General features: G+C 33.9%; 12 protein-coding genes across 29 annotated transcripts; 6 read left to right on the top strand and 6 right to left on the bottom strand.

Moving 5' to 3' along the window:
* Positions 1-2,574: 2,574 nt before the first annotated feature.
* On the top strand, positions 2,575-14,752 carry LOC123913787 (protein ALWAYS EARLY 2). 4 transcript variants are annotated; one of them, XM_045964640.1, is made up of 19 exons: positions 2,575-2,754; positions 3,858-3,971; positions 4,759-4,857; positions 5,042-5,104; positions 5,420-5,497; positions 5,933-6,101; positions 6,875-7,134; positions 7,331-7,700; positions 7,859-7,936; positions 8,340-8,593; positions 10,271-10,558; positions 10,665-10,843; positions 10,957-11,239; positions 11,747-11,902; positions 12,496-12,645; positions 12,843-12,983; positions 13,070-13,282; positions 13,605-13,895; positions 14,187-14,752. In XM_045964640.1, exons 2-19 carry the CDS (start codon positions 3,873-3,875, stop codon positions 14,349-14,351), a joined length of 3,336 nt encoding a protein of 1,111 aa, XP_045820596.1. In that variant the 5' UTR covers positions 2,575-2,754; positions 3,858-3,872; the 3' UTR covers positions 14,352-14,752. The 4 variants fall into 4 exon arrangements, with proteins under 4 accessions (XP_045820596.1, XP_045820604.1, XP_045820621.1 ...); XM_045964648.1 differs by having other exon boundaries at positions 2,602-2,754; positions 12,523-12,645; XM_045964665.1 differs by having other exon boundaries at positions 2,635-2,754; positions 12,523-12,645; positions 12,843-12,950.
* Positions 14,753-16,578: 1,826 nt separating this feature from the next.
* LOC123897011 (cyclin-H1-1) lies at positions 16,579-22,383 on the top strand. Of its 3 annotated transcripts, none has more exons than XM_045947512.1 (14): positions 16,579-16,915; positions 18,165-18,358; positions 18,621-18,671; positions 18,905-18,980; positions 19,165-19,283; positions 19,368-19,441; positions 19,919-20,039; positions 20,128-20,196; positions 20,385-20,426; positions 21,183-21,260; positions 21,351-21,409; positions 21,594-21,678; positions 21,813-21,901; positions 22,079-22,383. In XM_045947512.1, exons 2-14 carry the CDS (start codon positions 18,299-18,301, stop codon positions 22,146-22,148), a joined length of 993 nt encoding a protein of 330 aa, XP_045803468.1. In that variant the 5' UTR covers positions 16,579-16,915; positions 18,165-18,298; the 3' UTR covers positions 22,149-22,383. The 3 variants fall into 3 exon arrangements, with proteins under 3 accessions (XP_045803468.1, XP_045803457.1, XP_045803449.1); XM_045947501.1 differs by having other exon boundaries at positions 16,580-16,910; positions 18,905-18,983; XM_045947493.1 differs by having other exon boundaries at positions 16,580-16,915; positions 18,905-18,983.
* Positions 22,384-27,508: 5,125 nt separating this feature from the next.
* On the bottom strand, positions 27,509-28,254 carry LOC123888715 (putative nuclease HARBI1). Its single transcript, XM_045937861.1, has 2 exons — positions 27,789-28,254; positions 27,509-27,690 (listed from the first exon to the last, which is right to left on the bottom strand). The coding sequence occupies exons 1-2, from the start codon at positions 28,252-28,254 to the stop codon at positions 27,509-27,511; spliced, it is 648 nt and encodes a 215-aa protein (XP_045793817.1).
* A 4,346-nt stretch (positions 28,255-32,600) lies between these two features.
* Positions 32,601-34,589, top strand: LOC123897023. The gene is made up of 3 exons (XM_045947523.1): positions 32,601-32,712; positions 32,823-32,892; positions 34,119-34,589. The coding sequence occupies exons 1-3, from the start codon at positions 32,662-32,664 to the stop codon at positions 34,352-34,354; spliced, it is 357 nt and encodes a 118-aa protein (XP_045803479.1). The 5' UTR covers positions 32,601-32,661; the 3' UTR covers positions 34,355-34,589.
* Positions 34,590-37,050: 2,461 nt separating this feature from the next.
* Positions 37,051-37,665, top strand: LOC123888707 (kunitz type trypsin inhibitor 111-like). Its single transcript, XM_045937848.1, has one exon. The coding sequence runs from the start codon at positions 37,051-37,053 to the stop codon at positions 37,663-37,665; it is 615 nt and encodes a 204-aa protein (XP_045793804.1).
* A 2,123-nt stretch (positions 37,666-39,788) lies between these two features.
* LOC123888699 (kunitz type trypsin inhibitor 104-like) lies at positions 39,789-40,403 on the top strand. The gene has a single exon (XM_045937838.1). It carries the CDS (start codon positions 39,789-39,791, stop codon positions 40,401-40,403), a length of 615 nt encoding a protein of 204 aa, XP_045793794.1.
* Positions 40,404-43,701: 3,298 nt separating this feature from the next.
* LOC123909593 (elongation factor 1-alpha-like) lies at positions 43,702-46,204 on the top strand. Of its 2 annotated transcripts, none has more exons than XM_045960462.1 (3): positions 43,702-43,868; positions 44,461-44,953; positions 45,042-46,204. In XM_045960462.1, exons 2-3 carry the CDS (start codon positions 44,492-44,494, stop codon positions 45,909-45,911), a joined length of 1,332 nt encoding a protein of 443 aa, XP_045816418.1. In that variant the 5' UTR covers positions 43,702-43,868; positions 44,461-44,491; the 3' UTR covers positions 45,912-46,204. The 2 variants fall into 2 exon arrangements, with proteins under 2 accessions (XP_045816418.1, XP_045816422.1); XM_045960466.1 differs by having other exon boundaries at positions 43,730-43,868; positions 44,458-44,953.
* A 10,050-nt stretch (positions 46,205-56,254) lies between these two features.
* Positions 56,255-57,652, bottom strand: LOC123909612. Its single transcript, XM_045960487.1, has 2 exons — positions 57,521-57,652; positions 56,255-57,072 (listed from the first exon to the last, which is right to left on the bottom strand). The coding sequence occupies exons 1-2, from the start codon at positions 57,626-57,628 to the stop codon at positions 56,827-56,829; spliced, it is 354 nt and encodes a 117-aa protein (XP_045816443.1). The 5' UTR covers positions 57,629-57,652; the 3' UTR covers positions 56,255-56,826.
* A 221-nt stretch (positions 57,653-57,873) lies between these two features.
* Positions 57,874-60,761, bottom strand: LOC123888689. The gene is made up of 5 exons (XM_045937811.1): positions 59,979-60,761; positions 59,513-59,792; positions 58,691-58,782; positions 58,024-58,299; positions 57,874-57,909 (listed from the first exon to the last, which is right to left on the bottom strand). Exons 1-5 carry the CDS (start codon positions 60,066-60,068, stop codon positions 57,874-57,876), a joined length of 774 nt encoding a protein of 257 aa, XP_045793767.1. The 5' UTR covers positions 60,069-60,761.
* A 738-nt stretch (positions 60,762-61,499) lies between these two features.
* On the bottom strand, positions 61,500-63,311 carry LOC123909606 (probable inactive poly [ADP-ribose] polymerase SRO2). Its single transcript, XM_045960477.1, has 5 exons — positions 62,778-63,311; positions 62,382-62,620; positions 62,145-62,281; positions 61,960-62,055; positions 61,500-61,820 (listed from the first exon to the last, which is right to left on the bottom strand). Exons 1-5 carry the CDS (start codon positions 63,209-63,211, stop codon positions 61,773-61,775), a joined length of 954 nt encoding a protein of 317 aa, XP_045816433.1. The 5' UTR covers positions 63,212-63,311; the 3' UTR covers positions 61,500-61,772.
* Positions 63,312-66,740: 3,429 nt separating this feature from the next.
* On the bottom strand, positions 66,741-130,153 carry LOC123909530 (serine/threonine-protein kinase ATM). 12 transcript variants are annotated; one of them, XM_045960406.1, is made up of 78 exons: positions 129,681-130,115; positions 129,181-129,289; positions 128,850-128,993; positions 128,480-128,641; positions 128,180-128,375; positions 127,931-128,087; positions 127,706-127,845; positions 127,538-127,628; positions 126,642-126,745; positions 126,042-126,140; positions 125,421-125,477; positions 125,189-125,273; positions 124,738-124,812; positions 122,471-122,512; positions 122,322-122,392; positions 120,082-120,130; positions 119,234-119,305; positions 118,613-118,768; positions 118,432-118,521; positions 118,170-118,357; positions 115,856-116,447; positions 114,633-114,710; positions 114,391-114,552; positions 111,617-111,739; positions 111,191-111,339; positions 110,084-110,240; positions 109,866-109,912; positions 109,733-109,796; positions 108,108-108,182; positions 105,583-105,702; positions 105,140-105,325; positions 104,280-104,401; positions 104,127-104,196; positions 103,889-104,016; positions 101,727-101,868; positions 101,508-101,645; positions 101,316-101,414; positions 100,119-100,165; positions 99,252-99,441; positions 98,371-98,592; positions 97,782-97,853; positions 96,871-96,940; positions 94,727-94,844; positions 94,474-94,597; positions 92,556-92,693; positions 91,326-91,442; positions 91,162-91,209; positions 90,913-91,017; positions 90,618-90,704; positions 89,005-89,432; positions 88,417-88,483; positions 88,270-88,344; positions 85,505-85,627; positions 85,142-85,306; positions 84,680-84,778; positions 82,719-82,870; positions 82,415-82,616; positions 82,262-82,309; positions 82,107-82,190; positions 81,888-81,971; positions 81,688-81,768; positions 81,503-81,592; positions 81,353-81,415; positions 80,976-81,116; positions 80,787-80,843; positions 80,614-80,673; positions 79,258-79,352; positions 79,056-79,164; positions 78,158-78,247; positions 77,312-77,391; positions 76,875-76,953; positions 70,996-71,042; positions 70,725-70,824; positions 70,151-70,282; positions 67,902-68,036; positions 67,752-67,817; positions 67,441-67,584; positions 66,741-67,150 (listed from the first exon to the last, which is right to left on the bottom strand). In XM_045960406.1, exons 1-78 carry the CDS (start codon positions 129,753-129,755, stop codon positions 67,073-67,075), a joined length of 9,126 nt encoding a protein of 3,041 aa, XP_045816362.1. In that variant the 5' UTR covers positions 129,756-130,115; the 3' UTR covers positions 66,741-67,072. The 12 variants fall into 12 exon arrangements, with proteins under 12 accessions (XP_045816362.1, XP_045816370.1, XP_045816337.1 ...); XM_045960414.1 differs by having other exon boundaries at positions 127,541-127,628; XM_045960381.1 differs by having other exon boundaries at positions 85,142-85,627; positions 127,541-127,628; positions 129,681-130,153.
* Positions 130,154-137,676: 7,523 nt separating this feature from the next.
* Positions 137,677-138,494, bottom strand: LOC123909623 (nuclear transcription factor Y subunit B-4). Its single transcript, XM_045960497.1, has one exon. The coding sequence runs from the start codon at positions 138,372-138,374 to the stop codon at positions 138,036-138,038; it is 339 nt and encodes a 112-aa protein (XP_045816453.1). The 5' UTR covers positions 138,375-138,494; the 3' UTR covers positions 137,677-138,035.
* Positions 138,495-144,179: the final 5,685 nt, after the last annotated feature.

Below are 144,179 nucleotides of genomic sequence, written 5' to 3'. Positions count from 1 at the left end.
TTCGTTGCTTTGTTCATCATGTTGCAAGTACTATCTATGTATAGACCCTTCTCAACAGTACCACTGGATCTTTTGCACAAAGCATGGGGAGTAAAACTTACATAGACACAACTTCAAATAAAATATAGTTGGGCACACATACACTAATGAGAAAATAAATGGGATGGGGTTCTTATTGTTCAGATGCGGTTAGCACGGATTCAATCTAAGTGCAAAAAATTCTGGACAACTTCAATAGCATGGCAAAAAAAATGGTTGAGTTTACTGCAACAAGAATAACATCAATGTCTCTGGTCTCTGATGAGAGGAAGACAACAAATCGCACGAGGTCTCTGGTGATGAGTGAAGACAATGGTTGTGGTTGCCGCACATTGTTGGTTGCAAGACGGTTCATTATTGATGGTAATGGCGGTAAGGTGTGTTTGGAGGTAGTGGTGTGGAGGGGAGTAGTGTACTTAATTTTATTCATTTGCATCTTGCAGAGGAGCTTTTAGTGTTGGAATATATTTTCTCCTTTTATGTTTTACTAATGCGTTTTCCCATAAGAATTTTCCATAATTCTGCCTCAAAAATAGAATCGATAAAATCATCAGATATTAGAGCTTCATCACAGTGTAGCTCAATTGGGAGGTGAATTTGTCTCATATTTTAAGAGAATGTGCAAATTTTCTTGCAAATTTTGGCTCTTGGAATGATATGAAATTGAAAATTTGTAACATCCCACTAGAAGGAATGGACGACTTGCTGCGATCCGTCTCTTGGATGACAAAACACCCTCACCTCTATTTTTTTTTGGCACTGTTTTTTTGTTTTTGTTTTTGTTTTTCTTCTTTAACATTTGTACACCAAAAAAAAAAACTGTATCTTAAATAATTTAAATGTTACCCACTACTAAATATTTTTCTAAAGTAATTTGTAAGGTGTGAATAGGGTAAGCCGAGTTAGGTTTTACCTTAGGTCTGTAAAAAAATTGAAAGTTTGAGTATGACATTTTGAAAGTGTGTTAGCCTATTTCACATGAAGTTTCCGGCTAGTGATGATTCTAGAGCTTCAATCCGCTTCATTCTTAACAAATTAGTTTTTGCAATTTGTGAGGGTTGTTCTAGCTAGATACGGAATTTTTGACTAATAATAACATAAATAAATTTTTAGATTTGGTTGGGCGGTCATAGATTTATGGAATCGGTTATTATAGCATTACAGATATTCAAATAAATAATTATATTTATATTTAAATATAAACTAATAAACTAATAGATCAATGAGATTAAACTCTCTTTTGATGTTTAACATGATGTTTTAGAGAATTTGACTATATACGACTTCATATTTCAATTATAGTTTATATTTTATACTAATACATTTTTTTTTATAATTATAATTATGCATTTATATATAATCTACATCAATTTTTCACATATATAAATGTATTATTTTTATATATGTGAAAAATTAATGTAGATTAATAAACTTAAACTACTAATAAATAAGGTTAATAGATATTGATCTGCTCCTTCCGTCTCAAAATTATTGTCACAATTTGACTATGTGCACTATTCATACAAGCTACTTTAAACATATTTTTTTATTAATGTATAAAGATAAATATTAGCATGTGAGATCTTGTTAGATTTGTCTCGTTGAGTACTATCAAAATATCAATTTTTCATAATTTTTAATAATACACAACTAAAAATATTAATGATCAAAATTGTGCATCGGCAAGTGTGCAGTAGTAAAATGTGACAATTATTTTGGGACAGAGAGAGTAAGTGGTAAGAGTTTTGGTCTTCTTAAATATTTGGTCAAAGATTCGATTCTTGAATGCATATCCAAAAAAATTGGTTGGGAGGGGAGAACCTGTCTTGTGTGCCCAACAGGTTCCCCGACAGAGTTTTAACGGCGGTGAAAATTTCGTACCAATATCATGGTAACAAAAAAAAGATATATAATTTAATCAAGGTACAAATTTTAATATAATAATAAAATTAATAAAAAAATTATTCATATTTACTTAAATAGATCAGTAATATTAATATACGATATATATAACTAGAATTTTGTTCAGTACCTGGCAACAAAGTTGAACTTAACTAATAAAAATGTTGAAATTATTAGGTTGAACACCATAATCGAAAGTTCGAACTCTGATCCCTCTATTTTTTGTGGGAACATTTTGAATGGCTTACAATTTATTCTTCTAAATTTTTTTGTTTAGTCCCTAGCTAGCTATATTAAAATTCAATTCATATAAATAGAAAATAATTTCAAATAATGCGTAAAAAAAAATTTCAAATAAAAATAAATAACGCAAATTTGAAGTTGTAAAATTACATATTTCTCCGAGGCGATATCAACAATACGAAAAATCCAGGGGAAATATTTACAAGATTCGTTTTTAAAATTTCAAATATAATCCCATACAACCTAGGGTCCAAATACATCCAATACAAACAAAAACAACAACCGTCGATATAACCGAATCACACACGTGTCCAATAATCAATACAACAATACAAATCCGTATTCTCCATCTTCTATCATATACCGTTCCTGATGTACAATGACGTAAATATCCAAAAAATCTGATTGGTTAGAAACACCTTTATATTCAAGTTTCGCGGCAACGCTTCTATTTTCTCTTCCCTATTCCTCTAACTTTCTCTCTCATCTCTCTCTCTCTAAACCCTTGCCTCTTTTCTTCTCTTTCATCTTTTCTCGTGCTTCACCGGAATCGGAGTTAACCTACCGTCGGTAAGACTCACACAATTAGTTTCACTCTCGGATCTGTAAGCTAGGGTTCGATTTTCGAAAATCATTGTGAAATTTACGTTATATATTTTGTTAATTAATTAGATTGAATGAATTTGTCTTATTCGCGTTTTATCTTTCTGATTTTTATTTATAATGTTGTTTTTGTTTTCGAATTAAGCTCTTTGATGCTAATTGTAGTTAACTGTTGCTGTAATTTGTTTCTCATAGTGTACTTGATTTCGCGTTTCTTATAATTTTTCGATTTTTAAATTTTTTTTTTAAAATTTAAAAATTAATTTCAAGGTTAGTGAGGGTTACGTTGTTTTTGTGGTTGATGATTTTGATTGTTTTGAAATCGAAGAAAATTGTTGAATCTGATGCGATTGTGAGAGCTGAGAAGTTCAGTTTCGTTGCTGATTTTTAATTTTTATTTATCTTGCAGTGAATCAAATTTCTGTTTATCGTTTTAGTTTGAAAGTGGTTGAGGTGAATCACAAAATTTTATGCTTTTGTTTTTTTCAAAGATTTACGAATGGGTGGGGGTTATAATTTTGAACTGTTATTTATGTATTTGCTTTGGATTTATTTTACCTACCGCTTTCTGTAGATACTAGGTGTACCATTTGTGAATTGTGTTGATGCATTTGAATTTTTTACTTCTAATTGTTTTTTTTTTTTTTTTTCATGTGAGATCTATAGGGTGTGTGTGTTAAACAAGACAGATTGTAACATGGGTTCTAATTTTATACCATATATATGGTGGGCATTTTAAAAATTGAATAGAATGAGTAATAAGGTTAAAAAGATGGTGCATTTTAGTTCCACTTTTTGAAGAGAATTAATAGGGCAATTTGGTTTCATTCCATTGTGGTCGAATGCCAAATGCTACGAAACAGCGTTGCGAATAATGTTAATGATTGGGTTTCGTAAGTGGGAGAAAAAGGAGGCTGACGGAATTGACGCTGACTTTAGCTTTCATGCTAATTAAATATTCTTGAAGATAAATCTATGTGTTATTTGCCTATTATGAAATATTGTTTAGCCCATTATATGAGTTTTAACTGAGCTTATATTGCTGGTTGTGACTATTTCTTTTGTTTCAGATACATAAAGGATCAATGGCACCGACAAGGAAATCTAGAAGTGTGAATAAGCGGTTTGCAAACGACGTTTCTCCTGAGAAAGATGGAGTTAGTTCAAATAAAAACAAACAACGGGTATACCTTGATTTGATAGCATTTCTCTTTTTGAAACATGAAGCAATAGGGCACAGTAAATAAAATACAGTGCTGCATCCTGCATGGTATCATATTGCCATAATAGTTTCTAAAAGAGTTGTGGCGGTAGTTCGTGGGTTTTTTACTTAAAAGAATAATATTGATTTCAGCATTAGCGTAGTTCATTAGATAAGTCTTATTATCTTGTAAACTATGTTGCATTGGTACAAGAGTTTGGTACCTGTTAGTCTGTTACAATCACAATACACAAATTCATTTTTTTTTTAAATTAAGAAATTAATATGTCAACATGTATTATATAAGGTACATTTATTTATTAAATTTTTCTATTTTGTATGATAAACTTTGAAGAAAACCCAATTACAAGAGTCATTTATGCCCCGAGAGAGGAAATAAGTCAAAATGGACTTGAATTGTCTTCCTGTTTTGGTTTTCTTGAATAACATAATTTCATAGGTGGTTGGACTTGGGACTTTCACCCAACAAAGGATATGCCACAAATACAAAAGCAAGTGCATTGTACTTGTATTTATATCGGCCATGAATACAATGTAAACAAATCACCAATTTAGAGTATCCATGCATCGTACATAATATTTGCCGTCCATTTAGACAAAATTATAGATCCTGGGAGGCATTTCTAATTGGTCAATATAAATGGATTTCAATCCAATTTCTTTTTTATTTTTCCTTAGTATGCACTGAACATGAACAAGATTTCATCTTCTGTTTAAACCTCAAATTTTGAATCCTGTTCGATGCACAGAAGAAGAAATTGTCTGATAAATTGGGATCTCAGTGGAGCAAGGGGGAGCTACAGCGATTCTATGAGGCATACAGAAAGTATGGGAAAGATTGGAAGAAGGTGTTTTTTTTTTTTTTTTTTTTTTTTTACGTGTTGGTTTCTCTCTATCCTGCTTGTTCATTTCAAAACCTGAGGACATTTTGTTTTTTTCTTTCATCTTCTTATCATTATCAATATCATTTCTAATTTGAATTTCAGCTCTTGTTATTATTCTCCTATCATATTGACTTATTTGAATTCCCAGGTTGCTGCTGCTGTACGTAACAGATCTATTGAAATGGTTGAAGCTCTTTACAATATGAATCGGGTAAATCAATACTACAGTAACTTATTCTTTAGTCTTGTCTCATGAGCCTTATTGTATGTATTGTTCTTTTAGTTTAAGAAATTAAGTATTGTCTGTGTGTGCATTTATTTTTGTAAGTGAAATGGGTAAGAAAACACTATTACAAATTGATTACTTGATGTTCTATTTCTACTTATGGAAGCTTCTCCTCTTTCCCTCTTATTGTTATTGCTTAAAATGAGAAATTATTGGATATCAAGCCATCATGAACTCAATTATTTATGTTGTGTATCTCTTGCTTTAAGTCCCATTGAAACCACACATTGTGATTTACAGGCATACCTATCTCTACCAGAGGGCACGGCTTCTGTTGTAGGTCTCATTGCAATGATGACAGATCATTATAATGTCCTGGTAAGGTCAACATTATTATTTTTTCCTTGTAGTGTGTAGGTCTTCCTTTTTTTCCTTAACAAAATTTCTAACCAGCTTTTGGTGTGGAAATATCTTTTAGAAGAGAAAAATATTCTCAGAAAGAAGGGTTAACATATTCGGTTGTAAACTAAATTTAACATCTATTCTCTTTTTTTACCCAGATGGTCTGACCTCATTTCTTCAGTATAATATTTCCATTTCTATTTCTTCAGCAACTCTCCTGATATTATAAAATGATGTAGTTCATGCTTACATTAGGATTTACATCTCTCTTTATGTTTGTTGAGACGTGTTGGTTTCTGGGGAAGTTGAGTTGTTTTGAATTCCGTTTTACTTTTCTATTTTCCCCGCATGATATGTAAACTGGTTTTGAGTATGCATTTGAGTTTAATTTTCTGGACTTGAAATTGACAGGAAGAGAGTGAAAGTGAAAGGGAGAGCAATGATGCACCAGGATCTCGAAAACCTGTGAAACGAAAGCGTGAAAAAGTTCAGCCTAGTGTCTCAAAGGATCCTGTCCAGTCTCAGTCTGTAACTTCCGGTGATGGTTGCCTCTCTCTACTGAAGAAAAGACGCATTGATGGTAAAATACATGTCATAGTTTTACTACATTTTTTCCTCATCAGAGAATTGATTTTTTGGTTTGCTTTTTATTTGTGTATAGTTACTGCTCAGTTTACTGCAGTCATGTAATGCGAAAACAATGTTTAGTTGGCAGCTGTTAGTAAAGCTTATGGTCAAGAATATTCTAATAACAGTCAGTTACAGAGTTAGTGGCAACTGTTATAAGTTGTAAGAGAACTTGATAGTGTAAACAGATTAACATAGCTATGATAACCTTCAGCCAGTGTTTATAAAGCTGTTTGTACTGCAAACTTTTCAGATTAGATTCGGTCTCATTTTACTCACAAAATTTCAAGATTCTCAAATTCTCTCAAACTAAGTTCTCTAATAATACTTTTATACCTAAATTTCAGATTATGCATTATTTTCTGAATGTAGTTTGGTTTTTCATAGTGATCTTCATCATATATCAGCTGGATTTGCTTTCCTGTCTGAAAATTCCCTGTAGTTAAAATTTTGAAATTGAGTAGTAGCAGTGATAAAATTACACCCTTCTCAAACTTCCCCCCCCCCCCCCCCCCCCCCCCCCTTCCATTGAGTTTTAAATAGCATAAAATGTGCAGATAAAATAATTGCCTATTTAAATATCATTTAAACCCAAATATTGAAATGAGTAGCAATTTTTCTTACACTGAATTGTTAGTTGTGCTCATATTCCTGATAACATATTTTTCATACTGTGTAAGATATTCTGCACTCGATTGCAATATTGATAGCGATTCAATTAATCAGGTATCCAGCCTCGTGCTGTTGGGAAAAGGACACCCCGAGTCCCAGTTTACCACTCTTACAAGAAAGATGAAAGGGAGAATTATGTTTCTCCTAATAAAAGAAGCTTGAAGTCCACTGGTGATGCTAATGATGATGAAGTTGCAGATGTAGCTTTGGCATTATCCAGGGCTGCACAAAGAGGAGACTCTCCCCTTATTTCACAAACACCACATAGGAGAGCAGAGCAGAAGTCCTCTCCTGCTCAGAGCTTGGAAAGAATGGTATTTAACTGTCCTGCAATTGTATAGTATTTGTCGGCTATATTATTACTTCAAAATGAGTGTATGTTCTGAATGTGTGAATAAGTGTCAACATTCAAATACTATCTCATGGAAATTTTTGTGAATGACTTGCTTATGTTTGATCTATTGTAGATTTGAGAGTGATATTTTTTTTTTTTGTGATTTTTTCAACCAGCACCAAATGTCAGAGAAGGCTCGTGCCAAGTTTCGCAATGTTGTGGATGGAGAGTTTTTGGAAGGTAGTCTAGAAAGCAGGGGAGCTGAAAATGGAGAATATGTCAGAGATACTAGTTCGTTGATGGACATGGAAGGAGTGAGCAACACTAGAGTTCTTCTGAAGGGAGGAAAATTTTACAGAAAGAAAGAGAGAGTGGAAAATGTTGGAAATTACCAACTTGATGATGGAGGAGAAGCATGCAGCGGCACTGAAGAAGGACTTAGTTTTAGTTCTTTGAAGGAAAAGAATATGGAGGTTACCAATGAAAAGCTCGAGCAATTCTCTCCAAGAAGTCAGCGGAAAAGAAGCAAAAAACTTTTCTGTGCAGGTAATTCTGTCACTAGAGATGTCTATGCAAGTTTTTTATTTAACATATAGTTCCTTAACCTAGACAAAGTTGATGGTTGGACTTTTGAAAAAAGAAATAATTTTACATTTACTTTCACATCACTCTTGATTATAATATTTTATTACTTTATCAACCAGATGAAATCAATGCCTTGAATGCTTTGGAAACCTTAGCCGATCTATCTCTAATGATGCCGACATCTAATGGAGAATCTGGTAAGAATAAAGTTGTTGATATATTTTATAGTGTATTAGAATTTGGGTTGAGCCTAACACATCCCTTCAATACCCTCGTGTAAGGTGAATGCCACCATCACTTATATACACATTTTCATGCCTATCTCATCCAATACGGGACTTCTCAACACACCCCTCATGCTCAGGACTAGACATCTGGAGTGTGAGTTGAGTGGCCCAATAGGGAGTGGCACAAAGGATTTTGGATAGGCCTAATACAAGCTTACAAAACCGGCTTGTAAGGCGATAACTGTCCACCACTTAGGATAGGGAACTTCTCAACATAGTGTAACTGTAGGTGAGACACATACAGATAGAGCAATAACAAGTTAACAACCATAACTCGTTTAATTGATTATTCAACTCTTCCTTGCCCATCTAGAATCATCTATCCAGTTGAAGGGAGACAGAATGAATGTTGATAAAGATGATAAGTCTGCTTTACCTGAAGCAACATCAACAAGTCATAAGAGAAATAAAGTTAAACCTCGCGCTGTCCCTGGAGCTGACACTTCAACGTCCAAAAAATCTAAACTCGGAAAGGATATATCAAATGATACCAATGCTGTCTCTGAATCAAAAGACCAGATTCCATTTGCTGATAGAACATGGAAAAGAAAGCCGAAATCCATGAAAGTATGTATAGTTTATTCCTTAATTGTTTTATCCTGCACATTTTACTTTGTGTTTCGTTTGCTTATTATTTCTCAAAATCAATATTTCTTTTACTCAAAACAAGGATTTTCTCTTAGTTATTATTTATCATGATTTGTTTCCCTATTTGATTAGAATTAGTAGTCTCATATTAATATGAATGAGTTTGTTTTTAGTCTTTTGTAATTAATAACAAAGAAAAGTGCTAGCAACACACTCTCTAACACCCACTTTTTAACACACTCTTTTATTGGTTAAAATTCATGTAGGTCCCAACAAATTTACATGAGACCCACATAATTTGGTGGAGCCCATGTAAATTTTAACCAACAAAAGAGAGAGTTGTTAGCACTCCTCTAACATCAAACCATAATTACAATTCAAAGTCTTTTTTTCCTTTTCTTTTCTTTTCTTTTCTTTTCTTTTCTCATTCATTATCTAAAACCCTATACTTCAACATGATATTAGAGCAGTTAGCAGTACCATCTTCCAAAACCTGTCTTCAGTATTCGTCCGTTCTCCAAAGTTTGGAACTCTACTAAAACTTGAAACTCCGTTCTTTTTATTTCTTTTTATCAGCCATACACAAATGTGAGACATTTTTTTGACCTTAACTTTTCTATGTATTACCCTCCCCCGCTCTCCCCCTATGATTTCCTGTATTGTGCATTTTCAGACGTATTTTAAACAGTTTTCTCGCCACCGCTGGCAATTTTGAAATTTTTTCCAATGTATTTTACAACTGAAATCTCCACCATCAGAATTCAGGATCAATTGGAGCCGAACCACAACCTCTTGTAGTTTCAGCCTGAACAGATGAAGCTTCTCCTTGTGCATTCATCCAGATCTCTAGCCACTTTTTGCATTTTGAAATGCATTCACATCATGCGTATCCTTGTTTCTTTAATTTGTCCTACAGTCGGGCTCATGTCTTCGAAAAAGTTTTTTCAGACATTGTTATAGCATATTTTCTTCCTATCCACCATACCCACTGTGACTATAGGCACCATTTGAATTGCGTCACTATCATTTGCATCAATCCAATTTGCCTTTATTACTATTATTATTTATTTTCCCAGTTGAAGCTTGGTTTAGATGTATTGTTTTTCAACAGTAGCTTTCTTGTAGGAAGATCTCCCACGGTATGAATTTTCAAGGAGATTATGTGGTGGATGCTGAGGGTCCGTGCTTATATATGCAATGCCATAATCATCATCTACATTTTGTGAAATCATTAATTTGTTCTTAAATTACTGTAAATCTTGCTCACGGGGAGTGTTTGGTTGTGCATTGGGATTGAGCCTTAATCGTTAAGTGGTTATGATTGACCATTCGGAAATATTCTTTTGGTTGAACCACATTAGCTTCCTTGTCTCTCTTCTCTCTATTTTTTGATCATGTACTGTACTGGTTATGTTTTTTTTTAAGAAGTCTTGTACTGGTTATGTTAAATCAAGAGTTCAAACACAATTAGGATTTTGATTGTAATTTATGGATATAAATGCACAAGGCTTAGGGTTAGTCTCTCAAAGCAATTAAAATCACCTTATTCAACTGCATTATATAGTATATGTCCAAATATCTTTATCTTCTCATTTTGGATGATGCTTGGAGTGTAGTTATAGCATACTTATCAAAGTTGTTGCACATTTTCTGTAGGCTGTAGATGATGAGAACAAAACGGTGATTAAAGGAAAACACGCTGATCAGGTTTTTGCATCACCGAAACAATCGAAGATGGTCAAACCACCAGAGGTGTTCTTACGTGTTGATCAGAAGGGTTTAGCAGTTTCATCAACTGCTGAAATTCCACTTTTGAGTGAAGTTAGTTCGCAAACTAAACAAAGAAGTAGACGCAAGATGATTTTTCAGAGACCATCCATGCCTAAAGAGAAGTCTTCTGAGAATGTATTGAAAAGCCAACCTAATAAGTACTCTACCCAAAAGGTCCAAGCTTTTTCATAATATAAATTGATTCTGCATTCTTAAGTATTGAAGGGATTTAAGGTTTCATATTTTGTTAAAATGTTATAATATCCTTTGTAACTTGCAGGAAAAGCTTTCTAGTTGCTTGTCATCTTATTTGGTTCGCAGATGGTTTACTTTTGAATGGTTTTATAGTGCACTTGATTATCCATGGTTTGCCAAAAGAGAATTTGTGGAGTACTTAAACCATGTTGGACTAGGGAATATCCCAAGGCTAACTCGTGTTGAGTGGAGTGTCATAAAAAGGTTCGAAATTCAACGGTTGTTACTATAATTTTCTGCTAAACCTTGTGAATGGTATAAAGTATGTAATTGTAAAGGACCTACTTGACATTGCAGTGTTGTACTTGTTTCTGCAGTTCTCTTGGCAAACCACGGAGGTTCTCTGAACACTTTTTACATGAGGAAAGACAAAAACTTGAACAGTACCGAGACTCAGTGAGGAAACATTATTCTGAGCTGCGGGCTGGTATAAGAGATGGACTTCCGACAGATTTGGCGAGACCATTATGTGTTGGACAACGAGTAATTGCCATTCACCCCAAAACAAGAGAGATTCATGATGGTAGTGTGCTTACAGTTGACCATGACAAGTGTAGGATTCAGTTTGACCGTCCTGAGTTAGGAGTTGAATTCATCATGGTATTATGATTCATTATATGGCATTTTTTAAATATTTTTTAGCAATTCTTTAAGAGGTAGTTTAAAATCTGTGATCAAAATCAGCTTCGTTATTAACAGTCTTTACATGCTGCAACGTTGTAATAATAGTAACCAATAAGAATGGTGCCTTGTGCTATTCTTCTATGCATGGTGTCTAGAGAAAGGTCTGACTCACTCTATGCATGGTGCTATTCTTCCATGCATTTGCTAGAGGCTAATTCCACCACTTTAAGCTGTGACCTCTTGGTTACTCATGAGAAACTCTTAGCATTGTGTCAAGGCTTCCTTTCCTCTCATAAAGTTAATTTGTTTTGTCCCATTTACTGCAATTTCCTTGATAAATGATCTTTATGCGCCACATACTAAAAATAATCTAAAGCTTTATACATTTTTTCTTTTAATTGAAACAAATTAGCATGGTATGTTTAAAATCTGATAACAGTTTCCAAATTTTCTTGTTATTGATGAGTGGGATTTTTTGTTCAGGACATTGATTGCATGCCTTCGAATCCATTCGATAATATGCCAGAAGCTTTGAGGAGGCAGATTGGTGCCAGAAAAGCCTCTTTTATGACTACAGAACCACAGCTTAATGGAAATTCAAGTTTTGGGGGATGTGAAATGCACTCATCGCCTGTGAAGGTACGCTCCTCTTTAAGTGCTTCAGTAATACTATTCTAAATAAGGTGAAAGAGACAAAGCACCCACTGATAGACGCCGACACATCGAAACTAGTAATAATTTAAGAAAATGAATTATTTGAATGTAATCACTTGTGTTGGTGTTATGTCGGTCTCGAACATTGCTGACATGTGTCGGACACCGGGCACACTTTCAATAAGAAGTGTCGGTGCTACAGAGGGTGAAAGAGTTTTCCCTTCATTTCTATTCCTCCTCTTGCTATATCACTGCACTAGATGAACAAGAGACAAACTATTACAGTTATTCTTTAAAAAAATGTCGAATAAAACATTGACAAGATTAAAAGAAATAACAAATAATATTCTTGATCAACCAAAAAGCCCTCTCCTTCCTTTTCCTTGACTCCCAAACACAGAATGCCTTAAAGGTCCAGAATGTCCAGTACTGGTTCTGTTGAATTTTCCATCCTTTTCACGTGGTTTATTAATCCCAATTTTCACTGCCATGCCATGACAATGTTGATTTCGGTAACATAGAAATATCATGTGTTCTACAAATAATTATAATTACATAATTTCACGAAAATCTTATAGGGGGATGCCAACCATGTCACTTCCCAGGCCAATATTGATAACCTCTGTGCACTAGCTGCTTGTGCTCAACCGTGTAAAGTGATGCAACATCAAGCTAAAGAAGCTGATATACATGCACTTTCTGAACTAAAGCGTGCTCTTGATAAAAAGGTGTCCCCCCCTACATTTTATGCTCCCAAATTAATACTTTTTTTGTGCAGTTTTTGGAAAATGCTTTACTTTCACTTTTCATTTACCTTTTTTATCTAGGTGATTTATAAGTCGTAACTGGATTCATCTATCTTTATATGTAAATTTTCCTGGGTTATAGAAGGTCTTGTTTCTTATTTTTTGGGCTGCTCTTACAGGAGACAGCATTAACAGAGCTCCGTAATGCAAATAGTGGCATATTGGAAAACCAAAATGGCATAGAATGTTTAAAAGATTCCGAAGGTTTCAAGAAGCATTATGCCACGGTACTTGTAGAGCTAAAGGAAGCCAGTGGACAGGCATGTGGCTTCCTTCGATTATTTATATGTCGTTACAACATTCTGCATTAGCCTTGAAGCAACATTTGATTGGTTATATTTTTCAGGTTTCTGATACTATGCTTCAATTGAGGCAGCGTAATACCTACACAGACAACTCTCTGCCACCATGGATGAAGCCCAGAGCAAAGTTCGAAGTACATGATGACCTTCCTAGTGTGTTGGATAGTTCTATGTCACAAGAGTCTAGGTCAACCGTCATTGAAATCATTAAAGGATCCAGGCTACGGGCACATGCAATGCTGGATGCTGCATTTCAGGTATATGGTCTGGGGATCTTATTCCCCCTCTGCTTTTGTAGTCACTGTGAACTATACATAAATGGTCGTTTCACATCTTGTTTCCTCCCCATTTTGGTAACCTGAGCATTTTTTCTGTTCTTTTATCCTAGCAAATTATTATCATTGTTCAGGATTTGGTATTTAATTACAAGCACTGATGTTTGATTGTTTAGCTGCAAATCTTAGAATGATCACAGTAGACATAAAGCTCTAGGATGTAGTGGGACACATTACACCGTGAACGTCGTTTAATTATGGGTTAAAGCTAAAAAACTTTACACTTTTTGATGCTATAATTTAGGCATGGTCTCAAGCTACAAAGGAAGGTAAAGATGCTATTACAAAGATTGGGCAGGCATTGGATTCTATCGATTATCAGCAGTTGTCCTCCAAGTACAGGTTGCCTGTGATAAGGTCGCAAGATCAAGTGAATGGCAGTTTTTACCATCATAATCAGTCGACTTGCAGAGCATCAGAGCCTTTACTTAATGATGCATCTGGTCCAAAACTGCATAAAGATTCCGAACAAGTTGATATCGAAATACCATCGGAGCTCATCGCTTCATGTGTTGCGACATTAACTATGATACAGGTAATTAGGAAGTCAAAAGTAGCCCATTTCATATCCCATCTAGTTTTAAAATTACCGTGTTCCTCACTTCCTTGTTATCTTCTTTTAACGAGTTTTGAACAGCACATCTTCGGGGACGTGCATCTATTTTTGAGTAGTGTACTGGTGGCACCTTGATAATAATGAAAATTAAATGTTTATCATCACGTTTTTGTCCTATTGCCCCATTCTTGAAAATGCACTACATATTGGTACGCATTATTGAATAAACATTTCTTTCCAATATTTAACTTGTTATTGTTTAACTTGCAGAGTTGTACTGAACGGCAATATCCTCCAGCAGATGTGGCTCGGATATTAGATTCTGCTGTTACCAGCCTGCAACCGTGTGATCCTCGAAACCTTCCTATTTACAGAGAAATTCAAATGTGCATGGGAAGAATTAAGACCCAGATTTTAGCTCTCATCCCTACTTAGATTTTATCTTTTCTCTCTAGGCTATTTAGCTGTAAATAGGATGCTGAACTATTTAGTTCATAATCGCATAGGAGCTCCTCCCCCCTTTCATAATTTGTATTTCTTATGAAAAAATAAGTATTTAATATATTAAAAACCCAAAAGCTGCTGAAAAACAATGGCATGATCAATAGGACTACCCCTGTATTCCGTTCGTAGTATAAGTCCTGCTAAATAGGAACTGGCACATACAGGGTAACTACACTTGGTGTGAAGGCAACCTAGGTGTTGTTTGGCATGTAAACTTTAGCCATACCATGTATTTTTGGAATTTTTGTTTTGGAGACTCTTTCTAATGAGTTTCGGAGCTTTTTTTTAATGATATTTTTGAGGCATGTTAAGGAATGTGTGTTTAGTCTTAATTTTTTTTTTCTCCTGTGGCCTTTTGCCCTCCTTTGTACTAACAAAAAAATGTTACTTTAATTATTATGTTTTTCTCTTTCTTTACATGCTTTAGGTCACTCACATTAGCGTATTTGTTTTTAAGTATTTTTTTTTTATAGAATATCAATATAACAAATTCAAAAGTTCTTGTTTAATCCCTTTAGCAAAAAAAGTTATTGTTTAATTGATTTGTTTAATTTTCCTTTCAAAAAATATTAATTAATCTATTTTAAAGAAATGATGTTTTTCTCATGACATTTTCTTTTTTTAATATGAAAATGTTCTATTGGAAAAAGAAAATGTCATGAATAATTTTAATCTCTCAATCTGAGGTGAGAAACTCTTTAATCCTCTTTGTAAGACACTAAGACTCCACCCCATCGCACTTCCATTACTCACATTCTTCAAATTTTGAGCATTCATTGAGTAGTATGTTTGAAAATTTCAAGCCTCTTCACCCGTCTTCTCTTCGCAATACAAAGTCCTTTGTAAATGTTCCAAAACTCTGCTATATAAGTATTGGTGTTACCGATGAACTTTGTAAACCCACATAGCCATCGACCATCCTCATCTCTCGACAATCCACCTTCCACCCACCTAGTTGTTCCTATCTCAACATGGTGATCGCTAAACCAAAAAAACATTACATTATCTACATACTTTTACTTTTTGTTCTATATCTATGTCACTTATATGTTTTTGAAAATAATTGTTTATGTTTCATTGACTCGTATGAGTTTGAGTAAACTCGCGAGTCTGACAACCTTGTTTATCATGATGTTTGCGTGATAACTCTTTTGTGAGATTAATCATTTTCCATTAAAAAGATAAAAATAATTTTCATAAATACATTTAAAGAAAAACAAAATTCGTGGATATGCAAAACCAACAAATACAACATAATCTGATAAATATATGTCTAGCAATTATCTGTATCATTCCTAATCAGCGCAGAGCTTTCTATGAACATTTTGGGTGTAAAGTGTAAACTGAGTATCCTTCGCATACAACTGTGAAAACTAATGTCTCGAGTCTTGTGGAACCAAATGAGACATAAATTCTTCCTAAAAGTTTATAGGCAATGTTAGTTGTTAATATTACAATGTTATGTTAGTTTTTGCTCCTTTGACGGGACTTGAACTCTGGACTTCCTGCTCCTTAACCCTTAGTTCAACTGGCTTAACCAGTTGAGCTACCCATCCCACCAACTATTGTTATTTCTCTCATGTTCTCTCTTATTTTCATTTTATGTGTCTTTCTCTCTCATCATTTACTTCTTTTGTTTTATTTTTTAATTTCTCGCACTTTAGAGGTGGTCCAAATTCGACTCGTGATTTTTTTTTTTTTTTGAAAAAACCAAAATGATATATATATATATATATATATATATATATATATATATATATATATATATATATATATATATATTAATAAAACAGTCTCCCAGCACAAAGTGTACCGTGATCGACTACAAATATTTACATAGAGTCGAAGAAAAAAAAAATCCATAAATAGATCATACAAGACCCAAACAAATTAAAAGATTAGACCACCAACTATGGTAATTTATTTGGTTGGAAGGAAAGAAAATGAGAAGGTAGAAAAACTCGAAAATCTAGGAATGAGGTTAAACAAAATTTGAGTGCAAATTTATTTCTCGATTTTTGTATTTTCTTCCCACTTTTTTCCTTCCAACTAATAATTGGAGAGGTACCAAATCCAACAATAATATAACATCCCCATTTACAAAAAGACTAAAATACCCTCACATATGTTAAAATTTACACACATTCTTAATCCTTACACCATAAATGACCAACTCCTCTATGCGATGCGGCTTCTCCCCCTCACCCCAGCAAACTAGCTCCGCTGCTTCTCCTCTCCCCTTCTACGCTCCGCCGGTCTCCGCCCTCTCTGCTCCGCCGCACTGCATATTTGTCTCCATTGCGCTACGCCAAAAAAATAAAATTGACTATATCTTGAAGAAGCCATTTCAGCTGTTTTCTATTTGATTTGATTTCTATTGTATTCCCTTGCGCTTTTCTCAGTGCCCACTGCCACCACACCACACTGAGATTCTGAATAGTGAAGCACTCACCGTCGCCAAACGCCTTCGCCATTGCCGCTGCATATATTGTGAGGTTCTATGCAGCTCTATACTCTTTCATCCTTCTTTTTGTGATTATTGTGACCTAATTACAATTTCAAGGCTTAGAACTGTTTGTTTCTTTGGTTTTCTATACAAGTGTGTCTGATTCTATGCAAATTGAGTCTTTTATTCTTCATTGTTGTTTTCTATAGTTCTGAATTTTAATATATCGTGTGTAAGAATGGTTGTATCATGTATTTTCACATTTGTGGTTGTGAATTCGATAGGTTTTGTTGCGAGTTTGTATGCATCAAAAGCTTAAACTGCTGGTAATTTGAAATGATTATTTTCACATTTGTGGTTGTGAATTAAAATGATTATTTTGGAGAATTATTGAATCTGTTCTAGGCTACATATGCTTTGAGTATTCTTAACTTAATTTTGAATATGTGGAGCATTGTTTTGAATATGCAGCAAGAACCATTTTAAAATATGCTAAACTCTTTCCAGTTTGAATATACAGCATTCTTAACTCAACTCCATATTCATGGTTTTTACGGTGTGTATATATATTGGAAAATGATATATAGCGATTAGCGAGAAATGGGATCATGAAAGTACGTGGCAAAATATGAAAGCTAGTTAGCAGTACCTTCCTAAGCATGTTTTTTGACCAACAGAAATTTTAATTGGTTACTTGCAAATTGTGAGTCCTTCGCGGGAAAGTTTGTCGCGATATATAGCAACCCACACATATATATAATAAAAGCTTTTGTAAAAAGCGTATTGCAAAATCTTAGACTCCGTTTACTCTGTTAAAACTTTTTTTATTTCTTAAAATTTGTATTAATTTTGCTTGTAAACATTGTGATACTAATTGTGTGAATTTTTGGAAATACTTTCATGATTTCCAAAACGCGTCATCCGTTACTTACTAGCATTTCGTTTTCTCTCTCCATCACAATGGTTCATTTCAAGAGTCTCACATCTTCTAATTAGCAAGTTAAAATGAAAATAGAAAATGTTTTCACAAAGTAAACATGACCTAATTTATTCATTATTGTTTAGTGGGTCAACCCTTCGACCAGCCACTATACAGCGTGCCCAGCCCAATGCCAATTGTGAGTTTGATGGGGTGGCCCTTTGGCAGGACAAAGCAGAGTGAATTGTCAGGGGTTGGTCATATGAATTGATTGGGTTCATAAGTCTATGATAATCATAAATCTGTATTACAGCTCCTTTTATTGTTGTTCCTATTGTGCTTGCTAAGATCTGTACTAACTAAAATTGTCTTTTTTCAGCATTAGCACTGCCTGCATTCAAACACAGAGAGTTGTATACTGACCTCACTTGCTCTCAGCTTTGAGAATCGAGCAGTGTCTGCCCGCATTTAATTTGTGGGTAAAAGCACCTACTTTAGGGTTTCTGTTTGGCCATGGCTGATTTTCAGACCTCTACCCACCGATCCAAGTGGATCTTCTCTCCTCAAAAACTGGTACTTGTTTCTTTTTCTATCTTTGCCATTCGTTTGAAATCACAATTCACAACACCTTTTAAATGGCTGTTGATCTAATTTTTCTGCATGAATCCACACAATTGCTTTAGTTAGAGTGTATGTTGGATGGAGAATTTTGATTTATTTCTAGTTTAAATCTACTGTTTTTAATTCAAGTGGTGTACATGAGAAATTCAATTTTCTCCTATGTTACGTTCACAATTCATTATTTTTTCTTCTCATGTATCTATTTTCGTTTTAGGTTGAGAAATATACAGATGCTAATCAGAGAGCCAAACAAACCCTAGAGCAGGTACACAGACTTTCCTTTTACATATCTTCATAAACTGACGAGAATTTCAATTCGAGAGCTTTTAGGATCATAACTGTTTACTTATTTGTTGCCGAATATTTTCTTGGATGTTGTAACCTCATGTGGAGCTTATTTTCTTCTCTTATTCCGTACAGAAAAATTATTTCATGATAATATGATATCAGTTAATAACTTACTATCAGGTTGCTTATTACTATTAATTTCTTTTAAAGTGTGGGGCAACTCTAATGGAAGTAGATGCTGATGGGTCTTTGTCATATCCGGAATCCCAGACGACTGCAAACAATAGTGGTGAAGTTATTTCTGAATTTTTTTTTTTGATAATGAAGTTATTTCTGAAATTTGATTCTGTTCTTTACCCCTCTATCGTACATAAAAGATTTGTCTTTTAATTGCTTTGAAAATTATTTTTTCCCATTGTTTTTGTCAACTTCTATTTTCTACTGTTCACAAAAGTTGTATTTCATGTCAGGTGAAAAACATTCTCGGATAAAACCTCTTAGTATTGAAGAGGAGCAATGTATAAAGGTGTTTTATGAAAACAAGCTACAAGAAGTGTGCAACAATTTCCACTTCCCTCATAAGATCCAGGTATGCAAGCTCTTCTATGGGTATTGTAAATTAATTGTGAAGCTTTTATGAGAACAACCTTTTGAAATAGTTTATCATACACAGGCAACAGCCCTCATATTTTTTAAAAGGTTCTATCTGCAATGGTCAGTGATGGAACATCAACCAAAAAATATAATGTAAGTAGGAATTCAGACTCATTGGTCATTATGTGAACTCATACTTAGTTTATTAATTGTTTGAAAATGTTGAAATTGGTTAGGGTATGGACCTGATGCACTGCTAAGAGATGAATTGGTTATCAGTTTACTCATTTCATTAATCTTTTTATCCATTTAAACTGATTACTGATTTTTCATGATATCATTTGTTTGATTGGGTTTGTGGCTGGCTGGCCGTTCTTGATCGTAAATATATTTTGTATTTATTTGTTAGGATCCTAGATTCCTTAGATTGCTCACTCTGTTTTGATTTTATCCCAATATTACGGGATTGTGTTTGCTCTACCTTTGTATGTATATACTTGTAAATCTCTTATGAATGATATGAGAAATTTTCACATCCAATTCACTTCATCAAAGTTGGCATTGGATTTGTATGATCTATTTATTATTTGTTAAAAGTTTTATTTATTGATTCAGAAAATCTATGTACAGGTTGACATGCATATATGCTGCTTGTAAGATAGAAGAAAATCATGTATCGGCTGAGGAGCTTGGTAAGGGGATTTCACAGGATCATCAAATGATTCTCAATAATGAGATGATAGTTTATCAGGCATGGGATAGGTCTCGAATATCAAATTGTTCTAGTTTTTTAATTTTAATTTTTAATTCATATATGACAAGAAACCCTGGTTATGCAGAGTCTGGAATTTGATCTTATTGTTTATGCTCCGTATCGCTCAGTTGAAGGTTTTACAGATTATATGGAGGTTTGTTTAGTTGGCTGTTTGGAATTCTTTTTAAGTGTTTACAGTTTTTTGCATTTCAAAATAAATCTCATTCATGCTTTCTCTAGTTTTTTTTTCCGGTTAATAATTCTATGGCTTGTTTAACATTACATTTTTTTTTTAATAATTATTTTATGTTGAACTGGAAATTGTGACTATGTCATTGACAGGAATTTTGCAATGCTGGTGAGGACGAGCTTCAAATGCTCAAGGTACTAGTCTTTTTGTCCAGCATAATCATCAGGCTGAGCACATTGTTGTGGTCACTGATGGATGATTTTGTTTTGGCTTAGGATTTTATTTATAGGAAGGTTCTCCAGTACCATTCCCCCTTTTGTTTCGAACAATTAGCAGTCATTAGGACATTGTTGTGGTCATATGTGGATGCAATTTTCTTGGCTTATGATTTTATTTATAGGAGGTTCACCAGTACCATTCCCCCTTTTTTTCCGAACAATTAACGGTCATTACTTATACAGGATTGATCATTTTAAGTTTTTGGAGAACTCTAAGAAAAGTAATTGCTATCTAAACTGTTGCATTGAGAACTGCAGATCATGCAGTTTCTTTCTAGCGTGTAGATGATCTAATTTCATCCTTGTCTACTTGAAATATAATGCAACGATTTATATTTCAATTAAATGCAATATGTGGCAGAATATGCCAATACCCTCTTGAACATAAAGGGCACTGGAGCATTAGTGTAGATGATCTCATTTCCTTCATTCATGTGTCTCCCTTTGTGTGCACGCGACCACACACATACACACAAGACATATCAAATGAGAGGTGCAGGAGCCAATACTCTTTCAATCCTACATGAATGATCAAGATTAACATTTCACTTCTCATGCTCCTACCCAATACCTTCCTATAAATATGTATGCATGTACATAAGCATTAATGTAATGTAATGCTTGTTTCCTCTATTATTCCCTTCTCATGATAATTTTTTTCCTGCTGTATAGGCTTTGCAAAATACAGCAAGACTAGAAGTTGATAAAGTGATGCTTACAGATGCACCACTCTTATTTCCTCCTGGGCAGGTATTCTCAGAATAGTCTGTAAATTTTGTAACTCCGTTGTCGCATTTAGTATTTTTTGTGACAATAATAGTTTATATCTTCCCGATGCAGTTGGCCTTGGCTGCACTACGCACCTCAAATGCTCTCCATAAAGTTCTTGACTTTGATAGGTACTTGTTTCACATGTTTCTTTGTGATACTCACCTCCAGCGCCCTAAAACCCGTTTCCATTAGCTGTTACTTGTTTCATAATCATGTAACAACAAAATAACCTGCCTGGAGTTTGATATTTAGTATTGACCCAAATAATGTATCTACTGAGACATTTACTCCTACATTGGCACTTAATTGCAGTTTTCTGAGCAGAATTTTTTCCCATCAGAATTCTACGCACACAATGGCCGAGCTTCTTGAATCATTGGATGCAATTGATTCTTGGGTAATTGTTTCTCATCTCGTTGTCGCTAAACTGAACTATTGATGCGTAATTCCAAATTTCCATTTTGTATTAGCTTTGGTATTGTGGCTTTTTTTTGTTTACATGTATCAAGGTGGCCTTGGCTATGTATGCAGGTTAGAAAATATAGAAGTCCTTCGGAGAAAGAATTGAAGCATATCAACCGGAAACTGAAGTCTTGTTGGGGTCAGAGCTCTCATGACGAGTAATTCCTTTACCCTTTTATGTAGAATTGCCTGCTGGTCCTTCACTTCACGCCCCCACATACATATGTGCGCTCGCGCGCGCACACACACACCACACTAATTACCAGGTCCCAAAAAATGTTTGAGAGTATTTCTTGCTATATTTATAATAATAATATTTTTTTATTGCCTTCTAGGGGAAAGAAGAGGGAGAAGAAATCAAAGCACAAGTCCAGAAAGAGCTCAAACGAAGCACAAAATGCTTAGTTTTTTCTCTAGTTTTATATTCAGTTTAATTGAGATGCTAGTATTCTGAATTTTGGAAGTGAGATTTTTTTGGGTTTCTATTGAACATGAAGGATGACGTGTTGAAGATTTTGTATTTTTGTTGTTTTGGAGGGGAAATGTATCTTGAGCCAATTGTAGCTCACCTCCAAAAGTGGGAATTTGAAGAGAGAAAATGTTTGTTTAAATTTTGGAGTTCAATATTTATTTTATGTAATATGATACTCCCTCCGTCCCAAAATATAAGCAAAAAGTGGTCAACCAAAGTGGATGTATTTGGTTAAAAATTTAGTCCAAATACATTCATTTTGGTTGACCACTTTTTGCTTATATTTTGGGACGGAGGGAGTATGTATTATAGAGGCAACAAAAGTAAATTTACAGATTCCCTTCATTAGAGTCTCTCTTCTCCCCCCCTTGGCGAGCCAAATGCACCCAAGTGAGATAAAGTTTTCGTCAAGCACAAATTTGTTTTTATTATTTGGATCATTAAGTTTTGTATGGAATCGAAGGAATAAAGATCATAGATGTCGGCAAGATAGAGAGCATAAGAGTATTCATGAGGATGATACTCATAGAAATTCATATTGAATGAATATAGATTGATAAAAGAATGAGTAAAATGTACAATGGAGTAGCTTATTTATAGGACTATTTGGAGTAACTAATTCCCTAACTAACTTTCTAACCTCCTAACTAACTTGATAACCTACCAACTAACTCTAGTTGATTAACTAACTATCTATATTCTTAAGAGCCTCCCTCAAACTCAATATTGAGAAATTCACCAATTTTGAGTTTGAATTACAATTGTTCTCAAACTTTTGTGTAACAAAAAAACAAGGTCAAATTATATGGCAGAAAACAAGCTTCATGTTCACAACATTATGTTCTGATAATCATCAAGTGCTTCCTCATCAAGCTGATCTCCAATGAAGGTGCTTTGTTTGAATTTGCACCAATAGCCTCAAAAATCAAACCTTCACAAAGTATGACAGGAACATACCAAGAACTACCATAAGATATGCACAACTAGCCACACATCTTCTTCTAGATTAACAAGCTTTCATGATGTCCAAGTCCAATAGAATGACAAGAGATCCTTGACCAATTAGAACCATTCTACCTTGCTCTAACACAATCAAATCAGTTGCCAAATTGTAAGCCCGAGTCCACTATCATTGATGCCAAGATTGAATGCACTTGATACCAATAACAAACTTCATAAAAAGCGAGCTTGTGAAGTCAAGTTCTCAAATTTTTCTTTACCTATATCCACTTTTACTGGTGCTGCCAAAAATTAATCCTTCAACAACAAAACTTCACAAACATCACATGTTAACTTCCAAAAAGCTTTAACAAATTGAGCAGCCAAAATTACAATAACATGGACACCAAGTAGCAGGGACACAAACAAGCTTTACCATAGCTCAAGTACATCAACATATACACAAGAGGATTTGATGTACAAACTTGAAAAATGTTGCAAATATCCTAATACCCTCCCACAAACTCATAGTAAGAGAATTCTTAGTATGAGTTTGGAATACAAAGTCCAAATATAGATGAGCAGCCTCACATGAAATCAGAAAAGCATTTTGTTACACAAGACCTCAATCCATGAGTTCCAAAACATGACAGTAAGAAATTCCATCAAAGTCCTTAGTCTATCCAAATCATGTCATGCATCCAGACTCCAGTGATATAAAAGTTGCAAAGTCAAACTGATCCAAGGGAGAAGTAACAGTGATAATCCAAATTCAATGACAATCCCAAATATCTACCACAATTGTAACAACAGAGGCAATCAAGTGTTGTCATAGCTCAACCACTAATTATATCTATAATTCACAAATTAATGCAAGATTCAATCTCTAAAAATCCTTTCAATATGGCCAAAATAACCTACTTATCAGGAATGTATAATGACAGCATAATGTTACTAACCAGAAAGATAGTAGCGAACAATTAAGCCGTCCAAGGAATTGAATTTAGCAAATTTCAGAACACCAAAAGTATCAAAGGGGAAGAATACAAGAATCGAATATGAAAATTGCACGATCAGTTTCGCCTTCATCGTGAGATTGAGGTTCACGGCAAAGAATTTCTCCGTAATCATCGAGAACCTTCGCAATGGAAAGAGGCTTGATGACTACACCGCCGGGATCGAAAACGGTGATGCATAAACCACGATGGTGAGTAAAGAGAGTGATGCTCTGCGACGAAGGCAGTAGCAAATCAGAAAGTATCTCACCTTTCTTGCTGTTCTGATCTTGATCTTGAGAGAATCGGACGTTGCCGTCGTGTTTGCTCTTGACCTTGATCGGAGAAGAAAACGCTTGAAAACTAAATCGATTCTGCAGTTTCAGATCGAAAATTCAGTTTCGAAATTCTTCGATTTCTTGTGTTCTTCCGAAGAGGTGATCGCGAAATCGACATCGTTGCAGCAAGAATCACCAAGAAAACAAGCAATAGCCTCAATCTTGATGGAGAAACCATCAAAATCTGATGCAATCGATGGAATAAAAACTGGGATGATTGGACTTGCGAAGCTGCCAAAAATGAGTGAATTTGACGAAGTTGATGATTCCAAATCTTGAGGAAAATTGCTGAGGATTTCAACATCATCAGATTCATCTTCTTCACAATATTCAGAATCGTAAGCGGAAGCACTATCTTCATCTTCATCCCTCGGGTATCGCTCTGATACCATATGGAATCGAAGGGATAAAGATCATAGATGTCGGCAAGATAGAGAACATAAGAGTATTCATGAGGGAGATACTCATAGAAATTCATATTGATTGAATATAGATTGATAAAAGAATGAGTAAAATGTACAATGGAGTAGCTTGGACTATTTAGAGTAACTAACTCCCTAACTAACTTTCTAACCTCCTAACCAACTTGGTAACCTACCAACTAACTCTAGTTGATTAACTAACTATCTATATTCTTAACAAGTTTCACCGGTGGATTAAACGACATTTGATCAAATGACATTTAATTCAATGATAAAACAAGTTTGTGAATGAGAATCATTTGTGCACCATAAACCTGACCCTTTTAAAATATACAAAATGCTTTTGTTCAAACTTCAAACCACGCATCTTTACGCGCACTATTGTTTCAATTTCAAGAATTTTTTTGGCTTTTATTATTGGTATCCGGCTCACTGTATCACTTAATCTGGTTTGGGGATCAATTCTAACATCAAGTGGTTTCACTTTCAGTCCTCTAATTAATATGAAATGACGTGATTAAATTAGTTGTGATTTATTTTTTTAGTTTGTGTGTGTACGTGCAAATGTAATTGATTTGGGTTTTTTTTGTTGACATAAAGGTTACTTATAGCATTTCATTCATAACTAAACCACGAATACATGTCGGTACATCAATGAAAATATTAGAGCTAGCTAGAGATGGGTCTACCCTTACAAGAGCATGAGCTACCTCATTCGCTTGTCTCTTAGTAAACTCAACACGAGAGTTTTCAAAATATAAACTAAATAGACGTTTACATTCCTCTACCACATCCCCCACCTCTGTTAAAACACTCTCTTCATTATGGAATTGATCAACAACATTTTTGGCATCCATAGCAAAGTCCACATTATCAATTTGCAGATTTTGAATCCACCGGATAGCATGCAAAAGACCGAGCGCCTCGCCTAAATCCACATTACAGATCGGTGATTTCCAATGGTTTTTGCGAGCACAAATCTACCTTCGTCGTCGCGGATGGACATGCCAATACCCACTCGGTTAAGTTGAGTCGTGAACGACATGTCAATGTTACACTTGTACCTCCCTTGTGTCGGTTTCTCACACTTACAAGCCATCAGCCCGGCCGTGCTGCTGCTGGATACGACCGAATTACCACGTTCTGTTGTTGCCGTATCTGCAAAATTCGGTGTTGACATGTTACTGTTATTGGCCTACACCCACGCATCAAGCAGTCACATAGCTTTTTCTACTATTTGAGCACAAGTCGCTGTAGTGTTTTGCCAGAGTTTGAGGTTTCTATGTTTCCATAAACTCCACATAATTGCCGCCATCCGAGCACTTTCTTGCAAATTATTCCCTAGTACACGTAAACTTCCTTGTACGGGTACATAATTTTTAGTTCCTTTAAAAATTTCCTTCGAAATTTGGTCCTCTAAATTTTCACTTTTAGTTCCTCACTGTTTTACAAAAGTTCATATAGTATGTTCGAAATGATTTATTTTAATGACATGTCATTATTAAGACCTTAAAATATTATCAGTTTAATTATTCAACTATTAAATATTTAGTTTAACAATTTAATCTTTAATTTTAATTTATAGATAAATTAATAAAATTTAAAGATTAAATAGTTAAATCATCAAACTAATGATATTTTAAAATCTTAATAATGATATGTTTTAAAAAAAGTCATTTGGAACATGATACGCGAACCTTTGAAAAAAAAAAGTAGGGACTAAGATTGAAATAGAAAATTAGAAGACTAAAGTTTGAAGTAAAATTTTAGAGGGACTAAAAATGAAATTTAGTATATTTAATGGGACCAACAATATATTTAACCTTTTTTTTTATAAGGCGAAGAACATCTAGACATTAGTGGACAAACCTCATTAAATTTGGCAAAATATAGAAATATTTTATATTGCAATTTTTTTTGTGTGGATTAAAATAAACAAGTCTATAGACTAATTAAGGTTACATGGAATTCATATTGATCAAACTACTAATCAATATGAAAATGTTTTTGTAGACTTGACTTATTTTCGCATATGACAAACATACTAAGGATGTGTTTGGCCCTACTTTTTTTTGGTTTAAAAGTCACTTTAAGCTTAAAGTTGAAAATAAGAAATTTTAAGTTAAAGTTGAAGTTGTTTGGTATTTTATTATTTTTTTCAACTTAATTAGTACTTTTAAGTTACAATCTGTTTGGTGAAATTTTTCTATAAATTTTTTGATATTCAAATACAAATTGATCATAAATAACATGAAATTCAAAGAGTTTAAGAAATAGTCCATAACTAAAAATATAAATCATCACAATCTTAAACAGTTTTGTTTTCCAACAACCTAGTGGCTATTTGATTTCTAGCTCTATCCATATAGCTCCCATCTTGTACTCTTCTAAGATTGTATGAACTCATATCTTCATTAGTATTTCTTTCTTCTTCGCGCTCGGGTATATATCCACGGATTTGATCACACTTGTTAAATTCCACATCTTCAACACCACATATTCGAATGAAGTTATGGAGCGCTGTTGTTGCAACTATGATCTTTTGTTGTTTGATTAGTGGAAATGGTCTCATATCACATAAAATATGCCACATTTTCTTTCAAACGCCAATTGTTCTTTCAATGACATTTCTCAATGAAGAATGTGCATGATTGAATACTTCACGTATGCCTTCTGCTGGACTTCCATCTCTAAAATCAGGAATATGATATCTTTCACCTTTATATGGTGATAAATATCCTTTCATGTTTGGATATCCAACATCAACCAAATAGTACTTTCCTATAAATATTTAACACAAAATTTATAGTTAGTTTATATGGAAAAATGATAAATATAAAAATGATAGATTTTATTTATAAAATAAATATTAGTCTTACCTTCAGGAGGATGAGGGAAAACACTTTTCATTTCTTCAATAACTGACGAAAGAATACGAGTGTCATGTGCAGTACCAGGCCATCCAACAACAACAAAAGTGAATAACATATCAAAGTTACACACTAACATGACGTTTTGTGTTGGATATCCCTTTATGCCAATATAGCGAATTTGATCTTTAGTGGGAACAATTGCAGAAATATGTGTTCCATCTATAGCACCGATGCACCCTTCAAAGTATGGCCAATACCTTCGATCATCCTTGATTTTGGATGGAATTTCTACAAAGTTAAAATCTGGAGGCCTAACAATTTCTTTTGCTAGTAAACATAAACTTTCTAGAACTTCAGTAAACTTCCTACTTACGGTCTCTCCTGACTTTCCAAACTTATTTTGAATATTTCGATTAGTTTCACTATGCGCACAACTCCAAAGAAACATAGCAAGTGCCTCCAATGATGTCATTTCTTTAGATGGGTGTAACCATCCCCTAATCACTAATAATTTTTCAAGTTTCAATATAGCATGAGTTTCCATTCTAAACATGTTATAACTTTCACTTGGGGTGTTAAGAGTTTCTTGAACCCAAGTCCATCCATGAGAATAAAGAAATCTATTACCTTGCTTCAATAGGTACTTCATATAATAGTCGTATGCAATTATTGCTGCCCCGTAACATATTTTATAAAACATGCATTTTCTTTTTTTAACTTTTCTTGAATGCTCATTGATTTGATTAGAAGACATCTGAAAATAATTTGAAAACAATGAAATAACCAAATGTTAATACATATAAATTAAAGTAGCTCAAATGCATAAACATTAATGCAAAATCTCAACAAAAGTATCCCAAAATAAAATAACAAATTAATTTCGAAATTATGTTTGGCCCTACTTTCACTTAAAAGAAATAGTAAAGTAGAAAATAAGTGAGGCCAAACACTACCTAAATAACACTGCACGTATATGACAAACCTATAAATTAGAAATCACCAAGATGGTAAATATTTTGTCACCCTACCGGTTACTCGCGCGCTCTACGACTTTTCAATTTTAAACTTCTGATACTTAAGTAGCGGACGTTATTTTATTTTTATTTTTTTGGAAAAATAACATCCGCTACTTAATAAAGGTAGGATGTTTTGAGGGGTGTCCTCTACCTAAGTAGCGGACAAGGTTATTTTGGTAATTTTGTTGGGTGCGCCCCAGAATCGATAGGGTGGCAAAAAGAGCTCTCTATATAATGTGGATCAACTCACATACAAGTATTGGGCCCAAAAAGTAAACAAAAGAAAAACTTCTATCCACACTCCTTCAAGTTACTAAAAAGATCAAACATTGTTCATCATCATTATTACTACCCACACCACTGCTACTCCCGAGGGTGAGTGACTGCTTCAGGTTACCGTGCGAGCGAGAGCATAGCATTTCCCCCTTTACAGTACGTCACAAGCCGTTACTCTCTCTCTCTCTCTCTCAATTTGCGAATCACCAAAAAAGCGTCATCGCACACGGCAGGTACCTCTCTATCTCTCTCCTCTTTTTTTTTCTCTCTCTCTCTCTCTCTCTCTCTATTTATATATCTATCTATATATCTATTCATTTATATTTTATTTTATTATGATCATGACTATGATGATTACGATAATAACGTGATAATCATCATATAGTATCTCTCTTGCTCTAATTAGGGTTTCATTTTCTCTCACAAGAGCTACATTGCTGTTATTTTCTCTCTATTGGTTAGAATTTTAAAATCAAACGTTGTTTTTATCTTCCGTTGATAATTTTGATTACAGTAGCGGTTTTAGATTAATGCTGTGTTAATCTAGTTTGATTTGTAGGACAGTATAGATGAGTTTGATGGGTACGGAAAGCTCGGAAGAAGCTGCAGGGCACCCTGAGCCACCTGATCCTGATTATGAAGATTTTTACACATGCGCCATTATTTGTGAAGGCAAAATCGCCCATGTGGCCAATGTTATGATACATGACACCCACAATATTGCGAAAATACCTTTTGTAGCAACCGATCATGAGTTTGGCAGTAGAGGGTTATGTAAAATGTTGATGAAGGAAGTGGAAAAGTATTTGTGCAATTTAGGCGTGAAACACTTATTTTTGCCTTCATGTTCGGATGCTAAAGACATGTGGCAAATATATACGGGTTTGAAATCATTACTAACGAAAATGTCGAGGCTATTTTGCGAGAAGTTGAGATTATGTTCTTTAAAGGCTGTAAAATGTGCCATAAGGTATCAGAGGTATTGGAAGATTAATTGGGCTATGAGTTGAGAGGTGCAAGGCAATGGTGACAAAGACAATGGTCGCGCGGAGGCACGAAGACAATGGTTATTGGTGGAGTCTAAATTTACTCTTAGGCTCTGTTTGATAAAAATAAACTATAAGTTAGTTGATAGCTGAAAAACTAGCTTATTGTTGATAGTTGGTAGCTTATAGCTGAAAAAAGTCAGTAGAATAGAATTAAAGTGTTTGGCAAATTGTCCCCGTAAGCTTAGCTCAGTTGGTAGGAACATCGCACTATATGTGCAGGAGCCCGGGTTCGAACCCGGGATACTCCACTTATTCACCTTTAAGGTGGATTTTCTAGCCACTAGGCTACTTGACAAAAAAAAAAGTGTTTGGCAAATTTAACCATTGTAAGTACAAAATGACATAAAAGTACATGATTAGCGAGTAGTTATTATAATTTTTAAAAATAAAAAATAAAAATGAAAATAATAAGGGTAAATATGAAATAAAATATAAAAAAACTATAAGCTATAAGCTCATACGCTACTTGAAATAGCATCTCAAAAAACATTATAAGCTAATTAAATAAGCTTGTTACCAAACACGTTCATTTTTTTAAACAAACTTATAAACTAGTCCAATAAACTATAAGCTAGTTTATTGAACTTACCAAACACACATTTAGTTTTATGCTTTTTGGGCTATGTTTTTTGTAATTTACTCTTAAATTTACTCCATCCTTTTATTGTCCAAAAAAGAAAAAAGAAAAAAAAAAGAAAGTGAGATTAACGACGAGGAAATTTGTGTGTTAACACAACAACGAGGTAAATATAGTCATTTCTATGATTTTTCTGAGTTAATACAAGAAAATATATAATTATTTTTATCTTAAATTATCCTTTAAATTCAAAAATAAAGTAGTAGTTGGTTTGAGGTGTTTTTGATGATTGACATGCATTATTGATTTTAGAAGTAATATTTAATATATGAGAATGATGGGAAATTCAATTTTGTATGATTAATTGATATTCATATTAATTTTTTGTCATGCATGTAATTGGTTGATGAATGTTATTCATAATTAATATGTATGACTTGAAGAGTCATATGACACATGAGAATAAGGAAAAACAAATTGTTTGATTTTTTTTTTTAAGAAAACAAATTGTGTGATATTACTTTACATTGTTCGTGAATGTCCTTTAAACTTTTTTTTTTATTTTTATTTTTATCAAGTAATCAAATGGCTATAATTTTATATTTTAAGGTGAATAAATGAGAGTGTCATGGTTTGAACACCGGTCCGTGTATATTACATGCAATGCCCCTAAACTATGTTCACAAAGGAATTAAAAAATATAGGGATAGACAAGACGAATAAAAATATATGGAACATTTTTATTTGAGTAAATTACATGCCCCTCTCCTTGAAAGAAGCTTGAATTACACTTTTCTTTTATGTTAAAATAAAATATACACTTTATTCTATTTTAACATAAATATATATTTGTTTTTTTTTTAAATTGCTAAATATATATTTTTGTGATAACAATTAACTTTAAGCCATCATTTAACAAATTAATTTCTTTTGAAAATTTTATTATTAATTTTATTATTTTAGAATATAAAATTTAATATAACTAGTTTTTTGATCGACTTTAATAATTTATCTGAAATTTGTATTTTTTTTACTAAGTGTTTTATTTTCCTAATCTATAAATTTAACATTATATGTTAATAATGTGATAAAAAATGATAATGAAAATATATACATTAAAAGTTTAATTATATTAAAATAAAGTTTTATTAAAGGAGAAAAATGTAGGTTTTAATATAAGAGGAAAGATGAATGAAATTTAAGTTTATTTTAAGGGATGAGAATATAATTTTCTCTAATACATTTGGAACGACATTTGGATAAGAGGGTAGAGGAGTATATATTATTATAAGGTAAGGGCAATATAATTTAGGGTTAAATAAATAAATGATTCCATAGTTTTTCAAAATTTTGTTTTTAGTTCCTAAAGATATTTTTCGCATTTTTTGGTCCTTAAAATATTTTCAGTCATGATTTTTGGTCCCTACTTTTTATTCAATTCGTGCATATCATTCAAATTTTTAATATTTTTTGCGGTCATGTTTAGACAGTTTAGTACATTATATGAATCTCTCTTGTAAAAGTTAATTTTCTTTTAACAAGAGATGAATTAAATAAGAATTTTTTGTACATAAAAATTCACAAATAATTCTTCTTATGATAAAAAATTCTAAATATTTATCGAAGTTGTTCTTATAATATTATAAATACAAAAAATCATTTAAAAATCTGAAAGTATACAAAAGTTTGATTAAAAATAGAGACCTAAAGTTGTGATAGAAAAATTTACAGACCAAAAAATACGGAATTTTTTTTTTAGAAACTAAAAACAAAATTCTAGAAACCTATATGTTCCATTTACTTATTTAACCCTATAATTTAAGCATAGTAAAGTACACAATACGGGTCAACCCGATAAATATTGGATCCGGCATCGGGTCCTTCACATTCACTCGGGCCAAAAGTTTTGGCTATTGCAAACTCCATTTCCCGCATTGTGCAGATTCGTGTACATTCCAAAAATGGCGTGCCTACTCTCCACAAGCTTCACAGTTCCTTTATGCGTAAACAAGGTAGCATAGCATATCATGAATTTCCCAATTTCACTCTTTCAACTTTCCGCTTACTATATGATTGATTGTGTTGCGCATTTATTTATATCACTTTTCATTACTTTTCACAGGAACAAGTTCATCAATTAGATTATGCTCTCACTCTAAGTAAGCTTTCATGGAAATCAACGATTACTACAGGTTTTCTTTTCAACCTCTCCCTCAAGGAGTACATCATTATAAAAATACCATTGTCAAATTATCTGTCTGGTAGCATTAATTAATATTGTCAAAACTAAATTTGCATAATGTGTTATCAATTTTATTTTTTGGGTCCAGTAGCCTAGTGGTTAGAAATTCCAACTTAAAGGTGTGAATAAATGGAGTGTTCGGGGGCTACTGCATAATATATGCGTCCCTACCAATTGAGCTAAGCTCACGGGGACATGTTTATCAATTTTTAGTTGGTAATGTTAGTGTGTTTTAAATGATTTAGAGTCCGTTTGTTATAGATTAAGAAAATGTTTTTTATTTTGTGTTTTTTTAAAATGATTATTACCAGAACTTAATCGAAAATAGTAAAAGTTATTTTGTACTCATTTTTATGAAATACATACTTAAAATGGCTTTTTATGAGAAGTTATTTAAATCAATTAAAAAAAAGAAGATGATACACTATAAAAGTCATTTTAAAATAAGCCAAAACAAAGGGGCCTAGTTTTTGGTAGTGTGGAATTGCTATTACTAACATTTAACTGGTTAGGTTAGATTAGAGTTTTGAATTGAATCTTAATTTTGGAATATGCTTTTTGATGCTCAACAAAAGGACTTTGTGTAGATGTTATACATTTCTAGTTTATGGAGTGAGGTCATTGTTTGGGGAAGAAATGAATAAGGAAAACAAAAAAGAGAAGTTAAATCTTGTGAAACAAAGTGCTGGATGGAAATCTTATTTTAAATCGGTTTACTTTACATACACACTTACACTGCTTAACTAGCTAGCTTATCTAGTTATCTTAAATTCTGTGAAATATACAATATTACAATTACAATGAACTAAGCTATATGCTTATTTGTTGTGTATTTTTTTATCATTTTTTTTTTAAATTGTTAATTTTAGAGTGGTATAACTCATTATGCCTTGGATGGAGAATGCACTCATTATTACTTTTGTTTATGTATGTCAAGCATAGTGAGATTCTGTGGTTAATTTGAGAAATTGTAAAGCAGAAACAAAAACTTAATGATTTTATCATGTTTGGTATTGTTGGCAACAATACATATAATTGTGCTAGTTTCAACTTCAAGATTCAGTTCAGACACATAATTTCGGATGGTAGATTTTGTGGGACTGTTTTGATTTTTGAATACTTACATCATGATTGTGCTCACCCTTTTCAATATGACAATATAAATTATAATTGCAGCTCAAAATATTATAGGATCTTGCAGTTGCAGCTCAAATAAACACATATTATTCATCGAAGGAAGACGAAGCTGTCAGCATTGCTTCATGTCATTGGCAAGACTTCTACATGACACATACTCTTATAAATGGAATGTAAATTATTTCACTAAAGTTGTTATATCTGGTTATTGGGTGGGACCTGATGTTGATGATGGTTGGGGATTTGTGGAAGCTGTTATTGATCAAATAACTTGATCTTTTATGTTTTGGGCAAGAATTGATTTTGCTTAGTTTATCATAGATGTAGGTGGTAGTGTGGCTCTTGGTAAGCTGACCACTGTTTATATTTTTTAGAGGCTCCACAAACTCGTGAGATTTTTTTTTTTTGTTGGAAAAATTGAGATTATCATGTATAAATTATCTTCTGGAAAGAGATATCTATCACTTATTTTTCAACCATAGTGAATTGAGGTCAAGCTTATTTTATTCACAGAACAAAACTCTAGAGATTTGTCCTTGATTTCGTTTTGATTGATTTCTGGAGTTCGTAATCGATATCTTCAATTTTGCTCAAAAGTTATCCATTGGGTTATTTTATTGAATTAGCACATTTTTGTTGAGTGTTTGAAAGACAACACCAACAACACAATTGTTACCAACTCAAAGAGCAGGTGCAGAGATGATAAGTGGAATGAGTTATGTGCTTTTTTGTCATGCTGTGGCTGACCCGGAACAGAATCACATGAATCTATTCACTACTCTTGTTTACGTTTACATTGTCAAAACCGAGCTTGAGTGTGGCAGCAGCAGATCACCAATACCTTATTAGGAGTCATGTTTTGTCCATTTCATCTACTTGATGTCAGAACATATTTGATAATCGTACATTCATATATAATAATCCTAAGATTTTAGGACTAAATCAAATCTAAGATTGCATGCTGATACTGGAGAATTTTACGGGATTAGTTGTCTATGAGCTGAAACAAGTTATGACAAAGACTTCAAAAGTCAAGACAAAGTCCCACACTTCAACAAAAAACATTTGATCGTTGACAGTATAAATGGTCATAAGGCAGAGAACATCGACAAACTATACAAGTTTGACAAGTCAAGGCTGGTAACAGCAAACTAAATGTGTGTTGGTTCGTAGCATGTTAATGCTGAAGCTAGTTTAGCAAAAGTAACTGTCACGAACATGGTCTGTCACTAAAGGGTAGTTACTTAATTTACTTCATCTATAAACAACAGTTCTCGGGGCAAGATGGTACTAGGAGACATGCAGCAGGTTCAAATCTGGAGTGACATTTGGATGCCGGAACAACATAATTTCAAAGCCTCTAGTCCGATCCATGTCCTTGAGTGAAATGCTAAGGTATGCGAGCCCATAGATACTGATACAAAACAATGGAACAGAAAACTATTTAGCAGAGATTATGTAGGAATTATGCAGGATGCTGCCACAACTGAAGCAGATTGAAGTCTCTCCCACTCTGGATGAGGCTTTAGGACTTGGATGGTGCTTACTTTAGGCATAGGAAAAGGCAAAGCATATGTCCATCCTGTTAGTTGAATGTAATGCTGAAAATGTGGTGAATAGTCTTCATGGAATGACTAAAATATAGCTGAAATAGATTATGTTATTTTGGATTGTATTGACTTGCTCAAGTTTAGAAAATTCTAGAATTATTAGAAGGGGGAAAAAATATTGTAGCTCATGCTGTAGTTGGTGTAGCAAAAAAAAAACGGTTGGTAACAGAGACCGGATTTGTTTATTTCCTGAACAAGTTTGCTCCTCTTATTGTAATAATTTTCTTTCAAGCTAATGAGATCAGCTTTGTTGTCAAAATAAAATAAAAAGTTCTCAAAGAGAACAATGACCAGATACTTAATTTATGAAGCTTATTACTAAACTGGAAATGAGTTTAAGTTTCATAGAACTTAAGTATGTCATCCATGTCTTTAATTTCTTTCACTTTCTGCAAATTAATCTTTCAAGTTCTTTAATTCAGTCAACATTTCAATTCAAACCTTTCTTTTATTTACTTTTACTTGCCATTGAGTCTTTTTACCTTTTACGTTTTTACTTCAAGCACTTTAATTTATGGGAGTTTAACTTCAAATCTTTTCTAATTCAATTGTCCCTTTAAATTCTAGTCATTTACTTCCAATCAATTACAGGAAACATTACTTTTCAACTAATATTATTCTGATGCATCTTAAAGTCTTATTGCTTAGAAATCGAGATCAAGAGTAATTTATATACAACACGTACACTTCTCAACCAACCGAGACGTCTTTTCCAAGGATAAATCCAAGGACAATATCTCGGCAACACGGTGCTGCGGACTTGAGGTCGGAACAATATGAAAAACACAACTCCAACAACTTGAATTGACTCCTCAATAGAAAATCTAAAGTTGTTAACCTTATTGTAGATTTAAAATTAGGAAATCTGATTTCTGTTTGAAATGAGATGAGCTGTGCCTTAGCTTTACTTCTACTTTAAATTAAGTGCCTGCATGATAGTATTATGATATTATCATACTATTAAGGATACAATACCTATGCAAGAAATGCAACATTTTTTTCTGATAATTTATTAATTTACAGTGAGAATGAACAAATGAAACAGACAAAGTACCCAACAAATTTATTAATTTACAGTGAGAATACAAATGAAACAGACAAAGTAACCAACAAAATATGATACAGACAAAAGTGTTTTAGCATGCTGGTGGATTTTGGCCTCTGTATGCAACGATTCAAACTAGGAAAAAATTCACCATTTCATGCGATCAAAACTAAGTAAAATTTAATATTCATCAATCATTCTATACATTGCATGCATGCATGGTACATAATAAATCCTATATATACCTTGCCTCGCAAAGAATAACAAAACACAAAACCACTAAAGCCTTCAAATACTCCATAATTCATCAACAACCATGACAAACACAAGATCCCTCACGATATTCATCCTTGCGAATGTGTGCCTCGTTGTGATGATCTCAACATCAATAGCTCAGTTTATCATAGACACAAACGGAGAATCTGTTGAAGAAGGAGATGAATACTACATCAGGCCTGCTATCACAGGCAATGGAGGAAGTTTCTCTTTGGTCTTAAAAAATGGATCATGTCCTTTGAATGTTGGCCTTGACAACCCTGACTTACCACATGGTTTGACTGTTGTGTTCATACCTTTTGTTTCCCATCACGATGAAGACGATGTGAGGGTTAACAGTGACTTGAGAATCCAATTCATAGCTTCCACAACTTGTGGACAATCAACAGACTGGAGATTGGGTGAGAGGGACGCTACGAGTGGAAGGAGGCTCATTATCACTGGAAGAGATGATGGTACAGTTCGATCATTTGGTAACTTCTTTAGGATCGTGCGGACTGAAGCTGTAGGTATCTATTTCATCGAATGGTGTCCTAGAGAGGTATGCCCCACTTGTATGCTTGAATGTGGGGCTGTTGGTATCATTCGTGAGAATGGAAAGACTCTGTTGGCCCTTGATGGCGGTGTCATCCCTGTTGTGTTCCAGAAAAGCTAATCGGGATCGATGGTGTAGTAGTTCATATGTATAGTGTGTTTACAGACTCTTGTTGCTTTCTTGTTTACCAATAAATGTGGTCCTATCGTTCATTTTCACGATAAAATCATGAAAGAACGAGAAGGTTATATTATATGTATTCTGTCAAATAAATAAAGCTTTAATTGATCATGTTGCATTATGTACATTCTTCGTTGCCTTGTTAATTTTGTTGGGTATACATACTTAACAGAAGTGGATCAATCAAAATTAGTCATGTGTTCATTCAATACATTGTATCTCCTTCCTCTCAAAACACAAACCACCATTACCATCTACATTCCTCTTAACTTTAACTTCCAGAGCCTCAGGCCACCCCATACAAGAATCAACGCATCAATTTTCTTTGCTTTATTTAATCATCTTTAAAACTGGTCAATTTTTAGACAAGAGTTTAGAGATTTTTAGAGCATCACCTACTTTCCTATTTTCTAGCCATCATGGACAATATTAGGCCAAAAATGTGACTGGAAAACTCATCCGCGATGGAAATTGTGATTTCTGGTGTGGCCGCTTAAAGGTGCTCAACAAATCAAAAGAGGAAAATGATGAACAATACATGGATTAAAAGAAAAAATAAGTTGTCAAGTCCTAACATATTAAGTTAATAAGTTAATTGAAAAGCAAAAAATAAGACTTCTTAGTTGGAGGTCACCCTAATAGGCAGAAATTCGTGCTTTCGGAAGAGAGCCCTCTTCTGTTCTTCTAGAGCATGAATTTAGTTATTTCTATTCCACCAACTAAATTAATTGGTTACTCGTGCCTATCATATTTCTTAGATATCATAGTGTTCACCATTTAATTTATTTTTTGTCTTATAAGTGGATGTTCCATATTTTTAAAACTTAATTGCAATTTTGCTCTCTATATTCCTTTCCTTTTAAAGTCAATTTTTTTGTTCCTTAAATATCAAAGTTCTAAATTTAGTAACCTTTCTCTCTGTACACATAACCCTACATGATTCATCTGAACTTCATTTTCAACTTTCTGTTACTAAAATAATGTTTGTGTTGCACATGCACTTAATTATAAATTTCTAGCTAGTTTGGGGAGTAAGGTCATTCCTGTGGAAGAAATTGAACAAAATAAGAGATAACAAAAAAGGAAAGTCATCTCTTCATGAACTGTCCAACAATTCATCTAGTTAGATTCTCCCGGATCTACAGGCTGAGGACTGGTTAACAGTGATTATGCAGGAGTTGTGCATGTTGCTGCCACAAAACTGGAGCAGATTCATTCAAATCTCTCCCACTTTGGCTGAGGCTTTGTCAACATAATTAGATTTGTTTAGTTTATCAGATTTAGTGCATATCTTTGATAGTAAGTATCAAAGTAAATTCGTTGAAATCGTGTTGAGTTAGATTATTTTGGAAAATAAGCTATTACAAAATCACAGTGGCTTACACTAATTTCGGTGACCAAACACACTTAAAATTAGGAAATCGGATTTGAAATCAGACGAAATGTGTTAAGAGTTTCACATTGGATGTGAGATGGCTAAACATGGGTTTATAAGTAGAGGCAATCCTCACCTTACTAGCCGGTTTTGTAGGATTGAGTTAGTTCTAATTTTTTAAGATCTATTGGACCTCCTGCTATCATGTTTGTGCTGTCTGGGAACTCACCATTAACCAATCGTAAGAATATGAGCTGTGCCTTAGCTTTACTTCTACTTTGACTGCATGTTATTATCACACTTTCAAGGATACAATTCCTATGCAACAAGTGCAACCTTTTTTTTTTTTTAATATAATTATATATTAATTTACTGACAGAACGAACAAATGAAACAGACAAAGTAACCAACAAATTTATTAATTTACAGTGAGAATGAACAAATGAAACAGACAAAAGTGTTTTAGCATGCTGGTGGATTTTGGTCTCTATGCATCGATTCAAACTAGGAAAAAGTTCACCATTTCATGTGATCAAAACAAAGTAACATTTAATATTCATCAATTATTCTATACATTGCATGCATGCATGGTAACATGATCTATCCTATATATACCTTGCCACACAACGAATAGAAAAAAACACAAAACCACTAAATCCTTCAAATACTCCATAATTCATCAACAACCATGACAACAACAAGATCCCTCGCGATATTCATCCTTGCTAATGTGTGCCTCTTTGTGATGATCTCAACATCAATAGCTCAGTTTATCATAGACACAAACGGAGAATCCGTTGAAGAAGGAGACGAATACTTCATCAGGCCTGCTATCACAAGCAATGGCGGAAGTTTCTCTTTGGTCTTAAACAATGGATCATGTCCTTGGAATGTTGGCCTTGACAACCCTGACTTACCACATGGTTTGACTGTTGTGTTCATACCTTTTGTTTCCCATCACGATGAAGACGATGTGAGGCATAACAGAGACTTGAGAATCCAATTCATAGCTTCCACAACTTGTGGACAGTCAACAGACTGGAGATTGGGTGAGAGGGATGCTACGAGCGGAAGGAGGCTCATTATCACTGGTAAAGATGACGGTACAATTGGATCATTTGGTAACTTCTTTAGGATTATGCAGAGTGAAGCTGCTGGTATCTATTTCATCGAATGGTGTCCTAGAGAGGTATGCCCCGATTGTATGCTTGAATGTGGGGCTGTTGGAATTATTCATGAGAATGGCAAGAATCTATTGGCCCTTGATGTTGATCTCGTCCCTGTTGTGTTCCAGAAAAGCTAATCAGGATTGACAGTGAAGTAGTTCATATGTGTAGTGCGTTTACACATTTATGTTGTTTACCAATAAATGTGGTGCTGTCGTTCATTTTCACGATAAAATGATGAAAGAACGAGAATGTTATATGTATTCTGTCAAAAAAATAAAGCTTGTTAATTTCTTTACTTAGGTGAAGATATTGTTAATGTATTTAGGTACATTCTTCGCTACCTTGTTAATTTTGTTGGGTATACGTACTTAACTGAGGTGAGGTGGATCAATCAAAATTAGTCATGTGTTCGTTTAATACATTGCATCTCCTTCCTCTCAAAACACAAATCACCATTACCAAACACAAATATTTTACTGGTAACAATTTAATTTCGAAATCGAGTTCCAAAACATATTGAACGTTCCTATAAATATATGAAAAGCACTACTCCAACAACTTGAACCGTCTCCTCGATATAAAATATAATATTATTGTTGTCAACTAATTAGATTTGCTTAGTTAACCTTATCAGATTTAGTGCATCTTTGATGATAGTAACTAGTAAATATCAAAGTAAATTCGGTAGAAATTATAGCGAGTCACATGATTTTAGAATAGAAGCTATTGCAAAATCACAGTGGCTAGCTTGCCCTAATTTCGGTGAACCTACGAACTGTGATGCCAAACACACACTTAAAATTAAGAAATCAGATTTGATTCCAGACTATATATGAGCCGTGCCTTAGCTTTATTTCTCTTTTGACTGCAAAATATTATCATATACTTTTAAGGATACAATTCCTATGCAACAATTATTTTTTTTGGTATAATTATTTATTAATTTACGGACAGATGAACAAATGAAAAAGACAGTGACCACAAAAGTGTTTTAGCATGCTGGTGGATTTTGGTCTCAACGATTCAAACTAGGAAAAAAATCACCATTTCCACCCTATCATAATCATGCGATCAAAACTAAGTTACAGAGCAAGTTAGCAATTAGAAAATGGTCATTTGTTTAATATTCATCAATCATTCAATACATTGCATGCATGGTAACATGTCAATCCTATAAATACATTGCCTTACAACGAATAGCAAAAACATAAAACCACTAAAGCCTTCAAATAATCCATAATTCATTAACAACCATCATGACAACAACAAGATCCCTAACGATTTTCATCCTTGCTCATGTGTGCCTCTTTATGATGATCTCAACATCAATAGCTGATCAGTTTGTCATAGACACACACGGCGAATCTGATGAGGAAAGTGACGAATACTTTATCCGGCCTCCTAAGGTTTTAAATTGCGGACCGCATCACCTGATGCAGCCGCAATATTGCGGATGCGGTCGACAGCGCAACCGCATCAGACCGCAATTGCGGTGTGAACTTAGATCACTCGGGATGCGCAATGAAACTGCAACGCAACGAAATTTTTCAGCAACAACGTTTTGACCGCAACGGACTGCAACAGGTAGAAAATTAGAATCTAGATAAACATTTGAAGGGGCAACATACTGAACCACTGAATTTTCACTCATGTTGTTCTGGCCTAGATTTTTTGATTGTGTTTGAAAGTTTGGTTTCTGCACTGGATTTGGTTAATTTGCCACTGTGGTAGAGAGAACTATAAATAAAAGATATATAAGAAATTATGGTTTTTATTGTGTTTGTGAGGATAGAAAATTATTTCACACCGCAGCAGCCGCAATCTACTTCGCAGCGACCGCAATGACCGCAACCACAACACCTGCAGTCGCAACTGCATCCGCGACTGCAACCGCAAATTAAAACCTTTCCTATCTCAGGCACTGGAAAGATCACTTTGGTCCCCAGAAATGGATCATATCCTTTAAATGTTGGTTTGGAGAACCCCTACTTACCTCCACATGTTGGTGAAATTCAGGTGGTAATTGATACTAACACACTCAAAGATAAGAGTAGTATATGATAAACTATATTGGTCCATAATTTAGAGTAAGAAAATATTTTTGGCGCTGGATTTTTTTTTTTGAAGCTAAATTAGCCCACCCAAATTGGCACCATAGATAATCGAATCTCAGACCTCAAGAGGAGCACACTCTCAGGTCCAAGCCAATACCAATGCACCAACCCAAGTGGATTTTTTGGCGCTGAATATTCTTTGTATTTCTCTTATTCTTTACTTTCACATTTTTGTATGATTCTTTGTATTTATGTGTATAATATCAGAAAAACTTCTCCCACAACAAATTGGAATTTCTTAACATAAAATGAATTAAATATGAATTTTTAAGCACATGAAAAACTTTAAAATCTCTATTTAATTCATACCTCATTAATAAATTTAAAATTTTTCAAGAGAGATTTGTTTTTTGTCAAATAGTCTAGTGACTAGAAAATCCACCTTAAAGGTGAATAAGTGGAGTGTTTGGGGTTCGAACTTTGACTTCTGCACATATAGTGCAATCTCTCTGCCATCCGAGCTAAGCTCACGGGGACTAACAAACTTCTGCACATATACATGGATTGACTTAAAAGTAGGGACAACAAATTGTGACAGAAAATATTTGAGAATCAAAACTGCCCTGAAATTTTTTATAGAGACTACAAAAGAAATTTGATATATTTATAGGAGCTAAAAATATATTTAACCATTTTTTCGGGTTATTTAATACTAATAACGATCAATTTCTTTTTTTTTTTTGTTATTAGTTTTGTGCTAGTAAAACATATTATGGTAAATGAAATAAGTTATTTTTCGTACTTTGCCTAGGGCCAATAAAATGTCAGAAACATAATTGTTCTTTTTCATGACTAGTTTCTAAATCAATTCGGGCACCCAAAGAATTGTACAATCCCCAATTTTTTAACAGATCTAACACATCATTTTCAAACATTGTGGGCCAAAATAATATTTATTTACAATGTTATATAACTTAAAATTTCATAATTAATTCATCTTTTGATTAAAAAAATTTAAACTTTTGTAAGAGAGATTCATATAATGTACTAAACATGACCGAAGAAAAAAAAATCAAATGATATGCACGAGTTGAATAAAAAGTAGGGACAAAAAACGCTGATGGAAAAATCTTCAGGAACTAGAAAGTACGAAAAAAATCTTCAAGGACTAAAAACAAAATTATGGAAAACTATAGCAACCAAAAATATATTTAACCTTATAATTTACCGCAAGCGACTAAATAAAAAAAAGTATTTATTCAAAAAAATAAAAAATAAAAAAGTGTTTTCTTTTTTTGGTACAATTGTTATTTTTTTTTTTGCTCAATATACAAGTGTTCATTTTATATTTAACCTTTTATTATTTTTGGCACAATCTTAAACAATCTGATTTGAATCCTTAATTCTTAATCTTGCTGTTCAAAAAAAAAAAAAATCTTAATCTTGAGTACCACGTTACTATATAAACCCCTCTAAGTCTAACACTTTTCAAAACCCTACTGCTTTTTGCCTCCAGAGTTCTACCGCACCTTCCTCCTTCACAAGGTAACCCTTCGATTTCGTTTTCATCGTTTTATTCTTATTATCATCATCTATTCAAAGTTTATTCACGTTGTTTGGATTTCATTACATTATATTAGACATTGCTTTGTTTTTTGTTTTTTGTTTCTGATTTTTGTTTCAATTTGACCTAGTTTGTTAGAACTTGTGTTCATGTTAAATCCCAAATTGTGAATACACATTGTGTGATAATTGTTTTTTTGTTTATGAATCAGTACTTTTATTTGTTATTAAAGCATCAATCTTTTCACTGAGGATTTTGTATAACATGAACATGTGATTATACTATAAAGATGTTATTTTTTAGTTATATATATTTAGGGTTTGTTAATCTGTTTTCACATCGTGATGTGTATGCTTAATCTGTTGAAATAATTTGTGTATTTACATCTTGATATTGAATTATTGACTTGGATTGTGTATTCTGTTGTTGGTGTGTTGAAGATTGATACTATTGTTTTCTTTGTTGAAACGTCCGATCCCTTTTTTCATGCGTTGTTCATAGTAGTCTTCCACAATCTTTTCGTTTATTCTTTGGGATCATACTTATCTACGGTTTTCTTTCTTGAATCAGCAGATCTTTTTGTTGATTAAGCTTTTAAGGACAGATGGGTAAGGAAAAGGTTCATATTAACATTGTTGTCATTGGCCATGTCGACTCTGGGAAGTCGACTACCACCGGTCACTTGATCTACAAGCTTGGCGGTATTGACAAGCGTGTGATTGAGAGGTTTGAGAAAGAAGCTGCTGAGATGAACAAGCGTTCATTCAAGTATGCTTGGGTTCTTGACAAGCTTAAGGCTGAGCGTGAAAGAGGTATCACAATTGACATTGCTCTCTGGAAGTTTGAGACAACTAAGTACTACTGCACTGTCATTGATGCCCCCGGACATAGGGATTTCATTAAGAACATGATTACTGGAACATCCCAAGCTGATTGTGCTGTTCTCATCATTGATTCCACTACTGGTGGTTTTGAAGCTGGTATTTCTAAAGACGGACAGACCCGTGAACATGCTCTCCTTGCTTTCACTCTTGGTGTCAAGCAAATGATCTGCTGCTGCAACAAGGTATGTTTAAATTTGAAGTTGCAAATTTGATTGGTTTTACTTTATAATTAACTTATGCAAGTACTAATTTTTGTTCCGTCTTGAACAGATGGATGCCACTACACCCAAGTACTCTAAGGGTAGGTATGATGAAATTGTGAAGGAAGTTTCATCCTATTTGAAGAAGGTTGGCTATAACCCAGAAAAAATTCCATTTGTTCCCATCTCTGGATTCGAGGGAGATAACATGATTGAGCGCTCTACTAATCTTGATTGGTACAAGGGTCCAACCCTTCTTGAGGCCCTTGACCAAATCAACGAGCCTAAGAGGCCATCAGACAAGCCCCTCCGATTACCGCTTCAGGATGTCTACAAGATTGGAGGAATTGGAACTGTGCCTGTGGGACGTGTTGAGACTGGTTTCTTGAAACCTGGAATGGTGGTGACTTTTGCACCAACTGGACTGACTACGGAAGTCAAGTCCGTGGAGATGCACCATGAAGCTCTCCAAGAGGCCCTTCCCGGTGACAATGTGGGATTCAACGTTAAGAATGTTGCTGTTAAGGATCTCAAGCGTGGTTATGTTGCCTCAAACTCCAAGGATAACCCAGCTAAGGAGGCTGCTAACTTCACCTCTCAAGTGATCATCATGAATCACCCTGGCCAGATTGGAAATGGTTATGCCCCTGTTCTTGACTGCCACACCTCCCACATTGCTGTCAAGTTTGCTGAGCTTGTTACCAAGATCGATAGGCGTTCTGGTAAGGAAATTGAGAAGGAGCCCAAATTCTTGAAGAATGGTGATGCTGGTATCATTAAGATGGTTCCCACCAAGCCCATGGTTGCTGAGACTTTCTCTGAATATCCTCCACTCGGCCGTTTTGCTGTCAGAGACATGCGTCAAACTGTGGCTGTTGGAGTCATCAAGGCTGTGGAGAAGAAGGAACCCAGTGGAGGACCTAAGCCCAAGAAGAAGTGAACCGTGAAGGATAATCTATCCAGGGAAGTCTATTGTCGCGATTATAGTAAATGGTTTACTCATCCTATTAGTACTTATATTTTTCATTCAGTCAACTTGTTTTTCGGATTAAGTGTGAAATCTGCTCCGTCATCTCGCAACTTTTGTTCACAGAACTGGGTTCTTGATCGACGGTGGTAGGGATATTTGTTTTTCATGTTTATGCTTTAATTTTTCATTCTGTTAGAACCACTATATTTTGTAAGCAGATAGACTGCCGCTGATTTGGTTTATTAATGTTGACTGTTTGTGTATCTATGGTGTTGGTTTTAAGTTGTTATGGTGTGTTTGTTTTAATTGTTGTTGAGGCATTTATCTGCATGCTGATTATTCGCCAGCCTAGAACATAAATGTATGTGCAGTGTTAATGTGGTAATTTCATGACAAGATTTCTGATTATTCACCAGCTTAGAGCATAAATGCATGTGCGGTTTTTATCTAGCCATCAGCTGGTAGATCGCATGGCTTTTAACCATGTGATCGTGGGTTTGATTCCCACAGACGGCAGTTCACTTTGAAACATTTGTAAAGCCTATCACACTTTGTGATATAAGGCTTGGTCGTTGAATCTCATTGTTAAGATCGGAGTAGTATTTGAACCGTGTGCTATTAAATTGATGTGGCACTTGCACAATGCTCTGATTATTTGATATTCTGGTTTTCTAAATTTTACATTTTGCAAGTAGGAACCCCAGATTTAAAGTAGATATCTTTGCCATGTAATGCTTTTATTCTACATTTACTGACCCATTATCACATAAATGCTTTTATTCTACATTTACTGACCCATTATCACATATTCATCTAAATATATATTTTCAGTAACGCAAAACATATCTTTATAAACCCAAATATATTTAAAAATTTATGCTTATTGGTATAAGCTTTTCAAAAACTGAACATTTCACTCTAAATCTTCTTCACCTCTCACAAACATCAATGGAAAAGTGTCTAAATTTGATGAAAGTTTAGATTAAAGCACAATGTCTTCTTTTATTAAAGTGATTTTTACTTTTAAGTGATTTTCTACAGAGATTCAACTTCTCACCTCTTGCAATCTTAAGCATGAGTCCACTTAGAGTTCGAGAATGGATCGCTTACCATGTGAAGTTTTTCAGTCCAAGTTTACATTCTGTGATAAAATTATCGTCGTGATTACAATAAATGGTTGCTCATCATAGTAGTACTTATATTTTTCATTTAGTTAACTTGTTTTTCAGATTAAGTGCAAAGTCTGCACTGTCATTCACAGAACTTGATTCTAGATCGACTGTGGCAGGGCCATTTCTTTTTCATGTTTATGCTTTAATTTTTCTGTTATGTGAGAACTACTAGATTTTGGAAGCAGTTAGACTGCTGATTTGGTTTAGCAATATCAACTGTGTACTTAGAATTTGATTCAATCATAATCTCATTTCATAGCCTCATTATTTAGGGGAGCAAGAGCATTTTTCAATTCCACCCATTCTTGCATTCTGTGACTGGTTTTATTTAACATTTCACTAATTGAATTTATTTGTTTTCAATAACAAACATATTTCTAGTATATAAGTGAGACATGTCTTACATCATGTATAAATTGATTTTTATCATTAGATCAATAAATCACATCATTGGATCAAATAAAATATGGTGTGACTTAATTTTTTTTTTGAATAAGTATATGGTGTGACTTATTGATTCAATGATGAAAAACATACTTATGAGTGGTGTAAAACAATTTAACTTATATATATTAGACAAAACCATGAATAGTTTTAAAAAGAAAATAGTCTCTTTTAGATATTTACCTTTTTACTGAATTCTAAATTATTCTTAATTATATACTAGTTATCCAAACTAATTGATTCACCATGATTTGTTGAATTGTCATCTACCTACCATTCAAAACATGGTAAATTCTAATATGGACCACTTCATCAAGTGGTCCATTGTGGATCAGTCATGAAAAACATTATAACGAATATGAATTTTACAAAATTCACCGTTGGATTGAAAGTTTACATCGTATAGATCATCCGTAGAAAAATTTAGAAAAATTGAAAATCATTTGATATGTTATTGAGACACATCAAGATTAACGGTTTATTAAATAACGTAAATCTTGATGGGTCTCAATAACATATCAAATGATTTTCAAAAAATTTTAAAAAATTTATGGATGGTCTATACAATATAAACTTTCAATCCAACAGTGAATTTCGTAAAATTCATATTCAGTAGATCACTTTCCACGGTGGACCACTTGTGAAGCTGATCCACCGTAGCATTAGCCTTCGAACTAGATGAATTCAAAATATACGTAGACACTTTTAATTTAAGATGTTAAGAGAAGAAAATTCATTTGCCTATAACTAATTAAAAATGAGCATCACAATTCACAAAGACAAAACTTGCACGTATATGCTCGTATTGTAGGAGTTTTAATATTTTTAAAATTATTGAATGGTCACTTGTTTAATAAAAATCAAATTAGCTAGTTTTATGCTTATAAAAAAAAATATATTAGCTAGTTTTATAAAAAAGTAGTAGAGAACTAGAGATCAATTCCACTAATTAGCTAGTTTTATCTTTCAAAGGAAAAACATATATATTTTTATTTAAAATCATTCTTACTTGACAGATTCGTAACAACTACTTAGTTGTCACTTGTCAAATTTAATGGCTCCAAATATTGATTATAATAGAGGAAAGAACAAAGAAAAAAAAAAAAAAAAAAAAGAGGAAAGAACAAAGGGAGGTTATATCTCTCGGTGACGTTTAGAGTACACAAATCGTGACGGAGCCAGAAATTTTCATCTGGGGGTATTGTTAGAAGTCTCATATTGGTTAGAGATATGACATAGATAGTTTTTATAAAGATAGTGTAAACCTCAACTCCCAAATTATCTTTTATGGTTGAGTATAGGCCTCCTAAATTCTAATATGCACACATATATAATTTTGTGGCATTATATAGTTTGGAAATATTGAATGATTTTTTCATAACTAACATTAGTTAGAATTTTCCTTATTTTAATATATATATGAGATGAGATATGGGATGTGATCACGTTTGTGTGTGATGGATGTGCCCCCACACTCTACTAGTGCCTCTAATCCTATTATCCTAACAACTTTCTATGTGTGTTGGTCAAAATTTGAGCACATATTAATAACAAATTCTTGCAGGCATGTGCCTTCATAGTGTTATTGGTACAGGAGTTTGGATATTAGGGATTAGATCCGGTAATACCCTGTAACTATACCAGGAGTAGCAATATTTCAGAATACCACTCGTTGATGTAGAAACGATGAACACAAATAGAGATTTTAGGGTTAAGAAGAATTTGTTGAAATATTGGATTCCTTATTCTCTTGGCCACAACGGCTTATAAATAGCAAGCTGGTTACAACATCAACCAATCATTGCAGAGGAAATAATAATACGACAAAATACATAAAGGGCAAAACAGTAATGTATTATTTGCTTCAAATTGTAAAATAACTAAAATTGTAAAATAACTAATTATTCTATGACAATACCCTCCCCTTCAAAACAACCATGTCCTCATGGGTGAAAATCAGGATACTTCTTCAACAACTCAGAATAGAATTCCCAAGTAGCAAGGTTTGGAGGAGAATCCTGCCATTGCACCAACACCTTAGTTGCAGCTATGTTCCCACGCTTAACCATTTTCCTATCCAAAATAGCAACAGGGACTTTGGGTACACCAGCAGTAGCTGAGGGAAGATGCTGAATGGGTTGAGTCTGAGGGTTAGGACACAACTTAAGCTGAGACACATGGAAAACATTATGAATAGCAGCAGAAGGAGGCAATTCTAACTGATAAGCAGCACCACCAATGCGATCCAATACCTTAAATGGACCATAAAATTTTGGTAACAATTTGTTGTAACCGTGTTTTTTCATAGAAAGCTGCCTATAAGGTTGAAGCTTCAAATATACGTAATCACCAATAGAAAAAACTCTATCACTTCTATGTTTGTTGGCTTGCTGAGACATGCGATTCTGAGCACGAAGCAAATGAAATTTGAGAAGTTTAATAGCTTCATCTCTAGCTATGAGAGATCTGTCCACCGAGAAAGATGGAGAGGAACCAGGCAGATAAGGTAGATGAATAGGTGGGGGCTGACCATAAACCACCTCAAACGGAGTAGTGTGAATAGAAGAGTGATAATTGGTATTATACCACCATTCAGCCAGAGACAACCATTTGAACCAGTTAGTAGGTCTTGATGAACACATACACCTTAAATAAGTCTCTAGGCACTTATTGACAATCTCAGTTTGACCATCGGACTGAGGATGGTAAGCGGTGGACTTATGCAAAGCTACACCTTGGAGTTTAAAAAATTCATGCCAAAAAGTGCTAAGAAAAATAGGATCCCTATCACTTGTAATAGTTTCAGGCATACCATGAAGCTTAAACACATTATCTAAGAACAACTGAGCCACATCAAGTGCAGTATAAGGATGAGATAAAGCCATGAAATGAGCATATTTGCTTAATCTGTCAACTACTACAAATATGACTTGCTTACCCGCAGAAGTAGGAAGACCTTCAATAAAATCCATACTAATAGCAGTCCAAATTTGAGTGGGAATGGGTAAAGGTTGCAGCAGCCCGGGATAAGCCGCCAAATCTGGCTTGTTGCGCTGACACACACCACAGTTCTTAACATAGTGAAGAATATCCTTAGTCATACCTTTCCAATAAAATAAAGATTTAATTCTGGTAGCAGTGACATCTCTACCTGAATGTCCACCCAGTGCGGAATCGTGTAACCAATGAAGTATAGATTCCTTAACTGCAGGATCGGATCCAATAACTAACTTGCCTCTTCTGCGTAATTCACCCCTAGTCCATGAAAATTTGGGATGAGATTGAGGGTTGCTTTGTAAATCCAAAATGATAGCCTTGAAATGAGGATCTTGCTGCCAAGAAGCAGTGATAGAAGTCAACAAATCAGGTGCAGCATTATCTAAGAACAAAGGCAATAATTCAGCGCCAGTTTTTCTTGAGAGAGCATCGGCTGCCAAATTAGAGGAGCCTTCCTTATAATGAATCTCAAAGTCAAAACCAAGTAATTTAGCAACCCAAACTTGCTGAAAAGGGGTATTCAGCTTCTGATCCAGCATGTGTTTAATGCTTTTTTGATCAGTTCGAATAACAAAAGGTGCATGGGAGAGATAAGAACCCCATTTCTGAACTGCGTACACAATTGCCAATAATTCCCTTTCATATACGGACATAGCCTGTTGCTTAGGGCCCAAGGATTTACTGATATAAGCCACGGGGTGTTGTTCCTGCATAAGGACAGCACCAATGCCCTTCCCAGAAGCATCAGTCTCCACTACAAATTGCTTGGAAAAATTAGGAAGACTCAAAACAGGAGCAGTAATCAAAGCTTGCTTGAGTTGCATAAAAGCTTGAGTAGCATTGTCAGTCCATACAAAACCCTCCTTCTTCAACAAGTCTGTCAAGGGTTTCGCCAATTTACCAAAATCCTGGACAAATCGACGGTAATAACCAGCAAGACCCAAAAAACCCCTCAATTGCTTAACATTTTGGGGAATTGGCCATGAACTAACCGCTTGTATTTTTGCAGGGTCAGTAGATACACCTTCCTTGGTAATAAAATGGCCCAAATATTCCACTTTGGGTAAAGCAAATGAACATTTAGATCTATTAAGGAATAAATGATTCGCTCTAATGGTGTGAAAAATCAACCGTAAGTGGACTAAATGATCTTCAATGGACTGACTATATATCAACAGATCATCAAAGAAGATAATAACAAACTTTCGGAGGAATGGTTGAAAAACCTGATTCATAAGGGACTGGAATGAAGCAGGTGCATTGGTGAGGCCAAAGGGCATCACTAAGTATTCATAATGCCCACTATGTGTCTTAAATGCAGTTTTGTGCTCCTCACCTTTAGCCATGCGCAATTGATGATAACCGGACCGCATATCAAGCTTGGAGAACACAACAGACCCACATAATTCATCCATCAAGTCTTCTATCAAAGGTATTGGGAAACGATCTTTGATAGTGAGATCATTAAGTCGTCGAAAATCTACACACAATCGCCAAGAACCATCTTTCTTTCGGACCAAAATGGTTGGTGAAGCAAAAGGACTGTTGCTGTGTTGCACAATGCCTTGAGCCAACATATCATTGACTAACTTATCAATGATATCCTTTTGAATAACGGAGAAACGATAGGGGCGTAAATTGAAAGGCTCAGCGCCCTCCTTAAGTGGAATTTTGTGATCAAAACCAGGGCGAGGAGGAGGCAGATGTTCAGGATCCCTGAAGATATCTCCATAATCTTCGATCAAATCAGCAATAACCGGAGGCAAGGACACATCAGAAACCCCAGATTGCATCACATAACACGTGGGAACATCAAAGCTATTAACATGATTTGAAATAGAAAGAAAACACAACTCAGCTCCCTTGTGAACAGCCTGAGCAAATGATTTGTTATTAACAAGCTTAAAACTGGGAACCTTTGCACCACGTAGAACAAATCTCTTGCCCTGTGTATGAAACTCCATCTGCAATTTCTCAAAATCCCAAAGTATAGGTCCCAAAGATTTTAACCATTGTATACCCAATATCAAATCACAACACACCAAAGGTAACACAATGACATCAGCATTAAATTTGGCTTGTTGCAACTGCCATTGAAAACCACGACAAATGTAGGCAGCTTCAAGCTTATGACCACCACCACCGGTTACTGATAAGGGAGAAATGGCCTCCAATTTGCAACCCAGTGATTTTGCAGTCTCTAAATCCAGAAAGTTATGAGTGCTACCACTATCCAGCAAAATGTGTAGCATCTTTTTTTCATGTAAGCCAGTAACACGCATAGTCTGGTAATTGGCGATACCAGTCAAAGCCTGTAACGATAGCTGAGCGTTTTCAAAAGCGGAAAGGGATTCCATTTCTGCAACACTCTCAGAATTCGGCTCCTCACCATTACAATCATCATCATCATCAATTTCCAACACATTAATCTGATAACGTTTGTGTTTAAATTGGTGTCCCGGTGTAAATTGCTCATCACAAAACATACATAGACCCTTTGCTCTACGCTCCGACATCTCGAGACCAGAATAGGTACGAGTTGGACGAGGAGAATTGGATTTCTGGACAAGGGAAGCAGTACCATTAGGAATAGGGGAGGTTGTGGATGGTGAATTTGACGTAGTGGGTTTACTAAGGAGACCTTGATTTTTGGAAAAAGGGCTAAATTTTGACGTGTTTCGATGTGGGAGGGAGGTGGAAGCTTCATGTAACTTAGCTAAATTTGCAGCATGAGAGATTGAAGAAGGGTTGAACATGCGAACATGCATCTGAGTGTTTTGTTCAAGACCAGCTAGAAAAATACTGAGGGAGTGTTCTGGGATTAGGTTTACCTGTGTTAAGGCCAACTCAAATTGATCGATGTAGTCCTGGATTTTGCCAGTGTGTTTGATTTGCAATAACGAAGACAGAGGGTCTTCATAAGCGTCACCGAAACGAGCAGTAACATCGGTGATGTATTGTTGCCAAGACGGGTAGACATCGAATTTTTGACGCATATAGTTGAGATGCCATTGTAAAGCCAAGCCATCAAGATGAATCGAAGCGAGACGCACCATCGATGTCGCCGGTGTTTCATCAATGGAGAAAAACTGATCACACTTGTAGAGCCAATCACGGACGTTTTTGCCGTCAAAACGAGGAAAGTCCACTTTAGAAATACGGGTGGCGTAAACGTTTTGGGTACCATGGCGATTACCGTTGGAACCGTGCCGGCCGGCGGAAGTTGGGGATCCGTGATCTGCTTGAGCACGCAGAAGGCTACGAATCTCATCCATATCAGTGTTACGTTGGAGCTGCATCTGGGTCAGACGTTCGTCGAAACGCCGTTCAACTTCATCCAGAGTGGGAGGCGGAGACGCGTCCATGGTCACAGAACTGATACCAATTGGTACAGGAGTTTGGATATTAGGGATTAGATCCGGTAATACCCTGTAACTATACCAGGAGTAGCAATATTTCAGAATACCACTCGTTGATGTAGAAACGATGAACACAAATAGAGATTTTAGGGTTAAGAAGAATTTGTTGAAATATTGGATTCCTTATTCTCTTGGCCACAACGGCTTATAAATAGCAAGCTGGTTACAACATCAACCAATCATTGCAGAGGAAATAATAATACGACAAAATACATAAAGGGCAAAACAGTAATGTATTATTTGCTTCAAATTGTAAAATAACTAAAATTGTAAAATAACTAATTATTCTATGACAGTTATATGTGCCTCCGTCCTGACACAAATGCTAAAATTTGTGTATCATACTTAAAAGCAACAATAAGCCATTGATGTATCAGTTAAAATTTGAATGGTTATGATTTTAGAAGGGTAACATGTTATAAGAGACATGGGATTATTTTCTACTCGACCAAGAAAAGTACAACAATTTGCCTGGGTTCCCGTTTTAAAGCAATGGACAATGTCATATTCAAACAATGGTTTTAAAGCTTGCTTCAAAGATTTTTTAGAAGGGCTTTGTTATGGTTTTAAAGCTCACTAAACCGTATAGTGGACTAAACTATGATTTGTTCAGTGATGAGTGAAGACTAATGGGTATTTATTTTAGGACTACTAGAACCTATGCAACACACTGGACGCGACACGGATATGTCGACACCGATAATAATTTAAGAAAATGACATAATTCAGTGTCTACGGTTCATAGATTAGAACTCTACTCATGGTTGTCAATATCATGTTCTTTACCAGATTCTTTGGCTTTTAGAAGTTTACATGAGATTAGTTTTTGCTTTTCAAGTTCATTGTTGTCGACAAGAATAAGTTGAGTGCCATAATAATCAATTAATATGGTACCTTTACAGTTGAAAACATTCGGTGTCGTGGTCCACAATAATAACTTTAAGCAACATTGTTAGGATAGATAACACGTGCTACACTGTTAGTTGAATTTGGCTCTTCTAAAGTGAGAAAATCAAAATTTGTTATTTCAACAAACTAATGATTTGTAATACTATGCTTATTTACCTTTGATTTGTTAATCAACGATCCATAATATTCACTTTACTTTCTATCTAAATTTGATATACCCGTGACTTATACATATAGACTTGGTTGTGCTGTAGAGTGGTGTCTGGTCTTAATGCCTTAATAGTGTGTCTGGAATCTGGATGATAGAATGTTATGTTATGAGGAAAAACAATTTTTGAGGGAATTAAAATGGTTTGTGTAAGTTATAGTTTTCACATTCATTCATGTTTACTTACTAGAAAACTATCTATTTTTAATGATCTTGGAATATATGATTCTCACATGATAAAGACTTTAAATGACATACCTTTAATTAGCAGTCTGATAACATTGCTTGATATATAAGAAATTAGGCCATCATGGCTATAAAGTTGGTTATCTAATTGCATGAATCTTGGTGGGAGGGGTGGCATTATGTTAACATTGTGCTTATTATTTGCAAGTTTGGTTAATGGGAAAACCCAGTAGTTTATTTGATACTCTTCAACTAACTCATTTGTTCTAAGTGTTTATTAGATTGAGATTCAGTTTGGATTAGCTTTTTGAGCTGCTCGATTGAAATAAGTTAGCGATGTTGTTTTTGCTTACATATCTATCTGTAGTGCTTTGGAAAAAGACCTCTTAATTATATATTTGTTGCGCTTTTCTAAGTTGTTAGTTATAGTTCTTTTTGTGCTTATGAACTCATTTGTTATATAATGACTACCTGGTCATCTTATTTTAAGAAGATTAACAGAACTCCATGTTCAATGTCATTTGAAATGGATGCATATCATTCTTTGGTATATTTGTCAATGAACGAGAACCAAAATGTCAATGAATAAGAACAAGAACTAGGTGAGTCAAATTTTGATGAAGATCATAATAGCTGTATTGATGAAGATGATGATAATATGATGTTAGAATAGTTTAATTATGAAACCATGTTGTCACATATTTTATTCAAGTCGGTAGCTTTACACCAAAATTCAAAACCTACCAAAAACATTTTAAAAAATAAGGTTAAAAATATTATTAGAAGGGTTCAAATTCGAACCCACCATCAATTTTTTCACCGGAAATTCTTATATAGGCACAAACACACACAACAAAAAAAAAAAAGAGGGTCATAGGCCAACCCGCAAATCTGCAGTCTTTCTATAATGTTCAACCGCACGGGCAAAAATATAAGCGGACCAAAAAAATTGGTCTTAAGCCTGCGCGCACTGCAGATTAAACGGGACGGACCGTAAACCTTGGTCCATATACGCAGCTCTTTATACACGCTTGCTATTTAACCAGCGAAGAAGGTAAAATTAGAAAGACAGAGGGCGCAAAAAAAGGACAGGGCACGAAAAGAAATTCTCAATTTTTCAAGTATTGTACTTGTTGCAAGTAAGTTGTTAAAAAAGTTTGATGATCCAGATGTGTCACCATATATCAAAATATGTCCCAAAACAGCTAAAATACTTCGAGATGAACTTGCAACACTGCTTGTGGAAACCATGTGACCACTTGTACTACTCGGCAAATGAACTTGCAGACTGACCCGCAATATTCACCAAGCCAAAATCAGCACCAGCTCTTGTTAGTACTTTGAGACACTCCTCTTGCTTATATTTTGCAAAAATCATCAAAGATGTGTCACCAGAGTCGGTAAGAGAGTTCAAATCACAACCAAAATCAATAAGGCATTGAATTATTCCGGGTAAGCCTAGACGAGAGGCCATGTGTATAGGACGGAACTCTGTCTTGCTGGTTGTTTTGACTATGGATTCTACATTAGCACCACATTCTAAGAGTATCCTAACAGCCTCGACATTCCCAGAGGATAGCATGGTGTAGAATGGTTCTGCCACGGTGAAAACCATTTGAGGAGACATGTTGCAGGAGCAAGCTTAATATAGCACCACTATTTTCAAAATACTCAATTGCACGCCAGGTGATGCCATATGGTTTTCCCAGTCCGGCACCCACACGAAGTTCTTCACCAGTCGAAATGTCCCATGACCATGCTCCAAGCTGTACTTCAAAATCCGTTGTAGTACCATTCTGTAATTCATTTGTAAGAAACTCCAAGTGAGGCTCAATTAATATTAACAGTTAAAATGATAGTGAGAAGATAAATCCAATTATGAGACCATCAACAGCATTAACTAACCAGATATTAAATATTAACAATGAAGATCATGTTTTATGTTTTCTAAATTGCTGTTTGGCTGTAGAAACCTGCCTAATATCATTAAAAGAGGCTGCTACCTTGGCAGACTGATAACATAATCTTCAGCTTTAAAAAGATTAGGTCACTGACTTCTTATACTTCTTACATGATTCAGTATAGCTTGATGAAAAATACTATAGTTCACAAAGAGAAAATTGCAAAAGCAATGATATATTGGCTGTAACAACAAGGAGTCTGCAGATATGTAAAATGTTCTTGTTAACTAAACCAAACTGTAGTGGTGATCAAAGGTTTGAAGGGGTCCAGAGAAAAATTTACCTGAAGGAGCAAACTGACAACATGGACCTGCCTATGAACTACAGCTGCAACTAGTGCATTACAATCCACATTTGTGTGGAAAGAAGGTTTAAGTGACTGTAAAAGCATGCTGTTCGTTGCACTTGCATCCACACCGCACAGCCATGGAAAAAAAAAACTCAGATTTAGCATATTAAACCAAGTATTTACCAATAGCCGTAAGTTAAAATTACGAATAAAAAGCTGAGTACTGGAAGGCATAAGTTTATCTAGAATCCTATAGAGGAAGACCGCTGGATAATACACTAGGTAACACTAGCTTCATAATATTGAGGCGAGGTTGTGAGGATCTGTCAGTTGTCATTGTATGTACTCTAGTCTCTTGGAAGAAGACAATAACACGGATGCAACTTTTTAATGTGCCAGATAATACAGACCAAACAATTGCAAATGCTACTGATCATATATCGGTTCAGCGTTGCAATTGGGAAATCTCTAGAATTATAGTGCAGAAGAACACAGACCTTTATAAGTGTTTCAACCACGTCTACAAACCCCCTACAGCATGCGGCCACAAGAGCTTGTACAGCAATTTGAGGTCGGATCAAATCGGAGCTCATGAGCAATTTCTCACATCCTGCTTGAGCATGGCAGCTTGCCTCCAGAAGAGCTTCTTCGCAAGCTGGCTGCGATGCCCCTGCCTTAATTAAGGTCTCAAGAATATCAAGGCGTCCCTCCCTCACTGCTGCAGTAGTTGCAAAGCCTCTGAAGAGCTTTTGATTTACATCAGCTCCAACACTCTGTCATTTCAAGAAAAATCAACCTGTTAATAACCGGTAGTAATTTATATCATTGACAATATTTTTTAAATTATTATTTTTCTTCCATTTTGTTTGAAGTTTTGGAGTAGGAATATAACACCACATCAACATAGTTAGATATCAAGAACTTCTTATACATTTAGAACATCTTCCACTTCCGCACTTCAATCGATTTTGTTTTCTTCTTTTCATAATTTTTTGTAGTTAAGTATGCACTTCAATTGAAAAAATACATAAAGGAAGGACTAATGTCAGCTGGACCAGTAACATCAAATCAAAGTTCAATAAACAATGCAAGGGAATCACATATAAAGAGGCATTGAAAACACAGTGCTGATGCATATGGCTACAACATATAACAAATACTTGCCTCCTGTGTGGATGTGATTTTCTTTTGAGCATCACTGAGTTGGACCTCCACAGCTTCTTCAACTTGTGATATAAGCTTCTTATGTGCTACTCCTATAAAACATACAATATATTCAAAACTTGATCACAAACTAAATAATACTTACCAATAATGCAAATGGTAATTTTGTTAGCCTTAACCAGAGATTAAATGCAAGAAATCTACCAAATACTAATGCCTTATTGAGTTAAAGCTGAAGTGGTTGCTGATCAAAATATTACAAAGAAAACATGCTTCAACTCTCTTTGAAAAATATTTAAACATGATAATTAACAGAAGTGAGAAGATGAGATAAATGAAAGTAAATTGTGTCCTGGACTCTAGAGATTTGAGAGTATAAATCTTTATTTGTGCATAAAAAGGAGAAGGAAAAAAAAAACAAGAATTGCACTGCACCCACTCTCGTTCCCTCCACCCCACCCCGGCTGGCCCTCACAGTCTCACCTTATATTTTTCATGAAGTAATATGATACCATCTCTCATAGTCATAAACATATACAGCTTAATGGGAGATTCTAATTCAGAATTTTGAAGAACATACAAGATTGGCATGGCATGGCATGGAAACAGAAGAAAACGGGAGACAAAACATCCTTATACATGTTCATTACTTCCTGATGCTAATGTGTGCTTAAACCAGTTTGTCTTAGTTTTAAGATGAAATAAGTTAAATATTAAAACCGCCCAATAAAAAGTAAGTACAAGAAGTTCTGTGAGATGCATCAGCTGCAAATTTCTTTAAGAGTCTACAAGATAATGCATATTATTTGATGAAAGTCAAACCTTGATGACACTCTTGGACGTTCCTCTCCTCAGATGATGAATCTGATGATCCATCCTGCTCTTCTGTCTCTTTCTCGACAGATTTTTCTTTTCGAGGAATAGAATACTTGTTTTCCTTCATATGCTGAAGTATATTAAATGTAAATTCCTCTACCCTTTCCTCAGCATTCCCATCCTTTCTGCCCTTCTTTCTATAGTTTCTACTAGTATTCTCATCAAACTTCTTGTAATTATTAGACAGATGAATGCTGGCCATACCCCGACGATCATTCGCATGCTCCTAAATATATTATTCACTCAAAGAAAACAGCACTTGAAAATAATTTATCCTAGCCTTTAATGTCAAAGCAAACAGCACTTGAAAATAATTGACAATTATTTATTAGTGCTCAGGGTGCATTTGCAACATAACAAACCAAACATCATCTAAACAATAGAAATCAATTATATTATTGCTGAAATTTACCTGTACTAATGAACCTCCATCTTTAGCGAGGAGATTGGTTAATTGTGGCTCAACGTTTTTAGATATCCTCGTTATGCCCCAAAAACCCATGAACAGATCTTTATTGGCTTCGATTCTTCCATAACAATCATCAGACCAATGAACCCCCAAGAATTTCTTACAATGAGGTAGTAAATGGTCTCGCCCTTGATGAGCTTTTTGCCATGACCAACGATTACCATAAAATGTGACGTAGGTTCAGGAGGTTCTTCCTCAGCACCAATATTGGTGGCCCCTCTATAAACGTCATTTAAAAACAAATAATTAAAAATAATATGAATTCTGTAAACAACGTTAATTTAAATTCTCAAAAAAAGTAAACTTACTCTTCCTAAATTCGATAATTCTCGAGTTATCGCAATTTGGAATATCACAGGTCTGATGTTCCAAAGATGTTCATGAACATCATAATATTGATGCCTTTTCCAATCTTCAATGTTCATTGCAACATCTCCCATTCTCTCCATTGAGGAAATCCACCACTCTTAGTCCAGGCTAATACCACGTGTTGTAGCCAGTTTTCTACACAGGCCGATGATTTCAAGTTGAGGTGCGGGTATAGCGCCAAATTCTTTCAAGAAGTTTAAACAAATATGCATCCTTTGTCCGAGGTTGATATACTTCTTAAAAACGACCATGTGATTATATAGGTCCTGTTTGGACAGAGTTATTCATTCTCCCGTCTCGTCCTGAATCACTCCATGAGAAGCGAATGCTTAACATGTGTTTGTAAGTCCTTGGTCCTCAACGGGACCAAAAAGGTCGTTCCAAATAAAAAATTCTAATAGCTGCTGCTCCTCAATTTCGATTTTTTTAAAAAATAATTGACAAAATTTAATTTCTCTAAATTATATGAAACGCAAAATGGGTAATAAGAAAGGGAAATTTCATTTCACTAAATTATAGCAATTAGAAAGGGAAATTAATATGTGAAACACAAAATCTAATTACTTGTATGTCCTTCCTCTCAAAACACGAACCACCATTACCTACCAACTACATTCTCTCTTCTTTGCTCCGCCAAAACTAAGAACATGATCATAACTTCAATCGGCCCGGGGGAATTTGAACACGCATGTTATGAAAGCTGTGCGGGAGTATGCGGATGTTAGTAACTAGAACAAATCATGTGGTTACTGTCACCTATAGAATGGTTCGGCAGGTGGGTTGGGATTAGCCTATGGAAGATTGGATTGTTGTCAATACAGATGATTAATAAAGAGGATGATATTCAATCAGCAAAATGGAGCATATGCAAGAGAATCAAGAGAATTCTTCATCTTAATTAGGAGGCGTGGATATGTAATATGTATCGTGAAACTAATATGTGTGTGGATGTACTTGAGCATATTGGTTGTACAGTGATGTTTTTTGAGTCGTGTCCGGCTCAAATTAGACATTTAGTAGTAGTTGATGCAGCTGAGGACTAAATTAAAAGTATTTTGAAAAATATTAACAAACAAAAAAATATCATTCCAAGTCAATAAGAAGCAAACCAAAATTTATATTTACATTTTCAACTTAGAACATTGGAGCCTGTCAATGTGTACATGATAAAGTCTCCTTATCATGGAGAAAACATCATCTTAACTAACAACAAGAAATATAAACCAAATTCCTTTTGCTATTTAATGTATACACCAATGCTTTTAAAGTTGTTCCAAAGTTCCTCACTCCTCATATGAAGATCAGTCATATTTGTAGAGCTGTGTGTGTGTCAAAATTGAAACTAATTCTATCTGTGTTGCTAGCTGTTTAGATTCCATTCTTTGACTTTGTTTGCTGAAAACTTGCAGATTTTTTCTGAAACACAAAAAAGGGATCAGTGAGAATTCTAATGTACATACATGGTCAATGCATAAAAATCATCAGAAGGAAATTTGAACCAACAATGTTAAAAAAATAATTGAGATCAAAATAATCATAATGAAATTAGTTGTACCTTGGCTCTATAAGACTTAATGACTGAAATCAGCAACTTGTCTCCAGCAATTTGTCTCACTTTTTGTATCAATTCATGTCTTGAAATCTTCCCTTCCTGCAAGAAATAGAGCAAGTGATCAACATAAAAAAATAAAAAATTCAAACCAATGTGCAAGTAGGAAACAAAACAAAACAAACATTTACCTTTTTAGCCTTGTAGAACTTGCAAATGAGGGCAATATCAAGTGATGGCAAAACCTTGGAAAGTATAGAAATCAAAATTGGAAAAGGCATCCAAGGTGAACTTGGTCTCACATGTTCATCTTCACTCATCTCAACCCCTACAAAAAAATAATAAAAAAAAAACACATCAATAATTAAATTCATAAAATAACAAAAAAAAAAAAAAAAAAAAAAAAGAAACACATTATCAACACAAACCTTTGGAAGAAGATACCCTGAAACTTATAACATATGCAGGCCAAACATGAGTATTCATTCTACTACTCCAAATCATGTACTTGTTTGGAGCTGAAATATTATCGACACCAGAATCATAATCCTCACAACTTGGATAACATTGTTTTGTGTCAGATTGTACAATCTCTGTTCTTCCCAAAATAACCCTGCACAGTATCAAATGCCTCACACCATCTCTTCCAACAACACAGCTTTTGACACTGCACAAACACAAAATTCAAAACTCAATCAATATAATATAAATAAACTCATATTCAAATCTAAACACAAATTTGAATCAGATACATCAACTTTTATTGACTCAGTTGTCTCGGACTAGAGATAGTATTAATTAACATTGGAGAAGGAACGACGAACCTATGAAGAGGAGAGTCATCTGGAGAAAGGCAGAGGCTATGACCATGGACATGACTGAAACCATTTGAAAGAATATCTCTAACGTCATTCTCACCATAACTTCCATACCAAGCATACTTGACATTTGAATTTCCACCGCGAATTTTCGAAACAGCTTCTGCATAAACGTGAAAGGATTGAAGCCTCGCTTGTGAAACAACATCAGAACATGCATTTCTGTGAATTGCTAGAATCTCTGTTTTGGTGGAAATTAAGCCGAGTCCACGAAGGAATCTGGTCTTGATGAGATCGTGAACAACGTCACCTTCTCTAAGCGTAACCAAAAATAAATTAGAATCTTGTTGTTGTTCTCCGGTGGTGCCGGAAACACAGCTTTCAGAATCGGAGTCTTGATGGTGATGTTGAAGTTGAGGGAATGTTGAAGTTGATTCCATAGCTAGTAAGAGTGAAATTGTTGTGATATGATTTAGATTTGGGATGATGTTTAATGTGAGTGAGTAAGTGATAATTAAGAAGATATTAATAGTATTAATGATGATGTTAATGAAACTGGGAACCGGCAGATTGATGATATATTATAGCATGCGATGGGCGGTGCACAGAGTTGCGCTGCTTGTTTTCAAGACAAAAGAGACTTACCGCTTATAGCCTGTTGTTTGGAATAATTAATAAAGTATAGCTACGCTGGTTTCTATTCTTATATTTATTTATTATATTTATATTTGTTTCTTGTTTACGTGTCTTACTTTTACTTGCTCACTAATTTATTGTTATTATTGTTACTCCTCCCTCCCAAAATGACCGAGTCATTTTGACTATATGCACTATTCGATTCTATTTTTCTACTAATAAATAAAAACAAATATTAACATATAAGATATTGGATTTATCTTGATGAGTATTTTCAAAATATCATATTTTTATAATTTTTACTATTATACAATTAAAAATATTAATAGTCAAAGTTATGCATTGACATACCATACGTGACGTAGTCAACTGACTCACTCATTGTGTGACGGAGGGAGTAATAGATAGATAAATATTTTGATTTTTTTTTTTTTTTTTTGATTTGTTATTTAGAGTATACATTTATTAGTGGATTGGTCGGTTTGAATTAATACAAGCTATTCTATGTAATCGAGTTTCGTTTTTGAGATTTGGAGCGCAAGAAACCGAAGCCGCACACAGTTGCTATTCAGACTCCGATGTGTCTTCTTCAAGCAACCAGGATTTATTAAATTTTAAATTTTAATTTTATTTATAGATAATTTATCCATTATCGATCAAAAATAGAAATAGTCATAAGAAAATTAAAAAATACTCCCTTTATTATTTTTTAAGGGTCTCATTGGTTCGAGGTAGATTGAGGGGAGGAGAGGTGAGAAGGGTAATCTTGACAAAAAAAGATTTATTTTTATTAAATATTTTATTTTTTAAAAAAAAAACATTTTTTCTTCTTGAGACAAAAAATTTAAAAACAAAAACAAAAAATCTCAATTATTAGAAAGATTTGATTGGTTAAAAAAACGTTTTAAATTGGCAAAAGGAATATTTTAAATTGTGATGGAATATTTTTAAAAAATTTGTTTTTAAATTTTGTTTCTTTTTTTAAGATAAAAAACATTTTTTTTTGAAAAAATGATTTAATAAAAACAAATCTTTTTTAAGCCACTAGGTTTGGTCTAGTGGTGAGGGGTTTGTGTAGTATGTAATAGGTCCTGGATTCGATTCCCAGCTCACTGTAAACCTAAAAAAAAAAGTCTTTTTTGTCAAGATTACCCCCCTCCACTCCATCTACCTCGAACCAATCGGACCCTAAGTGTCTTTCTAGAATAGTAACACCAAATTAAGAAAGTGTATTTTTGCACCTTATCATTCTATTATACCTTAATTTTAAGCCACCAATAAATTTCTATTTTTTACAAGCACTTTCTCTTTTCAAATAAATTTAAGATATTATCTACAAAAAAAATTAATATGTTATGTACCAATTATTTATTTTTTTTAAAAAAAAAACTTTAGTTTTCCAAATATATAGCATTTATTAGTTTTATTGAAAAAGATAAGAGTAATTGACAAATGGTACGATTGACAAATTTTGTCCTTAAAACACCAAATTGATAGCTAAATAGCAACGCTAAATCCGACGTTTTTTGACACTTAAAAAGGAACGAGGGTGTGCTTTTTTAACAAAGAAAAAAAAACAGTAGTATCAATACACTATTTTTACTTTGCTTATAAATTTGTTTATGTCATTAATTTTATTGGTTGTTGTTTAAATTATCCCCTCAATCTTTTAAGGGATAATTTAGCAATAATTATTTTATTTGTTGAAGAAAGTATATGATTGTTAATGCGAATCATCAAGATTAACAATGTGTTTTATAAAAATGCATAAATCAACCAAAATATTAAGCTCAAGTGATTAATAAGTCAAAATGTTTGGGAGAATTCGAATTCAATTTCAGGTGGAAACAACTTTTATCAGATTTACCTACCTCGGAGCCGAACTCTAGATTACTGGAGTCCCATCGCCTAGAAACCAAAGGGTTAATACCAAAATTAAAAAAAAAGAAAGATAAATTGTTAATCTTGAGGATAACATAGAGAAATTATTTGACTTTTTTTTAAAAAATTACATGAATAATCAATTTAATATAAACATTGAATCAGAGTTGTTCCAAATAATTTGAAGGCCCTATTTTAATTTTAATAATAGACCCCTAATAAAAAGAAATAAAACTTTTCTTTAAAAAAATCATCATTTTTTAATTGCAACTGTAAGTAAACATAAACAACCACGAGAAACGGGGGCACTTGAACCTAATATATAACTAATAAATAAACCTAAACAACAACCACATAGAGTACTTAAACCGAATACATGACATTCAACAACTAAATGGATCAAACCAATATAGGAGAGGATGCACCGTCGATGTTGGGCTGGGAAATCATATTTGACAAAATACATCCATTTTTGTTGACCAACTTTTGGTTATATTTTGAAACGGAATGAGTATATATATATATTGATCACTCCTTTAAAATAAAAAAATTGACCACAACTATTACTCTTTATTTCTTGTGGTATAGTAACTTTAATTAACTTAAACAAAACAATTCCTTTGTAAAAAAATCAATTAAAAGACAAAATGGAGCAAGCAAAACTCGAACACAAGACTCTTGGGGTAAAGGGGGAGCTACTTTACCAAAACACAAGAAACATTCTAATGATATGGTTTGCCGGTTATATATATCCAATAATAAGTAACAAAAATAAGTATGGATACCTACTAAAACTTGAAAATTTTGGTATGATTTATAGCCACACATCCGCCCCTGCATATTAGGTACCCGTAATTAAAATCATTTTTAAATGATTTTCTTGTAATAAATTTACACTGCTCTCTATTTATTTGTTCTTTTTTTTTTTTTATATATATATATATATATATAAGCATTTTCAAACCAAATAGATTTGTATAAAATTCGTTAAAATATCAGATCACATTTATAGAACTGATATTCATGACACATATTTCTTGGATATCTAAGTTATTTTTTTCCAAGACCCGTTATTTGGTCATGATATTTAATTATATATTTATAAAATTTCTAAGCTTAATTCAGTTAATAGGAATATGAAAGAGTCGGTGTTCAAATCTCAAAAACTCCTTTTATTCACTTTAAATGTGAATTTTAGTTCATAAGATACCTGATGGGAAATATAAATACATTTGAGATGATAGGGTAAGCGTTTCAATTCAAACCTGCTGCAGTTCTCACTTAAAACGTGTGATTCTCATTTCTCATAATTAGACTATTATTTAATCAAAAAGGAAAAAGAAAATATTAACTTGTAAAAATAAAAATTAATCATATAAAGTAAAATAAAATTTTGATTTATTCTTTTTTTCTTAATCGATTTTATTTACTATAAAATATATTTATGCTCTATTGGTAAACAAATTTATCTTGATCTATGGTAAATGCAACTGTATAATAGTTACTAATTTCACAATTGCAAGGACTTAGCTGGAAAAAGCCAACTGTAAAAAGTGATGGCTAGCCCAGAATACATCTATGTACACAAAAATGTGACATGCTATGAATTTGGCATCCTTTAACATCACTGTATAACCCCGTTTATTTAACAATTAAAAACACAAGAAAAAAAAGAATTGAAAGAGAAGCTTATTCTACAACCCAAGGGAAAAAGAATGAATATAGACAACACAAGCCGCATGCATATACAAGATGACTCAAGGTGCAACGAACAAAAGGGCCCATCATAACCATGCTCCCCAACCAGGATACATTTGGCACAATCTCTCAGAATCGATTGCATCTTGGATGAGCTGTTGTACCTGCAAATAGAATAACATAATAACTTTTTCCATGAGGTATTTGAACATGCCAAATTATATTTCATTTTATCGCTCATGCAACAGAAATGGTATATAGTGTGGTAATTATAAATTTGTGGCAATTGATAAACTCATTTCACCAATCACCAGTGCAACGTAAGTACCAGGCTGGTATGACCATATGAGTATTTGTCTAGTCAACCTACTTTATAACCCAAACAATTATATCGATAAAACAGGAAAATGCATAATCAATATCCTAACATGGCAGGGATATATCGACAAACTACCTGCCCATGGGTACTTCGCATTTCACCATCTTCATACCCATCCAACTTTTGTTTTACACGCAAAAGTGCACGTGCGGCATCCTTATTTCCCTCATACTGATTTTCAGGTTCTTCCAAACTTGTATCCAAATCAACATCCATTTCCTGTGGAGAATAGAGGAAAAAGGTCACTGCAGATAAATCAAATAATGCAAGATGAACAAACTTCCAAATGAGGGTCTACCACCAAATCCCAAAAGATATGTTGGACAAAACATTATGTTTGTTCTAAAGGTTAAATAAATAAAATAACATTTGTGGAATTAGACTACCTTTTGACGCTGCAAAGCTTTCAGAGGAGATAGAGCCCACTTATAAAGAGGATCGTGGATGAACACCTACAAAAGACACACATCTGTTATGAAAATAAAAAGAAATAAGCTCAATTTATTCAATAATTATTTTTAGTGAAATATGATTACCTCCACAATTGTCAGTAACGCCTCTTTGTTTGTCTGCATAACAGAGAGTGTTTTCTCGCAACATCTTCGGAAAACCCCCTCGACACCAGTTACACCCATTCCATCAATTACATCTCTTGTAAGCCTAAACGGAACCTGGCGACAGTTTGAGAAGATATGAACAATCCGGATTAAGAACGTAAATGAGATCATGATAAATGATGCAAGGATTCTTTAAATTAAAAATCATTTTTGTGTCGCATCCATGGCAGACACCCTCCTCCTTACAAGCCAGTATTGCAGGGTTAAGTGAGGCTCAACCAAAATTTTAAGATTGTATTAGAGCCTATGTAAGTTCTCTCGGACAACTAAGTATGTGTTTGGTTCGGCGGTGACTAAAATTGATTCTGAGAGAATTGAGTTTGATAGAATTGATTTTAGTTAAAAGTGAGTTGAATGTGAATTGATTTATGTTTGGATACTATCGCGGTAAAAGCAATTTACATGAGATATGTTGTTTGGATAATTTACATCATAATTGCTTTTGAATATGGAAATTACCAATAAGGACCTAACATATTATGACAATAATAATATATAAAAACAATGAACACTCCAACCCAATAGTAAAAAAAAAATTAGTTAAAAGGAAAAACCAATATACCAAAAAAAAAAAAAAAACCAATAGTTTAGCAGATAACAATAGTTGCGTAAATAGAAATAACATAACCCAATAGTACAATTAAAATTAAAGATTATTAATCAAAGTCAGGTGTCCCTTTCTACTATTTCCACTTCATTCTCCACTTCTCTAGAAACTTCAATGGTTTCAATTTTCATGTTCAAACTTACCCATTCTACCATTTCACTTCCCCATTTCTCAATTTTCTTCTCCAATCACACAACTATTCTTCTCCAGATCTGGGTTCATTTTGGCAAATGCAAAGGGGATAGGTTTTTCCTTGATGTTGTTGTTTATATTTTATTGTTTAACTCAATTTCACGTTGTTGCAAATACAGAGGGGATGAATGATAAATAAACCCGGGTCATGATTTTGGCCTCACTGATTCACTATAAGATAAGGGCAATAAAGGAAGAAAAGGAGTTATGTAACTGTCAACAAACCATAAATGAAGAATTGATTTTGCCTTCAACGCAGAAGCTACGATTTTCTGCTTCTAATAGAATCGATTCTACACAAGAGAATCACGTTGAAGGACAGAAATCCAAAGAAGATCCTAAGATGAGAAAATCACGTTGAATGGTGAAAACGTGAGTTAAAGGGCTGCAAACGCCAAACCAAACATACACTAAGAATTTAAGAACCAAATCAATTATCTTTGTTCAATTTTTTTCCATGTTTGGGTCAAAACTGAACCAAACCCGACCCCTATTGGTTCGGGTACCAGTTTCATGCCATTCAAAAGCGATCGCCCGAGATCTGAACCAAATTATCATTTACTTATGATTTATTTCAGATTAATTTTCATAGACTATCAGTGTAAAAATTTTTACACTGTCGACAAATCACAACCACTATCCACTTATATGTGTGACTTTAGAAATAGCTATGGTTAAAGTCAAACATTTTCAATAATCCAATGGTTATGATTAATTGAGAGTGTAAAAAACCTTTACACCGACAATATATAAATTAAATATTTCACATTATATTAGTAGGTTTTATATCTCCATTCCTGGGTGTAAGGAGGGTGTGACGAGAGTTCCACATTGAATGAAATAGTATCTGGAAGTGTATATAAGTGGGATGCACATCTCATTACAAGTCACATTTTGTAGGGTTGAGTTAAGTTCAATCCAAGTTGCCAAGTTGTATTTTGTTGATATTGGATAGTTGACATCCTAGTTATGATAGAGGCTGCGAAGTCCCCCATGGTTACAAGGTCGTTTACTAGAATAGATTGGGGGGGGAACTTAGGGTTCTCTATCTCTAGTTACAACTATTTCCCTCTCTCATCAGTGTCCCATATCGCAGGGTTTCAGTTTCACTAGTTTCATTAACATGGGTTGGAGATGTAAAACTAAAGTAATTTGCAAATTTGAAATTACATATTCCTTCCAGTAAAAATAAGAAACCTCATCTGTTTAATTGTTTATTATTCTATCCAGTGGTGTCAATTAAAGGTTTGTGGTGAACCATATTCTATCCTGTTGTGTTCTCAAATTTTTAAATTTGCTGTAATCTCATATATTTCTTGACGCATGCATGCTTTCTAGATCATTAATGAAGGATTATAAAAAGACATACCCGTTCAGGGGTCTTAAGCATCAAACCTTGTTCAAAAGCAACACCAAGGTCAATGTGAACAACCTCTGCAGTGGTCTGATCAATTAAAATATTCATCGAATGCCGATCTCCAAGGCCAACAATATAACCAACCTGATATCAACAAACTAATGAATATACAAAGGACTGTGAATGAGATAATCGATGTAGATCACAGATTCCTGACTGAAAATAATCATATTTCAGATAGGAAATTCTTCGAAACTATTTCGAAATAAAATAAATCTAATATAGGATGTGATGGATTTGGAACAAAAAATGGGCAATATCATATGAAGTAGTTCAGAAGTGTCTTGTATTCATTGCAACACAGCTACACCACGAAGGCTAGATGTTTGCCATCAAAATTGGGAAAATGAAAAAGAATATAAATACTTCAAACAAGTGCACTGGAAAAGGACTTAAATTGAATTATATTAGTGTTGTTGAACGGGTCATCTTTACTAGGACAAACATCATTGCCATTTCACTTTGAAACTAGGTGGATCCCATTACCGAAAAAATAACCACGCATAGAAAAGTAGAAGGCACTTACCATAGAACTAGCAGCAACACTTCGGGTATACGCAAGTCTCTTTTCAAACCACTCAGCTGGGTGTAAAAACCTCTCCAAGAAAAAGAAATGCATGACAGGCCTGCAAAAGACAATATGATCAAACTAAGTTGACTATGACTTCACGGTCCTTTAAAAGAGAGTGAATAGAGAGGATGATACATCAGAAGAATGTAAGACATGTTGGCCAAGCCCGTATACCCCATACAAAATCCTAATGATTAATTATAATAACTCTTCACAGGAAATAAACCTGAATTTCTCGCAAACCTCTTGAAATGCTTTGCTCTTGTCCCTTTCCTATAAAAAACATCCCACTGTATTAGAAAATGAATGCTAATATATATATAAACAGTGTCAGTATTTTCAATTTGTTTTGCATTCTATTTCTAAGGCAATGTTCAGTACTTAAAAGTGAGTTTTACATGAGGGTTTCCCAACAATTATCTCCTGACATTAATGATCCTGTTATAGTATATATGTTGTAAATAAATAGTAAATATTCTATTATTAGGAGTAATCTTCTATTAGTAATTTGTATTTGGCCCATGAGCCCATTAGGTTAGAATAGCCTATATAAACACATTAGTGATTGTAAATTATTCATAACTTGAAATATAATAATATATTCAGTTTTCACATGATTATAGATGGACTTATTTGGATATCTCCTTGACCTGCTAAACACAAACGTGCCTCTTTCCCGGTCAGTAACAAAGTGAGTACTTCTCCATTTTATTTAATTCATACTGATGTGTGGGGTCCTTCTAATGTTCCAAATATATCGGGTGCTCGATGGTTTGTAACCTTCATCGATGATTGCACTCGGGTTACATGGGTCTACTTACTAAGACAAAAGTCCGAGGTTACCTCTGTGTTTCTACATTTTTTCTCATTGGTAAAAAACCAGTTTGGAGTGAGTATTAAGAGGGTCAGGTCTGATAATGCCAAAGATTACTTCAATCAAGGACTTAATTCCTTTTGTCAAAAAGAGGGTATTATTCATGAGTCCTCTTGTGTCAAAACACCCCAACAAAATGGGATTGCTGAGAGAAAAAACAGGCATTTGTTAGATCAAACACGTGCTATATTATTCCAAAATAAGGTTCCCAAGAAGTATTGGGGAGAGGCGGTTTTAACCGCATCGTATCTCATAAATCGTTTACCTTCTAGTGTCCTTGCCTCTAAAACTCCTATGGAGGTTCTATCCTCATTTTATCCTGATGTGTCCACCTCTTGTAATCTCATTCCTAGAATATTTGGGTGTAAGTCGTTCGTCCATATCCATAGTGATGGTAGAGGGAAACTTGATCCTAGAGCCTTAAAGTGTGTCTTTATAGGGTATTCTTCCACCCAAAAGGGTTACAAATGTTATCATCCACCGTCTCATAAATTCTTTGTCTCCCGAGATGTCACCTTCCATGAACATGAAAGTTACTTCATTCAAACTCATCTTCAGGGGGAGAGCACAAGTAAGGAAGATGAGTCTCTTATACTCCCTGACCTTAATTTCGGGCCAGAAGTTGAGGCTGAAACTAGAGGTGACAATGTTGAGACTGAAATTGATCTTGAAAATATTGAAACTAAAGTTGACAATGTTGAGACTGAAATTGATTCTGAGAAAGATGAAAATGTTGGTGTTGATGTGAGATATGGGAAGAATTTAGTATACACAAGAAAAAAGACCATTCCTGAATCTACTCATATCCATGAGTCCGATCCAACATTACATGAGGTAACTTTCCTTGACCCTTCAAACTCTAGTGATTCAATTTCAGAATTTTCTCATACCCAGGATCCTTCAAACTCTAGCTCAACCATACAAAGGGAACCAGAATCCATTCTGATAAAACATAAAAACCCAAAATCCAGAGAAATAACACCAGTAGACTCTAAAGATTTACATCTCCCAATTGCCCATAGGAAAAATACTAGAACCTGCACCAACAAGCCACTTTACCCTCTATCCAATTACTTATGCTTTGAACAATTATCAACTACCCATAAAGCCTTCCTCACAAGTCTAAACACTACCACAATACCTACTTCCTTGTCTGAGGCATTGTCTGACAGGAAATGGAAACAAGCCATGGATTTGGAAATGGAGGCACTTGATAAGAACAATACTTGGGAATTGGTCTCTCTACCAAATGGAAAGAAACCTGTAGGGTGCAAATGGGTATACACTGTAAAATACAAGGCTGATGGATCTATTGAGAGGTACAAGGCAAGATTGGTAGCCAAAGGGTTCACTCAGACTTATGGAATAGATTACTCTGAGACATTTGCTCCAGTTGCAAAAATGAACACTGTTAGGGTGATATTATCTTTAGCAGCTAATTACAATTGGAACTTGCAGCAATTTGATGTAAAAAATGCTTTCCTTCATGGAGAACTTGAAGAAGAGATCTACATGGATGTACCCCCTGGATATCGTGAAGATATTGCTGCCAACACCGTGTGTAAGTTAAAAAAGGCTTTATATGGACTAAAGCAATCACCACGAGCTTGGTTTGGAAGATTCACCAAAGTTATGGTTGGTTTGGGCTTCAAACAAAGTCAAGGAGACCATACTTTATTTGTTAAACACTCTAAGTCAGGGGGAGTCACAGTGTTATTGGTGTATGTGGACGACATTATCGTAACAGGCGATAATGAAGAGGAGCAGCAAATGTTAAGTCAACACTTAGCCAAGGAATTTGAGATTAAGACCTTGGGAAAATTGAAGTATTTTTTGGGAATAGAAGTGGCTCACTCTAAGAAAGGAATTTTCATATCCCAACAAAAATACATTACCGACCTTTTGCAAGAGACTGGCAAGACAGCATGCAAGCCTGCATGTACACCAATTGATCCAAATATAAAGTTGGGGAATGCAGAAGAAGATGTTGCGGTTAATAAGGAAAGGTATCAAAGATTGGTCGGCAAACTAATATATTTATCACATACTAGACCTGATGTTGCTTTTGCTGTAAGCTTGGTCAGCCAATTCATGCACCAACCAAAGGAGATTCATCTACAAGCTGCACTCCGAATTGTTCAATATTTGAAAGGAACTCCAGGTAGAGGAATTTTGTTCGAACGAAATGGAAGTGTGGGACTTGAAGCATATACTGATGCTGACTATGCAGGGTCAATTGTGGATAGGAGATCAACTACAGGATATTGCACTTTTTTAGGTGGAAATCTTGTGACTTGGAAGAGTAAAAAACAAAGTGTGGTATCCAGATCTAGTGCTGAAGCAGAGTTCAGGGCAATGGCACAAGGTATATGTGAATTACTATGGCTGAAAAGCATCTTGGAAGACTTGAGGATAAAGAGTGATGAACCAATGAAACTCTATTGTGATAATAAATCTGCTATTAGCATAGCTCATAATCCAGTGCAACATGATAGGACCAAACATATTGAAGTTGACCGACACTTCATCAAAGAAAAATTAGATAGTGGTCTAATTTGCACTCCATATGTCTCTTCCCAAGGCAACCTTGCAGATCTTCTAACTAAGGGGCTGAACGGCAATAACTTTGAAAGAATTGTTTCCAAGTTGGGAATGATAAATATTCATTCACCAGCTTGAGGGGGAGTGTTGTAAATAAATAGTAAATATTCTATTATTAGGAGTAATCTTCTATTAGTAATTTGTATTTGGCCCATGAGCCCATTAGGTTAGAATAGCCTATATAAACACATTAGTGATTGTAAATTATTCATAACTTGAAATATAATAATATATTCAGTTTTCACAATATATATGGATAATGACAGCAGATCCACTAGGTTTCCCTTGGATAATGACAGATTTCTACAAGATTAGTATACTACTGGTTTTCTGACAAATATATAAAATTAGGAGATTCAAATTATCTATCCTTCATATGATTCCCTTATAAATTTTCGTGGGGGAAGTCTTCTCACCTCTAAAGATTTTGTTTTGAAAAATACATCTAGTTGGGAGGAAAAATCAAAATAACTCCTATGTACTAGATGCTTTGTCGCATAGATTCATCAGATATTTCATTTTTGATATAATAAGAAATTACAAGGAAAATTGAAGTCAATTCTCCATAATGAAAAGTATAGAATTAGAAAAATAAAAAAATAAGGAAAAGTGTGAGTAGGAATAGGAAATGAAGGGTATGAATTTCAAAGATTTTATCTCTAACAAGGTTAAAACTTAAAAATGAAAATAATCAAAACAATTGAATTTGAAACATAAGCATCAATTTCATATAAACGAGCTCCAAACATAAGAATGGATTTCCAAACATAAGTTTGTAACACAACATGATGCGATTTCTACATCAAATCAAGTCAACATCATTTCAAATTTTACTTGATTTCAAACACAACCTTAAATAGTTGTGAATAAAATGATATTTATTCCTTATATGAAGCGGCAAAAATAACACTATCAGAAAATAAAAAGTACCTAAAGTACTGCCGCCTCTCCAATTTCCATATAAACTAGTAAATTAGAATTAAAACACAATTCTCTCATTCTATTATGTTGATGAGAATCTCTATCAATCAATTATCAATAGCATTAAAGATTAAATTAATAATATTGCAAAAATACAGATTGTATGCACTTGAATGAATAGAGCAATTTACTGAATAATATTCAAGGACAATACATAGTACAGATCTTAATCATGTTATATAAACCAATGTATATAAATAATATTATTGGTTTTCTAGAATTACACGAAATGAATTCTGTCTTAGTGATAGTAAATATGGAAATAAACAATGATGCACAAATACGATGAGTATCCAATACAATATGTATCCGATAAGCTAACAAGTAATTTTGAAAAACATGGTACATCTAGAACACACATATAAATACATAAAAAATCATAAAATAAAATAAATATATGCTAGGGGTGTGCATGGTTTGGAAACCACACCACACCACACCACACCTAATTGATGGTTTTGGTTCTAAACCAAAATCATTTCAATGACAAACCGGTTATTTTTTAAAACTAATTTGGATTTGGTTATTAACCGGATAGAAACCAATTTATAACCGGTTTGTAATAAAATTTAGGTTATTCACATGATCCAATTTTAAATAGGTTTTTTACTTAAACTAATTTTTTTTATTAGTTGATTAAAAAAAATAGATTTATTAATTATTTTAAAAACATAACTTTTCATTAATTTTATGATTGAATTGGTTTATAATCAACCCACAAAGTTTTTTTTCTAAACCCAAATTATTTTTTACTTAGCCGAAAACATATTTTTTATATTGTTTTAAAAATATTTTTTATTATTTAAAAAAAGAGTAATTTTTAAAATTAAAAAATCTGATTTTTAAATACAGAAAAAAACTAATATTTATTATAGGAAAAAAATTAAAATACTGATTTTTTGAAAAACTAAAAACATTAAAAACTGATTTTTTTATTATTTTAAAAAAAAACTGACTTTTTTAATTATTTTTAAAATTAAAATACAGATTCCATTGTGATACAATTTTGTTTATCTCAAAATACTGATTTTTTTAATGATTTTTAAAATAATTATTAAAAGTCTGATTTTTAAAATAAAATAATAATAAAATAGTATGGGTGGTTGGCGGTGGCCGGCCACCGCGAAGTCGCCGGAAAACCGCCGGTCGGAGCGCCGCCGCGCCGTCCACCGGTGGCCCAACGTTGACCGCCGTGTTGACCACCGGTCCTCCACCACCTCTTTTAATTAATTATTTTATTATATAATAAACAATTTAAAGAATTTTAAAAAATTGAAGATTGGGCCTGAATTAGCTATTGGGCCTGAATTTGCAAACCAATTCCAAACCAAATTACAAAATGTGGTTATGGTTTATAATTGGTGTTTTTTTATTGGAGTGGTGTGGTTTTTTTTTTTAAATGGATTTTGCAAACTAAGATTGGATATGGATTGGTTAGTAATTTGGTTAAGGATAGCCAAATTTTTTGCACACCCCTAACTAAGACACACTTTGGACATTATTAAATTAGTATTGCAAAGTTAATAGGTCTTTTCTTTTTCTCTATTCTTTTTGGATAAAAACTGAAAGAATATACCAAACAAGCAATATACTTATGATAAAATACGCAAGATACTTATGATACAAATACTTAAACTTTATTTGCTTACTTTTGTCATATGCTCTCGACATTCAAAGAATGACCAATCCCCTACTCCATAGCGACCATGAGCACCACCATTTCTCATGCTGAAATTCAACAAGAATTGTTAGATATAGAACCATACATGTGCTTTCATTCAACAATTTAAGCTGTTGGGATATTTGGTTCCTGACATAGTATGAAAATCTCAATGACCATGAGTTCTAGAACTCGGCATTATTGCATTCATTCTTTTAAGTAGAAGTTAACTTTGAGCACAAACTAAGGACAGTAAGTGCATTGTTCAGGCTTAAAGCCCAAGGAGATATTGCTTGACTGGGCAAATTAAGTATAAATTTATTCATGTGCCTTCACCCAACAGCTTAAGCTTTGGCAAGGACCAATCATTTTGAAGTTGAACAAAACAAATAATTTTGTAGTAAAATAGCTCTCTCTTTAACTGACCTCCCTAAAAGATATTCACCGAGAGGAAGAGTTCCATTAACCCACTCAAGAACACCCGCACTTGGAGTAAAAGGAACAACCTATATCATAGAAAAACTATTCTCAATCATTTTAATAATTCAAATATTTTCAGCCATTACTTTAAAACTAAAATACAGTACACAATCTCAGGCAAACAGCAAAGGTATTTTCCTCCATGAAAAGTATTTAGAATTAGTAGTAGCACATTACATATAAAATGTTCAGATTTAAATGCTGGGAGTATACAACAAAATAAAAATAAAAAACTGATATATAACTCTTGCTTCCAGCCATCAGTAAAGAAAAAAATGTTTGTTTTTTGCTTACTATATCATTTTACAGGAATAAAATTTCCCTTAACATACGAAGTATTCTGAAGTTTATCATAGACTATAAGGAAGCAACTTTTCTAGTCAGAGGAGAAAGGTAAAAGAAATATTTCTGTATTGACTGATATTTGATTTGAGAGACCAAGATACAGAGGTTATAAACTTTGATTAACCTGCACTCACAACAGTGCTAACCTACACGGAATGATAGCCAACTCTGAGGCAAAGCCAAACTTGGTAGACTCCCTTAAGTAACTTTTGTGCCTTGTGAAGTACACTACAGCAAAGCCAAACTTGTGATGCAAGATTTGCAAGCTGTATTGACAGCTAAGCTAAAACTAGTATACTCACTTTCATTTTCCCTTATTTAAGGCACTACATGGAAGGAAATTCCCTAAAACTGTTTATTAATAGCTTCTTCTCTACAAGACAGTGTAACAACTTACCAACCAATCACCAACACTAGATGCAAAGAACAATAAAAAGCAGAAGATACCTTGTAGGTCCGTACACCTAGCCTTCTTCTCCATGTATCTTGATGGTTCCTTAGGAATGTGTTAACTAAACCAAAGAATTGTTCCATTACCTACACAGAATTCAGAAGGTTAACCATCAAAGTAAACAACAAATCCAGGGGCATTAAGGAGTGCCAAATATTAGAAAACAGAATTACAAAATAAGTGGATGGTTTTGAGTTTTTGTTTGGCTTTGGAGCGGTTGTTTTGGTAATGGCTGTTGCAGGGATGTTGTTGTATTGGGGATTTTGGATTTTATGGTGGCGATGGAGTTTTGAGAAGGACAAATGTGTGTCTTTGCTTGTTTTTAGTTTTTAATGGTGTTACTGTTTTTATTTGTTGTGGCGATGTTGTTCTATTGCATTGTTATGCAGTTTTGTACTATATCTCTCCATTATGATGAACCTACATGCTATGCAAACTGGAAACCCAAGCATCCTATGGGGTTAATAATCCAAGATGATACCGGGTAAGTAAACCCAACCAATTTTGCGCATAACCATTAATCATGTTAAGATCCCATTAACCATTGAGGAGTAGTTTCCATGGTGTGTCAAAAACACTGAACTAAAAGGATGAGAAAACAACATTATTTGCTATGTCTAATTCATACTGAAAGATTTAACTTGGACTAATCATCATGTGAGCGAGCTAGATGGAAGGTGTTGTTTTTCTAAAACAGGCCGACTCAAACCAGAAGGCAGAAGCTACAATAATATTTGATTGAAAATTAAAAATGATAGAAAAGTAGGTTTGAAAAACATATTTGCAATAAATGCTTGCTTGGGACGTTATTTTTACTAAAAGATGGAAATTTAACACAACTTCAGCAGCAGATGCCAAAAATGAATAGAAACCATGAGCTGTTAGAATTCATACAGCATCCTGTCGTAGGTCATCATTTCCCGATTTTGCAAGTTGCCGATATCTGCAGCCATCAGAACCCAAGCACTCAACGACTTTAGGAGCATTTATACCATTCATTATCCTGTATGTTAAACCAACACAAAGCAGATTTAAGAAGAAATATTGAATGCTAGAAGAAAATTGTCTCTAATTTCTATAAACGATAGAGACATACATAACAGAATCTGCTAATCCTTTGAAGTAAGGAAAAGTGCCTTCATGGTATTGACAACTACGATCAATTGAAATGGTAGCTGTCACTACAGGTACCTGAAAGGCCAAAGGAAATGCCTTAGCACATAAATAGCTTTAAATAAGAAGATTTAGCAAACAAAGGTTTAGCAGACCTAATGTTGACAATATACAAATAATTCTATGGTAAATGCTTCTTTTAGAATTTATCACATGTCACCATTCATTCATCACATGTTTATATCATTAGCTGTGCAAAATCAGTGATTAAGAGTGGATTAAGCAATCACATCAATTTAGCATTCATTGTATTTATTGTAATTACATTATTATAATTACAAGTGAAATGCGCTCTTTTTCAGACAAGGAAATCACAATTTCATCATGGGTATCAGTAGTGATATGATTATTAGGTTCAATGTGCAATTCCTATGACTGCCGGTCAGCTTCTTAACTATTTTACCCTGTGCGTTTTTCCCCTCTCTCCGTACAGCTTCTAACCACCGGTCATAGTTTACATATCTAGTCTTTGTCCATACCGTCACTGTTAACTAGTTCTTCGGCAACTTTTCTGGCAACTGGAATAACAATTATGGCTATTTTCTGGCGAACATCTGCTGGAAATCATAAAAAAATGTCACAAGTTTAGATGCTGATTGTCGAGAAGATTGTTTTTCTCAATTTGATCCTTCAAGATTTTGGATTCGAGACTAGGGTGCTTCAGATCATATTGCTGGTAATCTTTCTCTTTACTCAAACTTATCTCTTTCAAAAATTCCTTAATTTATATCCCTTGCGATGGTTCAAAAGTTAAAGCTATTAGTGCTAGCCAAGTCTGCCCCCTTCCGTCATTAAATTCAGACTTCGTCTTTCTCACCCCAAGTAGGCCTTTGAATCTAATATTGATAAGTAAATTGACTCAAACTCTTCACTGTTTAGTTACCCTTTTCACTTCAAATGAGGAAATAGTCCCGCCTCCACTTTTCCCTAATGGAGTCTTGTCAATTCTATTTTTAACCCTTGACAATTCTATTTCGAAGCACCAACAATCAAACTTTAAGAACATGGTGCTCTTCCTTGAAACACTTATTTTAGGAGCTTGGTCTTCTTCCTTGAAACACTTATTATCGATGTCCTCGTGAGTCTACAGTACCTCAACCAGCTAGCGGAGTGGCCTACTTCAAAACTGGGATAGTGGAAAAGCAGGGTTCGTGATGGCTGCTGTTTGAATTATATATATTACTCTATAATCCTTAGTAGTGGGAGATTACGGAATCATTAAATCATTGCCTCATCCTGAAAGTTTTGTCATCATAAATAAATTTAGCAATTGACTTACAAGTTCTAGCACTGGGAGATTACGTAAATCCCTTGGTAGTGTCACTCTTTTATTGGTATCCTACATAAAGAACTCAATTAGAATGATTTCTAAAAGAAATAATTTCAGTTTCTCTGCAAGCCACTAATAGAAATTTCTCTGCAAGCCACTATGAAATATAAAAAATGTGTCACCTCTTTCTTTGTTTCCATCTCAGCAAGTCTGATATAAATATCCACCATTTGCTTCATCTACATATAATCAGAGTTTAGTGATAATTGATTTATTATTTTTTTGAAACGGTCAATTTTAGTAATTAATTGTTAAGCTAGTATCCACCATTCGCCTTATGAGGAGAAAATATATAGAAAAAGTGTTGTTACTTGCTGTATGATTGCTCCATGATAAGATGACAATTCATTTAGCAGGTTTTCTGCTGCATGCTTCTTGTCCATATCAACCACAAACGAACTTCTACTACGCTGTTTATCCTTGATACGGTCACCATTTGCCAGGGCCAGAAGCTGAGTAAATATATAATGACTTTTTTTAATCATTTGATGAATAATATTAGACATAAATGTATAAAATGTATTCAGAAATTGAAAAGAGAAAGAAAATAAGTAAATATATGATTTCAAATTGGAAAATAAATATATAGTCCAATAAAATAAGGATTGGTTTACATTTCCCTTAATCATAGATGTATAGTCAATAGCCATTCAAAATAGTTGCTTGATGTTAGATAACTGGTACGTACTTGAAGTACTGTATGATATGGATGATCAATAGCCATTTTCTTCACAAGAGAAACCAAAGCAAACTGCATGGTACATGTTCATGTTACATAACATAAAGGAAACAAAATATGCAAAACATTTGAAGTGTGCAGAACAGGGAAAACCAGAACCTGGAAATTAAGAGGTCCCTGACCATCCTTTGAGCTACCCATCCTTGAAGCAATTTGGTATACTAATGGTATAAATTTGAAGGATTGAACCTACAAACAGATTCAAATTTAATTAGCATACGAAACGAAACCCACCGATAAAGGCTTTGAAAAAAAGGGGATTGACAATGCTTTATTCTACAAACCTCATCAATTGTGCTAAGCATGCTATTTACAACATGTTTTCGAGAAGAAAGACTGAACCACAAGGAAACAATTCGAAACACCTGAAAGAAAATAAACTTGATAAAGAAAACTATATTACCTTGCAACACATACAATGTTTAAATATAGTGTACATGCATGAATTTATCAGTTGTGAAAGAAACTAAGAGCAACTCCATACCACTCGCACGTCATACTTGTCACCTATGACTAAACAATGTTTGTATCCCTCCAATGCAAGATTAAGAAAATTGTCCCGGTCATCCTGATATGTTGAAAGACAGGGAAAATGGGACATATTATAAATTGTGGGATTTAAAAAATAAATTCATCAGATCTTGTGATTTTGTTGCAGACAGAATTATAAAAAATCCTTCATAACAGCTGAAACAAAATATACCTGTAATTTCTGGTCTTCTTCCTTATCCATTGCTAGCTGCTTTTGTAGTTCTTGGATTTTCATGGTGTAGTCAGTTTTCTCCCCCTATGTTATGTACTACACAAGTTAGAGCATCAGAGAATATAAGCAAGAAAAGAAAAAAAGTTAGTAACTACCTTTGTTGAACTCCTAAACCTTTTAATGAGTGCTTCCAACTCTACTGTCTGTAAAATCCATGATTATATAAATCAACCGCAATTAATGTCACTTATAATTCCAATATCTTTTATGGACCCCAGTCTTTTTATTTCATTCAGTGAATTTGGTACCTTATGCTTTCTTAAACGCATTGCTGATTGCCACTCATTAGAGTTAAGCCTTTCTTCATGGCTCCTAAAAAGGGCATCAGTATAGTGTGCAAGATGAAAATGAGTCTGACATCTCCTTTCCATGGCCTTCTTATCCGCAGTTTTCACATCCTCAGCAATAGAAACTGCAGGTTTCAAATACTGCTCCAAAATTGTTCTTGAGCTGCAAGTTTAGATAAAAACAGGAGAAGAACTTAAATAGTCAAGCATAAAAAACGGATATATATGATTTGAAAATTAAACAGAATTAAGTTTGTCCAATAACTTGCTAGATCTGGTCTCTGCCAACCACTTCCCAATCAACCGATATATATCTGAAGTCTCTTCATTAGTTTTATTTTCTTTTGATATGTAGATTCCAAGGTTGATAGCCATCTCATTTTGACCTTGAGCACGAAAAAGCTTTGCTTCTTCAATCTGCCATCCAGAAGCAAATCAAACAATAATACTAATGCCAATTCCTATCAGTAATACTACCGCTGAAAATTTTTAAGCAATGTCTCAGCAAGAGGCAAACAAGCACAGGTAAATGCCAATCTATAAGCAGGTTTCAAAATTACAAACAATATTACTTATATTTGTAGCATTTAACTGTATTATAATGGACAAGAGTGTATATATATTGAGAATTCAATAGGGTTGTAAACAGAAACTTTGTTGAACTGCACACAAATACACAAATCTGGTAGATGAACTTCTACTACCAAATTAGACACTTGTTGGAGGTGGCTAGAGCTTTACTTTTCTCAAGTAACGTACCAAATTATTTCTGGGGTGAAGCAGGTTTAACTGCTGCATATTTAATTAACAGAATGCCCTCCAAAGAATATACAGTATGCTCTAGAAGTTCTAAAGTGGAGGGATGAGAGTTCTTGAAATGAACAAAACTTGTAGTGTTATGACACTTAGATGGTAAGAAGACCGTGGGGTGTAAGTGGGTGTTTACTGCAAAGTACAATTTAGATGGGTCAGTTGAAAGGTATAAAGCTCGATAGGTGAGCACTCAGACCTATAGCATGTACTACTCAGGGACATTTGCTCCTGTTGCAAAATCAAACACTACCAGAATACTTTTATCTCTTTCTGCCAACCTAGATTGGCCTCTACATCAATTGGATGTTAAAAATGTTTTTCTCAATGGTGATCTAGAAGGAGAAGTATACATGGCTATTCATTCCTGGTTTTGAAGAAAAATTCGGATCAAAGGTGTTGTAAATAAATAGTAAATGTTTTACTCAGTCTATGAAGAACCAAAGGTACATTCAATGACATGTTGATCACACTTTTATTCACCAAATTCTCCCTTGATTGTAAATTTGTTGCATTGATTGTTATGTAGATGATATTGTCCTCACCGGAGATGATCCTAGAGATACTTTCTTGGTATGAAGGTTGCTCGATTGAAGAAAGGAATTGTGGTTTCAAAGTAGAAATACTTTATTTATCTTTTGCACGCAACAAGAGTGAGTGGTTGTCGACCAAGTGACACCCACATGGATGCTAATGCAAAACTTTGGGGAGAAGAAAGTATGTGTTGACATGGGAAGATACTAGAGTTTGGTGGGTAAGCTAATTTACTTGTCTCATACAATACCTGACATCAATCAGTGTAGTGAGTCAGTTTGTGCATTCTTCTTATACGGAACATCTTGAGGCAGTTTATAGAATACTGAGATATTTGAAGGCCAAATCCTGAGAAAGGATTATTTTTTACAAAGACTAGTGAAAGAAATGTGTCTATATCATTGATGCAGATTGGGCAATATCAGTCACACACACAAGATCAACCTCTGGATATTGTACCCATGTATGGGGTAACCTTGTGACATGGAGAAGCACCAGACAGGGAGTTGTAGCAAGAAGTAGTGCAGAAACTGAGTTTAGAGCTATAGCTCAGGGTATTTGTGAAGGCCTGTAGATTCGCAGAGTCTTGGAGAAACTTAAGATGACAATTGAGCTTCTAGTGAAGTTATATTCTGACAAGTAAAGTTGATATTAGCATAGCTCAACACCCAGTTCAACATGACAAGACCAAACATATTGAGATTGACCATCATTTCATAAAGGAGAAGCTAGATGCCGGAATCATATGTCTACCTTTAGTGACCTCTAGTGAACAGATGCCGGAATCATATTTCCTAAAATCTCATTTACCCTATTTTTTCTACGTAAGCTATTGTCTATCACCACACAAACACACACACAAAGTCATGTGAGCTCTCTTACTCTTCCAAGCCAGTATAAAGACAAGCACTGCTCTTCGGTTCCAACACAAAGAGACTTAAACTCATGCAAAGCACCAGCTGCTTGAGAAAACCTAGCTCCCTGCAAAAATGGTGAATAGCATGAGAAAATAAATTGGGACTGAATCAAGACATCATGAAAACATCAAGGACCAATTCTCGTAAAAGCATAAGTTGTTAGCTAGACACCCACTGATCCAATGATGAAGCCCTGGAGCATAAATGAGCGTAAATTTGATTTTAATCCGAATAGAAGAGGCAACCATACAACTTTTCACCAATTGATAATAAAACAATGTTGAAAGCTCAAGTTGTTAATTAGAAGCTCAGAATGAGTATTGTCCATCTCCAGCAATAATGATATACATTATGAGGTATGGTGGCAGACTACATAGAATATTACAAAATACAATCTCCATAACTAAGCTTAACAATGGTTTTATACCTTCCGAAGAGTGGTAGCAGACTGCAGAAGATGTTGCAACATACTATCTCTACAACTCAAAGTCTGAAGTAGAACTCGTCGAAATGGAATAAATGGTTCTAGCAAATTCATATGCAGTTGCGTCCGTTGCAAAATTGAGAACCAATCCATATCCAGCCATGACAACTGTTTGACAATACAAATAGTGCAGAGCATCAAAATCAATGATAAAAGGTAGTCTGAAGGAATGTATAATCCATGTCTAAATACCACAGCAACAATAACCAAGTAATTTCCAGGGTTGGTTATATGAATCAAAGGTAGCCATAAAATCCTAGCGATAAAAAATTCTCTTGCCATGAACGGCCCATATACAAAAAAAACCTGTTCAATGGAAGGAATCACAGCCTCAAGAGACACATTTCGCTTCTGAAGAGAGAACTTTCTGCTATCATCTTGGCAAGTTCTCCAGCGTAAGTCCCAAGCCATGCCAAGGTGATAAAGCATCTGTCAAAATGATCATATGGAAGACAAAAGGAAAATAGCCTCATTAATTTTATTTGTTTTAACAAGTATAAGCATCACATATTGTATAAAAAATTAAAATGTTTTTATGGATTAAAATGCTACACATTTCTAGCTAATACACTAAATCATTCTGTTAGCAAAAAAAAATGAAAACCATGATAATACATATTCCACAGGAAAAAAGCTGTTACAATGATAGACCCATAGTGAGGGGTAAAACAGAGATAGGGGAGAAACGCCAAAGTTTGGGCTTTAACAAGGCCTGTAGGTTTATGAAAGGAGAAAACAGCATGTTGCATGTGAGGGGAAAATGACAGGAATCACTAAGTGCCAGCTGGCGAGTGGAGGAAAGGGATGCAGGAATCATGCACGGAGAGAGAAAGAATGATGATATAGAGGGAGGGTATGATATATTTCCAAAAGTTATTCAGGAGGTTTTTCCGAGCAGAGCAGTTGTTTCTCTCTCTCAGCACGATTAGTATCCATCACATATTCGTTTTCATTTATTGCATTCATCTTGTAAGGTGCAGTGTAGACCTAAATATATAGCAACAACTACAAAATACTGAACATAGACATACTCTCTCGGATAGTATTGCTACCTCTGGTCCTTTTTATAAGAGACACTTCACCTTTCTAGATTCATTGAATAATTAATGTATCTGGTCTATAATATAAATCAGATGCATAAATTATTCAATGAATCTAGAAAGGTGATGTGTCTCTTATAAAAAGGATTGGAGGGAGTATTTATTAGGATTAATATGGACTAAACATATTAAATGAAGGATGATTCTAACAGACTATAAGAGTTTTGTTAAGCTTCTTGTATCTTGTAAAGCTTGCTCAGCAAGCTTTTGGTTTGTTAGCTGTCAGTTGTCAATGTAACTGACAGCTGTAACACACTAAGAATTGGTGTAGGAGCACTCCAAAGCACTGTATACTTTGGCAGCAACAGCTTGTGAACTTACATGGCCAAGGCAATTACTCCAACAATTAAAATTAGGAGACGTCAAGGCAATGAAATTAATTTGTGACAACCAAGCTGCATTACATATTGCCTCCAACCCGGTTTGCGAGATTGCAGAATCGTCCGATCATACGAGTTGGATCACGATTCTGTCTACCTTGGCTGAGACTAAGAAAAGATACTCAAATTACAGATAATCAATTTGGTTTTATGTCTGGGAGGTCGACCATGGAAGTGATCTGCTTACTACAATGTGTGATGGAGAGATATCGGATGGATAAAAAAGTCTTGCACCTAATTTTCATTGATTTGGAGAAGGCGCATGATAAAGTACCTACGAGATTTTGTGGAAAGCCTTTGAGAAGAAAGGGGTTAGGATTGCCTATATTCGAGCTATCAAGGATATGTATAAGGGAGCCTTGACTAGTGTTAGGACACAAGTCATAGAAAATTTTCCCATAACAATCAAACTAGACCAAGGGTTAACTCTAAGTCCCATCTTTTTACTTTGGTTTTGGTCATACTTACGAAACACATCCAAGCACCGAGATGCATGCTTTTTGCGGATGATATAGTCGTACTAGACTTGAGGGATGAATTAAATGAGAGGTCAGAGACAGGATTTACAAGCGTATAGCTTATGCCTGAGTAGAAGCAACATATAGTATATGGAATACAATTTTAGCAAAAGGTGAAGCATTTGAAATTTGGAGATCATGTCATACCTCAAGTTACAGTTTAAATATCTTGGGTCCACAATACAAAACTACGAAGAAATATAAAGAGATTTATACAAAATTACCACTTTCAAGGGAAAATTTTATCAATGTTATATGGGATGGAGTATTGGACGGTAAAGAAAAAATCATAGCGACATTTCATGTATCTGTTATGTGCAGATCCAGTTTACGCACAGGAGCCCACTTATTTTTGCATTGTAAAGTGCCAACTTATTGGTGGAATGACTTCATTAAATTCTTGATGTTGGTAAACAATGATCATTTCCTTCAATGTTAGAAATTTCTCATCACGCACCTCAAAGTATTTACAGGAATAGGTCATGATTTTACAGCACTGTGATTTTTCCAGTTCTATATTAATTTGATAAAAAGAAATAAGGACATTTATTCAAGGATGTCTCCTTAGTCCTTTCTCTTCCATGTAATTTTGGTGCTTAACCTATTGTTGTATCAAGATTCAATGGTCTTCTATTACTAAAAAACAAAAGAGGTTGAAGAACTGAGTTGCATTTTGTAAGCCACTTTGAGGTCAATTACACAGCATATTGCTTTATGGATAACACAACATAAATCCTCTTGATACAGGAAATGATGAAATTAATTAAAATTAGAATATGTCTCGAGACTTGGCTAATCTTATATTAGAGAATCTTAGATCATCATAGGAGTTAGTTATTATCATGATTGAATCTTTTTTAATTATGATTAGAGATCTTGTTTTAGTCTAAATAAAGTCGAGCGTTTACTACTTAGTATTTCTAGAACATCAAAATAAAACCAAACTCAATTCAAAGTTCACTCTTTTCTTATGTAAACCCAATAACTTCGAATTAAAACTCATGTCAACTATACAGAGCATATATTTAGTGGCAATATCATGTTAAGGACCTAAAATATAGATAAACGAGTACCTGGAGTCTGATGATAGTCAAATAAATGAACTCTGTGCTCTCTTCACTTGCATGAGAAACAGTCCACACAAGCTCCTAGAACACATAACATTTTTAATACAACTATTACCTGCTTTGAATGAACACAACCGAGGAAACAAATATTACCTGCTTTGAATCTCTCAGTTTTCTCTGGAAATCACTTACATCACCCTCCTGGAGTGCCCTTAAACAACTGAATATAAAAATTATTAGACCGGTATAAAATTAGAAATTGACTTCCGTTCCAAACTGACTAGCAATGAGCCCTGCCTAGATCTGCCAGGTACCAGATACAGAATATGAATAGTAGATGAGGTTTGTAAAACTCTTCTACTGTAAAAATTAAATTTCAATGATAAGGAATCGAGCATGGCCAGCAATTTATATACTCAAGTACTATTTCTATTAGGTATTAGCTTGGGAATGAAGTCTGAGGTTTGTGGTCATACAAAAACAGAGGGGTTTGATTTCACACAATAGCAGTATTTGGTTTCCCATCCCAACAGGTTCATTAACTGAATCATATTTACAAATACGAATGAGAAAATTATTCACACTTTTTCAAGGTTTAACAAAAAACAAACATACAAAACCTATTTACGAGTAATAGTATGAATAAATGCATATTTTGTGTTTGTTTTTGTGTATATATTTATTTATTGATCAAGAATTTGGAACTTAAAATCATCAAAAGGAAAAGGTTACCCATATTACCTGTGCAAATTTTCATTAAACTGGTCATATTTGATATTTTGAGTTGAAGGAAAACTAGTTCCTACACATGGTAAAGAGAAATCCCAGTTCCCAGCACGCCAGGCCGACTCATATTGCAATTCAGCAAATTCTCTGTCATGCCAAAGCTCTTCCTTGCTTGATGTCAACCCTTGACAATACATGTCAAGCACATGTGTACAACCAATCTGCTGCAATGATCTAACCAACCCTTTGTATGCTCTATCCTGCCTCATCTCAACCGCTGAGGCAAAATATGAAGATTTTGCTTGTCCAGTTTGTTCCAGTGACAAACTTCTCGAACTGCTGTCCATTGGTAATAAGACACCGGATTGAACTTGCAAATCATAATACTCAAGAGCCTTACCCCAGTTTCCCTCATGCTCGAATGTAATTGCTTGAGAAGTCAACTATTATTGACAATATAAAAGATATTAAGAAACATAAGGAAAAACAAAAAACATTGAAATGAAAAGCCTAAATCCACAAAGAAGCTAGGCAAATTATATTCTTCGGAAAATTGAGAGCACCAATTAGTCAAACTATTTCCTGCACATTTAATGTTAATGGGCCTGCACCTAAAAGTGAGCTTTAAACTTAGGTTTGTTGATTATTTTCTATTTATTAGGATAGATATGAAAAATCTGTCATTACTCACAGACCTCCACAACCACACACTGGTCCCGAGTTCCAACTTTATGGTATTACTTATGAGCATAAACGTGTTCGAGTTCCAGAGACCTCACCTACTAACTTCCAGGTGATTCATAAAGGTAAAACGGTTTACTGCTAATCCCCATCCTGTTCATAATTGTTTGAGTTATCACCGTTAGTCACCACCCCACTATGCCTTTGTTTCTGCTATATCTGCTATCTCTATTGCTAACACTATCAAGAAAGTATTATCCCATCCAGGATAGCGACAAGCAATGATTGATACATGGAAGCTTGTTCCACTTCCACCTGAGAAATCAATAGTTGGTTGTCGGTGGGTTTTTGCTATTAAAGTAGGCCCTGATGGACAGTTGGATCGGTTGAAAGCTCGATTGGTAGCAAATGGATACACTCAGATTTATGGTATTGACTAACAGAGTTGACTATAGTGATACTTATTCTCCAGTTGCAAAGATCACTATAGTGATACTTATTCTTCTTGCATGGAGACTTAAAAGAGGAGATTTATATGGAGCAACCACCTTGCTTTGTTGCTCAGGAGCAGTCGGTCTTGTTTGCAAGTTACAAAAATCCTTGTATGGTCTGAAACAATCACCTCGAGCATGGTTCGGAAAATTTATCAAGGTTATTCACCAATTTGGCATGATTCGTTGTGAAGCAATTCATTTTGTATTTTGTAGACGTTCATCTTTGAACAAAGTCATTTATCCTGTGGTATATGTAGAAAATATTTTTATTACTGGTGATGATCAACAAGGTATTAAAGGCCTTAAGCAACATTTATTCAACCACTTTCATACCAAATATTAGGTCGGCTGCGTTTTTTTCTTGGGATTAGAGGTCAATCACAGGCAGGTATCACTATCTCTAAGAGAAAATATGTTCTCGATATCTTAGAAGGAGAGATCATGCTTACTAACCTTGTGGCACTGAAGGATTCCATATAAGCTATCAGGTTCGTTGATTCTAGTGACTGCCGAAACGAGTATTTCAATATGATCAGGCAACTGATATGAAGGAAGCCAACAAAGAGAAAAGAAGTCTTTAGTTACAGACATAAACATGAACCAAGGCAATATTCACCAACAGTTTACAAATTTATAACTATCCCGAGCATCTAGTTTACCTATAAAATAGGTCCTATATAAAACAAAATGACTTAAATAAAGGAAAAAGCATCACATATAAAATATTTAGTAAACTAGTACAACTTACCATTTCTTTATCAGAGAAATATGGACCTCCAATAGTCATTGCATTGAACTGCTCTTCACACCAGTGTTCCACATACATCACCGAAGTAAAATATGACCCACAACTCTACAAGAGGACGAGAAGCACATGTAGTCAAAATTTATATAAACAAAATTGAAGGAGAAGAAAGGAAAAATATACTATAATATACGAAACTAAAGCAAAAAGGAGAAAAAAAGAGAAATATAGTGCAGAGAATCTGGCACTTACAACTGCTGCCTTGGCAACATGAAGATAATCAATTGAAAGCCAATAAACCTTGGAAAGTATAAGAAAACTAGTGTTAAATTCAATTTGAAACAAATATATTGCACTCTCTATGTTTAAATTCTTTATGAAACAGTGAATTAGGCAAACTGCAAGGAAGACAATACTTTCTCCCATGAAGACGGTGATTCTGCCATGCCACTAGAAACAAGAGCAGATTGTCTCTGTCTCGCCTTTGCAGGAGTGGACCGAGATTTTGAGCTATAATTTGGAGGTCTTGAATTCTGCAAAACCAAACCACAGTTACCGTATTTCTTATCCAACGAACAAAGCAACAGTAGAAAAAGTAAACGCATTTGTTTCAAACAAGTACTTCAAGATGTTAAGTTTTGGGAAAGCTACATGGATAATAATGGTTTTCCAATACTAGCATGACATTTAGGGGAGACGAGAGAACAATTCAGTGATGATGACATATTTTCCAATCAATGATCACTCCAATCAGGACTTATATTGGCTAGAATTCATGCCATCACCTAATTTATGCTTTGTGTGGATTGGAAAGAAAGATGTATAGGGAACAAAGAGATAGAAAGGAAAGACAAAAAGGGAGAGATATGATAGGGAGCAAAGAAAAAGTTAGGGAGAGGATGTGTAAAAGTCATAAAATTGGATCCTTAAAAAGCAATTATGTTGATCAATGTCTTCTAGTTTAGAGTTATATGCTTTTCATACCTACAAATTCGACATTTTTGTTTACTCCCTACAAAAATTTCCTTCGAAGTTTAGTCCCACATAAATTTTCTGCCCATTGAAGTTAAATGTTTTTTGCCTTCACACGAAATAATTTATCAAATTAATTTTTTGATTGATTATTGTAGAAAGGTGAGTGTGGGTTTTAATTTTATATTATGTGTAGGGTGCAGGTTTATCCCTTCAGTTTCGAGCCACAATTGGGTAAAGCTAGCTAACCCACCTCTAACCACCTGATTGCCAAGTTAACTAACATCATCAGACCCTCAAACGTGGTTTCCTAGAAACCCCTAATTGCTAAATAGATTGGTATCTAAATATAGGTGAACAAAATTATCACAATATTAATACTACTACAGCTGGATGAATGATAAAAAAATCTTATTAGGTTTTGGACCCGAGTTTAAACTTCATCACCTATTCAAAACAATCAATCTACTTTTGTTATTAGTTCAGCCTTTTGAAAGAAGAAAATTGAATAATGAAGCATACTGGGCCCATATCAAAATAAAAAGGCCAAACCAATTTTAAAAGCTACTCAAGGAAAATAAAATATTTGTATTTATTAGCATTGTAAAATTCCCAAACTTACAAAAAGGATAAAATATCATTAGATTAAAATTGGGCATACAAGTTTTATTCACCTTGGAGACTTCATGCCTTGATGGCACAAGTGAAGATTTTTCCATGACATAACAAACACGAAGTTCATTAAGGCAATTCAAAATCACTTGAATTGATTTGATCATCTTATTTGACTCCACAAATATATTCTCCTTCAACTGCAAAACAAATTGAACTTGAATTTATGTTTCAGGGTTTAAAGTACATGTTGACCCTTATTTATACTAAAATAAAACTAGACTCTATCTGATGAATTAAATGAGGAAACTAATCATTTTTTTCTTTTTGATGCAATAAGGAAACTAATCATGATAATTGCTCCAAAGATATATGCCTTGAAGGGACACATCTGGCAATGCCTCTAGTTGTCGTGGTAGAATAACCCAACCAAGCTTTGCTTGGATCTTCCTTCATATCGTCATTACAATTGTAGGAGAATCAGGAAAAACAGATCTAATTCTCTCTCTACTCCTAATTAATGGGAGAGCTACTAGAGTACTTTATTTTCATGTAGTAATCTCTTATCTCTTATATTCTAAGCTTATTCCGATACGCAAACCCTAAACCTAATCCTTTTCCCTCTCATTGTAACCCTAATTTAATTCAAATAAAATGATAAAAAATACCCCAACAAGAATCGAACCTGTGACCTTTAAGAATTATTTGATGCATTTGCCACTAGGCTACATCGATCAATCTGATATAATTTTTTAACCCACATGTAATAAATATGAAATCAATGCTTAATTTTGTTTAAATAGAAATCAACCCCACCTTTTTTTATACAACTCCAATTTTTTTTATATAATACACATTCAATTTCTTTTTATACAATTTTTTTTTTTAAATAGAAATCAATTAATTTCTTTCCTCTCATTTTTTCTCCCATTTTTTACATTATTAATTTTCCATTAGTTAATATTAAAATTTTTCTACCGTATTTTCTATTGTTACATATTACAGCTAATCACACCCGTGCTTGCACGGGCCGAAGTTCTAGTAAAACATAAAGCTATTATTCCATTACTTTCTAGTCTTAACTCTTAATTAATTGGAGAGGCATGATTCTATTACTCTCTACAATAATACACAGTTGAACATGCCTGTTTGCAAACACACCTTTCATGTCACTCTTTCGGCACCTCCTCTTCCCGTATTTCCTTAGATTTAACCGGAGTATTTTGAGGAATTTAACTTAGGGATGGAAATGGGTAGGGTATTACTCATACCCATACCAGCAGTTTCAAAAAATACCCGCGCATTTTTTTGGATAATTACTCATGCTGGTGCCCATACCCATAATGCGGGTTTTTACTCTACACGTGCCCATCCCTACTTCAACTTTAAGTTGCCCTAATATGCAGCATAAGGAGTATCTTAAACTTGCCCAATATGTCTCTTCATCGACTACTATTCCACACACAAGTGAATATAAAATTGGTATTTCTCATTCTGCATACGTAGGATCTTGGTTTTTGGATTCTACTACTACTTAACACATTACTGGCAATCCCTCTTCAGCATGTTCTAACGGTCAACTATTGACATCTTTACCAAATCTTTTCAATGTCCTACAGTATTCTACATGTGTAACAAACTGGATGCATATAACATATATGCCCTGGCTTTATGAATGAGTTGATTGTATTGATTGTTTTCCTTATTTTTTCCGTTGATAGGATTAGTTTCCTTAGAGTAGATTTATAGCTACGACTCATCTCTATCTCTATGTTTTGTGGATTTAGTATCAAGATACCAAAATCATCTAGAAAGACATACATTCGCAGCAGCTAATTCAAGCAGTAGACTGGCAATGCCATCAATTTTATATCATCGTCCTTTTCAATATAATTAGATGACAGAATCAATACCTATATAAAAATAAATAAATCAAAATAAAGGAGAGAAATAACAGAGTTTCCATTTATAGAATATGACCTGCAAAGAAATTAATTGGTGAAGATCAATCTCCAGGTCCTTCCTCGCAGAAATATTGACAAATATACATGGCAAAAGAAGCTCGGCAGCTTCAGCTTTCAACAATATCATATCTTGACATAACCTGGAAGCAGTGTTCTAAGACGATGCAGTGAAAAGGGAAGAGAGCAGGATGAAGGCCAATGGAAGCTAGTTGCTAAAAGCAAGTGGCTTTTAACTGTCAACATTTTAGTAGTAACGTAGGACAATATACCTTAGTATCACATCATTGCAATAGACAATAAGTGAATACGCCAAGGGGCAAATCCACGGCTCAAAAGATTTACCATCTGTCAACCACACAGTAGACTTCTCCAACGAAATTGCTTCAACTAAAAAAAAGGATAATTGTTGCACTGTTAAATTTTAATCCCACGTTGAAAAGACAGAGCTTAAAAATACTTTATAAAGAGTGGCATCCCTCACTTTACAAGCCTGATTTGTATGGACGAATTAGCACCAATATAAAAAACCTATTATAAGCCTATCCATTTGGGCCACCCAACAAAATAGCCACGAACCAATCCCAATAGTAATGAGTGTAAGGGGGCATATTGGGAAAACGAGTACACATTTAAAGGAGATAAAGTGAGGAACCCAAGAATTGGATTCCAAAGAGAGAACAATTTTACTAAGAAATAGGAAAGAATGGGAGAGAAAACTCTCCACCAAAAGGTTTTGTCACTACTCTATTCACAAATATTTATAAATGTAAGGTGAGGATTGTCAATACAAGCAAGAAAACACTCCTCCAAAGGGTTTCCCCTTTCACAATAGAGTAACAATAGAGTCACTACTCTATTCACAAATGTTTACAAATGATCAATAATCATCACTATCATATTCTCCTATTTATACAAAGGGTTTGTCTAACATGTGCAATATTACACATCTTAAAGCAACAAAAAGTAGGAACTTCTTATTGAAAAATAACAATTATTTATTAAAAAGTTATACATTTAATATAAAATGCACAAGTTTCAATACAAACGTATTTTCAACTTTTTAACATGTGCAAATTTGCCCATCATAGAAAAACCCTTATACAAATAGCCCTATAACTACCAAAACTAACCAACTACTTCAACTACTCATATTAGCCATTATTCTATATTCTATATCCTCATAGATAAGGTCTGAAAAGAGGTTATAAAGAATGTCACTCCTAACCTTACAGGCTAGTTTTGAAAATACAAAAATATAAAGAATGTCACCCCCTCATCACTTGTCTAGTTTCTGTTATAAGATACATTTTTGCTAAATGAGTTGCAAACTCATCAAAATTGTAGTGGTAAGGTTTACAAAACAAATGGAGACTTAGCTTGTGATTTCACTCTACTTATTTAATTGAGGGTGCATTTGTCCTGACACGGTACTGGTGAGCCCAACACATTGGGTGCAAGGTTAGACTTAGGTGTTAATAAGACTTGGCAAACTATTACTTCAATTAAATATAATTATTACTGAAATACATCAACTGAGGCCATGTAGCAGTTCAGAAAATTTTCATATGAATTATATGCATGTTTTTATTTCTGAATGCATTTTGAGGAATTGAAGAAAAATAATAATTGAATGAAATTCATTTATTCCAACTCGTTACATTCAATTCCATCCTATTTTAACAATCCAAGCAATGAAAGCTAGTATCATCCCAATCCATTCTATCCATTTCCATCAAGCCCAGCTTAACTTTGAACTGAAGTAATTAATAGCATTGTAAATTTTTTCTTAGGATTGATTCTAAAGAGTCATTATATTTCATGATTTGTATTAAGTGTATATAAGAATTACTGCTACAAGGTTTGTATAACATTTTTTGGGTCATGCTAACAAGTGTCCTAAGTGCACTAGTTAAGGAAGATAAAAGTAGAAGTTTTGTATTGGAAACAACAATTTTCAAACTGCTAAAAAGTTGAATACACCATTTCCTACAAAAAAATTCTATATTTGTTTCCTTAACCAAGGTCATAAGGGCACTCATTAGCATTTTCCATTACTTAAAATTACTTGAAGGGGTTTTATTTAGACTCTTTTAAGGGTTACCATAGAAACCTTCATGTAAGCGACAGTATACAGTTCATGGAACTGCCGAACTGGTAGCCACAACTTAAGTAAAACTAACTGCTTTTCACTTCAGTTCAACCTCCTATGTGCCTAAAGCTACAGCGTCAAAATGCATAATATGTCCTTTCCATCCATTTGAAGTAGTGTTGTGCTAAATATTACATTAAGGTAGGAAATGAAAAACAACACCGATGATAAGATTACAGGCATAATGTTAATTCACATCAAACCAGCTCAACAAGCATTTACAAAAGATTCATGTAATAAATTAACAAAAACTGACAATTTTACCTTTTGACCTCTCACGCAAATCCGATAGTAAATTTTCCACAAGTTCGATATTAACGCCTTTGGAATGTATCTGCAATAATACAAAATTATTAAACCATATGTACTGGTAGCAATATAGAAATGGTCCGAGAGTTCGGAAAATCAAGGCTGATAGCAAGGAATAAGTGCAGAAAAAATGGATACAAAAAAGTTAAAGACTGAAAGAGAAGCAGTGCTTTCTTTGGATCGTGAAATCAATCACACCCAATAATTTCAAATGATGAATCCTCCACACCACTCCACATTCCCATCACATCACCCTTTGTATTGTCCATTGTTTTATATCGAATGATGACTCCATTCTGTTAGTGTCTGGAATAACAGTCACCACCACCCCGAGGCCCATAATCCCACCCAAAACGAGTTCACCTCCGCAAAGTGTAAGTTTAGGAAAGTGGTCTAAATGAGAAAGAAATCCTCCTGTCATATTCAGTGAGATTATCCCACTTCATGGGAACTTGGCATGCCTATTCAATAGTTCTGAAGGTAAATTTGTAGCAAATTATAATCTCCTAACCATTCCAATGTCTAATTTACTCACCACCACAATAATATAAACTTTCAATGTAGATATTCAGATAATAGAAGTTATGTATTCTAATGTGTTTAGAACAAAAGGATTACAAGGATTAAATAGAGGGAGGAGGCACAGAGCCATCCTCAGTCTAGGAAACTTAAAAGTAAATACAATAATTCCTCATAATCAAGAAAATTAAAAACAGAAATCAACTAATGAGATAAGATAATATAATTATGGAATCCCTCTTATTCTAGGAAACAAATAATGCAATGCCCAATAATCAGCATTTATGTGGCATATACATTCAAAAAATTATAAAATCAACAGTTTTTTTTGTGAATTAAAATATTACCATGACAAGAGACCTTTGGTAAGAATCAAATGAATGTAAAGCTTTTTGGCCTCTTTCAGTCGAAAGAATTCCCTGTTAATCCAAACCAATAATGTAATTAATCATAACAGAAGCAAGGAATCATTTGCAATTAATTCATCACAAGTACAAAGCACAAGCAATATTAAAAATGTAATCTATTTTTAGTAGTATGTATAGCATGTAAACTTTCTGTTTCAGACCAATAAATTACAACACTGAAGTATTATACAAATAAGGTACAAAATGTAAACAGTTTGCCAATAATAACAGATACAACCAACGTATGTTCGTCCTAGTGACAAAACATTTGATTCCCCTTAAGAAAATTCTTAGGATGGAAAATTAGACACTGGAATAGTCAAAGTTTGCTTATGTGGCTGCCACCTATCACAATTACAATTTGTCCGGGTCTGATGCAGCTTACAAATACCAACGGTCTCAGACCAAAAACAAGCATGCCACCATATCAACGACTGTATCTCATTTAATTTTACGTTTTAAGTACAAAAATAGAATAAAAATATCAATGAGTTTCTTCAAAGGCCAATTACAAGTGAAATACACTTACACGAAGAGTTTGTGATGCCGTATCAACAACTTTAACTGAATCATCCATCAGATACTTCATAAGTAATTTAATAAGGACAACTAAAAATTCTTCAGATATGCACACGCCTATGTTGTAACTGGTTTCCCCTGTACTGCAGTAATCAATTGATTTGCACGGATGGATACGAGTACTCTTGCCTGGAAGTTGGAAAACAACAGAGTGTGGATCCCCAGCACCAACCTGCAGCAGTGTAGCCTCAATAAAGGTTCTTTACAAGAAGGGATATAATCTATTTGATAAGCGCACGGTTTAACAAGATAATTTAATTGCTAAAAGTTATTTACACAATGATAATTTAATATACACTGTATTTATTATTTAATTATTTCTCTTCATCTAATAAATATCTGAAAATTAGAACTACAAAAGGTAGAAGATAATTTTCGTCCAAAAAAGAGTGATGCAAGTCAGCAAACTACAATATAAATAATTGTCTGTCAAATCATAGCCACAAAAAAGGGAGTGAAATTTTAGTAGATCCTACGAAAATTTCTATCAGTAGTGAAGAATGTGTTAGACAACCCGCGATCATCATAAATTAATTATTGAGGAACCCAAATAGAATGTTACAAATGGTAACGGCTGGTGCCTCCTAGGGAAAGGATCCATGTTCAATCCCAGGTATAAAAAATTTCTAGAGGACGGGCTGTACCCATTGAGCTATGGGATCCCCAGAGTTTCACCACAACGTCCCATATGCCATTTTGTTGTGAGACTTATATATAAATAAAAAACGAAGAGAACAAAGCGCACAGAGAGTGAACATGTGAAATTGAAGTGTGACAAGTGAAAAGACGAGGAGAACATGAAGCTCTTGTTGATGCCTCACTCTACCATACCCTGGAAATGAAATCTGAAACCAATTCTCTGGCACCACTTGCATCATCCGACCCGCACATGTGAACAAGTGTCCAAACTGCATGCACAATTTCATGATCACCATGCCAATACTTGTCCTCCAAGTGACCTGCTCTCCCTCTTCTTTGAAAGGTTTCTTCAATCAGTAACTTCTTGTGCAATGCCTGGAGACTGAAGAAAAGTCGTATTCAAAAATCAAAATCTCAAATCACGGAAACTTCAACACTACGTAACCATATTGCAAGTTATAATGTAGTTCATCTAATATTAATTACGTAAATACGTGTCCTCCAATTCTCGCTCACTCTAAAAAAACTCATGCATACAGTATTAATTTCATGAAATTAAGACTTTAAATTTAGTTATATATTTAAATAACAGGAAGCAATATTGAGCTATCATCATAGGTTTGTAGGTCATGTCTAACATGAAAAAGTGGTTCAAGTGATACACGGTGCACAAGTCATGAATAACATTATAACAAATACGAATTTTACAAAATTCACCTTTGGATTGAAAGTTTATAAATCATATAGATCATCCATTTTTTTTTAAAGAAATTGAAAATCATTTGATATGTTATTGAGACCCATCAAATTAACGGTATTCAATAAAAACCGATAAACCGTTAATCTTGATGAGTCTTAGTAGTATATCGTATTATTTTCAATTTGGATGACTTATATGATATAAATTTTCAATCCAACGGTGGATTTTGTAAAATTCGTATTCGTTATAATATTATTCATGACTTGTGCATCATGCACCAATTGAACCACTCTTTCATGTTAGACAAAGCCTACAATGAAAGATAAAAAATAGGAAAGACTGTTGAGAACGGAAATCACCTTGACAAAAGTAACCGTGGTGGAAGGTAGCAAGACCTCTTTACAAACTGAAAATGAACAATGAAACAGATAACAAGTTAAAAGAGAATTACCAAACCACATGCTCAAGACTTTTTAAAAATTCCTTTGAATGTTTTAAAAATATGTGTTTAAGCTTGTAGAAAAAATAGGATGAATGCTGTTATGATTTAATCCTTTTAATGTTTCTGCAGAGGTTACTTTATTTGAAGATGTGCCTTTCATTGCAAGACCAGTTCCAACAGAGTCTACTCCGCAGGTTCTATCTATTCCATCATTTGAATTCGAAACATCTGTCATTACTCACAGACCTCCACAACCACATACTGGTCCCAATACGTACCCGGTACCGGTACTATCCCTCAAATGGAGTACACATGCTTCATATGTAAACGTGTTTGAGTTCTAGATACCATTCCTACTGATTCTAATGATTCAATTAAAGAGACCAACACTTATGAGCGTAATCGTGTTCGAATTTCAGGTGATTCAGATTCTGTTCCAATTCCTTCTCATGCTGTAGTTTCACCCAGTCCTGCGGTTGATTTACCTATTGCTCTTCATAAAGGTAAACGGTCTACCTAGTCCTTCTGATGAAATGACTGCATTGGAGTCCACTGGTTCTACCAACTTGGTTGTCAGTGGGTTTTTGCTATTAAAGAAGGCCCTGATGGACAGGCTAGACGAATGACACTTATCTGTGATAATCAGGCTGTACTTCACATTGCCTCAAACCCAGTTTTTCATGAGGACCAAACAAATTGAGATAGACTGTCATTTTGTCAGAGAGAAGATCGAATCAGGTGACATTGTCACAAACTTTGTCAAATATATTCATCAATTGGCAGATGTCTTTACAAAATTACTGCGAGGTCCTTGAATCAACTACATACATGACAAGCTTGGTGCATTTGAATTAAATGCTCCAGCTTGAGGGGGAGTGTTGATATTTAATAATTATTGTAAATATACTCTAGAATATTCTAGATTATTCTTAGCATAGCATGTTCAATAGCACATATTCCTTTTGTAATCAATGCTCTTAATAATAGAATGTCTGTAATGCTCTTAGACACAACACACGGTTTTCACCATATGCCTCTTGTACTCTTTATCTTTTTCCCTTTCAACAGGACCCTTACAAGTTCATCAATATGCAAGTAGATTATAATTCTTTACCTTCAATATGTGGTCACGAATAGAGTAAGTGTGGCATAATTCTTCATGAAACTTCCGTATCTCATCAAATATTTTTAATTCGGGGAATGGCTCTAACTCCTGCAAAAATATTTTTTATGCATCCATAAATTATAATAAGATCAGATCCTTAAAACATGAAACAAAAGAGAAAGTTGAATAGAAGAAACTCACTTTGACGTAATCATGCATAGATGGATCAGACTCCAAAGTAAACGTACGGAGCAGAGGTAAAGCTTTTGATATAAAACTATCAAGTGATTCTTTCCTTTCAGAAGGAATGCAACATGCCACTAACTTTGAAACAAGAAACTGAACCGAAGACGAAGTTGTAAATAATGGAATAAAAAATCAAATGAATTGAAAACATTGTAAAATTGAAATAATATAAACCTGGAGCTGTTCCCCAAGCATGCTAGTGATATCAGCTGATAAATGCTCCTTACAAGATTTCAACAACGCAGAAAGTATACGACAACATTGGACTTGTAAAGCAGGACATCCAATCAATGGTCCAATCAAGTTGAAAAGATAACTGCATTCACTCAAAATTTAAGAACAGTAAATGAGAAATAAATAGATCAGCAACAACTAAGGAAAATCTGAAGGAGAAAATTAACGGTAAAAAGCTAAAAACCTAGTTCAGATATTAATTACATAAATAGGATCTTATCCCAATCAAACTTGTTAACTAGTTAATCATTTAGATCTTATTCTACTACAATAAATCTGGTAAGATAGTGGATCCCACGAAAGTCTATAGGAAGGGTCCAATAAGGGGGTTCAACCCAACAAGTTTATACTCATAAGCAAAATCCTACTAAAAAGCTTAACTGTAATGAGGAGGGAAACATGTAGAAGGAGATGGAGAAAGTTAATTATAGAAATTAAAAATTATAAATATGATAGTACTATAGCAGGGTACAAATACGGATGGTCTGTTTTTGTCAATTGTTTTATTTTTCTCTGTAATTCAGCTCTGATATCAACAATACAATACAATCTACCTTTGACAAATCAAAATTCTTTCTTATCAAATTGATCTTGTTCAAAGTATATTTGGGGGAGGTAATCCCTAGTGCATCCACACTAAGATGACATTGCAATGCATTGACACTCAAAAAATTTCATGTTTCCACAAATATCCACTCTTCAAAATCTGGAAGCTTTGCTGTGCAGTCAGTACCAATTGGTGAGATCGCAAGAATTGATACTGAAAGGGCATGAGAGGGATCAAGAGAAAGTGAGAAAATATTTGAGAACGTGAAAGAAAAGTAAGAATTCTGCCTGGATTGAAACCTGACTAAATGAGCAATTGGTTATAGAGGGTAATTTTTTTTACCATACAAGGATTTTATAACCTGCAAACAAGATCTGACTCCCCCCTAAGCAACAAAACCAAGTGGTTGCTCCATATAGATTTCCTCTCGTAAAAAGGCTGTTGTCTTATGGCAGCCATAAACAGAACACGCAAACATATGCCATTTAAGCAATTGAAGAGAAGGTAATATTTCAATCTAGATCAAGAGTTTGAGTGTAACTAGTAACTATTAGTTGAGCTTTCAAATGAGCACCTGCCACCAATGCCAACTTTTATAACAATGACCCGCTAGTAGCTAACGGTAGAGTTTCCATGAGAATGTGGAACAGGGGTCCATGAAGGATTGGACTCCAAAGCAGCCATTGTTAGTTGTCGTCAAGTATAGATAAGGTTGTCTAGATAGTTTTAGGAATACCGAGCAAGGGATAGAAAAAACAACTAGGAGAAAGATTATGAGCGACAAGTGAAACCAAACACTTGAGGGAGAAAAACATACCAGGGGTCCTTCAAAAATAGCAAAGTAAGGAATCTTATTACCCAATGTTCAGGATGGCATATGTAAAAGAATTTTAAGAGAGATTCATCAGAGATGTAGATAGGCGAGACAATTGCGAGAGAGAGTCGTTGGACAATATGACAGGCTGAGGGAAATGTGGGAAAGAAGCACGGAAACAAGCACAAAAATATGCAAAGTTTTTCCAGTGTTTTTTAAAGCTGAAATCCTTCAAAAACTGCCACAAAAAAGCTATACTCCCTCTGGTTAATCTCAAATATAAGCAAAAAACATTGTCACACCTTTTGGTCTAAAATATAAGCATCGGTTAACTATCTTTATCATATTTAATGCTATTATTCCCCAATGAGTGCTAGGAACACTCTTTTCAACACTCACTCTAATTGGTTGAAATCAATGTCGGCCCCTCCCTCACTTTGGAAATAGGTCCCACATAAGTTTTACTACCCGAAAGCAGCTGCAACATTTGCTACACTGAAACGTGACGCAACTGAGGGGCTATACAGTCACCCTCTGCTCCTCTGAAATAGCATGTTGTTCATTACACTGATTAAAGGCAATTGTATAAGAGAAAGTCTGGAACAAACATAATTTGGCACGTCATAGACTGTTCAACAAACACAAGACAATTGAATTGAATACCATCTACTCAAGAATGAACATATTTCTAGTTACAATATCTTTCACATATGAGATACATGATCTGTCCATAAAACTTACTTGGATGTGCTTAAAACAGTAACTCTCTGACCAAGAACACTAATAAGCACTTCAATTCCAGACAATCGGTGGCACTTATGTCTGTAATGAGACGCTGCTGTAATTTTATAATGAATTTCTACCAAAAACTGCCAGTTAGAAAACAATTGAATTCATTATAATCACCAAGGCAAGAATATAAGAAAATGGGAAAAGGATATCAAAATGGTGTTGTCAAGTCGTATGAAATAAAACGTACCATGAAAACTCTATCAGGGCGAAAAATGTTGATCTTATCAACAACAGCAGCAGTTGTGTGACTACCATCCCTACATCTCAATAAATATTACATATCAAGATACAGATAGTGATAGGATTAAATATAAACAGCAAGTTAGAGAAGATAACTCACGAGTCCAGAAATCCATCAACAACTGTTTGAATTACACTTGACACTGCATCCATGGAAAAGAAAGGGACCACAGGGTCGGAAGAACAAGAGCACAAAGATAAAATACAGCTGACTATCGAGACCTAAATGTACACATGAAGAACAATATATGTTAAAACATGCAACAAAAATATCTCCTCAAACAAATCCAGTAATTAATGATAAATAATACTATTATTACAACGGATGCTATTTAATTATAAGCTGAAAAACTTTACATTAATTTCAAACAAATATGATTAAAAATGGAGCCACCTCAAAAGATATTGGGAATAAAAATGTTTAATAGATATCAGCACCCACACTCAAAGCCAATGCATATGAAATCTAATGTATATGTGGCTGAAATGGACCAAAACCCGTCAAATTTACCGTCCACTTGTTTTCACAGAAAACAACCAAGTAAAAATGCACTGAGGTTTGAGAAACTGTCATTACAAATATGCTTTCAGCAGAAATTACCAAAAAGTTATTAGTAGATATAATTATTAGAGATCCTGCGGTGACTAGTGATATGGACAAAATAGTGGTTATAACTTATAAGTGAGGGCTACCCTGTCTCCCTGAGCTAGTTTTTAAGATTGAGTTAAGCCCAAGCTCAAACTCTAAGAACCTATTATCAAGATACTCGCACATATTCATTCCCAAAACAAAAATTGTGGCCCAAAACATGAGGGCTTTTAATTGTGGGGCAGGCCATCGACACCATGAGTTAGCTTTTGGGATGGATTTAGGCCCAAAACAAAAATAAACATACGACTGTTATCGGTAAATATTATTTTCTGTAAAACAAAAAAACCCTAAAGAGCAGAGTAGCAGACCAAATGTCTCTTTATGAGTTCGTCTCGTTCTTTCACAGTAATCTGACCAAGTTCAAGAATAGAACTCTGAAGCACACGAGTTCCCCCCTCCGATCCCGGTTTCTTACTGCAATGCAAAGCCATAGAAATTGAAAATATCGAAGCAAAGTGGTGTTTTATAAGAACTGTCACAGGTTGACAAGTGACCTGCAAAAGGGAACTTTGTTAGAGAAAACAACATACACACACTGCACTTAAGAATCTATGATCCATGTATGCAGTAAAAGAGATGCCAAAGTTTTGAAAGAGATGCTTCAAAGTTTTGATCATTCAACCAACGGCAATTCTAAAAGCATAAGGGCATCTAATTGATATAATTTCTATTTCGTACAGAATGAAATTTAGAAGCTTCCATATTATATATTAACATAAAATATCATATCAGTTATGGATCCTGCTCACACCTTGGCAACCCAATTAAGATCAGAACTATTTTGATGAAGAAGCAGAGCAGGAAGAAGCCATCGACAACAGTACTGAAGGAAATTTCCAGGTTCTGCATCTGGTATAAAAAGATGCCTTGTCTGTAGAGCAACAAATCAATAATTAATGCTGAGGAAATTTTTCATCAGAATACATCAAATGAAAGCTGTTACCAAATAAAAAACATCACCACAGAAAATGTTTTAGATCACGACATTGATTCATGAACAAAAAATTACCTCAGGGTATGCATAATGAGGTCTTGAAAAAAATATGCTTGCCAGGATATGAAATGTAGTGGAACACAAACAAACTGTTGATATTAAATAATTATTGTAAATATACTCTAGAATATCCTAGATTATTCTTAGCATAGCATATTCCATAGCACATATATAATAGAATGTCCACGATGCTCTTAGCCACCATTCAACACAAACAAATCGGCATTTCCATAGGTTCCTATTGCATGACTATATAATAGAATATCCTACTTTAAGGCCGGTATCTAATTCAAGTATGAGTTCGGAACAGCATTCTAAACCTTAATAAAGGTACTTAAAGAGTAAATTGTGCTTTTATGTTCCTCGGCATGACTGAATAATTTCTGGATATCTTGGTTATGTTCCCCAACTTTGGAACAAGACAACTTTAAAGCCAACCAAATGCTAAATTAAAACCAATTACAAAAAGACTTGATCCATCCACTCTCTCTGCTAGTATAACAATTAACAATAAATTTGAGGTAAAGAGAAAACTAACAGAAGGTGGCAACAAAATAACATTAGGTTTTAGCTAAGTCGTAGAATATGGGATAGACCTACCTCAACCCCAGAAGTAAATTTGAGCTGTGAGGATTGCCTAAGCCTTGTAAAGACTACTTTATCCACAATAGTTAATGTGGGATTTCAGACACACCCCCTCACAGCCAGCAGAACGAAGGTGCTGGAGGTTGCAACAAAGGAAGCCAAAGGTGGCTGGCTGTAAGGGAAGTGGATAGGGTTTTGAACAGTAAGATATGACCAGTAGCATATATCAAATAACCGATTATCCCAAAACCTTAAGGTGTTAGGATAGAGTCATATCAATGGTTTTATATTATTTCTAACACGCCCCCTCACGCAAAGCCCACTTGGGCTTGAAGCGTGGATAATGCATAGGCCCACCTACCATATGCTTAAATTCCACTTTTTAATTAGAAAGTGAGGGGAGCGGGGATCGAACTCTAGACCACTTGGTCATAGAGGCTCTGATACCATGTCAAATAACCGATTATCCCAAAACCTTAAGGTGTTAGGATAGAGTCATATCAATGGTTTTATATTATTTCTAACACCTACTAATGACCAACTCATATGAAATCTCAAGTTCTTAGGTGAAAGCTCGTTTAAGTTTTACTATATATCCAGCTTTCCAACATGCTAAATTATTTCTGATAATTTTGAAAGTAAAAAACCATTTTCAACATTTCTGAAAACATTTCCTCCACTCCCAACCTGCATCAGAACACGCGATCTATTCTTCTCTTATCTAACCGCATCCTTCTTCCACAAAACCCTCCTTCACAAGATCTCCAACCAGATCAGCAGCCACCCACAAGATCTCCAACCAGATCGGAAGCCCTCCTTCACAAAATCAGCAACACATCTTCCATCTCCTTCGTCGAGAACAAGTTCTGAACACACCGTCACACGCAGCTACCATCTCCACCAATTGCCACTCTGCAAAGACATGGTCCATGTCAGCATGACCACACTTCATCTTACCATGTCAACATTCTCATAAGGCACAATACCTCATGTCCCAGCCACCACGGAGTGTATTTCACCTTTTGATGGTAGCAAGACATTTCTTTCTTTCCAACTTCAGCCCTACACTCGCAGACATGCAAAAGGCCTCTGATGTAAACCGAAGACATTTCTGGTCGCCCTCACACCCTCGCAAAGTGTTTCTCACCATTCGGTAGTAGCAAGACATTTCTCCCTTTCCAACTGCAGTCACAAACTCGCATCCACACAAATAGCCTCTATTGTTCACCAAAGACATTTCCGGTCGCCCTCTCCCTCTCTTTCCCTAATCGCTGATTTGAAAACGGTGTTTAGAAAATATGAAACATAATTTTCTAATTTTAAACATTTAGAAATAAGACAATTTTCATTTCAACTCTTCAATTTGGAAGCATAATTTTTTTATCAAATTACAAATGGAATTTAAAATATCACTCGCAGCTTGTTGATGTCCTATATTTAAGGATCACATGCTCAAGACTAGCAGGCTTTTTATTAGAGCAGTACTAGAAGCAAAATTAAGCTATTACCTTGCAGTAAATCTCGCTCAATACTTAGTAACATGTATAAGGAACAAATTACCTCAACATGTATATTTAAGGATCACATGCTCAAGACTAGCAGGCTTTTTATTAGAGCAGTACTAGAAGCAAAATTAAGCTATTACCTTGCAGTAAATCTCGCTCAATACTTAGTAACATGTATCAGGAACAAATTACCTCAACAAGTGCAGCCAAGCTTACACTGCAAGCTACCCAACAAAATAGAAGTGATCCAAAAAGTTCCTCTAAATACTGCAAAAAAAGATAATTGAAATCAAAAGAAACCATTTAGTATTCGTAACCTATTTGAAGCTTCAATACATCCTTTATTTATTAAAGCAAAATACATGCTAATCAAGTTTTCCCTCCCAATTTGTCCGCCTAAATGAATGGCATAATTGTAATTTTATTACTATTTTCATGCAATTACTTTTTTGCATATGTATGTGCCGTTACCATTCCCTTGCTTTGAAACTTGAGTGTTGCTTAATTAGCCTAAACAACATTTTTTGAAACCTATCCGCTAACCAATATGCTTCATTAATTATACATAAATTACAAGCTTCCTACAGTATTTAAATTAGCTATTCATATTCCCACCTATGACAAATGAGCATATGAGTGAACCACACCTCACTGTGTCGCATTCTAACCTTATTTATAGTTCCGCTTTTTTACAATTTTTTGTTTGGGATGATCTATTTTGGTTTGGTTCTTTCAATTTTAAATTTTCTGCTATGAGTGTTCTCTTAAATTTTCTCGGTGAGCATAATTGTGTATTTTCTACTTCCACCATGTTTTTGTTTGAATTTGTATGTGTTATGCGTTTAGCTCTGCTTTTAATTAACAATTGAAGGTAAGAGAATTTTCTTTGAATTTATTTATTGTTGTGAATATAATATTTCTCATATTTTTAATCTCGATAAATATCACTATTTTGTCTTATGTTTTTTATAAACATTGTGCATAAGATAAAACATACTATATGATTAATATATGTTATTAGTTAAATAATAATAATATATTTTTAATACATAAAATTTATATATAATATTACAATACTAACTTTTTTTCTCACATAGAAATTATCCCGTGCATCGCACGGGGTCACGATCTAGTAATGTGTTAGGAACCCAAAACTCAATGGATAAAATAAGACAAAAAACAACTAACAATGGAAAGTATTATTTATGAAAAAGGGAAAATTACAGTAGAATATACTCCTACTGGCCAGAGCTAAGCTCGTCTTAGAGAATGGATGATTCTCTCTCTAAGCCAAACCAAATGGTTTCTAACAGAAAATATCTGAATGCCTCCCCCCACCTCTCTTTCCTCCTCTTATAACAAACTTGGCTACAACTACACCCTTTGCCACATCATCTAATTCCCTCTCTTTTTTTATATTTTCCCGTGTCACTATTCTCAATTGGGTTCCTATCATAATGAAATTATTTTTGTAAGTACCAACGTAAGGTCTAGAATGTTGTTGAAGTTCAAAAGCATGAAATCAAGTTATTGTCCAAGATCATAATAGAGCAAATAAGCATCTACCAATAAAATTTTCTATAATAAAAATGGGTTCTTCTATAAAAAAATAAATTACAATTAAATTTGCATCTAACTATAAATACTGTTTTTCTGAAAAGGCAAAACTCAAATTTTTTATCAAGGTTAAACATTTTCAATCTAATGTCACAAAAGAACATTTGGTAGTACCAAACTACAGAAATAGGATAGACAATTACAATCAAATAGACATTGCACAAGGTCAAAATTAAAACAAAGACATAAAAAACAATCACCTTCATTCTAGTCGTATACTTCAGCTCCTTAGAAAGATTGTCAAGTACAGCGCAGACCAATTCCCTAAAACACGTTACGGAAGATAAGACACTAAAGCAAAAGTTTTTAAAATGACACGGAAATATTGTGTACCTTTGACAAGGATCAATGGCAGAAACCACGCATATCATAAAAACAGCCTGAAAAAAGGCATCAAGAATCAGAAAGGAAATAAATGGCACTGCTAAATAAAAAGAAAACTTGACTAATTTGTATCATACACTAGAATAACACTAGACAGAGGCACAAGAATGGATCAAAGCACTTTAAAAAGTAAACAGAAAATAGAAATGTCACATCAATAAGTTTACCTCTAACTCCACCTTCTCACTATGTAATGCAACATGCATCAGAGTAATTAAAACTGTTTCCATTATAGGTCGAGGCTGAGGACCAGCTGCAAGAACCTCCTTCGCATTGATAGTTTTTCCTTTGGAATAGACCACCAGAGGAACGCCAAAATTTGAACTGGGAAAACAACCAAAGCCAAACGATGATCGTGGATCTCCTTATATGAAAAATTTCTCACAGGGGGAATGGGGAACTAATTGATGGTTCACTGAGTGACCACCATAACCTACGAACAGCTGGTGATATGGATTCCACTGATTAGGATTTATTCTGTTAGTATTTATTTTTAATAAGTTAGTTCAGTATTGTTAGGATAAGATTTAGAGTCAAAACAAATTATTCTATTAAACAGGATTATTATCTTTTAAATTTAAATGAATAGTAAATATAAGGTAAGTTAGTTATTAACCTAGTTTAATTAGGATTTCTACCGTAAGCCTATTTAAAGGCATTCAGATTTGGAATAAGAATCAATTATTATCAAAAATAAACTTGTGACTTCGAGAACGAGCCCGTTTTTGTCTTCATCATAGGTCGAAAGAAAGGTTCTCCCGCGTCTAAGACCGTGTTAACCGATCCAAGAACAAGGACCGTAACAGATGGTTTTAGACTTCTGAATTCAAAGAATTTAGAGAAGCAAAGAAGAATAAATCTGAATATTTTTCATTCTGAATCTGAAGAGAAAATGAGATATTTATACAAATAATTGACAGTTGTAACTGGAACTGCCTAAAGTAAATACAGCTGGAACTAATAAAGCACTGCCTGAAGAAGTTACAGCTTGGCTAATAGAGATAGAGCTGGCACTAAATCCAAAGCAGTTAGATGACTGTGCTAAGCTATAAGGCCCAGATACTATAATAATACATTAGTATTCCTAAAACATGGAAGTGCAAATGAATATTTACTGTTGTTAATGGAACACAAAAAAAGGTTACAACCTAAAACTGTAAAACCGTCATCAATTAAGGTGTAATCGTAAAATAATAAACGTGAGCATCAATCAAGTTGTGAAAATCCCATTTCAATGGAAACATTGCTTTGAGATCTTGTGAAGTGAAACTAACCATAAGTCCTGAAAAAGCTCATCATGGCCATCCCATGTTTGGAAAAGCACACCAATCCTCCTTGCAAATGATAAACGAACCCGATAATCCATATCATTGAGCATCAAAAGTAATCTGTCTATGATTGTCTTGTTTTCGTCTGTCATTGTCTGTTAAAACAGAAAAAACACTGTATGAGGTATTAAATCAGTGCTGTTAGTTTTCTGTTGCCGACAATTGCAATAGTAATATTATGATTAGGTAGTTCCAACTGAAATTGTAATTTTGCATAGGTTTGGGTAGGTTTAACTGAATCTTGATATACCGTAATAATAACTGAAATCAGACAGCAAAAATCATTTTCACCAGAAACATCAAAACTCTCTCATTTATCTCACGGTACCTAAAAAAACATAAAAATCGGGCCGAGAAAATTATAAAAATCACCTGACAAAATTGAGGGTGGAGTGAAATAAGATTAAAGATGCAATCAATAAGCTTCACCCGTCCAAACCAATCAAGATCAATTTTTGAAAGTTTATGCACCAAGTTTCCTAGTGACTCAAAGCACTGCAGGATTAAATTAACAGTTAATTAAATTAATAATAATAATAATAATAACATTAATATATAACAATAAACCATGTTCGTTTCAAAACTATGTCCCTGATGAACAGAAGCACCTTGCTAAGATATAAAACAGAGTGCAAAGCTACAGTTAGGACAAAATAATGAAAATATGTACTATTATAGAAATCGCCAGTAAGCATGTACGAGCTGAGCTGATAACTAAAAGGAAAAAATTGTATGTGTTGTGAATAAGGTATATGTGTAATTATTTATAATAATTGTATTTCATCTATTAATCACGCTCATTAAGAGCCCGTTTGGATTGGCTTATTTTTTAGCTTATGCGAATAAATAAGCTTTTATGTATTATTATAAGTTTTTCAAGGTAGTTTATGAGAAAACATCTTATAAAGATACAATTTTTGTCATTGAAACCTTATGAATTAACACAAAAGCTTATTTATTTTCAAAAGCTATTTCCATAACCTAAAAAATAAGCCAAATCCCAATGGGAGCCAAGTATAGAATAGTCTATTTAAACGAATTAGTGCATGTAGTGTATTATTGAGAAGAGAGAGAGAGAGAGAGAGAAGAAAGAGAGAGAGAGAGAGAGAGAGAGAGAGAGAGAGAGAGTGAGAGAGAGAATTTGAATTTACCGAGTTCTGATGCATTTACTCAATTCACTTGGATTTATTTTCTGAAAACAGAGTCTGATGCCTTTACCATTTTAAACAATTCTAAAGCATGGTGGAATAAAAGTTTAACTTACTCATCAAAGCCTTCCTATCAGATTGGGGAGGCGAGTTTCTGAGTAATATCTAAATACTTGGCTGATTTAGGCATCAACCACTGGGTTTATCTAATCTGGGTTTATCTCTGTATGTTAAAACCTCTCTCGTCCCTTACAATATAGAAGTTGTGCCTAATATAGAAGGTTTTAAGCCTCTATCAGTGCCTTAAAAACTGTTTTCTTAATCAATAGACTTCATTCTTCATCCCTAACCTCTTGTGAATTCCAGGTTCCCAACCCTTCTCGGCTCTGTTTCTAGGAGGTTTACAACACTCTGTTCTGTGTTTCTGCAAAGACCAGCCAGCACTGTGGCATTGACAGCCAGGTTCTCTGCCCATCTCGGTTCAGTTACTAGAAGTTTCTTCTCCACCTTTCTTCTCATATCTGTTTTCCGAGTACGGCAACAGCAACGTATCGAGCTGGGAGTTTTTATCAGGATAGAGATTGTGGACAAAATGTGTGTTTAAGTCTTTAAGAGTGTGGAACTTTGTCGTCATGGATAGGGGAGAGCATGCAATTTAAGAGATAGCAAGCTCTCTCAAAACCCCAATAACCAAAATGGTAGGGTATAACTCAACTCCTACAAAACTGACTTTTAAGGTGAAGACTACTCACCACTTATACGCACATTGTCAAGCCATATCTCACCCAATGTAAGACTTCTCATCAGTCAAACCAGGTAGGGTCTAACTCAACTCCTACAAAACTGACTTTTAAGGTGAAGACTACTCACCACTTATACGCACATTGTCAAGCCATATCTCACCCAATGTAAGAATTCTCAACGGTCAAACCAGGTAAATAACTAGATTAGAAAGAGAGGAGAAAAGAGTCGTATTACGAAAGATATGGTAGTCGCACCAAAATCAAGAAACCAGAGACCAAGGGAAGGTGACTGTGAGATATGAAGGAAAATAAATTGCCAATTTGTGCAATCAAAGCAATACATCATCAAGAGGACATTCAATGCTCAAACCAACAAAGAAATTTTTCATAATTAGTTGAATAGCCTTCAGAGGATCATGAATACCAGATGAAGCCATAATCAGTCAAAGGAGAGATAACAACATTAAACGACGATGAAGTACAGTTTTCAAAGCATAATGGTGGGTACCCACATCCTAAAATACGAAAGTAAGAACGAGGACTAATTTCGTCGGGCAAACTGGTAGGCAGAAAAATTGGTTGCCGAACTCACCAGGTGTGTCATCATGTGCAGTGAGGAAAAGACCAAGCATTAATTAAAACATGCAAGTTGGTTTCAACACATAAACGGGCTTATATCCTACAACTTTGTGGTTGCATAGATCAGGATATTCCTCTGCTGGTTGTGGTGCTCTTACAGGAATATTTGCCGGGCAGCATTGGATGGTATAGGAAACACGCAGGAAAGCTGTAACATGGTGGCAAGAGGCAAAAATCGAAAAGGAAACATGTTGCCGAAAATATTCTTCCCCAGAGGACAGCAAGTACACTAGACAGGCACGATTTTTTGGTTCCCTCTGCCAGGATCTATATAGCCTTAAAATAATAAATACAGTACAAAATAAAAATAGGAGATTCTGTTCATATTTAGATGGAGATATGCCTACGGTAAATCCACACAGTAATTAGAAATATTCTAAACATATTTTCAACAAACATTGTATATTACTTTGATTTAGTAGATTTTATATATCAAATTCAGTAATTAGGATTTAGATAAATTAGATTTACTTACTTTCTTACATTTTTCTCCATTTCTCCAACTTTCTACCTCAGTTGTAACTTTATGTAATTGTTCATGGAAAGTTCTAGTTAATCATTACTTCTATAAAACAATCGTCTCCAAAAACTCACATACATTGAAATTCAAAGATACCTGTTTAGTTGTCACTTCACTTAAGTATGGGCCGCATTTCTCCTTACCAACAGCATCAAGGGAGAATAATTTAGATAGTAAAGCATGGGTAGACGACAACACATTTCCACAGGCAAGCTTAAGTCCAACTTGCTCTGTAATGATACCGCTCATTACATTAACCTACAAAACAATAAAGCAAACTGTGATATGTGTTCACATACAAATAGATTATTGAAATCTAGACCCAGATATTTTAATACCAAATCTATTAATCTTGTAGAATATTTGTCCACGCAATGAGGATGTTCACAGAGATGATGCAATATTTGTCCACGCACCTAAATTTAAAATGAAAATCACATAAATGCTAAGATATCTTATAATAATTGAGTCAGTTCTTAAAAGTAATTTAGAATATATTAGATTGATTCTTAGGACTGATTCCTTACATATTTATATTTTATAATTTACTATTTTTTTAATTACCATAAAAAAAATTTAAAAAAAAACTTGTAGTTATTATTAGACAGAAACAGAGAAAGTAAAGTGAAGGAAGAGAGAAAGAGTTCTAGAAAGTTAGATTTGGAAGAATCTTGTATATTTCATTGTGATTATCATAAGTGTACAGTGGTTTATTTATAGACAATTAGATGTAACTAACTCCTAACGGAATTCTGACTTAGAGATAAAGAGGATTAGGCCAAAGCCCAATCTCTCAGTGTAAGATAGCAGCCTACTATATATTCCTAATAATCCCCCTTCGATTCTTAGGAGGTTGACCAAGTGAGAACTTGTCAACCACCCTTAGCTAGTCTACTGCTGAATTCCTTAAAACCTATAACTTTATAACAATGCCATCATCTCCATTATTCTTTTTTTCTTGTTGGCCATGCACAAATTCCGGTTACTCTTGTCTCTCAGGTTCTCTTTGCCGATGAGTTTTTCTCCTTACGGTTTCCACACACTATATTAAAAGTATAGATTAGTTCGTTGAACTATTGTGTCCTCCTTATAGTTTCCTCTGGCAATACCAAATGCAGTTCGAACCCAACAATCCAAGATGAAGTCCAGCCTCACTATCCCATACTAAGTTCATCCAAGATCCAATTTGTCCCCTACCATCCCAAACACAATTGAGCATGGTGTCTTAAATTCTGATGTATTATAAGACATTCCCTTACCATCCCATACTAAGGTTATTTCTCAATGATGCGTCCATGAGATGTATTATAAGACATTCCCTTGTCCATGGAGTTCAAATTCCCTTGGGGACAGATATAAAATGGAAATTAGTGCCACTTCAATGAATAACAATGTCTCCTTCCCCGGTTTTAAAATATTGAAAGAAAAAAAAAATCTTCCCTCCATACATATCTTAATCCCCTATAAATAGAAAGAAACTGTTCAATAACAATGAAAATATTAACATTGAAAATAATAAATTTGTAAATACTAAGCAAATACGACAGTATCAAGAGTCTACCTTGGGATCGGACTCTTTCTCCATTAGTTTATAGAGCGTATCCCACGTCAGTTTAGGTGAAGCAGAGAAAAAAAAGGAAATAAGTGATATCATGCCAACTTTCCAATTCTCTACAGAAGATGACACGCCACTTCCAATTTTTTTGACAAGTAAGCTATCCACATCTCTTGAATCGTCGTTAACATCCAACTCCATATCTACAATCCTGCTTTTACTTATGTCATATGAACGAGAACTTTGCAAACTATCAGTAGAAGCTGTATTTTGCATGATCATATCAGACTGAAGACTCGTCAAATGCTGAGAATAACCATCATATAGATTTACAAATTCTTTCAAAAGTGTCTCCACAGATGTGATAACCTTGCCAAATGGAACAAAGTCCAAATTTTGATCCCTCCATTCACAAAATATAGGTGATGAAAGAAAACAACGAACAGAAGCAGCAAGAGAACCTGTATCCTCACATGTAGGGACATAACTTAAGCAACTGGCCCCGTGAGAGCTGTCTTTTTTAATGATACTGGCAGCCTTATCAACCATCACTTGCAAGTATTGGCTTAATTTCAAACAAAATGAAACATTTTTTTTCCTGAAATAACATAAAAGCATACATCAAAGTTAAATAATGGTTGAAATTAGGTAACTCGCGCTCAAACTAGTTTTGATTGTAGACTCACACAGACTCGGGTATACTCGCATATACTCGGATAGCCTTGCAACTTGCAAGTCTGAAGCAAGTTTACGAGTTCAATGTAATTTTTTTAAAAAAGCATAAACATGTTTGGCCTCACTGTTTCTCTCAAAAAAACCTAAAAGAGAGTTAGAAGACCTGACGTGTCTCTTCTTTTTAGTTTAGAAGTTAGAAAACCCAATAGAACAGCAGACATTTCTCTCTGACCCGCGTCTGTACCGCATGTTTCTTGCTGTCTCTATTCTTTGATGAATTTTTGTGTAATTGTTATTTCATGCATGCTCTAATTATGTTTCATTAATTGCTGTTTTTATGCTTTTCTTTTATGTGTGCTCTATTTTTGTTTCATTTTTGTTGTGTTTTACTATATGCAGTAGGAAGGAACTACGACTATATCTACATACTTTGCTACTTTGATTTATCATGGAGTTTTTTTGGTAACAACTCTATCATGTAGCTTGAAATTAAAAAATTTATGTACATGTGTCATTTACAGATTTTTTTAAGTCATTTTTTATTTTCAATAGACTCTTTCGAGTCTATGATTCAAGTCTAGGTGTCGAGTATTTTATACTATAATTTTTATTTGAAATAAGAGCATCCTGACATTAAGGAGTATTTTATACTATATAAATCCAAATATTTTTATACTAAATATGTTCAGGTAATTATTTTACTATTAGTATTATTATTAATATTTTTCTATTTAATATTTGATCTTTTATTACTAAATAATACTGTATTATTCTTTTTTTATTATGTTACAGAGCAAAATAAAAAAGCTAACAGAAAAAGAAAAAAGAAAAAAAAAACAAAGTTAAAAACAGAATTTAAAAACATAAGAATAAAAAAGAAGTTAAAAATAGAAGAATAAAAGAGAAGAATAAAAAAGAAGTTAAAAATAGAAATTAAAAACAGAATATGATTTTAAAATGAGGAGTTCCTGAATAGCTTCATTCACTAGGGCTTCAGCCTCGCTAGTAAATGTCTTGGTAGAAGATATGATTTCGTTTAATTGAGGTTTATTTGTTTTTAAATAAGCCTGTAACTCAACGAGAAACGAAGCTTAAAAAAATAAAAGAGGAAAAGAGAAGAGAAGGAAAGGAAACATAGGAATGAAATGAATGAAAAGAAGGAAAAGAAACAGAGGTAACGAGAAACAGAAGAAACAGAGGAAGGACATGAAGGAAAAGAAACCTGAAACAAAGTGAACGGGTAGTGCGCGGCGGTGCGGTATCGAAGCTGGAACTTTGGATTGGATACGATGGTGAAGCAAAGTACGTCGCCATCTATGTTTCTTTGATGAAACTTTAAAGTTAAAGTTAACAATAGCGAAAAAAGGATACCGAAACCAATGGTACCCTTACAAATTGGGGGAAATTTCGAAATTGCCCTAAAAACCATTATGGACACCTGTGACCCGCTCCGCTCCACATCAACACTAAGCTTTCATGCTACTCTTTAATCCTCTGTTTTTCCCCTCCAATTCTACAAGTCTGATTGGAGGGCTATTCAAAAAGTATTACATTATTCCACTTCTATTTGGCAAAAAATAAACACCATAACTTCGGTCCCATAGTTATAACCAAATAGATAGAGGATGACAGTAAAGTGACAAACCTTGTGAAGAAATAACCGTATAGTAGGTTAGACAAGAGAGAACATTTTAAGAAAATATCAGGGATATCTGTCTCATTATTTTCCTCTTGCTCCAACACTTCAAGAATAGAGGTCTCCATTTCAAGCAAAAGTTGATCACTTATTTCTTGGGGAACCCGTATGCCTGGAAATATTTGCAGCGCAGAAACCTGCAAAATTATCGATGCCTTTATGAAACCATGAGAGTTAACGCAAACAAGCTTTTGTATGTAAAGGATCACACCTCAGCATTGGAAACTTTGTGAATTTCTGTGAGAACTTCTACGGAGCAATCCAAAAATTGTTGCAAACATTGATGTTTAGGGTCTTCAACCTACAATAAACATCATAGCGAGTTTCATAGTAACAGTTCAAGTAAATCTATTCAATCAAATATCAGTATATGGAAGAGTCATAGGCTGTACCTTATGACTATTATCAAGAGATTCAGTGACATCGAAAGAGATGTGAACTAGACCAATTTCTTTAAAGAATTCAGTGAACGTAACAAAACCTACACAAAGTGCAAACATAGCACTTGGCAGGTACAAACCCATCCGCTCAGACAATTTTGAATAACCCTGCACAATAAGGAACAGAAAAATGAAACTGGTGCCTATATATTATTGTAAGTTAAGTGTTTGAGAACATATTGTCAAATATTCGTAGAATTGTATGAGATCGTAATACTAAAGTGATTCGAGGTGGTGCCCTTTTACCATTGTTATTAATATTTGTACAGTCTCATTGAGTAGTACCAGTAATTTATTCTAAATTATCAAGTTGATATGTACAGCAAGGTTCTGAAATCCTAGTTCCTCATATTTGAGTTCAGTTCAGCCGTAGTGAAGGCTAACCCTGATCCTTTTTCAATTTGGGGTAGACGGGTGTCCAAGAAACACAGCCATTTCTTCTAGTATATGTGTGTACTGTACAATCTCATTGAGTAATACAAGTTGTCTATTTTAAATTATATATTTTCCTAATTGTATAAGTATAATGCAAGATAAAATACTTTGTTAATCGCAATTTAAAGAAAAGCATACCTTCCAATCATGATGATTCAAAACTGCCTTCAAAAAGTTCTTTCTAAGATGTAAAATATCCCGCAGATCAGTCTGCATGTCAGTAAATTTAAAACAAATGTGGATCAGCATAGAAATAGTTTTCATTTCTACCTAAATTAACCCACGTATTCTTAGATTGTGTCTAACTCAGCCATACAAAATTGGCTTGCTAGGTAAGGATTTCCCAATCTAGGCGATGCGGAACTTGGAATTTTCTCCAATAGACCCTCTCACACACAAGGCTAGTGAGCCTGGTGTTTCGAAAATGAGTGACCCAACAACACATCTAGGATAGGCTCTAATACCATTTTAGACTTTGGGCTTAACTCAACTGCATAAAATCGGCTATTAAAGTAAGTATTGTCAAAACATTATACGCTCTATCGAGATGAGGGAGTTTTTCTCCATTACATTTGCAAAACTTGTTTTTTATTGAGCAACAAGAAATAGAAAATGTAACCACAAGTCACAACTAGAATACTATAAGAAGAGATGTGCAAATGGACAATTGAAGACTCAAAGCTTGCTCCATCTTTTGTTTTTGTAGAAAAAGGTGTGAATTATTTTTGTAAACTTACTGCCATAAGGATCCGATTGAAGTATTTTTGCAATCATTGTAAATTATTATCTTACTACGGTTTATTATCTTACTACGGTTGATTACCCTATTTATGAGTTATTTTCCACATTCAAAACTTTCTATGCGGAAATTTGAAATCAATTTGGTAACACAATTCTATATAAACTTAAGCTTATATAGGTCAATTACTAATCTAACATCAAGTAAATAATCACATGAAAAATATGATGCTCCCTTGGCAACTTACATGAGACTTTTTCCTTGAAAAGTAACATGAGAAAAAATGCAAGATAGGTCTGCATAAGGAAAACCATGAACTACATAAGAACATAGAAATAAAATCAAGAGTGAAACAAATTTCATATGTAGAAACGAAACAAAGAAAAATTACTAAAAGGGAAGAAAGAAAGGTATAAATAATCAATTGGCATAAATAACTTTAGTCCCTACAAAAAAAAAATGGTTAAAGTTTTAATCTCGGAAACAATAATTTTGTTTTTGGTCCTGGTTGTTTTCATTTCAATTCTTGAAATAGTTGTTCATGTAGGAATTTGTGCTTATATAATCCTATTCCAAGCACTTCAATAAATTAATTTATGTTCCTTTAACTTTCATAATAAGTATCAAATATAAAATAAATATTAGCATCATCCCACTTATCCACCTTAAGGGTGGAATTTCTAGCCACTAGGCTACATGACCAAAAAAATAAAATAAATATTAGCATAGGTTTTTGACATCTCCCATTAGAATAAGTATTGAATAAGTTTATAACAGCACCCCTTCTTTGTCCCACTTCCAATCAATCCCCCTTAGCTTTTCATGTTCTTTATCAAATAAAAATTAGATATTAATAATCCAATTCTCCAACGTAAATAAGTAAGAAACTTGTTGCTAGAGTTTTATTGATATTATTCTAAGAATTTGTTATGCCTAACTTAATCACCAAAAGCTAGCTCAAGATGTGAGGATTGCCCAAGCCTTATAAGAACTAATAGCAATGTGGTAATATCTCCAATGAATGTGGGATCTCAACAAGCCCCCTCACAATTGGACATTTAAGCATGGCAAATGTGAATGGCCCAATAACAGAGCTACTAACATGGGATTTGGATTCTCTACATTTGATTTTCCTAAATTCATCTACATTCAAGCAAAAATTAACCAAGAAAGAGAAAATATTGCATATGTAAGTGCATTAATGTGTGTTATAAAGACAAAAATATCCTTAAATTTTGCCTAAATGTAGGAAATGTATGAATTTAGAGAATCCAAATCCACTAACATGCACCCTCAGACCTAGGACTAGACATCTAGATTCCAGGACATGAACAAATATGGTTGGCAGGCCAAATATGTTTAGAGGCCTAAAGCAAAGTTTATTGTGAGGCCTTTTAAAATAATAATAAATAAATAAAAATAACACAACACAAATAAAATAAATCATGTTTTGCAGAATACAAGGTTTGGACCTGGGTCAAAGAATATTTGAGACCCTCAATTTGACCAACTAAGTCAACTTGACCAACTAAGCTATGCAAGCATCTATGGTTGATTTGTCATATTATATACTATATATATTTGTAACTAAATTAAACTTTTTAGGCTTTTTTTGCACAAAATCTTGAGAACTAAACCCTAGCTTAGATTTTGGATTGGGATTAACTCATCCCCAAAAGGTAGCTCTAGAGATTAGGATTGCCTAAACTAAGGACTAATTTAACCATACCTCTAGTCAGCGTAGGATCTCAATAATTATTACATATTAGTGACCTAAAATATCTAATTTAAACTAAAATGTTTTTATTTTTGGAAGGATTTTAGTTTCTGCATTGCAGTACCATGTTTTACCTCCCAATCCTAGAAGGATCTCGATTTTGACTACCCTACATGTCACAAATAACTCCCACTTCCCCATACTACAACATATAAGTAGACAGAAACATAAGTACATAACAAACTCTATCTCCACTCACAGTATATGCGCTACAACATATAACAAGATAAAAACAGTTCCTTAACTCTCCCCTCTCTTAGTAATATCCCTATATATCCAACCAAGCAAAGGTGTGAGGTCTACCAATTTGTGTTTACAAATTAGATAAACCCTATGATAGAAATGATAATAGCCATGAACATTAATGAATAAAATGTCTTGCAGATGGATTTTTCTTTTTGTAATTTAATCATGAATTTGCCATGAACTTTATAAATTAAAAGCATAAAAACAAATTAACTCGTTAGAAATATCTATAATGCAACAGCCAAATTTCTTTTAAGTAGCAATGTTCTAAATAATAATGAAACAGTAACAAGGTATTCTCTACATCCATTGAAACAGCACTTGATCTCTAAGTATTCAACAAGAGTGTGATCATATGTGATTGAATTTATTTACTGGCTTAAATGATATGCTTACATTAAAATATGAAATATCTTTAAGACATGTTTTATTGTTATCAAGTTAATACTGTAAAAGGCACTTACATTGAAGTTGGTCTTTTGAAAAATTGAAGATCCCACACATCTTGTGGTATGAGACATGTATCTACTAAATCCTGGATAGAAAACATACGGCATTAGAGTTATAGACTATTATTAACAGCATGCCAAACTGTGTGAAGATTGCAACTCACATTTGATGTTATATTACTCAAAAGCGCCAAAGCAGCATCCACCTGCATTAATGTACCATTACCAAAATTAAAATCTTAGCAGAAATTAACGGACGGCGAAAACTTCTTGTTTAACACAAATAATGATAATAACAATCATTATTCTTGAAAATAAAAATCATATATAGATGACAACAAGATGCATAAACAAAGCAGACTATGAAAACAAAAAATTCTAATCAAGGGAAACTAGAACACGAATACAGAAAAAGAATACAGAATGGGGAAAATCAAGATCTTAGTTGAAACAAACAAAACAATTAGCTGCGAAGGAAATAAAAATACATTGGTGAAAATAACATATATATTTCTGAGTTTTAAAAAGAGTACATGCACTAATTCATTTAAATAGTAACAAGAATACAGGATCATGGCATTAGTAACATGTGAGCCATTTGGTTGAAGCAGTTACTAAAAGAGCTCCAATTTCAAGCCGCAAAGCTAATTACACTAATTTGTGATAATCAAGTTGCATTGCATATTGCCTCAAATCCAGATTTTCATTAGGACCAAGCATATACAGATAAACTTGTCATTTTGCAGAGAAAATATTGAATCCGGCAACATTGTCACAAGTATTTTCAATTCCAATAATCAGTTGATGAATGTTTTTACAAAATCCCTGCGAAGTCCTAGAATCAGTTATATATGTAGTAAGTTTGGTGCATTTGATTTATATGCTCCAGCTTGAGGGGGAGTGTTGATATTTGAATTAATAGTTAAGTACTCCCTCTGTTCCATTTTAAGTGTCGTTTTCTTTAAAAAAAAATGTTTCTTTTTAATTGTCATTTTCAAAATTCAAAGTAATATTTATTACTGTTTTGTCAAAATTAACTCTGACTGTTTATTGCAGAGGAAAAAAAGGTGAAGTGAGATAATACATCGTTAATGGTATTATAGGTAAAGGGCAAATTATTTGTTGTAAAGTAAAAAAAAATGTATTAGCTTCATTGGTACGTGTAAGCAACCATAAAATGACAATTAAAAAGAAAAGGAGGTAGTATATATATTCTAGAATATTCTATTGTAATTAATGTTGATGATTGAATATTGATTTGTTTCTGAGCTTATATAATAGAATCTCCGTAGTGTAGTTTAGACACAGTTTCACCATATTCCTCTAATTTTCTCTCTTATTCAACAACATTCTTCCTTATTCAACAATACTGTTCATAGTTGTTATTCACTTGGGCAGGGGCGGAACCAGAAAAAAAAATGTTAAGGAGGCGAAAATGTATACATGATATATAAAGGAAAAAATAATAATTTATATGCATTAATTATGTGAATTTTTTCAAATCACTTCATTATATTGTCTACATTAATGATGTAAATTTTTTCAAATCGCTTATTTTTTTATTTTTTTTTTGCTCAAGTAGCATAGTGGCTAGAAATTGGTGAATATATAGGGTGTTCGGAATTCGAACTCTGATATCCAAACAATTGAGCTAAGCTCGTGGAAACTATTTCATTATATTATATACATTAATGTTGTAAATTTTTTCAAATCGCTTCATTATATATTGAAATAAAATAAATCACTTCATGCCACTTTTATATGCTACTTTTTTTTATCATGACTCATTGTATGCCACTATATATTTCATTATGCATTAATGATGTAAAGGCAAATTCCATTTCTATGAATTATTTGACAGGGGCGAGCTTGTATGCATTAGATATATGTACCGTGATTCATTGGTCATTGAGGGTGGCGGCTGCCCCTTTTTCTTTCATTATGCATTAATGATGTAAAGACGAATTCCATCTCTATGAATTATTTGACAGGGGCGAGCTTGTATGCATTAGATATATGTACCATGATTCATTGGTCATTGAGGGTGGCGGCTGCCCCTTTTTCTTTCTACCTAGTTCCGTCCCTGCACTTGGGGTATTTCTTATCTCAAGAATACCCTGATTTATCTCACAGGATTGGGTTTTTATGACTTAGTTATTTTCATTACTAGTTTCCCTATTTAATTAAGATCGGGAGTCATATATCCCTATGAATAGGGGTTAGGGCCTAACCTTTTATAATCATACAAGCATCATCAAATCACGAATCAAAATCGTATTTTACAAGCTCTTGTTCTTCCTCTCCTCTATATGTCTAAAATCCCCTAATTTCAACACTATTTAATATTAATTATATCTACAAGCAGTATCATGATACCCATAAAAAAAACTACAACATAAAATTGAGAGGAGGACTCTGTCAACAAACTTACAAGAGTGGCTATATTGCTGAAAATCGGCAACCCATGCACAATAGTACTCCATATTACTTTCCAACCATTCATGAACTGCAAAAATTCACTTGATTAAAGCAATGAATAATTAAGAAAGAAAATATGATACCAGAGAAGCAACAAATAATGACAAATATCTAGAATAAGTGATACTAAAGAGCCTTTTCTCTTTACATTGCTTTCACAAAAATCTGTACCCATATGTTATAGCCAACTAAAATACAGATCAAGTTATTCTCCTTAACAAAAAAGAAATAAAGAAAAACACAGCTTAAGAAGTGAAAAGTCCCATTAATTCAAAAGAAACTGGCCAAAAGCAATTTCACATGTCATTGTCAGCCTCCTTTGCCAACCCTAACCATTATTTATTTTTGTTAGAACTCAAAAATAAGTTTGGCCTGGTCAAAACATGTGAGAGAGACAAAAAGACCTCATTCAAAGTGGAAGGTGGCATTGACGATATCTTCATCATTGAATTTGGAAGCAACAGAGCAGACGAAAGTTCCTGCAAACTCCTTTAGATGCAATTGAACAGACATAAGTACACAATATTCAAAGGGTGGACAGGGTCCATTATATAAGTTCAAAGAACAAATCAGAAATGCAAAAGAGACAATAATATAGAGTAAAAAGAACCATTATATCAATTCACAGTAGCATACCGCAGAGTCCACAACAAACCATCGTAGGCCCGATCAACATTTGCAGAATTAAGGATTCTGCAATATCATCCCAACTTTGTAAACTATTGAGGTGATCATGAACATTCTTTATTACAAGTATGTATTATACATGCATAGAGATATATTCAGTTCAAACCATGAGAAAAATAATTAAGTGTTTGAAGTAAGTGCAAGTTGCAACCAGCAAATTATCAATCATAAGATGTCTCTCAAACCAGGAACATTATTCCCACAGATAATATTAACTTTTTGTCATTAATTTTATAAACAAAATACTTAAAGGAAAAAAAGAAAGCAATTTAAGTATAGGAGAAAGGGGGAAAAGTGAAGACAAACCACGTCAAAAAAAAAAAAAAGGAAAAACGGTAAAGAGAGAGTGAGAGAGAACATGTGTGAATGAACATGTAAATTATTATAATCGAAAAATATTCAGATCTTAACATCAAAAAATTAATAGAGAGAAAGAGAGTAAGGAATTTTAATATCCGCTAATTCCTAAGCAATATTTTGTGCAGAAAACTGACTGTAATTTTGAACCAAAGTTGAAAAAAAATTGTCAGAGTAACAGTTCCTTTGTTTACCCTACCAATGCTAAATTACCTGTCAAAGCTCATCCATATGCCTTCAAACCAGTACAGGAACAGATCTTTGCAAATGCGAGTATGGAAGTTTCGAGTTAGATAACAAAATGCAGCATTCCTATAGCATAGATCCTCATCAGATATTGGCATGATGATATTTAATTTAAATAATAATGTAAATTAACATACACAACAATATTAATTTCGGCATTATGATATCAGAAGATGTATTCAAACATACACAACAAAAGTGAATTTCTAATTGCATGAATATGAGAAGGGAAATACATGGCTTGCTTTCATCTAAGTACAAACTGATCTTTTGCATGTTATGAAAGAAATAATTATGTGAATGCATAATATTGTTTACCAGTTGTCCTACAGCGATGAAACAAGTAACTTATAACAAATAACAGAAAATTATATTGAGACATAAATCCCAAGCAAAAACGCTAGATATAGAGGTGAACAGATGGAATAAGAAATTATAAGACAAGAAAAAAGACAGGATAAGGAAAGATAAAAACTAGCAATTCACATAGGCATAAAACTAGTAGTTGGTCCCAGTATGAAATAGAAAATGTATTACGTACACCCCTCAAATTAGCGTATAAATTACCATAGCCATTTTCCTTTCATGAGTGCCTCCCTCAAAACCACAGCAGCAGGTTCTCTCTTAACCCGTTTTTCACTTAATGAGGCTCTGGTTGTATTAAGACACGCCTGAGGAGTAAATCTGATTAGCAACCAATATTGAAATTCTTGTACAGAAAAAAATTACTCCCTCCATGTCATACTAAGTGTCCTGTTTGGATTTTTTTTATATCACATTACTTGTCACTTTAGAATGCCATGAGTATTTGCTACTTTTTTCAATGTTACCCTTATTAAAATTTAAAACAATTAAAGTGCAAGACATGGATATAATAGTAGTTACAACAGCAGGGTGGGTTGCTTATGAACGGAAGTAAAGGATATTTTAATCCATCCTAACACATTATTTTGCAATGAGAATTACTAGTATAATGAATCATTTTCTTAAGATGTGTGCGATACCTTAAATGACAGTTAATATGCAATGGAGGGAGTGTATAATAGTACAAACAGTAATAATAGTTGAAAATTACATACTTAAATATCTCTGGATCATATTCTAACAAATGAAATAATAATAATAATAATAATAATAATAATAATAATAAATAATAATAATAATAATAATAGTAGTAGTAGTAGCAGCTAAAATTCACAAGTCTACAAAACCAAATAGATCAACCCAGCAATAAAACGAAATGTAATTAGAGAGAAAGAAGAGGGCTAGTAAAACACAGGGGGGTGCTAAGTGCTTTTCTTGAAACCTCTAAAGACAAAGCATGAGAAACTGCTCCATAGTATACCAGCTGACCGATATTCATCACTAAACAAAAACAATGAAGTAAAAAGGAAGCATAACAAGAACTGTGCACAGATACTTGAATATTAAGTCCAGGAATCGGTGACTGAGTTTCTACTAACTACCCTATAAAATAGAACTGCTGCAAGTTCCACTAAGCCGCATTGTGAGCTACTCAAAGTTCCAAGTTTATCATCGGTATTTCCATCAACCCTGGGTAGAATATTAATTAAGATCATCATAAACTACAAAAAGATTCATCATTAAAATTATAAAATAGAGACACTCACCGCGGCATTGTAGTACTAGACACGCTACCCTGATCAAGATCCTTATAAATCACATCCAAAAGATGTTCTACCAATAACTGCCTATCATCAGCACCTCTAATTAAATTTAACTGTGTCCTTGCATAGACCATTAGGGAATCCTGCAATAGAAATAATGATAGAGAAATTTGAAAAATGTAAATGCAATTCATAAGTTTATTTGTTATAAAAGCAACCATGAGAGACCTTAAGCACTCGATCATGTGTTGTCAGCCAACATTGAAACATAAACTCCTGCATAGCATTATGAATCTCCAACAACTGAAAGCCCAAATTTGGACCATCATTTAACAAATATGTATTGATACATTCAACAAGTTTGCGTGATATCTTTCCTTCTTCCCTGAAGAAAGTAACAAAACAAAAGCCATATTGTACTCTAGCAGATAATGATAATAGTAAAAAAGAAAAACATTGAATCGCCTTAGGAAATACCTAATGAATGAACAGATCTTGACAAATCCCTTAACAATGTCTTCTCGTAGATTAACAGGGTAGTCTCGAGGAGGATAATCCAAAAGTGAATGAAGAGTTAAGATATTGCGGAAGACCTCTTCTTTGGAAGTAAAATGACTTATGTTTTTCCCATTCAAGCTTGCTTCAACTTTCTCAATGTACAGCATCACCAGGCCTAGCCATAAAGAATTTGATTAGAAGAACAAAAAAGGAAGATTAAAACAGACAGTTGTGGTTAGAAGTCACAACGGTGCACGCTTCATGTTTGCAAAAACATACTGCAATAAACGCGCTTCCTCATCTGAAAACTGTAATCCCTGACTGCCAATAGATGCCGGAGGATAATCCCATACTCTGACTGAAAGCTTGGAACATTGCTCAGGACATCCCAAACATGATTAAAAAGTGGTTTGACCACAGATGACAAAGGCAGAATTTTGCCTAAAATAAAAAGGAAAACAGGTAATTAAGAGGGGGGAAATTAACAATATTAACTTCATAAGATAAGTTTCTAATATTTTTTTGGTTGATAAGTTTCTAATATTTTTTGGGTGCAGTTTTATTTTATAATTTAGCTTCATACGCTAATAGTATTTATTTCTGGTCAAATGGAAAGAAAAGAATAGTCATATTTACAAACTAAACTGACCTGAATACTTAGCAGCTTCTGCTCGCTGCACAATAAGTCTAAGAGTCTTTGCATATATCATTTTTGGATTTCTCCGCTTACTTGAGGATATTTCCAATGATGAAGCTTTAATAACCAAAGAAACCAGAAAAGGCCACGTTTCAGCTGCCCCCAAAAGCAATTTAAGATAGATTAATTAAGCATGGGTAAAATTTACAACTTGTCTTAATATATATATATATATATATATATATATATATATATATATATATATATATATATATATATATATATATATATATATTATTGCATCCAACAATGCATGTAAATTCTATTTTAAAAATGATCTTACAGTGAGGAACTTCATCTGGCCTAAGCTTTGACGTACTCAGTCCAATAAATTTGCAGAAGTTATATGATCTTTCTCCTTCTAACCAACTATTTAACAACTTGATCCCTTCCTGGTAATGTAAAAGATAGTACCACGAATTAGAATCGAATACAAGAACCTCGAAGCATGTACACAGAAAAGAAAATTCAATAATAAATAAAGATTATCCAACTCAATCATAACAAACACAGCATCATTTGTTTTAGGGTTTAGGGTTATAATAACTATAATAATCTAATTAAAATTAGATTAACAAATAGATGAAAAACTTCTTTATCCAAATCAAAACAGTGATAATCATACAAATTGAAATCCGATAGAACAGAATAACGAATTTCAAAAGAAAATTGAACACAGTATGCATGAAATTAAAACCTAAAACGAATAGTGAAAAAGTTTTCGCATCAATGAAGTAAAGAAATGTGAATAGTGAGTTTTGAAAGGGATTGAAGGTTACTTACTTCGCGAGGTTTAACTTTCTCCGATGAGAGATTTTCTACAATCTCTCGAACGTCTCTGGAACTGATTTTCGCCATTGTGGCTACGGAATTAGCCGTTACACATCAAGTTATGTAGAGGCTAGGGTTTCGGCGTTGAGATATGTAACGGTAAAATGAAGGGTTTTATACTCTCGGAGACCAATTTCGGCCGTTGTTTCAGTGTTAAGAGAGAGCGCAGCTTTGCTCCGGTTAATGGCTGAGATTAAAAGCTAGGATGGAAACAGAACTTACGGTCACGACGGCGAGAAACGGTGGCGTTTAGCGTTCTGGTGAGGGAGAAAACTGAACTTACAATCGTGAGGGAGAAGAAGAGTCTGTTCGTGTTGCGTTGTGTTGGCTGGAGAACAGTAATTTTTTGATTGAGAACAGTATGAACAGGACTTAGGGCACTGTACCTAAGTTTTGTCCTCTAAGCCTTTGTTTTAAATTTTAATGGTGTTGATTTTTTTTTTTTAACGTTATAATATGGTTTGTTTTTTTTTTTGAAAGAATTTATAATGGTTGATTAGTAGTAGTAAACAACACAGTAGAAAATGGGAGATGATTACTAGTTTACTACCCACCCCCACTTTTGACAAACACACCTCATCTTTTTTGATTTTACAAAAATGTCCATTTTAAATATGAACCCAAAGTTGGGGTCTTAGTCCCTTGGATATGAAATATGGATGAGTTTTTTTTTTTTGTGCTTTTCGCAAAGCACACCTTCTGCGTTTTATTTTTACTTCTTCCGTTATTTCTCATGATGAAGACGATGTGAGGCTTAACAGTGACTTGAGAATCCAATTCAATGCTTCCACAACTTGTGGACAATCAACAGACTTGAGATTGGGTGAGAGGGACGCGACGAGTGGAAGGAGGCTCATTATCACCGGAAAAGATGATGATACAGTTGGATCATTTGGTAACTTCTTTAGGATTGTGGAGACCGGCGTTACTACTATCTATTACATCGAATGGTGTCCTAGAGAGGTATGCCCTTATTGTATGCTTTAATGTGGGGTTGTTAGTATCATTCATGAGAATGGCAAGACTCTGTTGGACCTGACCCTTGACGGTGGTGGCGTCCTTGTTATGTTCCAAAAAAGCTAATTAAGATAGACATTGAAGTAGTTCATATGTGTAGCGTGTTTACACACTCTCCTATTTTCTTGCCATCTTTAAAATTCATCAATTTTTAGATAAGTTGTCAAGTCTTAACATATATAAGTTAAAAGAAAAACAAAAACAAAGGACTTCTTAGTTTATTTGCCCCAAGTCTCCCGAGGATTATGGAGGCCACCCTAATAAGCCACAATTCGCGCTCTCGGAAGAGAGCCATCTTTTGTTCTTCTAGGATACTAATGTGGTTATTTCTATTCCACCAACTAAATTAATTGGATACTCGTATCTAACATATTTTTTAGGTATCACAGTGTTCACCATTTAACTTATGTTCTGTCTTGTAAGTGGATGTTCCATATATTTTTAAAACTTAATTGCACTTTTGCTCTATTTATTTATAACTGTCACAAAAATAGTTCCTTTCTTTTAAAGTCTATTTTTTTGTTCCTTAAATATCAAAGTTCTAAATTTAGTAATCTTTTTCTCTGGACACATAACCTACACATGATTCATCATGAACTTCATTTTCGACTTTTTGTTAGTAACATAATTTTGTGTTGCGCACAATGTTTTAAGAACCGGACCGGAAGTCGAACCGTTTTGACCATCGGTTCAAGGTTCAATCGGTCGGACCGGTTCAACCGTTATTGAACCGTTTATATTGAACCGTTCATATAATTTTACTATAATAAAAAAATAGAATAGAATTTTTTTTTCTCTATAACAAACTAACAAAACACAACTTAAGAAAGTAATAAATAAATAAATATTAAATAAAATAAAAAGAATAATACTTAGCTCAACAATAAGCCCAATTTATTAGTGAAAAAAGAACATACTTGACCCAAGCTCATTTACTAAACCCTAAATATAAATATCTAATCTAGTCTTAGTACAATACAAACAATATGCAAATGTAATGTAATCAGCCGTCACTGTTCATCTTTCTCTTCTCAATCACGTGAGATTTTTTCTTTCTTATTTTTTATTGGCACATCCTTTCTTATATCTCTTCTTCAAGCTCAATCTTGTTCTTTTTCTCTCTTTTCTTTCTCTTCTTCAAGCAAATCTCTCTCTTTTCTTTTACTTTTTTAAACAAATCAGTTACTTTTATTTGTATAAAAGCAAAGGAAAAGAAAATTGAATCCTTCTAGTCTCTGTATTTCTATGTCTGGATCTGTTTACAACTCTGTTAATTAATTACAGTAAAAGACAAAGGCAAATCTTAATCGATGGATAAAAGGAAGAAAAAAATTTGACAAAAAAGAGCGTGAAAAGAAACAAAAAAAAATAGGGGAAAAAATGTTTTTTTTTTTATGCTAGATTCAGAACCGGCCGGTTTTTTAAAACCGCCCCCGGTTTGACGGTTTGAGCGGTTCAGGGCGGTTCAGAACGGTTCCAAACGGTTTTTTTCCGGTTCTGCAGACTACCGGTTCTTAGCACTCATCCGGACCGCTGCTGTGTCCGGTTCCCGGTCGAACCGGCCGGTCCGGTTCTTAAAACATTGGTTGCGCACTTAATTATAAATTTCTAGCTAGTTTGTGGAGTAAAGTCATTCGTGGGGGAAGAAATTGAACAAAATAAGAGGCTAACAGAAAATGAAAGTCAAGTCTTGTGAAAAATATGGTGAAGCTTTACCAATCCCGTTCTTCCAAGTCTTTGAAAATAGAGCACTAGTTTTCAATGTTAATACTGAATATGGTTTATCGCCAATTAGCGTCGAAGAAAATATGGTCTATCGCCAATCCGAACTGTCTAGTAATGAAACTCAAGACCATCACTTCATGAACTGTCCAACAATTCATCTAGTTAGATTCTCCAGGCTCCACAAGCTACTTCTCAAATGGCTCTACAGGCTGGGGACTGGTTTAGCAGTGATTATGCAGGAGTTGTGCATGTTGCTGCCACAAAACTGGAGCATAGGCTTTGTCAACATAATTATATTTCTTTAGTTAACCTTATCAGATTTAGTGCATCTTTGATAGTAAGTATCAAAGTAAATTCGTTGAAATCATGGTGAGTTACAAGAATGAGAAGGTTAATTACATGTATTATGCCATAAAATAAAACTTAAATTGATTATGTTACAATATTTTATGAGGAATGCTTATAGCGAAAATGAATATCACGATTTTTTCACAAACATGTACCACAAGCAACAAAAACAACTAGTATTATTTAATTAACTCAACTCCCTCATTTTTCTTTTTTGAGGAAAATTCAACTTCGCTATTCAAAGTGTGTTTGGTTTTGTATAACCTTTCTGGCACTCTAGAATGCTTCCATGCTTATGGAATTGCATACCAACCACCAAGTGTCATTTTTTTGGCTCCAAGTTGTGAAATGTCATTAAAGATGGTTTAATCTGTTAATATAGTGATAACGTGCTTCATATGCTAGCAATTCAAGTGAGATATCAATATGAAAACATGTATTCGTGAAAATTCGTGTGAAATACCTTTGCGGGATATAGCATAGCTCATATTTTATTTGTATACTAAGGAGAAAATGTTAATGCATTTAATTTATGTACATTCTTCGCTATCTTGTTAGTTTTGTTGGGTACTCGTAATTAACTGACGACGGATCAATCAAAATTAATAACATGTTCGTTTAATATAGTGTATCACCTTCCTCTTAATTAAACAATGGTACAAACCACGGTTACGAACCACATTCACTCAGCCTCTTATCTTAATTTTCAAACATGCTTTTTGATGCTCAACAAAAGGACATGCTATAAATTTCTAGTTCGTAGAGTAAAGGTCATTCCCGGGGAAGAAATTGAACAAAATAAGAGGATAACAAAAAAGAAAAGTGATATCTTGTTTTAGACGTAACTCGAGTATTGTTAGCACCGCCTCTCCAGACTGATGTCGAGTATTATTATCACCGCCTCTCCAGGCTGGCCTTGTGTAACCCTGATTGCATCAGTGCATCCTTGACTTAATATTCCACAAGCCAAACATGATTCTTCCATCAATTTTCTCTAGCCTAAACTTCACAATGGAACTCCCTCCTTTTGAATCAAACCAAGAGCTCTGATACCAGTTGTTGGGAAAAACCGGCATAGAGAACATAAAAGAAAAGCAATCAACAACACAAGAATATAACGTGGAAACTCCAAAATCGGAGAAAAAACCACGGTCGTTGTCAAAACCGACAACAAGAGAATATCACTATGTGAAAATTGTTACAACACATAGACTTCACTCTCAAACACCCCATGACCCCAATACACACCCACACTCTCCAAAGCAAATATCTAACTACATCTCACAACACTCTAATAAAAGAGTACAAGAGCAAAACAAAAAAAGTCAGATATAAGCTTAAAGTGCGAGTGACTGGTGCAATTATAAACAAAGAACTTAAGTCCATTATATAGTCTTGATTTCCCCATTGCTTCATCATTCTAAGCGATGTGAGACTTCTTCAATATAATTTCTTTGACCTTTTTTTTTCTTTCATTAGCAATGTGGGACTTACATTGCAATCAACCCCAACACATATTTCACTTGATTCTATCTTTATCTTTCACCTTTCTTCTTTAACAACATAAAACCCATATTAAAAATGGATCAAAATAAAATTATTACTAATAAAGAACAAAAAGAAAATATATTTCTAGAGGATAATTGTTCCATTCATACAAAATACACAGACTATTTTACTTCAATGCTAAAATAGTTAAGATTTTATTGGACCTCTCCATTCACTAGAGAGGACCCAATCCCCAATTTTGGAGCACTCAAACACTATACTTAACACTTTAGAGTAGTTAAAGAACTCATAGTTGTGGATGGTACATATAGCTCCTTATTCACTGTAACCACTTGAGGAAAAAGAAATTACACTTGAGATGCATTAGCAAATATACATCGGCTAACTTTCAAGTTTAACAACAATACTATAAAATTCTTTTGGTTGAGGTTTTTAATTATGGACCCGTTTGAATTGACTTATTTTTAAGTTTATTCGAAACAACTTATAAGTTTTTATGTATTATTATAAGTTTTTTCAAATATGAGAAAATAGTATATAATTAAAGATACAATTTTTGTTAGTGAAAACTTATAAATTAACATAAAAATTTATTTAATTGCATAAACTATTTTTATAACCTCACAAATAAGTTAAATTCAAACTGGACATATAACTACATGTCTCCTCCATAATGTGGATGGAAAGCTACTTCTGAACCAAACCTTCGTATCTTTACCAAGTGTATGCATATGTGGGTGTGTGTGTGTATAGCTTGTCAGAGAGGACATGTATAGAGAGTATATATATATATAAGTCATTAAGTTGATAGTATAGTTGAGAAGTGGTCCCAAATATATAAGTCATTAAGTTGATAGTATAGCTTGTGGAATTTACCTCAGTGGAGGATATGAAACCCTAATATTTCTGACACAAGTTCAAACTTAGAATGACTTTGCTGTCAACATAGTTTAATGATTTTAATGTCCTAATACTTGATTTGAAATTGATAGAATGCAAGCATGCTTGATATTTGATTGGATTTTCACGGTTAATTATGCAAATTAAAGAAAACGAGATAGTGGTCCCCGGTTTTTAGGGTTGGAAAACCGAAATTCTAGTACATGTATGCAAGTTTATTAATACAACTTTGCAATGTTACTGGCTACAATAATATAACTTGAATTTTGGTTACAAATTATGCTTAATTATCTGCAGACAAACCCTTATCACTGAGGCAAGGGCAAGGACTATAACAGCATGGTGTGTAAATATTAGTTAAGTTGGGAAAGGTCACAAGCATATATAATTGAACGTATCAATGCACTTTTCTTTTCATTGCTGTTCTATATTCCTTTGGGGTGTTTGCAATCTACTAATATATTAGTTTGATTTTATTATAACGAATTGTAGTACCTCGTACTTTAATAAATTTGCTTATAAAAAGACACCTCAAGAACTGCTGCACTAATCAATAATGATATGTGGTCATGTGGACATCTACTTATCTGTTTTTTGAGGTTAATTTAGTAGATGAAGTAATCAAAATTCTTAGCAAAAACGCATGAATTAACTACAATATTTTCCACGTAAATTGAATGGTAAATTGAATTAACCATTCGTTATAATTTATTTTTGAATTAACTACATTTTTGCACGTCATCAATCAGGTGTTGTACTTGTATGAAAAAGTGAAACTCAAATTCTCTGTTTCACATTGTAACCGACCTCAATTGTTGATTTGAGATTATAGATAAATCATATTTCAAACTCAGTTTTATATAATAAAACGATCTCATCCGTTGATTTAAAATTGAACGAAGTAGGAATGACTTGATCTTCTCTGATAAATCTTTGGGTGTGGGCAAAGCTCTTGATAGGATCAAATACATCTATTAGAAATGGTTGGTTGTTGTCCAAGAAAATTAACTCACCTTGCTTGTTCCGTGGGTGGTGTGTCAATCCTATATTCAGTTAGGTAGTTGTTTGGGTTGCAGTTCTTTAGGCTTGTTTGAGCGTGTTATTTGCTTCACTCTGTTTTGGTTTGTTTATATTTGGATCAAGTACTAAATATACTTATTCTACGAGTTAGTAGAGTACCTCTTATATTTTCTTCGAAATTATTTTTTAATAAAATTTGTCTTGCCATTTCAAAAAAAGAATTAAACGGTCTAAAAATGTGTTACAGTGTATAACTGTAATTAGAAAATCTAAATAAATAAAAAAAACAGATGTCCATGAAACATTTTAGAACTAAAAACTAAAATCTAAGAAGTAGATGTTTTCCATCTTTAAGTTGACCAATAGTTTAAAGATGGAAATCATGAAATTCTTCTCTAAATTCATCACTAAATTTTGTGCTGAGATAATTAGAGAAAGCTAACTTTTCTTTTCTAGAAGTGTTCTATTATAAACTGATTTGATGACTTTTCAACTCAATTCAAAACCTAAAAAAATTTGAATGATATATTTTCTTTTAATAACAAATATAATATATAATATATGACGAAAATATACAAAGTCAAAAGAAAACTACAGGACTAAAGAAAAATTAAGCATCCAAATTAAATTAAAGACTATCTAATTAACTAGAGAGAGGGAGACTAGCCTGACTAGAAAGTAGTTGAAGGAAATCCAAATAACTTGCTCAAAAATCACTTTCAAAAAAAGAACTTAATACGATCTACCAATTGCTAACATTCACAACCTATAATTACTAAACAAATATTTACATTTTTTTACGGTAAATATTTACTTGTTATACCCTATAATTACTAAAATTACTAATCAATTGTGCTAATTAATTACAATAATCTTCAGAAAAATCTTGTGGAATTAATCAAAATTTCATTTGGATGTAATGTAAGTAAACATACCTTCTGCAAAAATTGCCCTTGTACCAGTACTAGCACAACTATGTCTTGAATCTTGATGTTCAACATATGCTCAGATCAGATAAAACATCAGAGATCTATTTATTTGGGCAAAATTACACTACAGGTCCTTTATTTTATTTTTTTGTAACACTTTGGTCCTTTATCTTTTTTTTGTAACACTTTGGTCCTTTATCTTTTATTTGTAACACTTTAGTCCTTTATTTTTTTTATTTGTAACACTTTAGTCCCTTTTTTGTAACAGTTTGGTCATTTATCTTTTTCTATTTGTAACATTGTGGTCCTTTATTTTTTATAAATAAATAAGACAAGGACCAAAGTGTTACAAAATAAAAAATAAAGGACCAAATTGTTACAAAAAAAAGATAAAGGACCAAAGTGTTACAAAAAAATAAGATAAAGGATCTGTAGTGTAATTTTATATTAATGATGTACTCAACTTATCTTTTGACAGCTATAGTACTAATGAATTACCCAATTACTTCATTCTTTATAGTTTATACCATAAGAAGCTCAATAAACTGATACAATTACTTCAATACAAAAACAAAAAACCAAAAAAATGCAGTGATACAATATTTATATTCAAGATAGAAGAAATGGAATTTAACCCCTTAATTTGCAAATTCATTATAATTACCTCACAACATCCAACAAAACAAGAAATGTTCATCTTATCAGAAACCATCTTCAGAAAAGGAAAGAAACCCTAATTAGAAATTGATACTTTTGGTGGATTAATTTCTTAAGTACCGATCTCTAATTAGGGTTTCATTCCTTTTCTTAAGATGATATCTATTGAGATGAATATATATCATTTTAGCAGATACCATCCTCAAACTTTGTCTTTTGATGTCTCAAGTTTGTTCTGATTCAATTTAACAAGTTCAGCTTGTCTGAATTTATACAAATACCTTCCAATGGCTTCAGCATAGTTATCAAACCCTAATGAACAAAGAGCCCAACAGATGTCATCTCCACTAACAGTCTTTCGATTCTCTTTGTGACACTTGTCAGATGCTTCACCTGTCACAAAACTTATGAACTCTGTCGCACATTCTTGCATCAGTTGTTTGCTTTCTTTTGAGATCTTTGCATTGGGAGGAAGATTTTGTTTCATTATTCTACTCACATTTGCTATTGGCAATGTTTTGTCTCCTTCACCACCGTTCATTTTTCTAGCTACTATTATTACATAGTGTTGTAGTTGTACTTGTTTTCTGAATGAAACCCTTGTTTCTTGTTTTTTTCATCTTGTGGACATACTTGCTTTAAATAGATTGTCTGATTTTACTACATGTGTAATTGAATCATGTACTAATGTTTTGTGAAACACGATACAAATGTCACATCACTTGTAAATATTGTACTTTTAAGCTCTTTTAAAATTATTGTCATTTTTTTTATCCAAAAAAAAAGTATTGTCATTCTTGATAGAACTTATAGGTGAAAAGAAAATATATAAAAGTAGTAAATAAATATTATTGATAATATCATTGATTAAATAACGATGAATATAAAGGATCTTATTTATACACCAGTCTATATGAAAATAAAGAAGATAAAGAATGATAACTAATATGACTAACGTAACTAGCTATTAACAAACTATTAATGCGAGATGAATCAAAGAGTCTGCATTCGACTTTATGGGCGATTTAAAAGGCAAGCAATGATGAGGTTTCTACTATTGAATCAATATCGATTTTGGATTCGATAAAAAGTTATCGAAGCAGTGGCTCTCGGCTAAAAAATTCCTGACCTCGATGTCTTTTTATGAGTGGATCATCACATACTCAATGAATTTTATTCTAAGATACTTTTATGGATATACACGCTGAAACACTGTCGGGGTGTTGAGTTAGGCCTTCGTGAGGTTTGGTTGATTAGAGGCCTCATGTGTCTGTACTTCTTGGTGGCTGATCATTGCCTCTCCCTCATATGGGTCCTTGGATCTTCTTGTGGTGGTGGGTTTCATGTGTTTATCTTTTGGTGTGCCTTCTTGTATAGCTGTGTGTGTTTTATAGAGTTTGTTTGATGTTTGCGGGATGTATTTCTTTTACCCCCTTTGTATTCTGAACTTTCTCTTAAAAAAAAGATACTTCTAAAGGTTGAGGTTTCTTTTGTTTGCGGTGTTCTAACTGGTTTTGGTGGGTAGAGTACTACTTGAGCTTCGGTGGATTTAAAACTACTTGTAATTTGTTTATATTATATTATATTAATTTTCTTTTTGACAAAGTTTATATTATATTAATAAAATGCTTCTTTGTTGTTAAAAAAAATAATTAACAAACTTATATCTAATATAATGGCTAATATAATGAAGTCGTAAATAGAAAACTCAATTTTTTTTGTTTTGTTTGAGAATGACTAATATAATGAAGTCGTAAATAGAAAACTGTTAAGGCATCTTAGAAATAATTAAGTTAAGAGACATCAATTGTCGAAACATTAGACAGTCGAAAAAGGAGAATGAGAAGAAAATGAAGAAAAGAAGACAGAAAAGCAAACTCAAACCCCACTAAGACCATCACATATCCCAACAATTATATCGATAGAAAATGATATAACATATACCGAATACATCAACTAGTTTTATTTTAATGGAGTTAGAGATGTGAGAGCGGTCATCTTTAGTCTGCTGGCTAAGTGAAGATGGAGTTACTTTAGCTAGTTTGCGGTCATCTTCAATTTCAACCCTAGAGGGCTAAATAATTTCCTTCAGCAATGGCTTATCTCCCTAAAGTAACTCCATCTTCACTTAGCCAACAAACTAAAGATGACCGCTCTCATATCTCTAACTCCATAAACCAACATTATTCCTAGACTGACACACCTCTTTTCACTTTATCCAACTATTTTTTTTCCTACCACTCCTTCCTATAATAGCTACATCTGAATTTGCACCACTTTCTTTCGCACTTTGAACAAACAACTTCCAAAAAGAAAGGTATAAAATAGGATAAGAATTCAATATTGCGTTGATCAACACCATTCGCCTATCCAAACTAATGAATTTGATCTAGCATTAGATATATCCCATGTCGAAAGACACATATGGTTCACCTCTAACAAAAACCAAGCTACTTGAAAGGAATCGTATTTTCCTTGAAACGTACAAGTTAGTCATTTGCATAAACAATGAAATCACATTAATACATATTAAACATCTTTTTCAAAAGTTGACCTACAATACAACACCCATACACCGTCTTAAAGCTTCTCCAAATAGCCTTCAAAGTCCAAAGATTTTCGATAGAAATTTCACCTATACATAAAGTATCATTGGTATAATGCAGATGAGAAACACCACCTATTCTAAGAATAGGTGATCCATTAACTCAACTGAGTTCTCACATAACACACATAAGGTATTATTAATATCCATAATCACTCTTCGCCGAAAGAGATTTTGATGAGATATGTGGAATCCTATTTTGAAGTAATTGGCGAGATTTAGCTCTATAAATTTTAATTTTCAACATTGGACTAGCATTAGCATTGACCATGATCAATATATTCTCTGAGAACACACATTCGTGCATTGGCCTCTTCAATAAAATCAATCAAGCGCTGCCACTACTAACACCTATTTTAAAAAATACACTACAATTACATATCACATTGAAATTAACTTAATAATAGAGTGTTCCCCAACCCGTATGCACATATTTACTTGAAGATATATAGTATCCAAAAATTTGTTGAGAACCAAGATTAAGACCTCACTTAAATTAAATTTCAGTTTTAAAGTCAAAGGGATCTTTGTAAGGCACGATTGGACCCTACTAGCATTCCACTTATATCCATAATACCATATTATATAACAAATGGAGAATAAAAATTAAATATAATCCAATTATTCGTACTATCCACATAAGTGGAGCACATTGTTTTACACTAAAAAATAATTAAATAAGTGGAGCACATTCGTGTGTTTTCATATTTTGGGACAGACCAGACCTAAATGTACCTGAAAAGAAGTCTTTACATACCAAAATGTTTTATCCTAGCTCTTTTTGATTAAAATTAAATATACTATGGTTTGACAATATAATCTTTTGGTGCATTAGCATTCTTGTATAAATTCGAATTCGTCAGGTCTAAATTCTTTGTTTTGAACTCAACTCTCTCTAACTTTTGTATTAACTAAACCCAAATTGATGCTTAGATTCTCAACATTATTATAAATATAAAAATATTTGTTCGTACTCTTTTTCTTTCTTTTATAAAAGTAAAGTTCTTCATAATTACCAACAAGTTTTTTTTTTTTTTTTTAACAGCAAAGAGAAAAATTTATATAAATAGAAAAAGTATAAAAGGGACAAATAGAAAAAGTACAAGAGATACTTTACCCACACTTGTAGAATAAGTACATGAAATACTTCTCCCAATCAAAATCCCCGGAACAACATTCAACTATCGAACTATACAGCCAATTGGATTAGCACATCATTCATAAAATAAGCATGTCGAACTAGCTAACCTTCTTTTGGGACATCATCCACTTCCACGAAACTAGTTGGATTCTTTCAAAAAAAAATTCAATAGTTCAATTCTTTTATCCTGAAAGATATGTTCATTGTGCATACACCAAAGCACCCACACATGTCAAACCAATAACACACCCTTTGATTTTTGTTTACCTTTCCTATGTGGAGCAAGGAAACTCGGAAACAAAGAAGGGAGCAATTCTAGCGATACCGTCACTAAGTCAAACCACCTTAGAGAGTACCAACAAGTATTGGTTTAGATGGTTAAAGAAGTTGGACCCCACAAACATATAGTCACAGATTTAGGACTTATTGTTGGCCCATGAGGGGAGTCTCACTAGGTTGAATCGGTACGCTGAACATTGAATATAATCACAAAAGTGATTATGACACCACACTTTCATTTAAAATTTTAAGGCATTAGATTAATAGGTAATCTCACTTATAAAGTATTCGATCTTAATTTTTTCAACCAATGTGGAATTTAACACACACTTAATAGGTCTTAACACTTATAGCCCTTGAAAATTCATTTTTGCCCTTAAATTCATTTTGGAAGCTACGTTTTAAATTGAAAGTTAATATTAATCCAGAACAAAACCTCCCTTTCATTATGTTTCAGTTCAGATGTTAAAGGCAAAGTTGGTGTTCTTCACATTTCAAACCCTACTTCTTTCATTGATTTTCATCAAACGAATTTGCTCTCACATTTCTTCTTAAACTTGACAATTAAGTGTTAATCCCTCTATTTATTTTTTTGAAACAACAAATGTTAGTAGTTAATAATTGTTAGATTTTGCTGTGGGTGAGAATCGAACCCCTGAACTTTTTACACTCCATTCTCTATCTCATCCACTCCATCTTTAAAATCTGCACTTTCATCTTCCAATTGATGAGATGATGAATATTACCTTAGATGATATGCCATGTCTTTTGTACATGCTTGTTGTTGCAAGTTGCTTAACTATGGAGCGATGCACCGAGACAAATTAAGTTGCTAACATAGTGATTAAGTTCTTGAGGGTAAATTTAAAAGATATTGAACGTGAGTTTTGAGAGGACCAAAGGTTCTCGTATATGACATTTGGTTGACTGCACCATATTTAGCAATAAGAGTCAAAATTATGTGGATATCGTATTCCTAGAGTACTTTCAGGACCTCTTTGGATGCAGGTTGTCTAGCATACATACATGTACATATATATATTTTTTTCAGGCCTTGGTCATATAACAATTTTGCAACATTGTAATATTATGATACATCGTACTTGTCAATTCATGTTTAAATTTTTTATAAAAGATCTTGAACACATGTAAATGAAAATAGTTAAAATTGAAACCGGTTTAAATGTCTTTTTCTTTCTTTCTTTTCTTTCTGAAGTTGCGGTGGTGGAAAACTAGGTATGGGGGTATTAAACAAATCTTTTGAGGGTTTTAATCGAGTTGCGGCCCAAAGATAATGAACAAGACTGAGGATACGTGGCCCAAAGAAATTGTAAAGTCTATGGATCATAAAGCAAAGGAAACTTTTTCTCTCCCCACCTCCCGTGAATCTTTTATCCCCCTGAATTTCCAATTTTGCCCTTGAAAAAAACTTCGGTTCGCAGAAACCGAAGTTTTTTTGCCTTGAAAACAAATTTCGGTTTCTAAAAACCGAATTTTACTCTGAATTTGCACTAGTAAAAATTCGGTTTCTGCGAACCGAATTTTTCTGCAAGGGCAAAATAGGAATATTGGGGGTATAAAAGATTCACAGGGGGTGGGGAGAGAAAACATCGAATAGAAAAGGTCCCAATCTTTTGAGCAATTTGGAAAAACAATAAAAATATAACGCGCGACCACTGCGTTTTATTTTTTCTTTTAAAAAAATCATTTGGTAAAAAAAAAAGTCCTTGTAAATTTCCAAAGTTTTATTCAGAAGTCTTCTATTAATTAATTGTAAGAAAAGTTTCCTTAATGATACATGGTAGAAATTTCACAACCTTTATTCTTTTATCCAAAACACCTCAAATGAAATCGAATACAAAAATTGCTTTCACTTTTTTTATTTGAGACGTGTAAAATGGTTCACAGTAGGTTGAGAAAGGGTGCATTGTTTTTGTACTCAAACAAATTTTAGTGTGATATTTTATACCTAAATTGTGTTGGGTCATGGAAAAAATCCAATAAATCATCACAGTTGGACTAAAAACAACTACACAAAGGAAAATTTGGTATCACATCGGTTCTAATATTGCTATTAGATCATAAGAGAAATCTAATAATTATCTCATTGTGCCAAGACTAACTTCACAAAGAAAAAAGTGATAAACTCAATAAAACAGCATATATATTTTATCGATAAAAAAATAAAACAACATATATATTGCCGAGTGAAGTAAAAATAAAATATCATGTCCTAATAAATTAACTAATAGTAATAGGACATGACGAATGAATTGTGTTGTTTGTCCCTACTTTTTACAGTAAGAGTCAGATCCATAGCT

Source organism: Trifolium pratense, linkage group LG1 (assembly GCF_020283565.1).
Source record: "Trifolium pratense cultivar HEN17-A07 linkage group LG1, ARS_RC_1.1, whole genome shotgun sequence".
Lineage (NCBI taxonomy): Eukaryota > Viridiplantae > Streptophyta > Magnoliopsida > Fabales > Fabaceae > Trifolium > Trifolium pratense.
Note: the sequence above shows the minus strand (reverse complement) of the source record. Positions and strands in the feature narration are given on the sequence as shown.

Excerpts from the sequence above, each read along its gene's own strand:
- LOC123913787 (XM_045964640.1), top strand. The coding sequence starts at position 3,873 with ATGGCACCGACAAGGAAATCTAGAAGTGTGAATAAGCGGTTTGCAAAC. Across the intron at positions 5,105-5,419 it reads CTCTTTACAATATGAATCGG|GCATACCTATCTCTACCAGA; the intron begins GTAAATCAATAC and ends TGTGATTTACAG. Across the intron at positions 13,896-14,186 it reads CGACATTAACTATGATACAG|AGTTGTACTGAACGGCAATA; the intron begins GTAATTAGGAAG and ends TTTAACTTGCAG.
- LOC123897011 (XM_045947501.1), top strand. The coding sequence starts at position 18,299 with ATGGCTGATTTTCAGACCTCTACCCACCGATCCAAGTGGATCTTCTCT. Across the intron at positions 19,284-19,367 it reads ACTTCCCTCATAAGATCCAG|GCAACAGCCCTCATATTTTT; the intron begins GTATGCAAGCTC and ends TATCATACACAG. Across the intron at positions 21,902-22,078 it reads GGTCAGAGCTCTCATGACGA|GGGAAAGAAGAGGGAGAAGA; the intron begins GTAATTCCTTTA and ends ATTGCCTTCTAG.
- LOC123888715 (XM_045937861.1), bottom strand. The coding sequence starts at position 28,254 with ATGACATCATTGGAGGCACTTGCTATGTTTCTTTGGAGTTGTGCGCAT. Across the intron at positions 27,691-27,788 it reads TTTCCCTCATCCTCCTGAAG|GAAAGTACTATTTGGTTGAT; the intron begins GTAAGACTAATA and ends AAATATTTATAG.
- LOC123897023 (XM_045947523.1), top strand. The coding sequence starts at position 32,662 with ATGGCGTGCCTACTCTCCACAAGCTTCACAGTTCCTTTATGCGTAAAC. Across the intron at positions 32,713-32,822 it reads TTCCTTTATGCGTAAACAAG|GAACAAGTTCATCAATTAGA; the intron begins GTAGCATAGCAT and ends TACTTTTCACAG. Across the intron at positions 32,893-34,118 it reads GAAATCAACGATTACTACAG|CTCAAAATATTATAGGATCT; the intron begins GTTTTCTTTTCA and ends TTATAATTGCAG.
- LOC123888707 (XM_045937848.1), top strand. The coding sequence starts at position 37,051 with ATGACAAACACAAGATCCCTCACGATATTCATCCTTGCGAATGTGTGC.
- LOC123888699 (XM_045937838.1), top strand. The coding sequence starts at position 39,789 with ATGACAACAACAAGATCCCTCGCGATATTCATCCTTGCTAATGTGTGC.
- LOC123909593 (XM_045960462.1), top strand. The coding sequence starts at position 44,492 with ATGGGTAAGGAAAAGGTTCATATTAACATTGTTGTCATTGGCCATGTC. Across the intron at positions 44,954-45,041 it reads TGATCTGCTGCTGCAACAAG|ATGGATGCCACTACACCCAA; the intron begins GTATGTTTAAAT and ends CGTCTTGAACAG.
- LOC123909612 (XM_045960487.1), bottom strand. The coding sequence starts at position 57,628 with ATGCTTTTACAGTCACTTAAACCTTCTTTCCACACAAATGTGGATTGT. Across the intron at positions 57,073-57,520 it reads TTGTCAGTTTGCTCCTTCAG|AATGGTACTACAACGGATTT; the intron begins GTAAATTTTTCT and ends AATGAATTACAG.
- LOC123888689 (XM_045937811.1), bottom strand. The coding sequence starts at position 60,068 with ATGGGTTTTTGGGGCATAACGAGGATATCTAAAAACGTTGAGCCACAA. Across the intron at positions 59,793-59,978 it reads ATGGAGGTTCATTAGTACAG|GAGCATGCGAATGATCGTCG; the intron begins GTAAATTTCAGC and ends TAATATATTTAG. Across the intron at positions 58,300-58,690 it reads AAATCACATCCACACAGGAG|AGTGTTGGAGCTGATGTAAA; the intron begins GCAAGTATTTGT and ends TTGAAATGACAG.
- LOC123909606 (XM_045960477.1), bottom strand. The coding sequence starts at position 63,211 with ATGGAATCAACTTCAACATTCCCTCAACTTCAACATCACCATCAAGAC. Across the intron at positions 62,621-62,777 it reads GATGACTCTCCTCTTCATAG|TGTCAAAAGCTGTGTTGTTG; the intron begins GTTCGTCGTTCC and ends GTGTTTGTGCAG. Across the intron at positions 61,821-61,959 it reads TTAAGTCTTATAGAGCCAAG|AAAAAATCTGCAAGTTTTCA; the intron begins GTACAACTAATT and ends TTTGTGTTTCAG.
- LOC123909530 (XM_045960372.1), bottom strand. The coding sequence starts at position 129,755 with ATGGCGAAAATCAGTTCCAGAGACGTTCGAGAGATTGTAGAAAATCTC. Across the intron at positions 129,290-129,680 it reads AGAAAGTTAAACCTCGCGAA|GAAGGGATCAAGTTGTTAAA; the intron begins GTAAGTAACCTT and ends TTACATTACCAG. Across the intron at positions 114,553-114,632 it reads CTACAAGATTAATAGATTTG|GTTAATGTAATGAGCGGTAT; the intron begins GTATTAAAATAT and ends ATTGTTTTGTAG.
- LOC123909623 (XM_045960497.1), bottom strand. The coding sequence starts at position 138,374 with ATGAACGGTGGTGAAGGAGACAAAACATTGCCAATAGCAAATGTGAGT.